At 45.3% G+C, this 144,179-nt stretch overlaps 4 protein-coding genes across 5 annotated transcripts; all 4 read left to right on the top strand.

Annotated features, from left to right (window-relative positions):
* Positions 1 to 4,323: 4,323 nt before the first annotated feature.
* On the top strand, positions 4,324 to 29,523 carry LOC146198748 (uncharacterized). 2 transcript variants are annotated; one of them, XM_084594249.1, is made up of 11 exons: positions 4,325 to 4,732; positions 10,959 to 11,161; positions 15,196 to 15,382; positions 16,577 to 16,708; positions 17,074 to 17,198; positions 19,090 to 19,257; positions 20,141 to 20,288; positions 24,212 to 24,372; positions 24,540 to 24,717; positions 27,401 to 27,623; positions 29,022 to 29,523. In XM_084594249.1, the coding sequence occupies exons 1-11, from the start codon at positions 4,579 to 4,581 to the stop codon at positions 29,158 to 29,160; spliced, it is 1,818 nt and encodes a 605-aa protein (XP_084450375.1). In that variant the 5' UTR covers positions 4,325 to 4,578; the 3' UTR covers positions 29,161 to 29,523. The 2 variants fall into 2 exon arrangements, with proteins under 2 accessions (XP_084450376.1, XP_084450375.1); XM_084594250.1 differs by lacking the exon at positions 19,090 to 19,257 and having other exon boundaries at positions 4,324 to 4,732.
* A 9,284-nt stretch (positions 29,524 to 38,807) lies between these two features.
* Positions 38,808 to 57,504, top strand: LOC146198749 (juvenile hormone acid O-methyltransferase-like). Its single transcript, XM_084592640.1, has 4 exons — positions 38,808 to 39,111; positions 49,659 to 50,251; positions 53,559 to 53,718; positions 57,207 to 57,504. Exons 2-4 carry the CDS (start codon positions 49,739 to 49,741, stop codon positions 57,368 to 57,370), a joined length of 837 nt encoding a protein of 278 aa, XP_084448766.1. The 5' UTR covers positions 38,808 to 39,111; positions 49,659 to 49,738; the 3' UTR covers positions 57,371 to 57,504.
* A 13,108-nt stretch (positions 57,505 to 70,612) lies between these two features.
* On the top strand, positions 70,613 to 98,319 carry LOC146198750 (juvenile hormone acid O-methyltransferase-like). The gene is made up of 4 exons (XM_084594251.1): positions 70,613 to 70,763; positions 85,344 to 85,938; positions 91,724 to 91,883; positions 97,857 to 98,319. The coding sequence occupies exons 2-4, from the start codon at positions 85,408 to 85,410 to the stop codon at positions 98,018 to 98,020; spliced, it is 855 nt and encodes a 284-aa protein (XP_084450377.1). The 5' UTR covers positions 70,613 to 70,763; positions 85,344 to 85,407; the 3' UTR covers positions 98,021 to 98,319.
* A 19,171-nt stretch (positions 98,320 to 117,490) lies between these two features.
* Positions 117,491 to 126,807, top strand: LOC146198751 (juvenile hormone acid O-methyltransferase-like). Its single transcript, XM_084591972.1, has 3 exons — positions 117,491 to 117,989; positions 120,122 to 120,281; positions 126,644 to 126,807. Exons 1-3 carry the CDS (start codon positions 117,597 to 117,599, stop codon positions 126,805 to 126,807), a joined length of 717 nt encoding a protein of 238 aa, XP_084448098.1. The 5' UTR covers positions 117,491 to 117,596.
* Positions 126,808 to 144,179: the final 17,372 nt, after the last annotated feature.

The following is a 144,179-nucleotide window of genomic DNA, read 5'->3' on the forward strand; positions in this document are numbered from 1 at the left end:
GGCGCTTTGCTTTTCGCCTCCATAGAAAAGCGGCCGCCACAGCCGAGATCATATCCTACGTCCTTTTATTCAGCAGTTGAGCGCTGTAACACTTAGCCCCCGGAAGCTATGTTGGGTGTTAAAAGCCTAAGCCTTTAATGGCTCATACTGACGGCATCCGTCCGGTCACTCTATGACTGTCACTCAAAGGCCGTCATCGCCCGAAACAGAACGTAACGCCATCAGAAAAAGAAAAATCCTGTATCCACTGGAGAATCGAACCTTCATCCCCCGGGTTCCCAGCCGAGAGCTTTAATCAACTGCCCCACTCCTTTTTTTTTTTCCTTATTGCCTAATGTATTATCATATTTTACACAAAAATAACATTACTCCACATACACACACAGAGAGAGTGAATATTACGCGACAAATACACCACATGGTTTAAACATGCGATTTGGGCTGCGTTATCAATTACAAAACAGACCATTTGCAGCAACACTTCCCTTCTCGGAAGCTACTCAGGCACTTCGTCTTGTGCCTTGAGAACCTGGGATCATGAAACACATCATAATTCTCCTTGTCTCAGATGATGGTAGCGGTCACAATGGCGCTGCACTTAGCGATAACTACAATAATAGCATTAGCAATGATAATGACGGTGCATTTAGTTGATATTGACAATGAGAGAAAACGTGATGTACATTACGCACCAGCTCAGGCTTTCGCATTTCTGCAGTGTAGATTCCTCAGTGCTGTCGGAATTTTTATCTGGAGTGCTGAGCGGAATTATCTCTAAGGTGGTGGAAACCCTTGTTAGTGTTTTTCAATAATGTGCAAAATGTTTGAATCTTACTTGCCAGTTTGCAGCTGACGGGTCATTGGGGCACGTTAACGTTATGTTACTGATCAATTAGGACGATAGCTCATTGTGTTGAAGATGAGGCTCTCGCTCTTTTTCTTTCTTTAAAAAAGGTCTGCCCTGTGAATGCGCTGTCTGCAATCTGCCAATCTTGAGTACCTGTTTAATAAATTAGATAAGTTTGAGGTGTTTATGATTACGAAAACCTGGTACTCCTCTGATGAAGAAGTAATTTATATGCCCGGGTGTAACTCGTTCTTCATGAATAGATTCTTAAATTGCGGTGACGGTGTTTGTGCTTTATTAAAAAAAGTACATAAATTGTTACTTAGTGCCAAGATTTTGTTGTGTGACTTCTCACTACGAAATGGTTTGCTTAAGTTCTGACCGTGCTATTATTGCTGTTTGTTACCGCCCTCCTGATGGCCGCACTGCAAAATTCTTTTTCTTCATTGACATATTTTTGAATTTTGTGAACAATAACCACTTCAGTGCCATTTTAGGCGGAGATTTCAATGTAAACCTGCTTTCCGATAGCAACAAAGCAAAAGATTTTATTTTGCTGCCCTCCGCAAATGGCTGCGTTAACACAATTGGAACACCCACAAGAGTTACTATTCAAACAGAACCACTCTTTGACCTTTTCATTACTAATTTTGGTCAAGAGAGCATTATATCGGCTGTCTTTAATTACGACCTTAGTGACCATTTCCCGGTACTGCTAGGGATGAAAGCACATAATAAGAAAAAGCAGCACGTGTTTGCTGTTATCGAGCGCTAACTGAGAAACATCTTGCTTCTTTTAGGCAGGCTGTTGCAGATAAGAGCTGCTCCGATCTGCTCTGTATGAGAGACGTGAAAATCGCTTATGATAGCTTTCCTGATAAAATTTAAAACAATTTACACCGACCATATCCCGTACAGGTTGCACGTAGCACTTCGGAATTGCTCCAGGAGATACAATCTCAAGAAAAAAGGTTCCAAGACTTCATTAATATACGTGATACCGAACTATCAGCAAGATACAAAGTCTTCAGAAATAAGTTTAACAAAAAGTTAAGGCGTGCTAGGGATTCGGATTACTGCGGCAAATCCGAATTATTCCACGATGATTCTATAAAGTTATGGAACCAGATTAACAACGTTGTTTTACACACACTGCAAACTAGCTCTCCTCAAGAAGTACTTATTCAGGGACGGAGTCTAAAAGAGCAGGAATTAGCAGAGGCGTTTAATCCATATTTCGTTATACGAGGGTGCCAAAGTTCATCAAACATACCACATGATGCTCTCATCACGCAAAGAAGAAATTGCATGTATCTCCGTCGAACTACTTATTCTGTACTATTCACTGCATTCATGAACATGAAGAACAGCATATGCCACGATGCGGATGATTTGCAGATACGGCCTATGAAGTACGTGTTAAACATTCTAGCTCCAATTTCAGCGCATACATTTATGTTTGGAACACGGAGTGTTCCCACCGCACGCGCAAATTGCTAAAGTGGCAGCTTTGTACAATGAAGGTGATAAGCTTCGTGTTTCAAATCATAGGCCAGTTTCTGAGCTGCCACTTTTTTTTAAAGGACTGGAAAAAATTATCGAGATCCAGATACCACGCTTTTATGACACACAACAAACAATAACACCTTCGCAGTTTGGTTTTATCAAACATAAACATACTGAGACAGTATTGCTCAGCCAAAAAGAGCACATCTTACAGTGTTTCGAAAAAGAGACTAGCCCTTGGTGTTTTTATAGATGTTTTCGTAGGCCTTCCACTACATTAGTCATAATATACTTTTGGCAAAACTCTTCGACTACTGCTTCACTTGACGTGCTCATGCGCTCCTTGCGTCATATCTTGTGCATCACTTTCGGTTTGTTAGCATTCTATACGCAGTAACAAAAGTAACTTCTGGCGTACCTCAGGGAAGTATCTTTGAACCCCTGCTTTTTAACTTATATATAAATGATATCTTTAATCAATGCCTTCATGCGAAGCGTGTTATGTATGCAGATGACATCTCATTGTTCTTCTCATCAAGCGCATGTGAAGATGTGATAAGCGAGGCAAATAGGACACTAAGTACCCTCCATCAATGATCCGTTGATAATCATTTGAAAATTAATGTAACTAAAACTAAGGCTAATATCTTTACACCAAGAAATAATTGTTATACCAGGCGATCTTAAGCTAGGTTTGGAAACAATAGAAGTTGTAGACAATATTGAGATATTAGGGGTACATTTCAACAGCCAGCTTAGGTGGAACAATTATGTTAACGCTGTCATCAGTAAGATTTCTCGTGTCCCAGGTATAACTTACCGGCATCGTCACTTATTCTCATGCAAAGTTAAACTTCCGTATAATTCGCTCTTTATGTCCGAAGTAAACTATGCGCACTTAGTTTGGGGAACAACTACAGGCACCAATAAAAATAAGATTTACGTTTTACAGAAGAAAGATATGCGTTCAGTACTAAACGGCAATTTTTATATGAACACATGAAATTTATTCCGCCCATTCAGTGCCGTAAATGTATCTGAAAAGTATAATGTTAGGCTGGCTGAAAGATATAAGAATATAACACAAAATGACCGTTACTTGCGTGACACGGCACATCTTTCGCTAAATGTACAATTTTACACTAGCAGGCACAGTGAACTGTGCCATATTCCAACATGCCGCACAATATTTGGTACATATAGCTTATCAAGCACGTTGCCCCGTCTTCTGAACAAGCTTCATGCTGCAAAAATTGATATATCGCGAGCATGCCGCAAAGGTATACAGGATGTATGCGCTGCTTTATCTTTTTCGTTCCATAAAGTGTTGACCTGTTTTGAATAACCAAAAACCTGCTTTATTATGCATTGTGTTTTTGTTACTTTTCGTTATCATTTTTTGCGTGCGCTTCATTTACATGCTTTTTTTTCCCTTTCTAATGCTGCGCCAGCCATTTTTTGACAATCTTGTTTGCATTTTGCGATGTTACTTGTGTAAATAATTTGAATGTTGCCTGCTCCCCTGCAATGTAGGGGCCAAGGGGAATGTCAAGCCCAAATTTCTGGCTTTTTTCCTTCGACCCTCACCATGTATACATTGGAAATAAATAAATTGAAAAAGTTAAATTGAAAGAGGTATTATCTTTCGCGCATATCCTGAAGGCCCGGTTAGACGTCATGAAATAGTGCATTCGCTCTAAAATCTGCTGCCATTGTCGCCGCAGTGCGGGCGCGCTGACGGAGCACTTTTCTTTCTCCCACCGTGGCCTTGAAAGCGATGATCGGCGTCTTTTAATCTCGGCGTTTATGACTGGGCATGGATAATATAGATGCTGCATCTTTGCCTGATCAGCAAGCACATTAACAGGGCTTGCAAAGTCTCGCTGCCGGTATAAACAGTGGGCGCAATAAAAAATTTTTTCTTGCTGCCACATGTGCGTTACATTAAGACATTGGCAGGTTGCACACGCTTTGCGCAATTCGATACGTCACTCAGTAGATTATAGCATCAAGTTGCCATGTTGGCGTTGTAGTCGCTTCTCGACACATCGACAAATAGGCCTGTTTTTTGCGATAGGTCTGAAGTCATTTCATCCCCCGATACCCTCACCAGTACTGCTCTTTCGCGCACTCGCACAAGCCAGGGAGGGGGCGGAAACAGCAAGGTCGGCACCCATTCTTCGTCAAGCAAGCAAAGAGATAGGAGCGGCGACTTCTTCGCCGCAATGGACATCACCGGCCATGGAGCGTCCCCGCAGGCTGCCTTGGCTCTGTTCTTCGCCCTGGTCAACCTCGTTGTCCACATGCCATTCACTGATCTCCCAGTCCTAAAGGACTACGATCTTGGGAATCTGCAGCAGGAATACGACTACGTGATAGGTGAGGTCTAAGACGGTGCCGTGGTAACGCCATTCCGTTTTTCGCTGTGGCGACTCTAATGCGTTTGGTTCTTCGGTATTATGATCGGTCAAATCGAGGTCGCGCTTTAGCTTATTATTCGAAAATTAACGCCATATACTGATCCGGCCAAAATGCGTACTTAGAAAGGAGCGCCTTGCTCCTACACGTCAGGTTAGGAATACCCCATTTATAAGCATAAACAGCATGTGTAAGGGAGTGTAGGTTGGCGCGTGCGGTGACGCCAAACAGACGGCAGACGTGTTATGCCTGGGGCTTAGCTGGTAGATTTTTGGTTAGTACACCTTGAAACATACGAGATGGCAAAGAAACATATGGGCGAGGACGCCAGTGACCATTTCCAGTGGTCATGAAAGCCTTTTTCTAGATATGTTTTGTTGCTTAGTTTCCGTGTTTCCACTCCAGGAGGAAGGCATGGAGGGACACTTGGAGAATACCTGTAAGGATTATAACCAAGGATTATAGCAGAGCTGTAATATCTCCGCAGTCCTGCTTATTTTGTGAGCAACCTGACGCCTGAAAAGCCATTATTAGTGGTCGATAAACACGCAGTTACTGCAGTTACTGCTTCAAAGTGCATTTGTATTAGCGAGGTTGTCAGATGTAATTGCACGCATGAGGTCCCGTGTCTTCCATAGCTTAGCCGCTTTGGGGCGTTAATGAAAGAGCACTGAACAAGAGTAGAGGGGGAGGGGAGGAAGCCTCAGTTCGCAGGTACCTGCAAACCGAGGTCCCCCCCCCCCCCCCCCCCTCCCTTTACAATTTTTCAGTGCTCTTTCATACCATGTAGCCGTCTTCTTCCTCTCGTTCTATCGGGATTGGGATTGAGGACGTTAGACCTCATAAACCGCCAGTGATCACGAGTGCTTAAGGAAGAAGGCTGGGCTAGTTTGTGGGTCATGATTAATTAAAGACTAGCGCATGCAACGAAAACACGGACATAGAAACAGACTGTACGAGCACTCGCTCTGCCTGCTTCTATGTTCGTGACCTCGTAACATGTGCTAGTCTTTTTAATTAATCACGGGTGTTAACCGAATGTTATTTCGCGTCCGCCGTGTGTCGTGAAGTTTGCACACATTGAAGGGTAGGCACCTATCGTGAAAGCCTTCGCCACATGGCTAGCTTCTGCTCTTCAAGGTCTTTCTTTGCCGCTACACACTGGCTACCGCGTAGAGCGTGCCAGCCTGTTTATGGGAGCAGAACCAAATAATTACGGAGATCAATTCTCGATGCATGCCGTGAAAGTAAAAAGTACGAATATCTAATCGCGAATTTGTGTATTTTGTTTAGTCTCGTCTTTGATTTTCGTTTTTCATGATCACTATCGCAACTACTTACTGTATCGTGCATTCACTATGTCCACTTGTACACAACTTGGGCCAGAGAGCCTTCGTGGCCTTTGAGTAGCATACCTGTCTCGCATTCCCAAGGTCCTTGGTTCGAATGCCACCAAATTCGTTTCCCTAACTATAACTACGTTCATTTTGTAATACGAAGTGTCTTGAGAAATTTGGTGCCGATGCGATTGCCTTTGGCGTGGGCTTGTGAATCTGTTATGCACCCTGTTATGCACTGCTGATATGTCACGCGGGTTTTGGTACTAGTTTCTTTACACATGGGTCAACGGAAGATTTTGTTGCTGTCGAACCTTATAAGGCTTTCACCTTAAAAGGTCGCTGCGCCTGCAGGTAATGTTAATTTGTAGCTTTGCGGAGTGCAATGCTTCCAGACACGATAACTTCGTAACAAATAAGAGTGGTGCAGTATCGGTGATTACGGGGCATGCGTGACAGCAAAACTCTGTTGTGTATTACAAGCTATGGATTGGCACTGTTTATCTGCAAGAGTATCCCTGCAGAACAAAAAGGAAAGGAAGGTTGCTAGTGGCCTAGCAAGCAAGAATTAAAGGCGAAGTCATTTCTTGAAGGCCGCGGTTAATTGCGGGAGCTCGATCTGTACGCTCGAAGCATTGTTATGAACTTGGAATTATTGCCCTATGTTGTGTGTTTAGCTATTGAAATTATATAAAACGTTCCTGTTCCCGTTCTTAACTGTTCTGAGAGTATGGGGGAGTTGCCCAGCGCAGAAAATTCGTTTTAGGCGATCACGAGACGGCTTGCCACACCACCACCAGCAGAAAAATACGCTGTTTGATCTTGGGAACATAATGCACTTGCATCGGACTTGTTGCGCTCATGTTCTCTAATTCACACATATGTAGAGATTTTATAAAAATATTATTTTCATCGTATCAAAAAAAAAAAAAAAACGCCAATGAAGATTACAGAGTAGATGTTTCTGATTGGCTACCGCCGATTGAAGAGGTTAAGTTCCGCGAAATGAAAGAGTGCAGACGCATCTTATTGCTGTGGGGTAATTTACGACTTTTTTGTCTGCGGCAAAAGCTTTTTTTTTTTTTTTTAAGTAAACACAGCAAAGTAAAAGCGAAAACAAAATTTTGCACAGCACTGTTTAGTGCGCTTTTAGGGTGAAGGACAACATGGCGGTGATACCAAGCGGCCAACCTGCGGACAGCATATTGCACGCCGCTCCTCTGCGAATGCGGAACGTTCGGCTTAAAGGGGCACAGTTACGTGCTTAAGGCCCTTAATTTCAGCCAACCTCTAGGTTCTTTGCACCACGCTGATGTTAGTAAAAAAAAGAATTACAAAAATCGGCGCACGGAAACGAGAATTATTCGGTTTATAAAAATCTAAATTCAAGCTGTAAAACAGCTGTAAACGAGCTGGTGCGAAGGGGAGCCCCTCTCCCATTTCGCTCGCTCAGCGCTCGACTCGGGCGGAACCTATGAGAAACGCAGCTTTCTGCTGACGTATCGGAAGCTATCCACCATGGTTACCTGTCCAACCCAACATGTAGCCGCACTTTTTGGCAGCGTCGCTACCATGTTAACGACGCTGCGAAACACAGCTATGAGGACCGGCTTCTTCGTCTGCTCCCTTGGTCTGCTCAAGGTTAGCCTAGCCCATCAAACGCTGCTGCAAACCGTCTTTGCCATCTAAGTGTAGTGCCCACATATCGTTCACGGTCAATGCTGATAATCAATGTTTTCCAATCCAATTGCTGGGGTGTCGACAAGGTGAACCCGACGGTCAGCAAATCTGCGTCGCCGTTTTGGTGCTCCGCCGGCATTCATCACTGCTGCTGTCACGGATCACTCGAGCGCTACTTGTGCGAAAGTTCGAGAACGAGTGCGAAAGGCAAAGATGGGGGAATGGCGTACACGAGCTAAGGCCAAGCCTACCCTGTACCTGTACAGGGTAGGGAAGCGAATGTGTTTCACGTGCTATTTCGACACAACTAGCGCCATCTGAGGAGCGTCGGCAGAAACGATCGACCACGTGATTTTATCTTGTCCAGCGATTTTGCCGACCTCCGAGATCAGAACGCTGTCAGCTGCCTTGGTATTTGAGGAGCCTGTGGGAGTGACATTTGTGCTTGTGACCGTAGAGCCTGGACAGCGAATTGGCGGACTTTTTTTCTTTCTCTGTTCTTTTTTTTTATTGCTCCGCCGTGCCAGAAGGCAGCGGCAACCCGCTACGAAGGGCAAAGCCATCATCACAGCAAGCAGACGCTCCATCGCGCTTGTTGACAACACCGCATTTACCTGAGTTTACAGTCCCCATCTTTATAAGCACTCCACGAAAACACGCGGAAATAGTAACTTGAAGAACATTCGAATGTAAAATCTAAAGTGCGTACCCAACCAATCAGCGAAGCAGCGCCCCAGCGAGAAGGAAACGTCATATCCGTTAACGAACTTCGTCGTCGTGTGCCGCTCACATCGGTGCCAAAACTCTGATTATTGAAGCGGTTAAAATATAAGCGCTACGATTTCGCCGTTATAATTGGGCTTCGGGGTATCGGTAAAGTGTAAAGAACTATATAGAGGCCGGCTGGAAATAGTGGTCTGGTGAACGTCACGGCGCCCCTTTAAGGACGTAAATTTGCCCGTTTGGGCGTTCGCTCACTTGTGCCCTGTACTCAAACAAGGAAGTTAACTCAATGTTATCGTTTACTTGTAATCAACAAATTTGGATCCGGTGAGATTGACTACCAAGTGGCATAAATTATTTGCCTCCAGCATAATTGTTAGGTTTCATGCTTTTTTTTTCTGCTACTATGTTACACATGATAGATTTGTAACGTCAGCCAGTGAGAAGCAGGAAAACATAAGCTTAAAAAAATTACCGAAATGTGTAAATCTGCGGTGAAAATAAAAGCGATAAACTGCAGCGCTCAGTCGGGACCATGGAACGAGATTTTGGAGGGACGAAGCGCCGACATTTTTTTTTTCGTTTGCCTTCCCCCGCAGAGTGAACAGGGAGATGTTTAGCTACCTTCCTGAATTTACCTGTTATGCATACCTTCAAAGGCGGTAATTTAATTGCAGAGCGCGCTGTTACTCAGCTACGCAGAAAGTAAGTAATGCATCTCAAAGGGACAGAACACTTACGAAAATTCGTCTTTTGTTTAAAGTGGTAATTAAAAGATGGTGTCTTATGGTGTGTAAAACGCACACACCAATACCCAAGTAACAATTATATACATTTTTAATGTGTAATTGAAAATCGCCACAAACAAGCTAATGCCATTTCTTGCGGCAAAATGCTGCCATTATTGCGCAGTGCTCCAAGTGGCCGTATCTGGATGAAACATCACGGATTTTCATAAGCGCACTGTGCTTGGTTTTCTTTAAGGAGTTTTCATCGTGTTTTACTTTGTTTCGAGCTCTCTTCAGTGCGCAGTTCAATAACTACGAAAGCAGCGTCCCTTTTCGTCGCTCATGACCTGTTTTCCCATTTTTAACTAGATAGCTCCACAGTGTATTGAATTTCTTCGATGAAGCGTTGACCATGTCCTACTAAAACTTTTGTCGACGAAAAGAACGTTGTCAAGGGCCCTATCATCGCTCTCTTGAACTTTATTAGAACAGCTAACCATTTTTCTTTCATTTATTGCTCCGTTTATTTTTTACATATTCCATTATGCCCTGAGGCAAAAAACAACGTTATTAAAAAAAAAAAAAAAAAAAGCGAACGTTGTTGCGCCGTACAGCACTGAGTTTGGAAACTGGAATGAACGGTTTTTAGATTAGCCTGATGTATGTCTGTCAAATGAGATTTCAATTTTCGGGCACAATGCTTTTGTCGACGTCCAGTTGTCATCGCGGTCAATGCTCATGGTTTCCAGAATCAGGCTATATACGAACTGGCGCTATGTACTGATCAAATATATTCTCGATAATTTTTTTCTAGTGCATTTCCAACAAAACCGTCATGAAATCTACCACTTTAGACAGAAAGCTGTAAAACCTGTGTTGTAAAAAAAAAAAAATAACTTGAACGCTTAAAACTCCGTAATCTCTCCCGTTAATTCATAGAGTGCAAATATATATATATATATATATATATATATATATATATATATATAAAAATGAAGCTCTAGCACAGCCCGCCATGGTGGCTCACATGCTACGGCTTTCAACTGCTGAACCAACGGCGCAGGATCACATCCCGGCCGCTTTCCGGCGGAAGCAAAAGGCAAAACGCCCGAGTTCTGTACGATGCCAGCGCAACTTAGAAAACACCGTACAATGTAGAAGTCCAAACCTAAGTCCGAGAATGCCATTAGAAAAAAACGTAACCAGTTCAAGATTTGGTTTACAAGAAAGAAGAGTTCCGAGGTTGTCTGTAGAAAACACTGATTGAAAGTAGATATTGTAATATTTTGTTTATTGCTTCATCCTATAGAAACCATAACATGCGTAGAATGTTACGCCTTATTGTTTACCTGTTCGCCAACCCTTTCCGTTGACCGGTGCACTCACCTACTTGTGAATGCCTCAGTTGCCAGCGTCTTGTTGGGCACTTAATTGATGTAAGGAAGGCACGCTCTTTTAGAAAGAAATCAGACGTGTGGCGCTGCCACGTGTTTTCCAGAGGCCATAAGTCTTGTGCCTGGGCTTTAGTTAAATGTCTATAGGGGTGTCCCGCGGTTGTCTTTCTCTTGATACTATGTAGTGCGACTGCATATGACCAGCAATCTATTTACAGCCTTTGTCTATTAAAGGAGGAAGAGAAATAAGCACTTGATTTGAATACTTTTTTAAGTGAGCATCACTATATGCCATTGTAAATGTTCCATATGCCTTTCTATGCAGTTGGCGGTGGTTCAGCAGGGTGTGTGATCGCGAACCGACTGTCTGCCAACCCAAACGTCTCTGTGCTTCTGCTGGAAGCTGGTGGGCTGGAGGAAGCCTCCCGTCAGATCCCGATAGCAGCGCCGTACAACCTGGGAGGCCATGACGACTGGGCCTACGAGAGCGTGCCTCAGGAGAACGCATGCCTGTCGTTCCAGGAACAAGTAATCTCTTTAGAACTTTAGAAACTTGTTTAGAGTATATGTAATGAAATCAATCCGTCATGAATGCTTGCAGCAAACGGCTTTCGGATGCCTGCACGTGTCGCACGGGCCGGCGACAGTCGTTACTGATTTATATGTGCCTCGACTCGTTTAAAGTGGTGATTGAAAGTATATTAAAATTCGTATTGGTGATTACACGATCGCGGATTGTTTTTACTCGAATCTTGCATTGGTCGTTTGTTTAGCAGACTTTCAGGCTTGGAAATACATTCCAAGAGGGTGACTAAAAAAAAAAAAATCTTCCCCCAGAAGGTTACTGCGCCATCGAGCTTTATGCATGCCTAAAACAAGGAGGCTTAACACGCCTCTCCACTTAAGAAAACTGCGGTGAGAAACGTTATCCTCCTTCAGAAGTTTGTAACACAGGGCAGGGCCAATGTATGCACCCCATGAAACACTCGAAAACTCGATCACCTGGAATCTTTCGGAGAATATTGCGTTAAAGGAACAATTACAAGCGAAAATGCGAGCTAAATACTTTTACTGGATCTTATCTCGCTAAGAGCCTAGAATTGTAATCTCGCACTCAGTTCGATGGAAAACACTTGCATGAAAGAAACAGTTCGATAGTTCATAAGATGATGTTGCCTACAAGAGAATCGTATCGGTTAATGTCTCAAAACACCGACTGCCTATTTCGTTTACTTTGCCTGCTCTAAGGTCACTGCGCTTAAGTGTGTCGTGAATAGGTGTTACATTGTTAGGAGGGGGTGAGTGCACTTTTTAAAAATACACAGCGCAACAAACATAAGACAAGCGAGTAGACGGGACCAGCGCTGTTCCCGTGTTCCCGTCTACTCGCTTGTCCTATGTTTGTTGCGGTGTGCATTTTTTAAAAAATGATGCACCAGGTAGCTCAACTCACAGTTCTTTTGTGAGTGCATTTAGCGCTCAGAGCAGAAAGCGCGGGGGTGTGTTGAAGGACGATCCTCAACCTGCGCCGCCTTACGTTTTCGTTTCGTGTCCTCCCCCTTCCGCACATGTTTCAATTTTATCATATCGGACAAAATCTAAGGGGTGCCAAAAAGACGAACAAATTCCCTGATGTGGTTGTGTCTCCGCATGCACGGTGCCACTGCGTCAGGACCTTTTGTGATTATCAGGATGCAGGGACCCTCCAGCAGTTAACGCGAGTTTATTGACATGATTGCATTATAGTTTCTTCGTCGTCTTCACGTTGGCGGCAAACAGTCGGAGCGGCGGCACGCAGGATCCGGAGACGCACGTTCAGGGAGGGGGAGGGAAGAGATCACGTGCCTATTTGTACAGAAACCTATTTGGGGAGGGAGACTTCAACATGTTTTAGTTGCTTGTTAGTTTACTGCTTTGGGTTCGAGGCTGTTCGCCCAAACAGAGGCGGTATGAGACGGCAGTGCGCATGAACACGGTCTCATGGATTGATCGCCTCATTCTCTTTATTAGCGATGGTTTTAAAAGCCAAGAAAAAGCGGGAGTTTGGAAAGAGTCAGACTAGGCCAAAGACGGGGTAGATGGTGGAGTCTTGCTGGCGCACGGCGCACCAAGCTGTTCTGTTGGGACGCGGAGTCCCTGGGTTTTTCAAACCTTCTCGAAGTTGTAAATACGCTGTGTAAATCATTGTATAAAGTATTCAATCTTCTCCTACGAAAGAGTCTCCTTCCTGCTGTTTTCACCACGACCAACCATCACCAAGTACAATTTTTTCCTAATTATAATATATTGAAACTCGGGCGAATTGGTGATTCATCTCAAATATTGCGTCAGCGTAGAAGACCAGGACATGAAAGAGGTGCACAGGAGAACAGCTGGATATCACCAACAACAGGGAGACGCACTTATACAGAAATGCTAACGCCGCGATGAAGTCTCACCGGTCTCCGCTTTGGCGTTAAGCGGGGGTCTTTCGACTGCGGTAGCAAGTCTCCGGATCTCGTTATTCTTTATAAACTTAGAATGGTGCTTCCTCTTCACTCCCGGCTCTCTCATGGGCAGCGCAGCTTTCCTCGCCTCGCGTGACAGCGCCGCTGTGACCCGGTTCTTCGGACACTAACCAGTTGAAGTTCCCCGTGCAGCTGTCCGAATTTCTTGGCCGGCAGCAGTTTCCGACGGCCGGGGTAACAGCGCAGTAACCTACCGCGGATATCCTGGCAAGCCCAACCTCCCGACCTCACCGAAGACTACCCGAACGCACCCGCAGCTGACGCACCGTAAACCTCTACCTCTGTGCCATGCATCCTGTTCAGGCCAAGTGACAGCCACTCGTGCTAAAGGACTCTCATATTTGCAGCTCTGGATATTCCGCCAGTACAGCCCCATAGTTTGGTCTGTCCAGCTGAACGGCTACGGTGTATCGTGCGTATCGCCGCAGATGTGGTGGTTTCTTTTCGTCGAGAGGGAGCTGCCCGTCGATATCATTGACCAGCTCGACCTTGCCTCGCAGGACAAGCATCTGTTCGATAGCCTGAAGTAAGCGTTTTTCCAACTCTCTCTCCGCCCTACTTACACCTCCCCCTCCAGCATTGCGCCATCTCCTTCGGCGACTACCTCCAACAGGCTTATCATTCCTGTTCAACAGCTAGCGATTTTGCCTCGGAATTTCCGGCATCCTCTCATGACAGCTCAGGAGTGACTTCCTTAGAAAAATCGCTATCTCAGTGCCCCACTTCTTCAGCTGGCTCTCCATTCTGTGAGCCACGAACGCTTGTAGCTTCCAGTTCGACAGACACTTCGGGCCCGTCTGTGGCGAGACTTCATTTGCTTCTGGGTGCCAGCCACATCCTCGCGGTAAGCCCAATCACTACTGTCGTGCCCGTACGGTGCTTGGGGTCGAAGCTGCGAGGAGCTAGGCTTTCATTGCGCTGCCCGGGGCTTCGAGGGGGAGACTGTGTACAAAAATGGGAGTGCGTAGCCTGTTTAGAGAGAGAAAGGATAAAATTGCCAAAACACAAAAAGCACGGCTTCTTGCAAAGGTCCACCGTAATCGCTGTTTCCCTTTTGGCGAGCTGCAACCGTAACACCCACACAGGCACACAGCAATTCGCAGAAAATACAGCGGTCTCGCCGAGGCTTCAAAGGGGCCGTGGATGCACTAGAACACAAGAAAGGGGACACTAGAACACTCAGTCCTGGCCGTCATCCTTCCACGCCCATCGGAAACAACTCTTGGAGCTTCCGCTTTTCTTCCCACGCTGCGCGGACCCCAGCCGTCTTGTCTCTGAGCGCACTGCGGGCCGCTGCGTCGTCCATCCTTCCCGTCGTCATGGTACCGAGTGCCTCGTTGAAAACTGGAGATATCCCGATCACAAAGCTGCCTAGTTCTGAAGCACTGCCTGGTCGAATCGGGTGATGCCACTCGCTACACTTCAGACGTGGATCGCCCTCCTTGTGCACCTACAAATGCGCTAGCCACCGAGGCCTGTTTTCCGTGATGAATTGGGAGTTGCATTTCAGCCAGCAGTCGCTGACTGCATCGCTAAGTCGATCATGCACATTCAATCCGGCATATGGGCTTTTTTTTTTTATGCAACGCTTTGATACGTTTACGTCTATCTACCTCCTAGCTGTTCCCGCTCGTCGGCAGCTAGCCCAGAATCTGTCTCCTAAGCCTCCTCTGTTTTCTTTGTCTTTGTCCCCTACAAAGCAGCCAAGCTGACCCTCCTGAACTTGCCTTACCTGAAATTGCATTACATCGGCTTTGCGCATTCAATGAAACAATGTCAAAAGTGGCTCAGCTCTTCATACATGTTCATTAGTGCCTATGTGTGAGTGGGTTTCATGATTAGCTTGTGAGTGCTGCAAAGTAACACAGCAACCAGAAAATGTTAAATGGATTCGTTTTGAAAGTTCAGCAATCAGAATTGAGTATTCACAGGCTAAGTGAGATGTATGGCTGCATGAAAACCAACTAGCCAAGACAGGATTTCGTGAACGTTTTTTCGCCTCTTGTGCTTTGTGAACAAAGTGATTGAGCTGCTATCTTTTGCTTGCAATCTCAGCGATGTTCCGAGCCGCGAGGGAAAGTCCTTGGAGGCAGCAGCGTGCTAAACTTTATGGTGTACACGCGCGGTAACAAGGCTGACTACGACCGTTGGGCCAGAGAATACGGTGCTACGGGGTGGGCATACGATGACGTCCTGCCGTACTTCAAGGACATTGAGGACTATCGTGCTGGAGAGCCTGACGGTGAGTATCCTCGTACGCAAAATAGCATTTTTTTATTAATTCAGACTCTCATCAACAAGTTAACATTGTCAGTTGAAACCTGACTACTTTAGTCAACGCGTGAGCCTGGACCTTTTCATCTCTGACTTTGTCTCGCACCGCCGTCATCATTTTTTTTACTCAATCAGAAAGTTTCGTATTGTTGTCATTGAGTAGTGGCGTAGCATCTTAAGAAAAAAAAAAAAAAACGTTTCAGAGCATCGTTTCGAGCTCGAAATATAAGACCAGTAAAGCATTACATATGTGGCAGTATAAAAACCACGCAAAAATGGCGTTCGGCGCCTCGAAACTACTGGTCGGAGATGGGTCTCACTGAAAATTACGGGATGATGTTCTGAATTTGTGCAACTCTACATAGGCAGACCTGGAGCAAGTGCTTGCGAATGGGACTGGCGCTACTTTTAAGCGCGTCTTTAGGTTGTAGGACCGCACCCTCGTTTATCTTTTCTCGTCCACATGCAGTCATCATATAATTCAGTTTGCCACTTTCATCGAAAATCGTTGTAGTGCGACACGCTGCATAAGCAGGCCACAACGCTGAATTTTCTATCTCATTATCAGCTTCTGCCTGTCCTTGAAAGAAGAGTTTATTTTTTCAATGCCAACACACATTTCTCAATTCGGCAAAGAATGCAGCAATATGTTCATTGTCGTTGATCGGAAAGAAAACATATATTTTTAATTAAGCTAAGCCGTAACGACTGTGAAAGTGACGGCCAGGGCTTCCGGCGCACTACCATATCAATAAAATTAATGTGACTGGGAGCCAGAAAGACCAAGCCAACGCTTCGCCGTCAATGGCCGACGATGCTCTCTTGCAGGGACAGGCCTCAACGTTATCCATGCACATACGCTCTGCAGATAAAAATTTAACAGCGTTGACACGTCTCTGAATCTGCAATGCACATTACATTAACCATGCTTGCTGGTGCTAACTTCCAAACATCCTCGGAGCTCCTTTTAATGGAGGATATATCATGACGGCCAGCGCCCGCAATGACCAGAGAGGCGTGGAATCACGATGTTAAATCAAATTCCACGGATTTTAACTACGGTTTTGAGTGTCCAGCGTTTCTTTTTATGCAGTGTTGATCGTATAGAATTCTGCTGTAACGCACATTACCCGTGTGCTTAGCGTGTTTTGCTTTTCGGCAGACTACCACGGTGTTCGTGGTGAGGTGCCAGTGGACCACGCCAACGGCAGTACACCCCTGGGTGAAATATTCCTAAACGCATGTAAGGAATCCGGCTATCCGCTGGTCGACTACAACGGCGAATCGCAATCAGGTGACTATTGTGGCTCTGTGCGCGTCCATCCTCATAAACGCAGAAGCGCATTGGCTGTTCGAAACAAAAAAGATTAACGCTAAAAAAATACAGGACAGCATAAGACATACGTCCAAGACAGCTGGAAAGCAATCTTTTTTGTCAGACAATACAGCAGATTTATCGTGTCGTGATGCACTTTAGATGTTTCAAGTTTTGATTACTAATACATTTCATGTAATATTTAACGGGGATAATGAAGTGAAAAGAAGTAGAAAACTGAAAGAATCTGCACGCATAGCGATATCGTTTCAATCTAGTCCTGAGCATTCTTACATGATCATGCTTATCTGACTTTTTATGATGGTATCTATGACACCGTGCAGGCTGCTCTCGCGTGCAAACGAACCTGAGGAATGGCGAGCGTGTCAGTGCTAGCAAGGCCTTTATCCAACCCATCCTGCCGACTCGCAAAAATCTCTACGTGGCCCTGTTCAGCCATGTCACTAAGGTATGACTCAAAAACATGTGCTCGGCCGACGCTTGTTGACATTGAACTGTGCTAGACGCTTGCTGTTGGCAACGCTGAGAAACAGTAACATAAATGGCTTGGTGCGATAACATAAAGGAAAATTTATAATCCCGGAGCTCAGTTAGGTGTAATCTGACTGGTCGAACACGCCGCTCGGGTCCAATGACTCCAGGCCGCCGTATAGGCGAACAGGTCGACATCTATACTGTATCTGTTGGATATTAAGTTTTGCCACCACCACAGGAGAGTGAATGAAATTTAGCGCCAACGTACACAGTCGATCCCGCATATATCGAACTCGAAGGGGTTGATAATAGTTTGATATATCGATATATATAAAAAAACATGGCAACAGGTTAGCTTCTTTAACTGAGAAGAGTGAATAAGAAGTACCCACGCTAGCTGCACGTTTCGTTCTGTGAAACGCGTCCGGCAGGCATACTGGCAAGCCCACCGCTCACCGTGAGTGCAGCCATCCTCCCGCGGGATGCACGCGCGTGCATTCGGGCGTCGAGCGTCACTTTGCGCCGGGCGCTGAAAAGGAGGGCGCACATGCACTTGCCGCTTCGGGCGCACAATCCTGCGCTCTCGTTATTTTATAGGAACACACCGGGGCAGTGGCATGGCTCGCGTCTTGCGCCGCGTGATACAAGTGGCTTTAAAGTTGGGGTTGACGTCAAAGCTGGTGCAGACGGGTCTTTAGGAAAAGCCACTGCTGATGATATTCTACTACTGGCAAACTACAAGTATAGCAATAAGTTCAAATACAGAACAATTGATTTCTTCTAGTTCAGCAGCAAAGCAGGCCACTTGAGAGCCGCTGCAAGCCTTCGGTCGGCAGGGTTGTCTTCACCTCACGACAACTAGTGTACTAAACCCCTTTTTACTCATGTGGCAGTGTGTCAAATTTACAACAATGATTAGAGACCGAAGGTCACTTTCATTTGAGCTCGACGTTAATCTATTCCAGTATCCCAGTGGTTTTGGTGTTAATTACCGCTGCCAGCAGGCTATCAAGACTGCGCAGCTTTACGCGCGAAAACTGACCGTGTAGCTTCATTAGAAGAATCGCCCCTGCCAGGGGCACGGCACGTGGTTAGATATATGCAATGTTCAGCTAAACCGGAGTTCGATAAAGACGAACACAACTGCTATATGGAATTTTCAAGGATATTTCTGAGAGTTCGATATAGCCAATAATTCGGTATATATGGGATCGACTGTACTTGCCTTGTATGCTTCGCGGAGCTTGGAGGCTCAGGAAAGTGTTTCATATCTCTGTAATCTACACCTTGTATGCTTTCCAAATAATGCACATGGCCTGCCTGGACCAACACTAGTATAGCTTCCATAAGTCTCGCCAACCGTTAAAGGATATGCTTGACGAATTTCAGAGAGGGTTTTACTTTTAACACGTCAGATCTGAAGGTCATCTGGTACCGAACATATCACCTTCAGCAGCATAGCGGTTGTGCGTCAGTTAGGTCATAATATCATGATTCGCCCCGTATCCCCGTGGAAGGTGCGATGGGCGAAGCCGACAGTCGTGCTCGTCTCCCTCGCCTCCCGGTTGCGCAGCCTAGCGGTGTGCCATACCACGTGACTGCCATGCGCGCTCGATACATGTGCGATGCGTGGTGTCGGCGGCACTCGCTCACCTCTCGGAACCAAGCACTACAAAAGTGTAACCCTGCTTAACCAAGCTGCGGCTGTGCATAATTATATTAAGGCAAAATAGAACCCGCGCTTATTTTTTCACCTCGTAGGTGTTCCAAGTCTTCTGAACGGTGTAGTATAGCAACTATAACACTTAACCCACCATTGCATGAAAGTGCGCCTTTATTGAAATTTGTGCTGGGTCTTGACGCAGGTGAATTTCAAAGAAAGACACGCTGTTGGCGTTACCGTCACGATGTATGGAAAAACCCATAATGTATTTGCCCGGCACGAAGTTATTCTGTCCGCGGGGACCGTGGAGTCGGCCAAAATTCTGATGCTTTCTGGCGTGGGGCCGAGGGAAGACCTCGAACGATTACAGGTATCCGCCATTGAATTTGCTCAAAATGCTTCCTTGACATTTTCGCTGGTGGCTCGAACGCAGAATCTTTTGTTTCCACTGCAGCGGCTTATATAATAGAATAACAAACAAATATAATAGAATAACAAATAATCGCAGCAATAGTGTACTATCACAGTCGACGTGATTCCGAAGTGAAATCTTTACGGTGGAGAAATTCCATGGTTGTCACCTAACAACTGCAGTATCAGAAATATGCAAGCACGATACTAGTCAAGATAAATTGAAGACAACTTAATGGGCCATGCAGGTGTTACTTCCTAATGAAAAGAAGTCTATAAGTGCAACGATGCTAACAAATCAACAGCAGCACATGGCAGTGCAGTCCGCATTGAGGCTTTGGACAAATGTTCTCCTGAAGTAAATAGGGGCTGTTAAGCTTATAGTTGCGACATAAAAAAAAAAACAAGACGCAGGGCCTGTTAAAAAAAAGATGTGCCCATTCTACAAACGTTTCGCATGAGCAGCCTCAATGAAGTCTTGAAGCCACGTCGTTTGCTTTAGAGCTAATTAGTGTTGTAGTGAAGAGCAAAAAGGCAATAAATAGTAAAGGTTCTCTTCTCCCCCGAAGTAGTATAGCAGACCTTCACGTCTCCGTGCCATACGATTTCTAACTAATCTAACGAAAAAAAAAAATTCCTTATGCTTGAAGGCTTTGACCAATTCTGTACGCTGGCACGAAACTTGCACCCATGATTTTGTGAAGCTGCCTGTACACACCCGCCGTGATGAGCTTCTTCCCTGTTGAGTTCTCAATTTAGAACTAGGTTTAGGCTAGGTTAGGTTAGGTTAACACTAGGTTAGGTTCAGAACTAACCTATAAATGATCTCGCCTCCTGCGCAGATTCCTGTAGTAGTCGACCTTCCAGTGGGACGAAACCTACAGGAACACGCGCTTTTGCGCACTGCTGTGCCAGTCAGCACCGCTGAATACCTCGGTATCCCGCCTTTTACGTTGGAAGACATCGCTCAGTACGCAAATAATAGAACAGGTAAGCGATAATGTTTCCTGACTTTAAATTGCGGTGGATGACTGATAGTTGCCTTGGCGAAGCTTGCCCAGGCGGCACGAATGTTGTGGATGATGGGCGCCACCCTTGGCCTTGGCAGATTGTGTTATTACAACTGGTGAAATTGCAGTCTTTCTTTTTTTTTTCTAAATAGCATCGATAAAATGGTTGGGGCACTTATACTCCACGCTTCAATGGTATGAAGAGAAAGAGTTATTTATTTATTGCAAGATGTCAGCCTGAGTGTCAGTCAGGCCTCAGGCTAAAGTGGGTGCTACATTCCAAAACAGACCACAGAACTAGTGTCCTTCAGTCGAGCGATGGATGGTGTGATAACGCATCGCATACAAAGAACATGCACAATAAAAATTTATGAAAATGTGAAACACTGCTTTCTGTTATGGTATGCATTCAGAGAAGAGACGCTTGAACACTTAACCAAACTTGAAGGTACGGATTGTTTGAGGGAAAAATGAGCTTGTTGAACAAATTTTATTACATGAAAAATTGCAGGAAAAATTGTTATGGGTTATACCGGCATGGCCATTGTTACCACTTTTGCATTCATAAGATGCCAAAACCCGTGATATGCATATAAATAATGGATAAGCACCTTTCCGTGACTGTTACTAGATGGGCGCGTTCCACAGCACTAGCGTTGCATCTGGCTCCATGGGAACGATAAGTTTGAGGTTTGTACAGAACGCAGACCAGATGCCCTCAGCTGCATCGTCGCAAACCTCTACCGATCATGTGGCAACTGACTTCACACCACCGGCCACCCACTAACCTTCGCACTATGCTGGACTAGATTCGGCTCTCAGTGCACTCGTCGGACGCCATTTTTCGCCGACATCGCCGATGACGACGCCAGATATTTTGCAGCACGAGCTGCTATGGTATTGCTTAGAAGACGTGACTTTGATTGCTCTGTGCGCTAAAATGCAATGTCAAGGCAGTCTTTAAGCTAGCAGGTCCTAAAGAAGCTTGCATGTTGTGGGGGGATTGTCTCTTCCTAAGAAGTTTTATGCGGTTGTGCTTTTCGACTACATGTCGGCATAAATTTGGTGTAATACAGATTTACAAATTTGATACATACTAGTCACTGTATTCCAGTATCCGGAGATATCTCTTCTGAAATATCTGGGGCACTATGTGAATCAGTTTCTAGTTTGCAAGGTTGAGTCAGCATGTTGCAGATTTTGGGCCGTCCAAATCCAACTCATTAGATAGACGAAAGTTGTGTTCCGGCACGTTACCCTTTCATATAGGAAAATACCAAGGCTGTGTTACTTGTGAGAATAAGGATAGTGCAATACAGGTAGTAAAGGTAACTTTGCAACTGCAAACCCTAATTGAGAGTTAAATGCAGTCGCTGATTTCAGAGAGCAAATAAATAAAATTTGGAGGACGCTTAAGCTTCACCTTCAAGAGTGGAACGCGATAACGTTATTGCACCTCGTCGAGAAAACTTATTAAACGCAAGGGTATTGGGGCACCCTCGCACCGGTACCCGCGCGGCCCGAAGGGGAGAAGCGGGTGAGCGAAGATAGTGATCTGAAGTAAGGAAAGACGCTTGATTTTACAACCTGTGAGGGTGCACGGCGAAACGTCAGAGTAGGGTGCGCTGGCATCGAGGCACCCTACGTCAGGGGCGAGTGGCGCGCCACGTGTCGGGGCAGCGCCGCACATTGCGAGGAGGGGTTCTTCTGTGTTTGCCGCAAGATGGCTCTGCATGTGCGCAGAGCGCAGAAGAAATATAGCGGAAACGTACTTCGCTACTCGTGTAACTGCGACTTCTGTAAGTAACATGCTCATAATTACCGATATACACCGCAGTATAACGTTCTACGGTAAGTTTCTAAGGCAACACCGCATTCACTAGAAGCGCTTTTGTACCGCTTTCAAGCAACGAACTCGTGGCTGAGAAGTGCTCTCAGCCAGCTCAGCCACGACCTCCCGAATGGCTCTCAAGGGTAGAGCCTTTGCTGTCGTTGCGGGAGTTTTAATGTACTGAGATGAAGCCAGCCTGACACTGGCTGATGATGACCTTCCAATATGTACTTTGTTTTGTGTTATTCGTGTTGTGTTCTTGTGAAATGGTATGAACCAAAGCCAGGAAATAAAGAAAGAAAAAAAAAAACTCGTGGCTGAGTGGTAGCGTCTCCGTCTCACACTCCGGACACCGTGGTTCGATTCCCACCCAGCCCATCTTGGAAGTTTCTTTTTATTTACGAAGTGCATGCAGGGATTTATCGCTCACTGCCAACGACGCCGACGACACCGGCTTTTCTGCGACACGAGCTCCTTAAAGCTACCGCGTTAAAACACTTTTGCTTGATTTGCCGCTACAGTTTTCAATTTTTAACGGAAATGCCTCTCCCTGAGATACAACTAATTTGTGAGCGAATCAGTAGTAGCCGGATTACTGCTTGTCAACTGTGCACTCGTAAGCATTCTTGTCAGTTGAGTACTTTTACGAGCTATAAAATGAGCTATAAAAATCGGGCAAAAGAAGTCTCCCTTGTTTTTGCCAAGAAAGATGATAATAGGCTGATGATGAACACGTACTTTATTTCAGAAATATGTCAAGGAAGTTTTGTAATAGAATTCTATTAAGTACTTGCAGCCTGGGTGCAATTATACTTAAGACGCCTCTGTTATTCAATTACATTAATGAAATTACAGGCTCTGAACACAAGAGGTAAGATGTGTTTGAGTTCAAGTTCCCTGTGCTGCACCAAAGCATAAGGCTTGTAGATTTGTGAATCTTTCAAACAGATGGAATTTTTTTTTTTAAATCAGCATAGCCTTCCTATATGAAGGGCCTGATTAAATTGTAAACAGGTTGAGAAACCTGACCTATTCTTCCGTTGAGCTTCATATAGAGCGGTTGTAATGTAATATAGAAACCGCTTCGACTTGCTGTATGACGTATAGCTTGTTTTCGGTTCGCACTTTTAATTGTTTATAGCCGGAAAGACTTTCACAAGGATGCAAATTGTTGGGTATGGGTATAGGCTAAGAAGCTGCTAAAATATTAATGCCGTAAGCAATTGGCACTATAGCAGGAATAAAATTCAGCTACCAAAGTGTTGCTCTTGCCTTGACATCAGTTCATACTTTTTAAAAGACAACAAAAGACAAAGGCAGCTCTATTTAAAGAGATGTTTTAGAAAACCTCCAACATGGTCATGGTGGCGCAGTGGATACGGCGCTCGAGTACTGTGCAAAAGGATACGAGATCGAATCCTGGCCGCGCCGGCAGCTTTTTGGTGGAGGCGAAAAGCAAGGCGCCCGTATGCTGTGCGATGCCAGTGCACATTAAAGAACCCCAGGTGGTCGAAATCTCCGGAGCGCTCCACTACGGCATCTCTCATAGCACGAGTTGCTTTGGGACATGAAATACGCCGTAGTGGAAGGCTCCGGATATTTAGACCACCTAGGGTTCTTCAACGTGCACTGACGTCGAGCACTGCCATCTATAATGAACCATTCCCTTTGGCAGGGTGACGACTGCACAGGGAAGGACAGCTACCTGCGTAGCTGTCCTTGCCTATAAAGCTGACTCTATTACGTCGACATCGACTGAAGCAGAAACATTAGCGGGAGCGCAGTTTAGGATGGTGCATAGAAGCAAGTCTACTGACTTGCAAATGGCAGGGTTTACGGTATTCTTATCTCTTTTTGTTATCAGTAACAAATAATGTAGCACATGCCAGGACATGACAGACATGTGCAAGTTACAGCTTGGCTTATTATTCAAGCTTTCGGTTTGCGTATACCTTGTTCCTGTCTTCGTTTTTCCTTGTGTCGAGGATGAAATCCCAGTACAGCGCGTCTCCTTGACAAGTACTGTTGAGCCGCTCTATAAACGCGGATTTTTTTTATTTCTTTCGTTTCAGGCTCCATCGCCATTCCTGCAGGTGTCGAAGCGCTCCAATTTGTGAGCTCCGACTACGCTCCTCTTCCAGGCATTCCGGACATCGAACTTATTCTTCTTCCATCGGCGCCTGCCAGCGAGATGGCCCGGGCCGAGCTTTCAGGCTCAAAGTTCTTACCAGAAGTATGACTAGATTCACCATGGCGTTGTCGATGAGGGGAACGAGAGAATCGGAGCCTAATATTATGACACAGATAATGCGGATAAACCATGCGTTGAAAGCGACGTGATATAAACAAGCCTTGGGGTGAGGAGTGAGGAGCTGTTACCAAAAGGATCTTCGCTTGCAGGTGTACAACAAGTACTTTGGACCCGACACAGACCAACCGGGCTTCCGAGTGGGTGCTGTCAACAACAGACCGAAGTCCAGGGGCACTGTTAGGCTGCGAACTGCAAACACCAATGATTATCCAATCATAGATCCACGTCTCCTCGAGCATCCGCACGATGTCAAGGCGCTCGCTCAGGGTATGACTAACAAACATGCGGAGGCGTGGTGGGGCATATATCTGCAGAAGTTAAGAGACCCTGTGTTTATGAAAAAAACTTGTATGCAGCGAAAGAAATAAACCCGGCGTGAGAAGAATAAATGTAGAGGGTTCATAATTAGAGATATATGAAGGGGGTGATGTCTAAAAGTTGCACGCAACAGTTGATAATTAAGTTTGGCTCTTTCTTTTGCGCGAATGGGTTAAATTCGGAAAGAAAAACTATCGCCTTGTTTAGGCGCTGGAGCCTGTCGGTTTGCATCATTTAGTTGTGGAACAAAGCTGAATAAGACCGTACGCTTGGGAAGACAGGCCTTTACACATGCAGATAACAAACGACAAAGATCCGGGCACAGAATACATTCTCGAACACTTCATAATGTACCTTATTATCGAAGACCACCTCTCATAGTTCGATATTATGTTCTGAGCAACATTATTTTTTTATTTTTTGGAAAACGCTACTTCCAGACAATGTGAGCACAATATGCTGATGTATGTTAGGTTGATTTTAAGAATGGTAATCTAAGAGCAAGGAAGTGCGCTTGATTGTGAGTATTCGTTAAGACGCCGAGGTGAGCACATGTTGCTTCACGATTCGGCGAGCGGCGCGTGGCCGACGTTCGAGTGCCGCGAATACAGGTCAGCGGTCCGTGAAGATTAAAGAGTGAAACATGAGCCGTTAGAGAAGCTGGGGCTAAGGGTGCGCGAGCAACACGTGACTGCTCAGTCCGCGCAACTATGGTACAAAACAAAGGGGTGAAGGCCGCTGCGACGCCCGCGACTGTCATATGCGGTACTCTCTCGCAGAGAGAGAGAGCGGCTTCGGACAGACATCGGCAAATTTCGTGACTACGGCTTAGCAGTAACCACTGACTGCGCTGATTTCTGTGGCCGCTCCTCTCTCCCTCTCTCTCCGAGAGAGTACCGCATATGACAGTCGTGAAAAGAAAAGAAAAAAAATGTTAAGGTATTACAATACACAAATATTCATTTGAGACGTAGAAGAGAAGAAAAAGCAGCACAGAAAAGCACCGAAAATGCTCAACAGCACACAGAAAAAATAGAAGAAAAGCGAAGAAAAGGAGGGAAGGCTTTCGCCATTCAGCCCTGAAGTGAATGCAATCGTGTAATCTATTTGTTGTTTGCCTGTGTAGACGTAGCTCAAATTAGCGGGAAAGGAATCTGCCAGCATGTTGGGTTGGTTTATTTAGTTTTGTTCTTGTTATCCTGTTCTGCTGCGCATACCTTTGTGGAATTGTGAAAGATATATCTTTGCACTGCCACTGAAGGCGCCGCAGGCCGCTGAGCTAAAGCGGAGATATAAACAGGCCTCTACACTCGCTACAGCAAAATTTTCGCATGCGGAAACTTTGGCAATCAACATACATTTCATTCTCCAATAGGCCAGAACGATTTTTTCGTTTTCTTTTTGGTCGTACTCCATGCGTTCGTTTTAGGCACTGAAGTTACATTCGTAACCGTCGCCGACGGCTGCAGGTTAGGAAAGGTGTGGTACTTATTGCGTCTTAGTCGTGGGTCATTAAGCAGTTTGAGGGCAATCAGCGTGCTCACTATAGTCGATTCTTGTGTCCAGAGGCGGCAATTAAAAAGCGTACATACTGAAGATCGCTTTATTGAATGTATACAGTACCCATGCTGTCAGCACGCTCGGAAAAGAAACAGTGAATAGAACAGCGTAAAAACATGTATCAATCGTTAACAGATAAAGCTTCTCACTACCGAACAAAATGTTCCTTGGAGGTAGCTGACCTCGTCTCGATGCAATGTACGAGGCAATCATGACATGATAGAATATTGGTCGAGGAAATATCGGCTTGTCAAAGTTCCCACACGCAAAAATTCAATGCGTGCCCAGACGTCTAATTGGACTCCTTTACTATTTCTACAAAATATTCGTAGACACTGGTGTTATTTGTGCCTTGATAGGGTGGCCTGCAGTACCTTCAGCTACGATTACTGCGATCGCGGCTAGACCGGCGCGGCGACAAAATAGATGCAGTTTCGACAATAAGGTGTGCGCTCAGATGCATACTATCTCAAAAAAGACGTTATCAGCAGGTATCGACCGTGCTACCGAAAGCCCGCCTTTGGATTTTTATAGCACAGCCGCGCAGACAGCCCATCTTGAATTTGATATAGGCTTAATCCGGCTGGTCGGATTGTTATGGGAATACCCCAAGGTGGAGTATATTCTTTTCAGGACCAGGACGAATTTTTCTTTCGCTATGAGTTTATGATGGTTTGTGGGGTTTAACGTCCCAAAGCGACTCAGGCTGCGAGAGACGCCTTAGTGGAGGACTCCGGAAATTTCGACCACCTGGGGTTCTTTAACGTGCACTGACATCACACAGCATACGGATGCCACTCCGTTTCGCCTGCGAAATTTCTGAGAAAGCTGCATAGTTTTCCTTTGTAGCCGTAAGACTGCGTTTGGGTGGATGTAAACGAGTAATTACTGCCTTAGGCTTAATCCTGTGCTCCTTTGCGGCCCGCCCTCGTTTATTCTCCTTTGATATGCCTTCTGGGCTGGGCAATATCAATCTCGAATTTCTTTAATTTTCAACGGAATTTTGCATGGTCTTTATTTGGGTCATTCCGTACATGAATAGTGGAATCAATACGAATGTGCGTCATCGCAGGCATAAAGACGTTCATCGACAGGATGCTGGATACAGAAGCTATGAAGAGCATCGGCGCCAAACCTTGGAACGTGACATTTCACCGATGCGCTAAAGCAGGACCTCTGTGGAGCCTAAAGTACGTTGAGTGCCTGATCCGGCACCTGTCGGAGCCGTGTTACCATCTGTGTTGCACCGCACCCATGGGCTCCCATGCAGGATCAGTTGTGGACGAGCGCCTCAGGTTTGTAGCATGATAAGCTCTGAACAAATCTAAAATATCAGTGGAGTGCTTTTACAAGGGGATACGGAGAATAACAGTTTTGTTTCTGGAAATATGATACGTAAACGTGGAGTTTATATAGGTATTCGTATATTTTCCTCCAGTAGATGTCTTATATTGCAGTGAAAATAACTTTACAAAGTTTCCAGCCCCTCGATTCAGACTCATGCAATACATACTGCAAACGACTCCATGATAACTATGTTTAAGTAAAAAAGGGAGTGGGTGAGCCGCTGACCCCACGATGAAATTATGGCGACGGGCGGCAGTTTAGTTAAGGGATGCGGAGGTAAGCCTTTAATCTTACTATCTGTTATGAGCCCGGCTTCTTTACTTTTGGAATTTTTTTTTGAAAAACGATAGTCTTTGATTGTAATAAAGTGCAGCAGGGAGTTTACACTGACGCTGAATTTCGAAAGGTGGATATCGCAGGAACGAGACTTCAGGAAATTATCATAAATTGGAGTCTTCAGATGTATTGTAAATATTGAGTACAAATATTGAGTACATAGCTGAACAGTAACCTGCGTCTCAGGGGTGCCTTCATCAGGGTCTGCGTTTTATTTAATGGTTGTAAACACTTCGAGGAAAAGGCTGAAATGTTGTCGAACTCATTAATCTGCTATTAAATTACGACAAGATGCATGCATCAGGGCTCTTGTGATAGACATAAAGTGATCTGCCAGTGACATTTTGATGTAGCCTTTCGTGTAGTTGAACCGCAGCTCTAGGGATCGACTAATGACTAACTTTGCGAGACTTGCACATTGTAGACATTCGGCATACTTCGAACGTAAGACGTCTTTGAGAAGTGAAAATTCATCGCATCGCAAGTTAGAAATCCGAAAAATATTGGAGCCGCAATATACTTGCCAAGATCATGTTGCTTTGCCGCCAAATAGCGTCGTATTGAACTGTACAATTTACTTGAAAATCTTTTTCGCAGTTCTGCGGGAAATATTGATCGCAAGAGAAGCATAGATGATTCTATTTTCGACCTCGGAGGAGCGACGACACATAACATGAACCCGAACGAATGCATATAATACATCATATAGTGGTGACTTCGCGCTGTTCTTTAATGATATGCGGTGTCTCTTTGTGTTTGTGCATGCCCTTTTCCTTGCTTCTCTGGTACTAATGACCGATACCTCGTGTATCTCTTTTGACCGGCCATAATAGAGCAGTCCCCCAGTGAGTGATAAATTGAGCAATTGCTGGGTCATGAATATGGTCTGATGTCGCGAAGTTGAGTGTTCGCTACAGGTAGTACGGTGCCCTAGTGCATTTCAGCTTAGCGCCAGAGCTAATAAATATTTCTATACCAACAAATTTTTTTGCTATCATTCGTCTTTGCAGAGTTCGGGGCAACGTGACAGGACTTCGAGTGGCCGACAGTTCAGTGATGCCTGATATTATCAGCGGCCACACAAACGCTCCAGCCATGATGATTGGTAGCAAGGCGGCAGCCATGATAAGAGAGGACAATGGACATTAGGGCATGTGCACCTGGTGTTGACTCTTGCTATGTCGGATGTCAAACAGGCATTGTGTTAAAATCAACCATGAAAGCTTTTAGGTTTTGATAATCGGCCACTTCCACTTGGCATTTCGTAGCCTCATAACCCAGACGCAATAGGATGGAAGATAATGCACTATGGATCCATCTTTAAGTCTTTCCAAGATGCCCTGAATACTGAGATTATACAATGCTGGTTCTTTTGGCGTGTCACGTGGAGTCGTTTATCAGAATGAAAGGATATCTAGGAAACGTAACCGTTTTAGAGAGAAGCCTGGCAAAACATTCAATACAGGAAAGTTCCGGAGAGTGGTCCTACGTCCCTCACATGTGATTTTACATCACTGACGACATACGAGATTTTTAGTTTCTGGCAGTGCTGACAAATTTTGCAACAGTGTGAGCACTTGAGAGGCGAATCTCGTAAGGTTCTGTGCGAAACTGAGTATATCCGTCAAAGCGTATCGCACTGCCATCCGAAGGGCTTCAAATGTGCCTGAAGGTTGATATATAGATTGTAAATTGAGCCATTGTAAAACCTGGTTCCAGTTTAGCATGCGAAACAGAGAAGGAATTTAAATTTACAAACTGCGGCTTAGCCAAAATAGCGCCGCTCGTGGCAAAAATTCCTGTTTGGTGTTTTCGAAAGGCAACTGAGATGAAATCATTACTGGAAGTAATTTTACTATTCTTAAGTTAATATTATCTCCTATAAGTGCTGATCGCTTTTATCGATTGGAAGAGCTTTTTACACCTTTAAGCATTCCAAGTGAACTCGCAAGTGTTTTTTTTTTTTCTTCTAAATCATTTGATACCTATTCTGTTGATGATGCTTGATAGACTTCCGATATTTGCAGCGCGCATTTCTTCGCTCACTCTTCTGCTCACCAGCATTTTTTATATTCTATTTTTTATTTTGCTTGAAGTCTCTTTTCCGTGTCTTGCCATCTGTCCCTCCTTTTACCTCACCTTGTATACTATATCCCTGTCCCTTGTGGTGCTGACCTTTCATGGATCTCAAAAGCGATCCTGTAAGCTACTTGCACCTGTGTGTTGCATCAGGCACATAGATGATATATTGGTGGAAAAGCATTAGTTTGCTATATTGGTGCTGGAAGTGCCCGTAAAATGTTTCCGCAAAATTTGTCGCCGGACGTTGATCTCGTGGCGTAATCACCAAATCGCATCAGTCAAAGACCAGGTGAAAGTTGTAAGTCATAGCATAAAAAGCTATAGTATACATATTTTCAGAACCCCAGCTACCTCAAGCTATAGTCACGCTGCCACATGCAACCGGGAGAAACGAGAAGGCTGAAATCGCTTTGTTCTAGATGGAAACAGCGTAATGAGAGCATCTTTTTGTTCAGTGTAAGCATGAGGGCGATTTTTTAATCGAGCAGAGTTCTTTCTGAACACGTCCGTCACCCCAAGACAACTATGTCCGGCTTTGCATAAAAGGTAGAACGCCTTGCACGAACAGGTCGCCCTGTACTGGCGACAGGCTAGTGTAACAACCGCTTATCGCTGTGTGCTTACGTCGCTGCCCACCGAATAGCTTTGAGATTTTGCGAGAACTCAATACTCCCCTTCGAAACCCTAAAAGCAAGTATCGTTGCAGAAACTGATGTGGTCTGGTATAAAGCGCTGGGAGGGGCGCAGCCAGCACGATTATAGTTCAGGAGCCGGAGCCTTACGCCTTCTCCTCCGTCACTGCTGCGCCTTCTATGCAGTACCCGATCTCGGTTGGGCCCGTCGTACAGCTGGAATTCAGGTCCGCCATCTGTAAAGCGCACGTGTGGCGACCGTCAAGCAACGTTTTGCGGACCGCGAGGTCATGTCCTGTGCAGCTTCACCTACCCCAATGAATCTTTTTGGGGGTTTCTGAGAAAGTCTCATTGGCTTGTGACCTTTGCGCTTGGTTATGCCCGCACCGACGATAATCTCAGCATAATCACCGTTTGGGCGCGCATACGATATGCAGTTTAATATTTCCGTATGACACTCATACCTAAAATTGAACCTATCAAACGCAGATATAACACTGCGCTTAGTAAATACAAGTAAAGCTTTAGTTAAGTGTTACTGCATATAATTTTGCATCAGGATACTGGGAGAACCTGAAGATGGGTGGTCTTCTATGTATATTTTGCTCTCTGCTTTTTTTTTTGTTTTCGTAGCAGCTGTGCATATATACAATGCGCCATTGAAATAAAGTTGTACTCGACGGTTGTATATCGCCTCGCGGTCCTTTTTTCTTCTGTGGCCTTCTCATATAATGCAGAATGTCTGACGCATTACTTGCAACTTACAGTCTCTGTTAAAGTTATCCCAAATTCTCTCAACTGCAATTGCATAATGATTCAGCTTTTGCATAAGGAAACAAGCACAGTTATCACGCATAATTTGGTTATGTTACAAGGAGATCACAAATCTGTATCATTGCATTATTTGTATAACTTATGGACTCTGTGCTAGAGAATCCATTAACATTTTTATGTTGTCCTGAGCCACCATGACATCAATAGCACTGCTATGCTCGTGCGTGAATTGTGTAACCAATGCGTATTAATGAGCACTTGAATAACATTCAATCCGGATTTGTCATCATAGAAATTGACTTCAATAACCTCGGGTGATTTTTCTGCACCAAGACTGCTCGTTACAAGATGGTTTTGCCCTCCTGCACTGACGTATAGTTTCAGTAATTGAGTTCAAGCCTGTTGCCAATTATTAGCAGCTGAATGTCCTCCCCTCTGTGGAGGCACGGCTAGTGATTAAATGAAAAGGACGATTAAACGAAACACGCCGGAGGCATACTTTTTATGGAAGCTTGACTCCATAGTTTAGCATTACTTCACTACAGGAGTCTTCTCTATGCCCCCCACATATCACTGATAAACTCCAGACACCATGGCCCTTCCTCTCAAACAGGTGAGAGGTTTTGCACTGCCAAATAATGCATGCAGACTCATGCATGTTCAAATATTTTCAGTTCACACAACGGTGCTTTTGTGCCGAATGACGAGCTGTCACAGTCACTTTGACTAAAAGGCTTTCAAGGGCTGGCACGCAGCCTTACGGAAGTTATCTCTGCATGCCTTGCGCAAGTTACCAGGTTTCAAGGAGCCTGAGCACTAAGTTACACGGCACAGAAGTAAATTGCTTCCATATACTTGTCCTCCACATAATGTCGTGTAAGCAGCCTTTAAGCCCTGCGACAAAAGTAAGGCTACGATAAACAGCTGCAAGTATGACAAATGTCGGCAAATAACGCTTCCTAGGAACACCACGAACTCATTACTCAGGTGTCGCAAAGAAAGACAGGCAAAGAAAAAGACTAACGCTGCACACCCAAGCGAGCTGCTGCATGTGCAACTGAAAGCGAAGTTGCCATCACTCGCTTAACCGGAGTTCGTCTTCACTCGGCAGTAATGCTGCATTGTGCATCCGAGGACGCTGCAATAACGCTTCCTTTACTGCTTCAACTGTTCGTCGGGGACAGTCTCTATAGTATTTTCACATGTATGGTAGCTTACGACTGCACCCTAAAGGCTATCAAAAAAAGATGCAGGTCTCAGGTAATAATAATTATGATAGAGAAGGGGCAAACACGAGAAGGAATCGCAAGGGTGGCCGCCGGTCATAGCAATTAACGTGGTGCATTGCATGCTTAAAGACGGAGTTTAAGTTTCCGCCACTTTGTTTCCCTAATTTCCGCATACCCTTTTCTAGCTAATGTTTCGCAAAAACGCTGGGCCATTAAATCATGGTATGTGCATTTTAACTTCCTCACTCGAAACACTCGAACGAGGGCCGCTGACATCAGGCATGTGCGTTATCGCATTTTGCTTCAGAAGTAAAACTGCCGCCGCAGACCGTCATTCAATCCTATTGCCTTTGGGCCAGCAACCTGACACAAAAAGCCGTACAGCGACTGTTAAAGCATTTTCATTGTTGCGACTGAAACAGGAAAATCATGGACTTAACAAATGAGCCTGGCTCAGCCGCCATGATTGCCCTGTGCTGATATAAGACAAGCAAGAAGGAAATAGGTAACGTGCGTCACAACAGCCATTGCCACCGAAGCGGCCAGTACGACAATGGAATAAACTCCGGATACCCCCGCGGGAAGAAACCTCCTCCGCAATCGGCTAAGGACTCTAAAGTCCCGGATGGAAAACGTTCATTACGGAGAAAGCCTGTATTGTTTGATCGTTGTCAGCAAAAGTGTCACGCTTTTGCGGCGGCTCTGATTGGTCGAGAAGGGATGACGTCATCAAGGTCTCGACCAGTCGCAGAGCACCACTATAGTATGCACGATTGCGTGCCTTATATAGCCATATGTCAATGATCAATTAATAATTGAAGAGTAATTAGGAATGTTTATTAATTAGTAATTATTACCTACCTAATCTAATCAGCAATTATATGATAAATTAATGACTGAATAATTAATTAGTTTCTAATTAGTACCAGTTGTATAGCAGAATGCGGCGCTCAGGCTTTCGCTTTTCACTACTAGTTGCTAAAGGTCCTCGTAACTTTTTCTATTCAGTTGTTTTCCGGTCAGGATTCTCATCGCTTCCGGTGCAATCCTGCCGTTTGCGTAATTGTAGGTGGTTGTTTTGTTGTCACTAATTGTGAATTTTGCTTCCGTTCCTGAGAAAGCGAGCGCTATCGCAACTTAGCAGTTTCGGAGTTGCGGCTTCTATGCGTGAATCGCCTGGTGAAGTGATCGGTCATGACTGGTCATGACCTCACGCCCGGTAATGACCGATGATGTCCCCAGATGATGACACAATCTAGCGGTATCCCGTGGAACCGTGGCACTTCCCGCGGACGGACACTAATGAGCCTTTAAAGGCTTTTGCTTTAATATAGGCGCCGCAGTAGACGGCTCTTGAAATTTAGACCAGCTGGGGTTCTTTAACCTGGTCTGACATCGCACAGCACACGGGCGCCTTGCTTTCCGTATATCCCTCGGAAAGGCGGCCGCCGCGGCCGGAATTCGATCCAGCATTTTTGGCCACAGCAGTCGAGCGCCCTGAGCACTGCACAACAGCGGCGGGGCAGTAAATAGAAGCGTTTAGTAAAACGAACTTTTGGTCAAGCTGCTTGCTTAGCTTCGATATAACTTTGAACAAGTAAGAAAACAGTCATGGACACGGACAATCGCTGCAATCACAACTGATTTATTTCACCAATTTATGGGAGATAAAACGGCTCGCCACTCATATGGCTTACTAAAAAACCATAAACTGTCTATGAATGCAGACCCCTTCCTTAAACCTAACACTACGCGCCAAACACGAAATCATCATGCACAATCATTAACCCCTTACAGTGCTAGGATTAACGCCTTTAAATACTCATTTTTTTTTCCACGCACCATTGAGGAGTGGAACAGGTGTCCGCCAGATCTTTTAACCAGAGCTGATTCTTTTGACTCAATGTTTTCTTCACAGCATTTAATTTGAGCCATTTATTTCTACGTTTACTTTTTGTATTTTGCATCTGAGCCTGTATTTATGATTGTATTTTGTGTTACAACTTGTATTTAACATTTTTCAATTTTGCTAATCCGGTTCATTTTTGCATATATTATGTATTCGCCCCTCCCGCTTTGGCCTACTGTAGGCCTGCAGTATGTTCTAAATAAATAAATAAATAAATAAATAAATAAATAAATAAATAAATAAATAAATAAATAAATAAATAAATAAATAAATAAATAAATAAATAAATAAATACAGAAAGAAAGAAGGAAAGAAGATGTGCGAACGGTAAATCGGCACAATTTACATTCTGAGATTTACATTGCCTTGTGGCAGTTCAATTGTGAGCGCAGCGATTGTCCATTTGCGTCAGTGTTTTCACGTGTTGGAGTTTTTTGTTTTGTGCGGCAGTTATGTGGAAGCTATAAAGCATTTTATGTCAGCAGGGTAACTCGCAGAAAAAAAGAATAGGTGGACTTTAAATATCCAGGTAAGCCTATAGGTCTCTATTTCCTTGACGGCCTGAAGATCATCACCGTCAAAAAACAAAACAAAAAAAAAACAAAAACAAAAAGATGTTTCCTTAAGGAACATTGCGCTAACATGTGATATGGTAAACGCTTCAGAAAAGACAATTTAGCTTTACCTCACTAAATTCATTCAGAAATGAGTGGTGTAACTGTGGTTACGCCTAGACTAAGTTACTGAAGGAAGGCGTACGTACTGTTGAACCTTTTGATCGCACGCGTACACGAGGAACAAGATAAGGAAGGTTGCAATTACAGAAAACCTTATGCATTTGATGTGTTGCGTCAGTTGTGAGCCATCAGCTATAAGGTTGGCTGATAAATCTGTTTTTGAGCATAGATAATAGTGGTACTCGTTCACATTGTTCAGAAGCCTCTCTGTGCCACTGTTATACCCTAGTCAGACGGACACGCTAACTGCGGTTATGCTTAACTACGGTTAGCCGGAAGAACCGTGGTTACAGAAAACCGTCATCTCGCCGCTGCCACACGGGGATTAGGCCCACCGTTCGGTGGTTTGACAGCGATCACGTGGTTTCCAAATAGACAACCAAATTGCCATTAATTTCTTACAATAAACGACTTAATAACACTACACGGTAATGTTTTTATCCACAAGGTATATGCACGTTGTGCAGCTACACGTGAATGCGCTATAGGGCCCTTCGTCCATGGCTTGCAGGCCAGCGTTGAGGTCGGCAGCAATCGCCGCATAAATGCGTGCGTTTCTCGTACAGGCCCGCAAAGCGTGGAGCCTCTCCTCCCACAGCCGTATTAAAATCATCGTTGCTTCATGCGACCACAGAAGTCTCGTAGCTGCAGCCAGAGATGCCAGAGATGCAGGAGGCACAACTCACGTACCACTCAGAGACGCCGCCATATTTACTCTGGTTCACGGTTTGAGCGATGAAACCGAGGTCGCCAAGCTCGGTTCGCGCCAACCGTAGTTAGCGGGCTAACCGCGTTCGGTTCCGCCGTGTGAACAACCGTAACCGCGGTTACCGATAACTACGGTTATCGTAACCGCGGTTAAGCATGCCCGTGTGACAAGGGTATTAGTTGCTGCGTTTTCCTTCAGCTTGGGCCGGATTTCCCGGCTTGGTTTTCTCTGCCGTATAGGAAAGCAGGTTGATCTTCCCTCTATTTTAGTTGGGACTGATTACAGGATTTCATTCCGCGAGTGCTAATAGTACTTGAATTTTTTCTACTCAAACGTTAATAACCCTTGCAGTAGGTTCATTCGCGTGTTGAACATTGTGGAGCAACTGCTGCAGTTTCCACAAGACCCGTTGAATTTGTTGTGCATGTATTTAATTTCTGCAGCACTGAATTTCCCCTCTTGATCGCTCTTTCCATCACCGTTTTGTGAGTTTTCAGCTGCACTCGCTTACTTTTGTCTAGTGCTTTTTGTTCGCTTATATTCATTTTGATAATTTTCTTGGTCCATTTTTTTTTTATTTGTAGCGAGAGCTGCATTGCCCAGTCTCGCCATTTCGCCCTGCCTGTCCAAAGAGCCGTGCGTGTTCGAGTGAAAGAGGAGGAGAAGAAGAAGGTGAAAAGCAAGAAGATAATGACGAGGAAGAAGAAGAAGGAGATGATGATGATGACGATGAAAAAGTAGAAAAAGAAGAAAAAAAAGAAGGAAGAGGAGGAGGAGACAGATAACTCGATAGTTCGCAGAAAGAAGAAAATAAGAAGGAGACAGATAGCTCGGTAGTTCGTAGAGGCGAACGACAACAGCGAGTTGCCAGGGCCGAAGGGTCATTCGAACGTTGTGACAGCGGTGTGCCCCGGAATTCGACGTAGAGACGACGTCATACCACTAGGAGTCTTCTACACCCGAATGAGAATGGTCAACGACAACAGGCAAGGAGTGCTCATACGTGAAGTGATTCCCGCATTGGCGTAAAATAAAGCTGAAGCCATGGAGTAAACTACTATGCGTAAAAGCCATGTCTTCACTTTCAAGCCGAATCTAAGCGTAGCCATGCAGATTGCTCTCGCTTAACTCCAGGTTTAATCACAAGATAAACCATCAGCTAATTTGTTTACGTCACGTGCCATTCCTCTAACAGTGTCTGCCGACTCTTGAACTACTCAGCGGGGTGCTGGACAAACGGTACCCATGCTCACCTTTTCCGTCGTCTTTTCCGGCGATCTTTTCTGAATTACGATGTTTCGCTCAGTAACCTGGACCTGCGCGGGACTTGTTTTCTCAGGTCCGGATCTCTGACTTTGTTTGCTGCCGATTCTCCGGTTTTTTGCTATAACCCTTTTTACCGCCTCGCTTTGCTACTAATAAATGACGTCATAAAGTTGATTCGCAACTGCTAAAAGACCGTCTTAAGGTCCTCTTATTTTAGCAGAAAGCGGGCTTCGTGTTACTGTTTTGTCCATAGGAGGGTTCTCGGGCTTGAAAATATCGTACGCCGCTCATGTTGGGCTCAAGCAAACGTTTACGCCTGGCGCTGCCTGTCCACTGTTGCAACACGCGGTTGTAATCGTCTTGTATAATGAACGCGACGTCATGACCTCTCATGATGCACCACAAAAAAAAGGTATCTTGTTTCCGGAGAACGTTAAAGCAGCCGTCATTGATCGCCACATATTCTCACTGCTCCTGGAATATGTACTCTTTTTTTCTGCATTCATCACAAATTCTTCGTTAGATGTGGGTATGTCGACGCCCCGTATCACAAACGTATACGTGTGCCTCCCAGGGGTTTAAAGTACGCCGTTTCTTCTGATCCTACTATCTTGCGCTTTTTGATACTCGTCACAAGCACGGCTACCTCTTCACCTCGAATGCCGTTGATTAACACTGCTATGTCTGATAATAATGACGGCCTCCTCTAGATATCCGGCAGCGTCTGCAAGTCCCCACCTCTTCTAAACGTTGCGCGCCGTGTCATGTGGCTGCGTTCGGTCGACATTTATTGCCATCTAGGGTCCTTTGCTGCCCCCTCTCTAACCTCCATCTCAATCTCGATCCGAACATCTAAGCTTCGCCAGGTCCACGTTCCCTCTCCTGATGAACAGCTGTTAAAAGCATACTCGCAGGGTCAGAACCCCCCAGTGCCTTTCACATTGGCAGAATATATAACATGAACGTACGTCCAAAACGGACGCAATCAACGCTAGGATTAGCTCAGCATTGAGTGGTCAGATCTTAAAACGGTCGCAAAACGTTAAATGTTCAACATTACAGCACTGAAAAGTATACCGACTGTTTCCTGGCCACCTTAGAAATCCAACCGCTAACTCGGTAGGCACGAACGATTATTTCGCACTCGGAAATATTGTTCGGCGCCCAAATAAAAATTGTTGGTTGGAAATATTGTTGGTGACACGTCCACATACACTCGGCGTCCCGACCCTAAGCTCAGCTTTCACGGCAAGTGCGCTTAGAATCACCATTTGTTATCGGCGTCTCGGCGCAAGCACATATTTCGGATTTTATTTTCGTTCCTATTTCGGCGCGCGTGGATGGAGAGGTCAGTTTGGCGGATGAGAAGAACGCAGGGGTTATCGTTGGCTGAGGCATTTATCTTTTTGTGCGCGATGATTCCACGAGACACTCAAAACAATGTATGGTCGGTTGTGTCATGCGCAGAAAAAACGTACCGCGTTAGAGGGCGTCTTATCAGTAGAGGTAGCTGCACTTTAGTCGTGAGAGCCACCAGCCACTTAGCTGACCATTCGGCTCGGTCTCGTTAAGCCCTTTAGTTAACCCTTGTTGTTGACTCAAACATTTGACTCAAATAAACAAGGCGCTTCGGTTGAAGTTTGCCACTAGCCAGATCACATAGACCACACTGAAGAAGAGTTGAATGTGGTGTTCACGGATGAGTTGAATTTAGCAGTGTGTGGAACCAACAGCGTCACGTTTGGAGGCCGGACTGCACACGGTAGGTCATGTAGTTGCCATTTTACGAGTTCATTATTTGATTGAACAAAATGGTCGCAGATTTCCGATCGCACTGCAGATTATTTATTTGTGTTCTGTTAGTATAAATCTGGTAATGGCGAATTTTGGTAATCGTGAATTCTGGTGCTAAGGAGCTTACAGTTCATTGAAATTCTACGTTCGTTGCAAAAGAAGGCTGGCGTTCAGTGTTGGTTTTAGTCGTTTCGTGAGCACATCGTTGGGCTTTAAAGTAGTTGCTTTCTCGAGGAATATATCAATGAGGTTGCCGGAATAGTTACTTTGAATTTGTGTTGCTTTTAATGAATGTCGCTGCATATTCTTCTAAGCCTTATCGCCTGTCCTACAAATATTCGCTGCTTAGAATGTACCGGACGATGACTGGTAAAATCTATGTATTGCTACTGATCCGTTGGCTTTCTGTTCTGTGGTTGGTTTGAACCACAATAGACGCAAGGCGTCGCAGCTAGTGACACCGCTCTATTAATGAGGGGTGCAATAATGCACCGTCGCCTCGGGCCGCTCATTCAGATAGACGAAGCGCTAATGGCATCGGCGTACTCTGATATACTGGAAACATTTTCAATTCCAATAATTCTGGATGGTCCGTTTCCGGACGGGTGCTTCATTTTACAACATGACAAGAGCACCATCCACATAATTGGGTATAATTACATTTAACATATTTGCACATTGCAATGCAGAATTATATAAATTTTATTCAAAATTAATGTATCCTGTGAACGAATGTGAGCATATAAAATAGAGATTTTTCTTCAGTAGTATGTCTCTTTTTAATAATACTTGCAATTTAGGGATATGGCCCCTTTAGCGCGGTACTGATGCTTTTTTGCACTTATGAGCTAATGATTCTTGTCACTTGATTGTATTTTTAGTGTCACTGTATCCTATATAAGGTTCGTTTCTAGGTCATCCTTCTGTGAATATTCACTATTGTTGTTATATTTATTTTATTGCGTTTGAAGCCGCAAAGTAGTGTTTCTTGTTGTCAAACGATTGTTCCGCCAGTCTTGCACACCACGGTATGAGCCTTTAAATTTATTTCAGCCGCATAAATTTTATGTGCTATTCTTTTCTTTAAGTACTGCGAAATCCTTTTAAAACTTAATAATTTTGGAACCTTATTCTTCTCTTTTTTTTTTGTCTTGGAGACTTGCGCGGCAGAAGCTTGAGTAGCTCTGCCCGCAGGAGCTTCCATGACCTCCAAAAGAAGTGGATTTTAACTTTATATAATACGCATGGGGCTTCATGAAGCAGAAACTGGCAAAATGAAACCTCCATGCCGAATCACCGGACCTGCTTTGGGATAATGGGAAGGAAGAATGAACGCGATTCCAAGGCCTCCCCAGATTGTCAAGTAACCTATATGCTTCACTGCCTCATGCATCCGAAATGTCGTGGAGGCTGAGAAAACGTTCGGGTTACTAAGTTTTCCTATCGTAGCTGCGTTGAAAGGCTTTTCTCGAATTATTGAAAGGACCAGACTATTTATATTTTTAATTATTGCGCGTGTAGTGCTCCGTTTATTTTAACTGTTTGCCATTAAAAATAACGCAGTAGATCCAATCTGTGCTACGTTCATGATTTGCGGAAAAATTATTTATCTGTGAAATTCGCAGATTCCTGTAATGTGGATTGTATTTTTATTCGAGAAAACAGCATTTCACACTTCATTGTCCAGCAGACGTACGGCTTTTGAGAATACTGTGATATACGAAACACTGCTGTACTCAAGGTCAGAGCAAAGAAAAAGGAAAAATATCGACTAATCTGTGAAGCAACGTTGGCGCATGATTCTACCACTATCCAAGCTATTATTTCAAGTGTAAGCTTTCGATCGTGTTGATTTCTACCGGCCACCTTAACTTTGGAAAATGATATGTGCCTGGCCCTCTAGCTATCAGCGAGCACGGCAACAATAGCGCGCCGTGTTGTCGCAATTTTTCAGCTCCGGGCAAGAGTCACACGTGATAATCGTTTCCCTCCGCAGCTATACATTAAGTAGATTAACCGATTTTATATCAGAAATGATGCCTTTTGGCCAAATTGACGATTCATGTAAATAAAACAGCGTGTTACAAGACGGGATTAAGAAGAAAAACAGGACACGGTGGGAGGTGGTGAAGGGTGACAGTTCCTGGCCCTACGGAGTCGGGACGGTCATCGCACCCGCGACTGCTTCGGTGGTGTACGACGGCTATTGTTGCGGCACGCGTCTTTCTCTCCCTCTTCTTTTTCCTTTCTTCTCTATTTTCTCTTGTGTCTGCACGATACAGCGGAGGTGGTTCAGCTACAGGCCCGTGCATTTTCTTTTCCCTCTTCCTACAGCCACAACAACTGGACGACACGAGCGTTGCGTCGTTTTGTGGCCTTCCTTTGCCACAACTTGGATTCACTTTTTTGTTTTGCAATCTGAACAGTTTATGAGGTATGTGGGCAGATGCCATGTATGCTGCCAATTTGCCAACCCATGTTATGCATCCACGGTGGGCGGCAAGGAGAATCCGCGCGAATGTAGTGCAGCAGAGCAGTTTGAGGTTCTTTTGGTCCCATTATCGCACATGGTAAATGGAGTGTCACCATGGGGATCTGAAATGGTCGAACACAGGAAGTAGCCGCTGCTCTAGCTGTAGCGAAGGGTTATAGAACTGGGCGGTCGCTAACGATACTCACGGACTCTCAAAGAGCCTGTCGAAATTTCATGAATGGTAGGATTGGTCGTCACGCACTCCGTATACTCCTCGAAGCGAGCGACAGAATTAAAAATCACTACGCTGGATACAGCCGGTCTTCACGTGGCACTAAATTTGACTTTCAAGTGACCTTGACCTAAAGAAGTGTGGATGTCTGCTATTCCGTCATGTCCACCAGAAGTATACTGTACCTTCCTTTCCTCAAAACCTATACTACCGAAGTACACGGGTTCGGTCCCGACCGCCGGCGGCTGCGTTTTGGTGGAGGCGAAACGAAGAGGCATCCATGCGCTGTGCGATGTGAGTGCACATTAAAGATCCCCAGGTGGTCGAAATTACTCCGCAGCCCTTCACTACGACACATATTAAAGATCCCCAGGTGGTCAAGCTGAGCTGATAAAACTTTATTCATAATAAGTGGGAGGAATAGGGGAAGTCAGCTAGTGTGTCGCAGGCCGTGGAGACCTTCGGGGACGCCGGCCCATTCGACGGCCTTGAATGGAATGCCAGGGCCATCGCTGGACCTTAGCTTGTCCCAAGCTTCTTCAGAGGGATCAGGAATGGGTTCTGAGAGAGGATTATGGGTTTTTCACGCCCAGATCATATGCTCGAAGTTGCCTTTCTCCCCGCAAAACCGCAAAAGGAATTCATATCCTTATTTATGAATTTTGATATGCAGTTTAAAATACTACGCATCCCTCAATTATGCCGCCTCTTTCGCTCTTTCCACTTTCACTCTCATCTTTCCCCCTTCTCTTACGGTGCTGCTTAGGTGTCCACAAAACAAGTGTGACAGATACTCGCCTTTTCTGGGAACCAATTATAATAAAAATTAAGAAGATACCGCGGATTGGAAGAGCGGTGTTAAAGAGGTTATTGCTGCAACACACTCAGCTTTCGCTCTACCATGCCATTCATGATAGATTCATGCCATTCTTAAAACCTCGCATTTTTTTCCACCTAAGCCGATGACACCACTATGGCCATTGATACTACTGTTGTAAAAATTAGGTTATTTGCAGATGACTGCGTTCTCTTCAAGTGAATAAATCATCGTCATGATCAAGAATCGTTGCAGATAGGCCTTAATGCAACTTCAGGTGGCTGAGTTCGATGGAAATGGACACTCACAAAACCTTCCTCCTACGAGTCGAAGAAACAGTTGCTGTTTACCTGTATTATGAACCACGAGGAATTATTGCTGGTCGTCAATTAAAAGCGTCTGGTCGTAGCAGTAAATAAGCATCTGAATTGAACCTGCCACACTGAAACAATTTCCGCTACCGCTTCCAAAAACTTTCTCCGCCAACTATTAAAATCTGCCGCATAGTCCATAAAGTTATTAGGTTATAATACAATACACGACCTACACTTGAATATGCGAGTGTATCATGGGATTCATTTCTGAAAAAAAGATAAACATTCTTTAAGAATGCTACAAAGAAAAACAGTCCGCTTCATTTTCAGCAGTTACCAGAGGCATACTTCATCGTCCGATCTAATGACCGTAATGTTCCACCTCTAAAAAAAAAAAAAGAAAAAAAAAGAAAAAAAAAAAAAAAAGAGCTCGCCAGGCTAAAATTCCATTTATTGCTTTCTCATCAACAGTTTGATTTCAGCTCCAGTGAATACCTGCGCGCAAGTTTAGCCCGACATACTAGGCACATTCATAACCGAACTCTTACGTGACTTTCCGTTCCCACGAACTTATTTACTATTTGCCTTCTTTCCCCGCACTATCGCTCAGTGGGATATCTTGTGAGCTCATGTATTTGCCTCGCGTCATGCTGCAAAGTTTGAAGAACGCGTGTTTTGTCTCATCTGAGATGGCTTTTTTTATGCTTATTGCATTTTTTCCCCAGGAATGCATTCTTATGGCCTGCTGTCCAGTATGTATGTATCTTCTATTCGTTTATCACCTTTGATTCTAGGACGACGCTCACTTCAAGCGATCCCTGCTACCTCTTATCTTCTTCATGTCCATCCTTTGCATGTGAGATTCTTTGTGAAAAGTGTTCTGTTTGAGAGTTGATGTGCTGGCAACGATCGTCTTGGTTGCTCTTGTAAATTGTAAACTCTGTTTGGCCTTCGAGTGGCTGCATTCTGTAAATACGTAAGTAACTAAATAAATAAATATGGCATTCGGGATGTCGTAGCTATTGACAGCTGCAGGCAGTTGCTGTTTAAGTTGATTACATTTTATTAAACGACAGCTGAGCTCTGACAGGGTCTATAATCGGCCAAGCTCCAAGCTATATATATATTGTGGGCATTCAACATTTCCCTCGTCCGGACGACGCAGCCAACACCCTCTCTTTCTCTCGGGGAGCCCTCATCTTTCCCCTCCTGGCCTCCTTCCCCCAGCGCTGTGGCGGAGAGGGCGAGGGTGAGAGAACGACCCCTCTTTTCCCTCCCCTCTCATCTCAGCGGACAGGATCGAGAGACGACGAATAACATTGGGCGTTCCCAATGGACAACTTTGTCCGCTGGCTATGTTTACCTCGGTGTGCCGTTCTTCACGGCCACTGCTGTGGTTAGAGCTAGCGGTATGGCCTCGCTTCACAGAGCGGAGCCGGAGCCCCGTGAGAACCCCACAGAATGTGGGGGCCCGTCCAGTCGGGGTGCCTCTGAAAATCGCCGAGCTTCGCAGCAACAAGCATGGCAATCTGTACGCTTCTTTAGCTGTGGCCAAACTGGTCACATAGCCAGAAACTGCCCCTCGAGATCGGGAAACGAGGCAGGCCGCCGGTAGCAGCACCGGTGGAGGCTGAAAACGCTCGGAAGCCTGTACCCGTCACGTCCGCTTTCAAAGTTGGAGAGCCAACTAACACGCCAGCGCCTTTTGTTGATCTCGCCGTAACGGGAGCAACATTTAATGCACTGCTGGACACGGGTGCAAGCATTTCGCTGATTGGAGACACGGTGGTTTCCCAGCTCCGACGGCGGTCCGCTCGGATGCGACAGCGAAGAACGCCCCTCCTGCCCGCTAGCGGAGAGGTGCGCTCCTGCGGTGACATTCGCCTCGTAGTGCGGTTCGATAAGCGTGTACGCAGAATGCGTTTTGTTCACCTGCATGGCCTGACAGTCCCAATTATCCTAGGCCGAAAGTTCTTGGCTAAAATTGGACTGGTGATAAATATCACCAATGAGGGTTATCGGGAGAGCCCATGTGCCCCGCTCAGGCCATTCGCCGAACCGCCGGTTACAACGCAATCGTTGTTAACGCGCACGGCCGATCCACTCGCAGACGGGAGGCATGGCATACGCGGGAGGTATGCCATGCCTCAATTCCGCAAAGGCGCAGATATGCTAGGCTTAGGTGGGTTTGCTTGGATATCGAGTTGAACGGGGCCAGGTGTCTCCTGATCCAGAGAAACTTCAGGCGATCCTGCAGTTTCCTGCGCCTAAAGATGTCAGTGCTGTTCGCCGATATCTCGGTATTGTGGGGTACTACCGACAGTTCATCCAAACTGTGTGCGACTGCAAGCGCCCTTGGCACAATTGCTAAGAAAGTCTTCCTGTTGGGAATGGGGAGATGAGCAGGAAAGGAGCTTTCGCCAGCTCTCGCACGCCATCGCTGAGACAGCAGCTCTGAAGCTGCCTGACCTAAACAAGCCATTCGTCATCTAGACCGATGCCTGTGATATCGGAGTGGGCGCTGTACTCCTCCAGATGGATGGGGATCAGCTGCGAACAGTGTCGCTTGCGAGCCGCGCGCTCTCGCTGGCTAAATGCAATTACTCAGCGACGGAAAAGTAATGTTTGGCCATTATCTAAGCACTGCGGGGATGAACTGCAAATAATGATTGATGATCCAGACAGGAAAAGTAGCAAGGTAAGCTTAAAAATCAATATGCAGAAGACTAAGGTAACGTTCAACAGCCTCGGGAAGGAACAGCAGTTTACATTAGGTAGCGAAGCACTGGAAGTAGTAGGCGAATATGTCTACTTAGGAAAGGTAGTAACCGCAGATCCGGACCATGAAAAATAAATAACAAAAAGAATAAGATTGGAATGGAGCACTATTGGCAAGCACTCGCAGATTATGACTAGCAGCTTACCGGTATCGCTCAAGAGTAAAGTATACAACAGTTGCATCTTATCTGTACTCACCTATGGCGTTGAAACGTGGAGGCTAACCAAGAGGGTTCTTCTTAAGTGGAGGACAACTCAGAGGGCTATGGAAAGAAAAATGGTAGGGTTAACATTAAGCGTGCAGAGTGAGTCAGAGAAATAACTCGTTACTGACATTCTAGTGGAAACTAAGAAGAAGAAATGGGCATGGGCAGGACATGTAGTGCGAAGAGAGGATAACCGATGGTCGCTTAGATTAACAAACTGGATTCCAAGGGAAGGAAAGCTTAGCAGGAGGCGGCAGAAAGTTAGGTGGGCGGATGAGGTTAAGAAGTTTGCAGGGGTCAAGTGGATGCAGCTAGCACAGAACCGGGTTAATTGGAGAAATATGGGAGAGGCCTTCGCCCTGCAGTGGGTATAGTCAGGCTGATGATGATGATGATGATAAGCACTGCGACGTTTTGAAATGTACGTTGAAGGAACAAGGTTCACGGTCGAGACCGACCACATGGCCTTAACATGGCTGAAACGCCTGCGCGAGCCCTGCGGTCGGCTTGCGCGGTGGGCCCTGACACTGCAACGCTTCGAGTTCGAAGTGCGCTACCGAAGAGGGACTGCCATTGTAGTCGCGGACGCGCTGTCACGGGCGCCAGTCACTGATACCCAACCGGCAGGCGAAGACGAGGAGGAGACGGAAGGGCAGCTGTCTCCCCCTCTGCGTAGGGAACGCGCAGCGGGCAGTACCCCGCCTGCTCAGCCCCGAAAGCACGTGCGCTTTGTGGGGAGCAGTAGTTCCCCTCGACGTTGCGTTCAGCAGAGAAGAGCTTCTCAGAGCTCAGTAGGAAGACTCGTACTGTCAGGCGTTAATCAATTGTCTTAGCGAAGAGACGGATGCTCTGACAACTCAGGCCAAATTTTGCTGTGAAGCCACTGGTAGTGTGGTTGGCGCTAACTCTAGTGTAACTGGTATTGCTACGATTGAGTTGGAGAACTTCCTGCTGGACTGTGAAGGAGCTTTGCTAAAATACGTGCCAGACAAAGAAGCCTTCAGTGAGTGCTTTAAAGTTGTGATTCCGCGCAAACTGCGCCGCGCCGCTATGCGGCACTATCACGACGCCGATGTTCACGGGCGCGCCCCAAAGACATGGCGGAAGCTTTGTGGGTTCGCTACCTGGCCCGGAATGAAGGCTGACGTATGTCGATACGTGCGAACATGCCGCATCTGCCAAGAGAGAAAGCCTCGAGGTGGCAAACCACCTGGCTTACTCCAGCCCATCATAAGCACGAGGCCATGGCAAATCCTGGCGTGCGATTTGATGGGGCCGCTGCCGCGCAACAAGGAGGGGTACAAATACGTGCTCGTCGTTACGTGCCATTTCAGCGCTTTCGCTGTACTGTACCCGCTGTGGAAAGCTACTGCCCGGGAGATCTTAGGAAAGCTGTCGGAGGTGTTTTGTCGTTTTGGCTTTCGAGAGCGCCTGATAACCGATAACGCCACGTATTTCCCGTCCAAAGTGTTTTGTGATACGTGCGCGGCAATGGGTGTACGGCAGCAGAAAACTACGTGCTATCATCCCCAGTCCAACGTGAGCGAGCGCCGCAATCGGGACATCAAGCCGCTCCTGGGCGCATATGCGTGGTCGCATAATGATTGGGAAGAGCACTTGGACGCCATATCCTTCGCTCTGCACACGAGTGTAAATCGCTCGACCGGCTTCACGCCGGCTTTTCTCATGTTTGGCAGGCAGCTGAACACGCCAACGGACACGGTCCTGACCCATAGGTCGGACGATGTCGGACGATGTTCGCAAAGTCGAGGCCAATGTCGACGACTACGCACGGGGATTACGAGAGCGTTTGGTCAGTGCCATTAAGGAAGCCGCAGCCGTGAGAAGGCCAGGGCAAGCCAAAAGACTAGCTACGACCAAGCCCACAGGAACCTTGAGTTCCAGTCGGGAGACACAGTTCTGAGGCGAAATCATGTTCTCAGCGATGCATCCGCGGGATTCGCGGCCGGCCTTGCGCCCCGATGGGTCGGGCCCTTTGTGATCGCAGAGGAACAGTCGCGGCTGATTTACCGACTGAAAGACCCGCATTCGGGCCGAATAAGCGGGCCCAATCATGTGCGAGAGCTGAAGCAGTATTTCCAGAGAGATGCTGCGGAAGCCGACACGCGTCTCGTTCCGAAGAGCGCCGAGGCAGGAAATGCTGAGAGCATGTCTCTACTGGCATCGCTATAACATCCGCATCCAGCGAAATCGTTGAGGCCGCATGCGTGAGAGCGCACATGCAGGCCCCAAACGCGGTCCTTGCTTGCACAGTTCGCATTCGATCTGTTGAGGTAGGAACGCCAGACGCGCGAGTTCGCGCGCAAGGGCATGCAAGGGAAGGCAGTCCTTTCCGCGATGTTACAGTGCGGAAGGTAGGCGAAGTCGCCTAATGTCATCCGCAAGGGCACTAGAGGTCTCGTGTTTATCCGGCGCGCGTCGATACACAAGCCGGCAGTGTTCCTGTACGCGAAGCCTGTGCTGAGCACGTTCAGAGGGACCTAGCCCGCCGACTGGCCTCATTTATGACTTCGGGCGCATGGGCCACGCTCTGCATTCAGGCGGCGAGAGCGGCGAAGGTGATGCTTAGTCTACCAGCCCAATGGCTGCGCCAGCTTACAAAGTTATTGGAGCAGCTCGCATTCGAGCTCGACCGAATAACGAACGGGAGGGCGACGAGAAACTAGTGCACTCTGACCTCTCCCAACGCCGTCTGGGCTTTCCCGGACTCAAGTACGCCTGTTCAACCCTGGCTGGAGAAGATGAATGAGCCCTGCCTCCTGCCCTGCTTGACACCAGGGCATAGACACTGCTTGGAGCAGTGGCGCATCACGAGTCCAGCTTTCGAACTTCGCGCCTTCACCCCGGCGGCAGCGACTGAGATCCCAGATGCAGAGCCTGCCTCTCCGGGGCACAACCTAGTGTCCAGCGGCAGGGAACTGCCGACGCTGCCGAGAGGCCAGACCAACGGCACCAAAGGGTAGAAGCGACGCGCGCTTGCACCGCCGGGTGGACGCCTCGATTGAGGTAGGAGGGGTGTGGGAAGGCACATATCACCGCTCCTTCCCCTCCTGGCTACGACACGGCGGCAAGGGTCAGGCGCGGCCTCTCCTCTCCACATCACCTGGCAGCCTCCTTTCCCTCTCTTCCTCGACTGCTGTGGCAAGGGAAGCGCGTGCTGCGTGAGCGTTGGCTGGGTGTGATTTCGGGGAGAGTGAGTGCGTGTGTGGTGGAGTGCAACGAGCTCTACAGTGCGGGCCAGACGGGTCAGCTGAACGGAAGTGTCCAGGAAAAGAGACGGACTTGCATCAGGTGAACAGCGTTGCTTGATCGCGCGCGCGCGCGGCCGAGGAAGCTATTAAACCGGTTAACCCATTGGTCCTCGGTGTTCGTGTTCTTGGGGCCACCACTGTGGTCTGAGCTAGCGGAGCGTTGTATGCTCCGAGAACAGAGCCGCAGCCCCGTAGAGAATCCCACAATATATAGATAGATAGATCTTGATCTTGTTAGATATGATCTATAAATTTTGAGCTCTGCTTTCGCGGGATTGTTCAAAACAGAGCCATAACTTTAAAAGCTTAACCATTTTACCTGTTAGCAATAAAAAGAAGGGATTTGCAGGAAACGAGTTCCTCATGCAATTTCGTTCATACTCGCATCGTCGTATGCATTTTAACACCTCTTATCTGTTTCAGGAACGCAGGCTGATAATTTTAGTTGGTCCTGTGCACTCCAGTTGCAGACTGTCTCCCGACCACCCTTGTTGCATCGTACAATGGGCCCACCTTGCTTAAGCGCTGAGCGTTACGCGAATAACAATAGCCTACAAAGAAAGTACGCCAACGCCGTACTTGAGTTCTGCCAGCCCGCGTTTTTCGCTGATGCCAAGAATACGATGCAGTTCCTCGACGTGGGATGCGGCACCGGCGACTTCACGCGAGATTGCCTTCTTCCGCGTTGTCTTCCATGTCGGAGGATTATCGCCGTTGACTGTTCCGTGGAGATGATACAATATGCGAGGCAGCAATTCCCTCACGAGAAGATGGAATACCATGTCCTCAATATCGGCGAAGATGTCAGTAATTTTATCCGTACCTTCGGACAGTTCGACCGCGTTTACTCCTTTTACTGCCTTCAGTGGCTAAAGGATCAAGGGACAGCACTGAAAAACATATCAAATCTTCTTACTACGGGTGGAGAATGTCTCCTGGTGTTTCCAGCATCACAACCGCCTGCCATGGTTTGGTCGCTCCTGGCCAAAATGAACCGCTGGGCAAAGTATTCGGAGGTAATGATCTGTTTTTTCAAAGTGTTGCAATAATTCGGTGGTTGTTCCATGTTCATCATGGAACGCTAGACAATATCTTGGCTGCATGCACACCTTGTCACTTGTTGGAACTTGAACCCTAGTTTCTGTGACCTCCCCAAATGAAGGCTACTTTGTCATTACAGCTTTGAGGAAATAGACAACAGGTCCTGGGGCGAATTTATTTCCACAGATGACGGCTACGAAAGTCCTTGTTTCTTTAAGGGATAAAAATAACTAAAAGAGTTCTGAGAGAGAAATTCAATAGTCAGCAGTCAGTAAAAAGAAAACAGACCTCTCGTCAGCCCACCAAACAAAGCTCAAGCAGTTCTTTTCTTTTCAGTTTTTTTTTTCAAAGATGCCATTTAGAATTCGCAGCCATATATGCCGATATGTAACAAATATTTGTGAGGAGGCGAAGTGTCCCAGGCATGCCACAACCAACTGAGTTCTGTTGGGAGTCGCGTGGCCTTAGATGTATCGCATTAATTTTTTCCTTCAAAGTTATTTAATTTGTAAATACTAATACGATAACTTCTTTTATGATGGCTTTGAGAGAAAAGTCAACGAAACGTCTACGTATATATTTCGCTCACCTTGAAGAAGACTCAACGCAATAGCAATTTCTGACGCCACTGTAAACACGAAGCCACCTCGGGAACAGCGCTCCTGAGATCAGCGGATGTTGTTGACGAAATGTCGTTCTCTGTTGTATTGCTCTCTAGTACGAATGCGACCAGCGAGTAAAAACGATGCGACAAATTATTTTGTTACTTTTCTGGAAAAGTTGGAAATTGCTCCCTGGACATTCGTAACTTTTATTTATTTTCGTTGTTAGATACATGAAAGGGAACACAAGAGCGCGTGGCCTCCGCGCTTTGCAAAGCGCTGTCCCCAACGCAAGACGAGAATGGATGGCACCAAGGGTATGCTCGGGAAGAGCAGCCGAACAAGCTTACTTTGGATGCGTCTTTACCATTGATTCTTATCACCTGTCGGTGACAGCGCATTTGAAAGAAGGGAGGCCACGAGCTCCCGCGTTCCCTTTCATATTGCGTCTAGCTGTACATGGTTATCAGCCTTGCAGAAGGAGGCCCCGAAGTATAAACTATCCGTGGGAGCTCCTATGACAAAGTGAATAAAATTCGCGGGTAACTTACTGGGCAGTTATTAATAAAAAATTATACAGGTGTGAAGAGAACAACTAATAATAATAATAATAATAATAATAATAATAATAATAATAATAATAATAATAATAATAATAATAATAATAATAATAATAATAATAATAATAATAATAATAATAATAATAATAATAATAATAATAATAATAATAATACAATGCAAACGACAAACAGTATAAAAAATTCGAAATAATCAAAAACTGGAAACAAAAGTGAACTAATTGGAGAAATCTGAGAATGCAATTTGCTGAAAAAAAAAATGAAATAATGTAAGCACGGAAACAAACTTATGATCCAGAGAAGCATCTTTAGTCGGAGGAACAAAGCAAGGTAGAAAATAAGTGAGTCTTTAATGAATGATGAAATGAATGAAGAGTAGGCTGTTATTTGATTTCGGAAGGCAGTGAACTTCACACTGGTGGTATTATTTTTAGAGAGCTTGGATGACTCAAAACCACTAAGAACATGATAATTACGCGTTTTAAAGATAATTGATGCCAACCTAAAATTAGGCTGTAGCGACAATGGCTGTAGCTGTAGCGACATATTATCCTCCGTTGCTATCGGACGCTAAAGCCTATAATTCACCAACTCTAAGTACCCTAAAACACTAAGTACGCTGCGCACGAGAGTGGTATACTTGTGGCATGGTACATAACTGTTCATACAGTGACTTAGAAGTCATTTTGAGTGGCGGTTTTTAAAGAATTTTATAAATAATGCTAAGAAGTGATTATGAAGAGTGCCGATATAGCAAATTGTTGATGGAGGAGTATTTAGTGCATCCTTGTTTATTACTCGGAGGTTATGAGGCCAGGATTGTGATCTGTGTGATATGTCGAAGGTGGAGCCCGTTGCTATACTCACGTAGTAGGGATCTGCTATCGCGCTCCGCACGGGACACAACACGCCGACGCCCAGGGAAGAATATCGCGGTGTAGCTGATACTTAGCGCGATAGTGTATTGCTCGCAACGCATTGAGGTTTTTAACCCTGGCTCCGGTGCATGATAGTGCGCGGCCGGGGCAAATCTGAAAGCTCAATAGTCAGCGCGCCGTTCCCAGAACAGAAAAAGTGGCAAAACTAACACCCTTGCTGAGTTACTGAGAGACAGAAAGAACGAACGAATGTCTTTCCGAACAAAAAACAAAGCCGCGGCGATGAAAAGGAGAAGGAAGTATTGCTCATACGAGATTAGGTTTTCTTTTTTGTTGTTATCCTTTTGCATATGCGCGATTGGCTTTAGTGTCCTAATTTGAATGAACTGAATATTGTGCCACATTTCACCTTTACCTTCTACCTTTTATTATTCCTCTCAGAATATGACGAAAAAAAAATGTAAAAGAAAGAGAGAGGGAGCCCGGGCCAGCAAAGCTTTGCCAGGCTTAATCCAATTAACGCACCGCAATGCCGTGCGTTAATGGCTTTCGCTGTACAATTAAGGTATGGTGCGATTCCAGCGTCTATCACCTGAACTCGCAGCTGGCCTCGACAGTGAGTGAAAGTGAACCAGCGCAAATGAAGCCCCTACTTGAGTGCTACCAGCGTACTTTTGCTGAAAATAATAATTATTTTAATTGCAAATTCAACCACTGCATCTAAATAATTGGTCCTATATCTATAAAGTTTCGCATCATAAGTATTGAGACTAAAAAATCAGTTAACAATCAACAGCAGATGTAGGCATGACGTAAATTGCAATAAAAATGCACGGCAGTCAAGGGCGTGTCATTTCTGCTTCGGCAAGCGCCTCGCCTGAAGGCGCGTTTGAGATGTCCTTCTAGAAGCGACATAGTACTGTGCCTTTTGATTTCTGCGCCACGTAACCAGTGCGAGGGAAAGAGAAAACTTGCCAGCAAATGCGCTGTTTCCGTGTCAGCGAACGATGTGAGCACCAGGTGGTGACCGGCTCAACAATGTTCGGATTCGCCCTCGTGTTCTGCTTTCCGTCCGCTTTCGTGTTGTCCTCCGGTTTTGTGGCGTGTTCTCACCGGCGGTATGCCATCCGCTGGCGATTAAAATTTCTACTTCTTAAAAGCGCCTGAAGCTTTCATACGCCGTTTCGCGATGAACCGTGTTTGTAATTTGTGCTTTCTGTGCAGGAATTGCTAGCGTACGCTTCGAAGAGCCACTATATGAATGATAAGCAAGAGCAGATCCACTACATGTCATCGCTGCTGGAAGACGCTGGTCTTTCCTCCACAATTTTCGTACTTCCCAGGGTGACATTATTTGACGGCTGCTCTGAAGAAGACATAGTCGGTAAGTTCAGCACAGGGAGAAAGAAGACGAGAGAAATAAAGGTATAAGGCGGGGACCGCAGTAGTCTATGCTACTTCTATGTCTATGCAAAAAAAGAAAAGTTGAGGGTAAAGCTTCAGTAGCACACGCGAGGGTCTACAACCATAGTACAATGTAAACAGGGAGCGCATATATACACTCATAATTGTACGCGCGCTGGACTAGAAAAAAGAAAATATGTGAGCAAATACGTACGCACCGGAATACATCTACCAGATCCAACTATAGACAACGTGCGAAAACTGATGAAAGGCAGTAGGGTACTACATTCACTCTTGAAACCTGTCCTTACAACTATAATTCTGAGCGCACGGCATATTAAACGATATTGTTCTAATTCCTCTCAGTGCATCAGATGAACAAACGTTTTTAAACGGGATGGCACAGTGGTTACGGCGCTCGACTATACTGTTTCCAAAGACGCGGGATCGAATCCCGGCCTCGGCGGCCGCTTTTCGATGGAGGAGAAAAGCAAGGCGCCCGTGTGCTGTGCGACGTCAGTGCACGTGAAAGAACCTTAGGTGGTAGAAATTTCCGGAGTCATCGACTACGGCGTCCCTTATAGCCTGAGTCGCTTTGGGACGTTAAACCCCCAAGACCAAACCAAAGTCTTGCTTTTTTTTACAACTGAAATATAGCTAGTGTTTTCGCCTTCTTTAAATGTTGGATTCAAATCTTCAGATGGGAACAGAACATTTGTCGAGCTGTACAAGAACGAACTGGCCGAGGTGCTTAAAATGAGGTGGCCTTATCGCAGCGCTATTCATTCGCCGCAAAAGCATGACAAATATAAAGTCTCACATGACAGCATGCTCCGTGCGCCTGAATTCGTCGCAAATTATAGCACTCTCGTCAACTGATCAGCAAGACGCTGGCAGGTATATGCGGCTTCTACGTTGCTGCCGACATAGCTTATCATTGGTGCTAGTTCCGAGATGAGCTCTGAAGACTGCCACCAAAGCGCCTGAAGAGCATGTCATCAGCAACTGCGGTCTCTTCCTTCAATCTGTAGCGGATCGAAGTAATGGCGTGAGCAGAGAACAAAGTGCGAATCAGGTACTGCCTTACCATGTCGCGAATGGGAGAGATTTAATCGCGGCGCATTCGGGTGCACGGAGCCATGACACATAGGAAGGAAATGTCTGGGAAATTCTCCCCTCTGTAAGACAGATTCAACTAACATGTTCGGTGTTACCGTTGCAATGGGTGGTGGTGGAAACGTTTATTAAAAATAGAGAGTTACATGGAGGTTGCTCTGGGGTCAGGCCCTGCCCCTCACAAACACTAGGTGGAATCCCTAGTACGGGACCCCAGTGGCTTCCGCTGCCGCCATTGCTCGTTTGACCAACGCCTTTTGGGCTTTCAAGTCGGAGCAGGCGAGTAGAGTCGCCTCCCAGTCTTCCCGGGTGTGGTTTGGGTTAGGTGCAAAGGCAGGGTCGGAAAGGCACGAAAAAGCGTTTGTTTATTCGCAAAGAAAATATGGCAATGTAACGTAAATGCAATAACAAAGCGAGACTGATTTTTTAGACAGACGATCACAAAAATGGCTGAATCTGGAGGTTTTGTACATCTCACGCTGCGTATTTAAAAATTTGAGCCACTGCACTCACAAAATTGCACAACGAAGTAGTAGCAATGATTGGGCCTCCTCCAGAATTCCATAAAGTTGTGTCCTATCAACCCATGATATACGCCCTAACGAGCCCTACCCTTCAGTTTCTCATATAAAACAACAACACAGCGATATGACAGATAACCAAAACAAATTATAATGACCGGCCGCAAGTACTAATGATTTTAAAAGCACGCGAACATTCAAGTACACGGAAATAATTAGCTGCACGACAACTAGAGGCGCTGTTAAAAATTCTAGGGGGCACTTTGGACCGCTAAAGTGCGATGAGGCGAAACCGTCTATTTGGCAGTGATTTGAAGCCCTCCACTAATGCAGCTTTTTCTCTGCGCCTTTTCATTCCTGCGAACCAATGTAAAAGACCGCTGATTCCTGCTTTACTGCGTCTTCTGTATGCTGCTTGGTGCCGCGTTTGAGGAAGCGCCAAATGAAGGACGCTGTACGGATGCCTGGCGGGGTCAGCTTCGTGTATGCGTGAATGACGTCATGACCGGATGTCACCATGCGATGACGGTATAGTTATAGTCATCTGACATTATCATCATCCCTGTCACTGTAACTACCACTAACTATCATTATCGGTCACTATCTACCACTAACTAGCGGCGGTGGTCTTCATGGCAACCGCGCTGGTATATCGCTAGGCAAGGAGAACTAAGATACGTTTTTCATTTGTTTCAATGTACGATATGCTACACCACTTATGACGTCATAATTAATTTCAAAGTACGACTTCTACACCACTGATGACGTCATCATTTATTTTAAGGTACGGCAAACTACACCACTGATGACGTCATCAATAATTTTAAGGCAGGACATACTACACTACTAATGATGTCATTTATTTCAAGGTACGGAATACTACACTGACTAAATGATTCAGTAACAACATGAAGGAAGAAACTTGGGTTGTTGGGGGTGGTGGGGCCCTCAAGCTTAGCATTCAAGAGCATGACGTGATAAGTTTAACGCTTCCATTCTGTGGATAACCTTGCAATCCTCCTTGGCGCACATGCACTTTGCCACTCGCTTAATGTCTAATCCCCTAATTCATGCCTATATTGTGTGACAAATATTCATTAGCATATAGTCTCACCTAACCTAGTCGGGCAGATGTCTCTACGCGGCTTAGGTAAGAGATGCCTAGATTCCCCTCACCCTCTGTGCTAAATTTGGGAGTCTGAATCGATAGCTCTCGCCGGCTTGGCGATTTCGTATAGTTTCATGACGTCACATAACCCTACGACCAACCAGTGCACAGCCATGCCACTTGCTATCCACCTGCCGAACCCCGCCCAAGATTTCTCGCTCGCAACACTAACACCGACTATGTCAACGTTGGATTCTCTGGAGAATGAGACAGTGAACGCTATTGCGACAAAGACTGCATGCAAAGAGACACCCCTGTATTGCAACAGAGCACCCCCTTTAACTTCAATCTGCTCCTCATCTTCTCGGTATTTCAAGCCCTGATGGACAAAGCTGATGACTATTCTTTGTCGCATGCATCTTTGTATGAAAACGTTTACTGCCTCCAGTCCATCTGTGTTAAACAAAAGAAGTCCAGCCAGAATTAACTATGGCCCAGTATTGGTACCACGTTGGCAATGTCCGATCCGATATAGGAACAATGCCTTATTCATATGCCCCAATATTGGGCCGATGGCTCGTACTGCCTGGGCTAGTTTTAATGTTCTTATACGGTTTGCTTCCCGATGACAGCGTCGGTGGTCGAAAAATATTACTTGGCATATAAGGGACAGAACTTCGCTTCCCACCACTTTTTTATTTGCGTTCTTTAATGATTTCGCAGGAATGCACATGGGCGTTCTTCCAATCAACCACCTGGTGCCCGACACAGAGAGAGCCCAACTTCTTGCTGACGTCACTGCGCTTGTGCGACAAGTTCACGGGCCCCAAACAGACCAGTCACGTTTCAGAATGTACGTCATTATGGCCACTAAGAAGAAGAACTAGCTCTCTTTGGATCCAATACGAAAAAGGAAGCGAATGGCAGGTTTTTGTAAATCAACGCCGATAAGAGTAGTGGAAGCGTGAATAAAAAGACAGCCATAAGAAGAGACAGTGTACATGGTGATAATAAAACACTTCGTGAACAACTGAGTTTTTATTTTGCTTTGCAGATGAAATGAAGCGTTTTCTAAAGCAGCATACTAGCAAGATGACGTTTGGAATTATGTGTGGCTTGCAATATATGTGGTTGTTTATAATTGGCTATGACTGCCAGAAAAGGCGTGGTACGGTGTCTTTGGGCATGGGCAGGACATGCAGTGCGAAGAGAGAATAACCAATGGTCGCTTAGGGTAACAAACTGGATTCCAAGGGAAAGAAAGCGTAGCAGGAGGCGGCAGAAAGTTAGATGGGCGGATGAGGTTAAGAAGTTCGCAGGGGCCAAGTGGATGCAGCTAGCACAGAACAGGTTAATTGGAGAAATATGAGAGAGGCCTTCGCCCTGCGGTGGGTATAATCAGGCTGATGATGATGATGACGGTGTCATCGGGGCTTAAAGTACCGATGCTGTATGAGAGATATGAGAGAGAAGAAAGAAAAAGAAGAGGAAGAGAAAGACGCGCACCGCAACAACAGCCGTCGTCCATCACCGAAGCAGTGGTGGGGGCAATGACGGCCTACAACAGATAAACTTCGGCGGCTGGCTAGCCCCCGCTGCAAGCGGCGTTGACCTACCGTCCCAGCCCCGTAGGGCCAGGAACTGCCAGCCAGCTTTCACCACCTCCCATCTCACCTCACCTCAGGATCGGACATCGCACATGAAGGTCGCCCGGAGGGACACCCTGTGGTTGTTGTGGCTCAAGTTCCAACTTGACCTCAAAGCTGTGTGAAGGTCATCGGATGCACACGGCGACCTTAACTTTACCTCGCGTAGTGAAGCTATCGCTTCAAAAACGCGCTTCGTTCCTCCAACAGTATTTGTAAAGATTTAAGTACTCAAACTATGCAAGAAAGGCGTGCGGGCAGGTTGTCAATATTTAGATGTAAAATACTAGTCGGTGCTCGCCATGAAGTATGGCACCACTTAAATTGAAACTGCTCGCACTTTTTACTGGCTTTGAATTACTTCATCCCCCTCATAATTTTATACGTTTGAGGTAGAACTACGTAGGAGGCGCTGAAAATTTCCATCGGCGCATCTTGCGATAAGTCGGTGTATGACTCTCTGTAGTGTTTGGTTGTTCTCGGCGGCTGTATAACCAACTCGCACTGTGTACCTTCAGAACTTTACGTGCTTTGAATGTTAATTAAAGCTTTTTCTTTCTCTCTTGCATACTTAGACTAGACCAGTAGACGTCACTGGGAGGTTTCGAACAGTTCCCCCAGTTTACCATGACACTCTGGATTATCGCATCAAGCAGCGGTGTTGATGTTGCAGTAGCTCAAGAACACGAAGAGACCATGCCAAGCGGGTTTGTCGCTCGATCAGCTTCTTCTTATTCCAAATACCATTCGCTTGACGGCTACTTGAAAAAGTGTCAAAACCGTGGTGGAACGATGGAGTGCTAAAGAGAGACGCCAATTCAGTGGCAGCCAAGTAAACAGGCAGACATGAGCGACATCGGCTTGGCTGCTATGGACATCGCTGGCCGGGCAGTATCCCCGCAGAACGGCTCGGAAATTATTTTTGCCCTGGTCAACTTAGACGTGCACATGGCCTTCACTGAACTTGTTCAAGAGCACGATGAGCTCGGCGGCTCCAGTACTACTACGTTATCGTTGAGAGGAAATACACTTCCGTCTTATCATTATTACTTCCTTTGCCCAGATGGCCGGAATGCGCACAACGTGAGGATTTCGCATGCTCCTATTGAGGTTGAGTTGGCTCCTTCTACGAAGGACAGGTATATTCCTCTTTGGCATTGAAGCAATAAAATCTGGATGATCATTGCATGGAAGCTCTGGCAAATGCTCTACGCGGAAAAATTTAGTGAAATTTAAAGCACTGTAATATATTTTCGGCGAGGCGGCGCTGCCCGCGGATATGTCAAATAAAATCTTCCGCGCGAACGTCTTACTGAGTAATGAACGTGGTCATCCTGTATTCAACTCTAGGCGAGGTACAGCTTGTCACTCTCCCTCTGCATTGGGCGGATAAAAAGCTTGAACACATGACTGCTTCTAATATAAAGGCACCGGCATAGCACCATTTCAGATGGCGCTTGCGCAGATGTAACGCACGTTATGCCTCACGCTGGTAAATCTAGATAAGAACCCTTCATGGTGCAATATGTGGGCGCAGGTGCAGATTACGGGCAAAATGGCTCAATTATGGTGAGGAGCCTGCGGTACGCATGAACGACGTGGTGGTAATTGAGCGTGGGTCTGGCTTTCAAATTATTGGGCCTGCGTTAAAAAAAAAAAAAAAAAAAAAAACACGGGAAAGTCGGCATGGTTAGACCAAACGCGAATTAAGTGTGCTAGACTTTGGGTTTGGGTCCAATATTATCACTAGGATGAAGTCGTGATTTACAGCAGTATGTGAAAAAGCACCCGATATAGACATGAGAAGCACCGCTTGAACCAAGCCGCACGAACCTGCCTGCGTGCCCCAGCAGTAGCTTGTCTCACGTGTGATCAAGGTGTGATCCAATGGGTTCGACTCGCAGTTAAAACGTGCTGCCCAAGTTGGCGAATTCTACCCATTGGCCACGCCGTGTGGTCTCGATACTGTTGTACGTCCTCCTTCGGCTTTATTCGTACTGGTCTCCTAATACAAAACCACCCTCGACTTGTTTGATGAGATTTCCAAACTGATGCACCTTATCTGCGTCAGGAATAGCGCCTCGATTCACGTGATATGGTGATTGTCACCAAAGATTGTACTGAGCTCTGGAGAATTGATTGCTCCGCCGAATCGCCCTTCCCGCCCCAAGGGTTGAAACACGGCCTTCAGAGCCGAATGCCGAAGTCTATTGGCTTCGTTACCGACGCTGTCGGCAAGAAAGTGACTAGGTCTCCTAATCAATCACGGTTGGCTTGCCTACCCCTCGCACTCACTGAAAGCGTGCCATGCTCTAGTGGACATTCTAAGAAGACACTTGCCCTTGGGTCACTTTTTCAAACCAGATAGTCGATTTAGATCCTTGTTATTGTATCCTTGTTATTGGTATCGACACTGGTGCCTCAGATCTGATCCGAAAAAATCCTTACGAATGTCCCCGTCTTTATCAAAAGTTGCAAATAAACATGTCAATGAGATGTTACAAACGGATGTTATTCAGGAGCCGTCAAGTCGTTGGGCTGCACTCGTGATTCTTGTCCAGACGGCGGACGCCCACGGTGTTTTTGCGTTGATGATCGCCGTCTAAATGAGGTCACTAGAAAAGACGCATACCCCCTTAACCCTACATACGACTCCATTGACTAGCTTCTTTCGGCCGTCATTGACAGCTTGCCAAGGAAGGGGTTATTGGCAAATTGCTATGCCTCCCTCGGACAAAGCAAGAATTATTCGGGCGCGAAAGAGAAATTGGGAGAATGTATTATATCCGACAGCCTTTGTGAATTCACTATGATGCCGTTTGACCTTTGCTATGCACCTACCACTCTCGAGAGATCTATGGAAACTACACATCGCGGTTTAAAATAGGAGACATTTATGTTGTACTTGGACCATGTTATAATTTTTGGGACATCCATCGAGTAAACAGACCGTATACCTCTTGTGCTTCACTGTATGCGAAGAACGCGACTTGTACTGAAACGGAATTGCCGATATTGAGCATGCCAAGCGCCACTCCATTCACTCCGTGGATAAAGACGGCGTCGGACGTGATCCCGCATGAAGTGCAGCGGTCCCGTATTTCCAGTCATTCCAGTCCGTCAAAGAACTACGGAGCTTCTTGGACTTGTGTTCGAACTTTCGCCGTTTCATTCACTGCTTTGCTGACATCGCACGCTTCCCGACAAGTCTCCTTGACAAAAATATTGCTTCCGAGTGGACGCATGAGCTCAACTTCGCCTTCCGCCATCTGAAATTTCTTCTCTCGTAAGAGCTTGTACTCCACCACTTCGGTTTTTCAGGTAAACAGTTTTCAAACTTGCGCAGTTCTCGTAAAGTACTGCGAAGGCAAGGATATATTGCGCACTCCAGCCGTTTCCTCAGTTAGCTGGAAAGGAATTGCACCATCACAGAATTGAAGCGCCTGACTGCCGTCTTTACTGCGAAATGTTTTCGTCCCTAACCAACCGTTCACTGTCATCGCAAACTACCCTGCCTTCTGAGGGTCAGTAAAAACCATGGATACCCCTGCGGCGGCCTGTCGTGCGGCGGCCTGCGACCCATCGTAGTCCATAGTGCATAGGTCGTTGGCACGCTGACGTAAGCTGTCATTCGCGCCTGCGCCTTCCTACGACGGATTTTGACATGAGTGATTTTGACAACTATGTCGCATTGGTGTCAGGTGCCTTTTCCATCACCACCACGTTTAAGGAACGGCAACAAAACGATCCAACCTTAAAGACACTCCTCGCAGCAGCTCAAGTTCCATCAGGCGTAGACCAATTTTGAATTCGTGATGACGTGCCCTGAAAGATAAAACCTTTTCTTTTACCGGTATTACCGGCCACCACTGTTTCCTCGCTATTCCGAAAAGCCTACATCACCCCCTTTACAGGACATACATGATGACCCGAGTTCCGGACATTTGGACCTGCGCGAGCGCTTCGCCGCGCCCAGAAACACTTCTATCGGCCGAAAATGCAGGAAGAGACTGATAGGTCTGTCACTAGCTGCGCGTATTGTCAGCGCTATGAACACACTGTATGGAGAAGATGACCATGGCGCCAGCGCGCCGCCATGAGACGCGAGAACTAGCCGTTCGAGCCAGGACTTGAAAGCGCATACCTTGACCTATTCCTGGCACGGGAGCTCGCCCTAAAATAAAGCTCGTTATAATCTTTGTGGATTGTGCGAGAACTGATCCTGGAGATACGCAGTAGAACCCCCGGCACCACGATGCCATTTAACGCCATCCAACCAACCGCTTCTTTCTACCCACAGCCTGGCCTGGAACGCTTCGTAAACGGTATCCTGCCATTTTCACTGACACGGACGACCATGATGTGGAGCAGTGGCTGTCCTCTTACGACCGGATGAACGCTCACAACCGATTGGATGACAGCATGAAGCTTAAAATAGTCATTTTCTACCTGACGGATATTGCGAACATTTGGTTCAAATACCACGAATCGGACGTCGCCACCTGCTCCGGTTTCAAGACCGCCTTAGTTGACATCTTCGATCGGGCGTCTGGCCATGCGCAAACTTCGCGCTGAGCAGCGCTTTCGTTTTCATTGCCAGCAGGCTGGTGAAAGCTTCACCAGCTACATCGAAGACGTTCTCGACCTATGCAAGCGCCTCAGTTCATCAGTGACAGGGACTGAGCGCATCAAACATGTGCTTAAGGGCATTGAGGAAGACGCTTTTGACATGCTTGCAGCCAAAAGCCCCACTTCTGTCAGCGAGATCATCAGCCTGTGCCAGAGTTATGACGAACTCCTCGTACAGAGAATATCTGTTCTACTTCACTGACCGAAACACGTTGACGAAGGAAACAGTACTTTTCTGTTTTTCAGCCAAAACCTTCATTGGAAGGCGAGCAATTTGATATTTTTTTTTGCCATCTGTACTATTTTCTATCGTAAATTGGTCTTTACTTGAATAGGAAGTAAAGGCTGAATAAAAAGCGAAATCGTATAACAACCCCGAATGCGCTGTCCGACGATCGGCTGCGTAAAAATTTCGATTCGAAAGAAGATAAGTAGTGGCACCACATTGAGGTCTGTTGTTGGTTGACTTCCTACTATAGTGGTATCTGATATTCATTTTTCCGCTAGCTGCTTTTTGGGGGCTAAACAACAGCTCCTGCACTGACAACTTCATGGGTGCAATCGAGAGTTGTCAGCGCCGAGAGATATTCCTGATATGGTATCAGCCTTCGCCTTAGAAAGGAGTTCATTGAAGAAATTGGCGCTTTACGCAATTTTATTGTTGTTACAGGCAGAAAAACATGTGAAATGAAAGACGAGTAAAAAATGAGATATCTGTATCATTATTTCAACTGCGACAGAAAAAAGAAATAAAAAAAAAAAACAGAAAACGCCGTATAACACAAATATTTTGGGAATTTACAAAAATTTTCTATCAGTTGTAAACAGAAAAAAACTAACATTACAAAAGCCATTAAAAACAAGAAACATAGCATAGCATAAAATTTTTATATTTTTCAACAAAAATGTTTTACAGTGATAATAACACTGCTAGCTTCAGCCAATTCTCCATCCCTCTCCCCCCCCCCCCCCCCCCTCCCTATATTATCGCCTGGTAGCCACCCTCCTTTTTTTACACCGGTACGTATGAAATTCCTCAACAGCGGAAAAACTCGGTCTTGCAAAAGAAGCCCGCCGGCTTGCACGCCTTCGCATTCTGGCTTCTCAGTATTGCTCGAAAGCCGGTTGCGATGCCCACTGCCGTCATGTCTATTGACATCCTGTTGATTTGGTATTTCCGTGGCATCCTCTCAGGAAGCAGACTTCTTCCTAAATGCTGCTCTGTCACTGCATTGGTCTATATGTAATTTCCCAACTCGGGGAACTAAATTTTCACATCGTGCACTTCACGACAAGCGTCTTTCTGCAAATAATGAAGTCTCTGACGTTGTTCGTTTAAAAATGCGGTTTAACTCGTGTTACGGGTTTCAGCTGCATAGTGTGGACCGTGAAAACCAGAAAAAGACAGAGTGGAAGATGAAGATCATGACGAAGAGGCGGCTCGTGCGAGTGCTCGTAGTAGGACTCAACTGGCTTCCGACACTCTTTCTTCGGGTAATAAACCCTTGCTGGCGACAATCTGTACATCCTAGAAAACAACGCATGGGCGTGAGATGGGAAATAGACGACAGAAAACTGCATCTGCGTTCTTTTCGTTTAGTAAAAAACTGCAAACCATTATGGAAAGTGGTTACAGCCACCGCAAGTCAGTGTCAGCTGCGCTATGCAGCTGTAACACGTGCCGAACAACTTTATTTTTTCTTATAACTTAATATCCTGTTATTCTGTACAGAACTGTCAGGAAGTTCGTGTGGCATATGTCAGCAGCTTTGCAAATACATTCCCTTTCCCATAATTCTGGAGCTCATCGAGGCCAACGTATTTGTTATCGTTTGATCCGGTGAATTTGGAATCGGTGTAATACATGCACATATGCAGCACCGGATCTAATAACTAAGCAATGAAAACGCACTGGGGCCCGTTACCCCCTTAAACGGTTCAAAAACTACAAATAAAAGTTCGATAAAGTGGCAGATAACCAGTTTATTCTGAACAATAGTAACTGTCAGCAATTTTGGCAGGAAACGCAGCTTCAGACTTTCCCGTACTTCTCCCCTTCATTTTAACATTGCGCGTCTGCAGCGGTATACATACTAGCGACGAACGCATATCGCGTGAATTTCACGTCCTGCGGCAGTTCTTACCACCGAAGTTGCAATAGTCGCCAGACTACGCCGGAGGTCTCTTGAAGTTCCTGAAGTAAGTTCTAAAAAACCGGCGAGTGCTTACACTTCTCGCCTGGGTATTTCTTGTATTAATATAAGTACCACTGTTATTGTCCCATTGTTCTCTACCTAGCTGTTCTAGCAACCACGTGTTTTTACTGCTTCTACATAACAAAAGGCCTGCTGTTATCCTCTTCTGAGCGAAGAGGAAGCCGGAGAAAAATACTCCATTTGAAACATGAGGTCATATTGTGCCCACGAATGCATACTGCGGCGGCACCTATATTCAGCGCCTGCATGACGCCCTAAGATAGACAGAGCGCATGAACTGCTACTCTTTCACGCTTTTCTAGACAGTTTAGTTGCACGTTACCTTTACATTTCATTATTTACTTATACACGCTTCGGCTAACGTTTGTTTAAGCTTGTTAATTGTTGTATTAGGCCCACTCATCGTGCAAGAAAGCATATACCGAGTCCGCGTGCTCTCTAAGCGTAGCCCGACAAGTTTCCACTATAGAGACGACGACACATACCAGCCAGTGTTTCGTCGCTGTTATTTAAAGAACTGCAACAGCCTCACAAAGTGTGCGCGAGCGATAAGCGCATCGAAACTTAAGATTTTTCGACGACAGGTGCTGATCTGGCTGGTGCCTGACGCCTCCAGAGAGGGATGGTAGAAGCGGCGACTTCCAGCTGCTCTTCCGAACGAACCAATTGAAGCCTTTTGCATTGACGTGGTGGCCGCCATAGCCTTAAACAGAGCCCAACGGCTACAATAAATCTGAAGCAAGTTCCCTTTCTATAAATAGTTGCAGCTTACAAAAAAAAATGTATAGATTCTACTGATGTAACGCTAGTGAGAACTGAAAATTTTAAATTATGTAAACAGAAATGCAAAAATACCAGAATGAAAAGGCGCGTCAACCCTTAGTGAAGCCTAAGCGCCATCACAAGTTTTCGGAGGGTTTCCACTGAGCTTCGCTCTGGCTCGAAAAGAGCATGGATATAAAAGCGTATCATTCGGCCTGTAAGTTAGTGAGTTAGTTTGGCTGTCTGCGATTTTGTCGGCTGGTCGGTCTAGCGGCTAGTATGTCGTGGCTGATAGTTCGTCGCCTAGTCGGTTGGTCCTGACTAACGGACTGAAGTGTTTCCGTCAGTCCTTCCGTCCGTTTGGCATTAGGGCGGTCGATTATATTATTTTTTTAATTTATGAAATACTGCGGACATTTAAGCGCCAGATTTCATGAATCATAAAATCGGCAAGCACAAATAGGTCTGCAAGTGAAATCTGCTATACAAAAATTATGCAAGAATACGAATCAATACATAATGGAGTGAGACATAACTAAATGCACGACATCAAACAGCTGAAGCCCACAGATCAAGGATGGTGAAAGAACAGGGAGTTGTGGGGCAGAGCGTTCCATTTACAAACTGTTTGTGGGCAAAATTAGTATTTATATGTGTTGGTGCGCGCGAAAATTGGCGCTAGGCAGAAGCTGTGCTTATGGCATGAGGGTCCTCTGCCCAGTTGGGAGAAATATTTTGACTGCAAGAATTTGAGGCGCGCTTTGTTTGTTTCTTCTGCCTACCAATGGCTCCAGTTGTGCAAGCTTCGACAAAGTGGATGGTGAGTTTATGTGCTTATAGCAATTGAAGATAAAGCGAACCGCAAAGCGTTGGATTTATTAAATATTACGTGCGTCCTGTGTTGTGTAAAGGTCCTATGCAGCGCTAGCAGTTCAGACAATCGCATTACCAACTATCCCGCACACAAGTTTTACTATGTAGGAATCTTATGCAATGCAGGCATATTCAAAGCTTGACCTTACTATGGATTTATATGTATTTAGCCCAATGCGTTAGCAGAGCTTGCCATACGAAACTTAAGAAAGCAAAGCTTCTTAGAGAAAAGCAGCATGTATTGTCTATGTCATTGGTACATTTCATCTGGGAACCTTTCGTAATACGTGGGTACTTATATCCTTTTACCTCTTCAACTGTGTTGTGTTTGACGTGGTAAACAAACCTTAATTGGATATTTCTTTTACTCACGCAGAGAGCAGCAATTTTTATTGAAGTTAATACCCATTTCCAACTTTTCGCATCAATTTGCTAGCAGTTGCATGTTAGTATTCAAAACAAACTGATCGCCAATTGATTTGATTGGGTTAAAAACAACGCAATCATCAGCAAATATTTTAACAAGCACATACGGTTCAAGAGCTATTACGAAGTCATTTATGCCTAGTACTATACCTTATAATCAATCCTTGATGCACACCTGATTAGGCCTCTAAGAAGCGACAATCGCCTCTCTCCATCGATGTCGACAAATATATAAAATATTTGTCGACATTTGTTGAAAAATATTTGTAGTCCAGCTAATTACTTTGAAAACGATGTCTTTTTTTTCATTTTTAATAATTCCTTATTATTTTTATAAGCGTTTTATTTGTTTTATTATTAGGTTATTAGTTTTTATTGGTATTAGACTTTTCATTAACTTTTAATTAGCTCATTATGGGGAACTCTATCAAAAGCTTTAAAGTAGTCTAAAAATTGCATCCAACTGACCACCGCCATAAATTACTTTGGCAGACTCATCTATACTGACCACCAATTATGATGTAGTTGAAACTCCTCGTCCGGAAATATGCTAATCATTTGTTGAAATTCATAATTTGTTCAAGTACGTCGTAAGTACATGTTGCAATAGTTTGAAGCAACTAGAAATTAATAAAATTGGCTGGTAATTGCCAACTTCCATTCGGCTGCCACTTTTAAAAATTTGGGAAAAGTGGAATATTTTATGTTAGCCTAGCACAATACCCACAGTACCCTATTGAAAAGACTTATTAAGCATTATCATGAAGAACTTGGCTAGTAGTCGAGCTTACGTTTTAAGAAGAGCAGTGGTGTTATCGGGACCGAGTGAATTTTTATCATCTAAACGCAATAGCTGTTTTCGGATTCGTTCTGTGATATTTGAGAGTTTTTGGAGACTGTCCAACGCCTCTTTAGAGCCCTCATTAGGTTTAGTAAATATTTGGAAATAGGTATTGAGAACATCCGCAATATATATTTTTTCTGTAACGTGAAAGTCATTCAGGACTATTTTGTCAAATTTTCCATCTTCTTCGCTCGATAGGAACTGCCAAAAAGTAGCAGTATTTTCACTAACAAAACGAGAGAACGTTTGGTTAAAGTAGGACTCTCTAGGTTTACGTAACTTTGGGGAAATGCTACCTATTAAGCTGGTAATGGTGGAAGTGGTCAGGCGATTCTATTTTTTACGCCGACGTTTAAGTTTACGTTTAACGTGCACTATTTGTCCAGCGCCGGTTCCTCTTCCTTACTTCATTTTTTTATCTGGAACGAAACTGTGGATACACTTGTGGCAAAAACACTTAAATTTCATCCAAAGTGGAATCAGCAATTAGGTTATGTCATATTACCGAGGATAATAGGAATTAGGTGATGTCATAGTGATACTGAAATAAGGAAGATGAGGAGGAGAAAAGGCAGGGAGGTTAACCCGTAGAAAAGACCGGTTTGCTACCCTGCATTGGGGGGAATGGTGAGTGGATACAAAAGTGATGAGTAAGAGAGAGATGGGTGAAGTCAGTATAGTCCCATCACTATGTGTCAATATTAAAGTAAAATCTGCTGTTTTCAAAAAATCGATAACCAAGGCTTTTAGTTTTTGGTCGTCGCCGACCCGCTGTGACTCAATTTGTATAGAAGTAGCTCACAATCACCCACCAAAAGAGGAACAAGATTTTCAGGTATATTCGTGAAGTTTCTCAAAAATCTCTCCATCACTGAAAATAAAGAATTATGATCTTTTTGTGCCGCTTTATCCCGTGGAATCAGTATTGATTTCCTTGCCTCGATCCCCTTTACTGATGGGATATTCTTGGAGAAGTAGTGTATGAGTACGTTCGTGCCTGTCTTTCGAGTCAATCAGTTGTGACCTGATAATTGACAACATGACAACTGACTAGCGGAAGCTGCAAATGAATCTTTGTGGTTGGTAGTTCCGTGTACCAAATTATTCAGATTTGTTGTCACGCGGTAATTGACAACAGGAGGAAAATGAGGAGGAAAGGCAGGGAGGTTAACCAGTAAAAGCAACCGGTTTGCTACCCTGCACTGGGGGAAGGGGATGAGTGGATATAAAAATTGTGATAGAGGGACAGTTCAAGTTAATACAGTCACATAACAGACACGCCACATCACATCACGTTACAGTCATGTCATAGCAAACTCATAGTCTTTCGATTAGGCCTGTGCTTCTCATAAAGCGGAGCAGTGCCTGGGAGGCCTTCACTGCAAACGATCGCCGTGGCCAGGGATCTAAAATCTTAGTTTCACTGAATGGGCGTCCATCTGATGCTCCAACGTACGGCACAGACACTGCCTTTCCTCACTGTATATCGGGCACTCACAAAGAATGTGGCCTATAGACTCGTCGCATCCACAGTTTGTACATGCAGGGCTGTTTGTCATGCCTATCATAAAAGAATACGAGTTTGTGAATGCTACACCAACCCACAGGCGGCACAGCAAAGTTTCTTCGCGTCGGAGTAGGCCAGGTGGAAGGCGGGGCTTCAGGTCAGGGTCCAGGGATTTTAAGCGGCAGTTCGCAAACTGGCCAGAATTCCACAAGGAGAGTGTGTGTTCCCGCGCAAGTGCGCGAAGCCTGCCCGCTGCGTCTGCCCTGAAAAAGGGAATCAACACACAATCGCCGTCTTGGTGGGCTGTTCGTGCTACTTCGTCCGTCCGAAGATTGCCCGCTATGCCACCTTTGTAAATTTTGAATGGGATGAAAAGCTTCAGTGTATTGTAACACCAATTTAGAAATTGACAGCTAAATTCAAGGCGACAGCGAGGTCGAAGAGAAGAATATAGTTTAAATCTGCCAGTTGAAGTGTGTTGTTATGACAGCAGTCTATAACACCGAAGGCAAATTACAGAACGAAACCTGGTGTTTGGATATATCTTAAATATATTTTAATATACAGCATAGCTCATCCTTGATAGTTGATTCATTCATTTTCGCATCCGCTACTGTGGCAAACAACACTGCAGACTATATAACTGACGTCGGTACACGTTCGTAGACCGGACGTACCTCTACGAACTTTTGAATCAAAGAACAGATAATGCAACGAGTCTGTTTTGAAAGGGCCCAGATCTCAGCGCATAGCAGTAACAACTGGCACGCCACAGCTGTAAGGCATGTTTAAACTCGGCGAATTTTTATACTTTGCTTCCGGAGAGCGCATGCCTGATAAAAATGGGACTGTCGAATTAAGCCATGCACGAAGCGCGGCAGAGAAAGGCGTACTGGATTTCGTTTGTTCTGGTTTTTGTGTTCGCTGAAGCGTTCGCTGAATTTTTAATACTTTCGGTCCACTCACTGTCACAGGCCGAACAGAAACAGAACGCTGAGTCGAAAATTTCATTTTGTCTACCACTACGGTACCACTTAATTTCCCTCTCTCTGACTGCACGTCGGGTGCTATACAACACAAATTTTGCTAAAGCAATGAGTGATAGTGAAACGAGAAATAAAATATATACTGGAGTGCTGGATTTCCAACAACCCATTGGGCTGTCCATTTCGTTTCCCCGTGACGCACATTCCCAGCAAAGCGACTCCGCGGGAGGAAGCAAACGGTATAGCGCACACGTACACGCGACCAGCTCCATCCGCCGCCATACCCACTCTTCCGCCAACGTGTCCAGTCGTGCAGAGTTCAGCACTAGAGTGTTTAGGCACACATCCACCGGTTTGCCAGTTAATTATGAACACAGAACGCCGAATGCAAGTAAGTGGCAACATGGACACGTTTTCTCCATTGTCAACGTAAGGTCTCCCACACTTTCTGTTAATGGAGAGAGCGGCCAAGGGCAAAGAACCACAAAAATGAAAACTGTAGTGCACAGCTGGTAAAAATATTGATAGAAAGCTCATGTTTCGCCTTTAAAAGCATGACGCGATAACCTAAATAGCCTTTGTCCTTTGTCTCGTACCCGCGTTTGCACAAAACGAACTACTTGCAACTGGTACAATACAGTGTATTGTTAAGCCTTAATGGCTCGCGTTCATGGCTTTGTCGCAAACTGTTGTTGTCGTGCTTGCCATTTTGCTCGTCTAATCATTATTCCTTAATTGGTGTCTACATCGGGATCGAATCCCGGCCGCGGCGGCCGCTTTTCGATGGAGGCGAAAAGGTAGTCGCCCGTGTGATTCGCGATGCGATGTCAGCGCACGTTACAGAATCCCAAGTGGTCGAAATTTTCGGAGCCCAAAACTAAGGTGTCTCTCATGGCCTGAGTCGCTTTGGGACATTAAACCCCATAAACTGCTCAAACAAGCGCTTTCCTTATGAGGAATACTGCTAAGCTGTTAGTCATATCATACGAGAATTTGCCAAATGCGCTCCATCCCAATTTGATTCTCCAAATTGTGTATATCCGTTGCGGGGACCGGACCTGTGGCTACTACGTGTTCGAAGTAGACATATTCCCCTACCATTTCTAGTGCCTCGTAGACAGGGCAACCAGGTTTTTGTAATTGAATACAAAAAAGGATTTCTGTATTTTTATATGGCTGTATTACGCCCCCCCCCCCCCCTTCCCCCCCCCCCCCCCCCCCCCCCCCCCCTGTCACTGCAAAGGTGCACTGCCAATGTGCTTTCGGGTAGGCCTCGCGGTTTCCGACCTTTTTTCCGACCGTATATAGTCCTGGTACAAGCACGAGGTGGGATGAATAATAATTATAATCTTGATGCACACGGGGTCAAACCGCAAGATGTCCTGTTAGAGCATGGCCTATTTGTTTGTAGTGAGCCTTACTATCACGTGCACTAACAGAAGTCTTTTGTCTTTGAGCCATGTGAGGGGCACCGATTTCGACCCCTATCTATGACGTGAAATTCAAGGGCCGCCATGATGCTCCTTTTGGTACTTAGTCCCTATAGACGAGGATCTGAACAATGGTTATGAGTTCGTAGGAGCCAAATGGTAACAGAACTTTTTCTTTTTTTATGGGGATTGCACGAAGTTCGTTACCACTTGACGCCGGTCTTCGATTTCCGTGGTGGTCTAGGGGGTGATGTTATACGTGTAAACGCGCCACAGATTTAATACCTACATTTAGCTGTGCAGGTTCCGCGCTGGCGACGTGTCCCACCGGGATGCTGGCTTTCCCATCGCTATTTCTCTGCGTGATTCTAGAATGGTAGCCTTTGTTTCTTGAAAGTTAAATCCTAACCGAGTTTCTGCTTTGGCGGTCCCGTATATGGGGACGAGGTCTGGATCTGTTGAGCAGAAGTTTTTTTGTGCGGTGGCACACATCAGATCTGCATTATAGCAGTGGGAGCAGTGGAGAGCCGAGCAAGGTTTTCGCTTTATATTTGGAATTAGTGGGGTCTCGCACTAACACCACAGAGGTAAAGTTTTCTGATGGGTAAATTAATCTCGAAATTTTAAGCAGTAATCTTTAATTCTGGACATCCACCATGCATGCAAGACGCACTTATATACAACTACTAGGCATAAATATTTTTTATTTGAAACTGCAGAATGTCGTCAGGCATTGTGACAGGAAGGGCTGTGAGTATACATACATTAAAGCGTGAAATATAGGCGTAACGCTAAACGATAGAGAGTGCTACATGTGCACAAACAAGCTTGCGACAACCGAAAACACGGGTATGTTACATAAATCGATTACGTGATTACGGAAGGTAACAACTAGTACAAGAGGCATATGACAAGAATAATTACAGTTGCAACATCAGTGACGGGTTCAGCATTAAAGTTGTAATTAACAGTGAAGCCATAACCAAAGTTATAAAAGTACAAAAGAACGAGAACATTGACTACAATGAATTCATAACTTGAATCAAGGACAAACAGGTGAGTAAAGTGTACGAAAATAAGGAATACAATTATTACTGCGACGCGTATAGTTAAAATGTAAACAGGGTACAAAACGGTAGTAATGATAAGCTGTTAGTAATAAGCGTGTTTAGATTGTTCTATTCGCGGGTCGCCCTTGGAAAAATTAGTATTTGAAAATATCAGTATGGTGAAAATTCTAATAATGCACGAGTAATAAGTAAGAAGGCCTTTCAGGTATGATCTGGATCGAATTCCATCAGATTATTCTGTGGAAGCGAGGAATCGATTTCAAGAATTGGATCTAAAAGACAGAGAGCCTGAAGAGATGTGGACTGATGTTCGTGATATAATACAAGAAGTTGCTACTAAGGTAGTTCCAAAGCAAAAGAAATGCAAGAAAGCAAACTGGTTATCTGAAGAGGCTTTGCAAATAGCTGAGGAAAGGAGGATGGCAAAAGTTATGGGGGAAAGAGAAAGATACAAGGTTCTCAATGCGGATTTTCAGAAAATAGCAAGGAGAGATAAGAATGCCTTCCTGAACATACAGTGCCAAGCAGTCGAGGACAACATCCAATTAAGGAACACAAGAGCTCTGTACAAGACAATCAAAGATATCAAAGGAAGCTTCTGCGCTAAGCTGGGCGTGATAAAGGACAAACGAGGCAAGGACCTCACTGAAGCCTCAGAGATAAAGAAGAGGTGGCAGGAATACACCGAAGAACTGTACAAGAAGGACCCGGATGTGCAAACCCAACATAAGACGGTTGTGATTACTGATCTCGAGCCGGCATCCTGAAGAGTGAAGTTGAATGGGCCTTAGCCAGCCTTGTTAGAACAAAGCTAGCGAAACTGATGGCATTCCAGCTGAGTTGCTTCAAAACCTCAACCATGACGCTGTTAACATTCTGCATACATTATGTCCGAAGATTTGGACAACCCTGCAGTGGCCACAGGATTGGAGGAGGTCAGTTTACATCCCCATTCCAAAGAAAGGCAGTGCCAAAGATTGTTCCAACTACCGCATGATCGCGCTTATTTCGCATGCTAGCAAGGTGATGTTGAAAATGCTCCAAGGTAGGCTGCAGCAGTATGTGGATCGGGAGCTTCCGGACGTGCAAGCTGGGTTTCGCAAGGGCAGAGGAACTAGAGACCAGATTGCCAACCTTCACTGGATCACGGAAAAAGCAAGAGAGTTCCAGAAACCCATCTACTTCTGCTTTATTGATTATGCGAAAGCGTTTGACTGCGTAGATCACAGCAGATTGTGGCAAACTCTCCAAGAGATGGGAGCTCCAATTCACCTCATCTGTCTCCTCAGGAACCTGTATGAAGGGCAAGAGGCCACAGTCAGAACTGGGCATGGTCTTACTGATTGGTTGCCGGTTGAGAAAGGAGCAAGACAAGGCTGCACACTGTTGCCCTGCCTATTTAACCTATATGCAGAGTGCATCATGAGGAAGGCCGGTCTGGACGAGTCTTCAGCTGGAGTGAAGATTGCTGGAAAACGTATCAACAACCTTAAATATGCGGATGATACCACTTTAATGGCAGAAAGTGAAGTGGAACTCAAGAGACTTCTGATGCGCGTACAAGAAGAGAGTGAGAAGTTTGGGCTTAAACTGAACATTAAAAAGACAAAGATCATGGCGTCTTGCCCTATCAAGTCCTGGAGCATCAAGGGACAAGAAGTGGAAGCTGTGACAGATTTTCTCGTCTTGGGCTCCGAGATTACCCCGGAAGGAGACTGCAGCCCTGAAATTAGGAGACGCCTGCTTCTGGGAAAGAGAGCCATGGTTAGCCTTGTCCGCCTAGTAAAGAGCAGACATTAGTCTGCCAACCAAGATCTGTATAACTCGTGCTATGATCTTTCCAGTTGTGATGCATGGTTGCGAGAGTTGGACTGTGAAGAAGGCTGACCGCCGAAGAATTGACGCGTTTGAATTGTGGTGCTGGCGGAGACTCTTGAGAGTTCCTTGGACTGCCAGAAGATCAAATAAGTCGATATTGTCGACCATAAACCCTGACTGCTCATTGGAGGGTCAAATTCTAAAGTTAGAGCTCAGCTACTTTGGTCGCGTGATGAGAAGAGAGGAGTCGCTGGAGAAAGATTTGATGTTGGGAAAGGTTGAGGGTCGCCAGAGAAGGGGCAGGCAGCGAACGCGATGGTTAGATGACATCCTCGAGGCGCTGCAGTTGAAGTTATGTGATGTTAGGAAGATAGTGAGAGACCGGAAAGCATGGCGTGACATGGTCAATAGGGTCACGAAGAGTCGGACACAACTGAACGACTGAACTGAACTGAATATTATATCACGCTAATCTGTTCGAGGACGTCGATATGTACTTTGTAATATGCAGTTTGTTGATTGTGCAATACCTGGTAAATGATTTTAAGCCCTGCAAGTCAGGCTGTATTTTCCATGGTTAGATGTTTTGCGCGTTTGAGTAATTCTATTGGCTAGCCTGTAATGGTCCGGAGTGTTTATTATATATATATTTTAAGTGCCTTCCTTTTTATGAGCTGCTGTTTTTTGTTTGTTTTATAAGGCGTTCTGGCCCACGCTTGTGACAAGGATGGATACCGTTTCCTCCAGCTGACAGCCAGAACTTCTATAGCCTTTGCTGTGTTCATGGCCTCCAACACGAAAACTTCTCTACACAAGAAATCCTCTCTACCTCTTTCTAGAAGCCTATTTCAGTCGTCTGGATCTTCAAGAACATGCATTTCTGACCAGATACTAACTACAGCTTGTAGTCAAAGCAGTATATCTTTTGCTAAAAACTTGCCTTATCAATTTCAGCCCAAGATTTATGCTCAGTTTGAACCACACGTGTGTGTTGTGTTGATATCAACTGTAGTGCACATCATTCCGACAACCTAGGCTTCTGAAAATTTTGCAGTGAAGCTACCGCTCAGTTACTTCTGGTTTAGACGTTCAGTTCAGCCGTTCAGTCGTGTCCGACTCTTCGTGACCCTATGGACCATATCACGACACGTTTTCCGGTTTCTCACTATCTTCCTAGCATCACATAACTTCGTCTGCAGCGCCTCGAGAATGCCATCTAACCATCGCGTTCGCTGCCTGCCCCTTCTCCGACGACCCTCAACCTTTCCCAACATCAAATCTTTCTCCAGCGACTCCTGTCTTCTCATCAGATGACCAAAGTAGCTGAGCTTTAACTTTAGAATTTGACCATCCAATGAGCAGTCAGGGTTTATGGTCGAGAATATCGACTGATTTGATCTTCTGGCAGTCCAAGGAACTCTCAAGATTCTCCGCCAGCACCACAATTCAAACGCGTCAAGTCTTCGGCGGTCAGCCTTCTTCACAGTCCAACTCTCGCATCCATACATCACAACTGGAAAGACCATAGCATGAGTTATACGGATCTTGGTTAGCAGTCTAATGTCTCTGCTCTTTACTAGGCGGTCAAGGCTAGCCATGGCTCCGTTTCCCAGAAGCAGGCGTCTCCTAATTTCATGGCTGCATTCTCCTTCCGGGGTAATCTTGGAGCCCAAGAAGATAAAATCTGTCACAGCTTCCACTTTTTGTCCTTTGATGCTCCAGGACTTGATAGGGCAAGACGCCATGATCTTTGTATTTTTGATGTTTAGACGTTACTGGCGCTTAAATTCCACCCTGACACTTTTTTTACCCAGCCCCGGCTTTCATGCTAAAAAATATTCTCTCTTAACAATTTTGATGCTTTTCGGTTAGGTCATCCAGGTAGAAGTAGTACGCTAATGGTTTTATCGTCATTTAAATTGTACCAAAAGGCTCTTTTCTCCGTTGAATTCGCTTTTACGGACTCTGAAATCCTTGATTTGGGGTGTGTGTTGCCTGGTTGTGCCCTCTCACACAGGCCAACGCTTGTTGTCAGCCTACTTTCAGCTTTCAGTCATCTTCATTTATAAAATAAAATTTCTAATTCACCGGTAGACATCTAACCCTTCGGTAGCTTCATGGAATCTCGTCTCGCTTCTTTCTCTGCAAAGAAACCGGGGACTAATATTTTGTCGTCATTGCTGCTGCTGATTGTGGATTCTCTCTTCCTGTGTAATAAGACTTCTCTCCCCGCAGGAGTCATAATGACTTAAATATTTTCGTTAAAGAGTGGCTACGTTATCTAAATATACATTGCTTTTGTGCCTTGCCACGCCGAGTAGGAATCAATAAACTTTTGCGGCCTGCTAGAAAGAGGCAGCGCTTCTAGGTAATCAACAGTGGCTATATTCCTTTATTTATTGTCTGTTTTACAACGCTATTTGTATCAGCCTAATACTCGTCATTTTGCATTGTCGGTATAGCCCAGCGCTGCTAACCTCCAGAGTCATTTATCCGAGATTTCGAACCGAAAATTGATTAAAATTCCCGAGATAACAAATATGGTGTACAATAGTGAAAAGCAGGAACATTCGTAGTTGAGTCGTAGGTTGCTTTATTTCTCAGACATCTTGTAAAAGGGAAACGAAAGCTCATTACAGTTTAGAGCAATTTGTTCTGTCTCAGATACAAGTTTCTGCCTTCGTTTTTAAGCGAATCTAGGAAATATTTCACCTGTAAACCAAATATTAAAACTATCAAGCGATTCTAAAATACAGTGGAAGTTTAAATGGCGTTACGGGGCGAAATGCAGCTTCTCGGGAAATCATGTGTAATAAGTGAGTGTCATTTATTTTAATGACGCGCAAGTGATCGTAAGCATGCATCGGCACGTGAAATATTTCTCTCCCGGTAAATAATAGTTGTTTAGATTTTATGTTTAACAGCAGAACAATGGCTGGGTACCACGTGCCAGATGAGTGCAAGCAGCTGGAATATATGGAAACTGCCATTTAATATAAATTGGTTTTCCTTTGGTTGTGTTTCATGACTGGCGAGGCTGACTTAAGGGCTTGAATGAAATAAAACGAAGAAGCAGCAGCAATACTACAACTTTTGCAGGTTTCAATGTGGCCTCAGCTTGTTCATCATAATGACCATTTGGCTCTTAAAGCCGAACAACGCAAGAATAAACTCAACTATAAATTTGCAATAACATCTCTGTAAATAAGCCGGGGTAAAGAGTCGGGAGAGAGGCTTGGTGCGCTGCCTTATGAGGCAAAAGAGAGGGACAGGCCGCTCATTGTAAGTGCGAAATTTCGCGTGGTTGAATCAGAACCTCCCCAATATTTTTACTGCAGATTTCAAGAAACGCAAGACTTAAGGCGACCAAAGCTCTCTTCTTTCGTCAGTTTAGGAGCCTCACATAAATCTAGCGTCTTATAAAAACACATTGCTTTGTTTTGCCTTTTTTGCTTAGTTTTTCAAAAACAGGCGCCCTGTTCCTTCCTAATTGAAAACACTAAACATAAAAATAAGAATTTAAACCAATGATTTATTGAACTATATATCGTAAAAACAGACTCTAAATACAACGTGAATATTTACAGCACAGCGAAGTGAATGGTGACGCGCCTTAGGCTCTGCCTTCAAGGCTGTGAAGTGACAGCGTTTGGCTTCAATGTATAGCTCCCATTCCAGCTACTCTTTCGCGTACATGCACTTTAATGCTAGCTCCGCGGCGCAACTTCTATGCTTCCTATGACGCTTATTTTGTCACGCCGCTGGGTGGATTCGCCTGACACTACGCTCGCAGACTCGGCCGCACTCTCCCAGATGGCGTATCTGATGTGGTATTTACCTAAATTAAATGAAAAAGCGGCAAAGATGAAATTTCATGAAGACGATGTTCACTGCTCGGCGCGAGAGTCAGCGATGCTACAGTGCTCTCTTGCTTGGACCAGGGAAGCTGATCTGAAAACGCAGCCGCAGCGACGGTTATTAAAAAATACTTTTTTTTTTGTATATTCGTTACAACCGTGGTCACGTGGTACGCACTCTTGCTATACGACGGACTCGCGCCGTTGCTTTGGCGCCTGCGATTGTTTATACATTGTGTAATAATGCGACCTTGACGATAGCAGTAGAGCTAACGCTCTAAAAACCGACGAAAAGCCTGCGCACTGCTGCGCTATACAGGATGCTCGACTCTAGCGAAAACTGGAATCTCCCTGAGCTCTGGCGACGCATTCAAATAATGAAGCAGTTCTATCAAGAACTGAAATACAAATTTTGCAACGTCTTCTGGCTTCATCTGTTTATTTAGAGTTGCTTTGAAGTTATCGTCATTTGATGGGTGACTTTTCACGGACTTCGCAAACAGTTGAAGAAGTATGACTCATGTGGTCATACATTTGGTGCATTCTTTGACTTCTTTATCTTTCCGCCGAACGCATTACTTGTTAGGGTAAGTCTTAAACGAAGTATTTCTAGTGTATTTTTACTGCGGGCTTTATGGCACTTTAAGAGTATTTTAGAGTGTGCGAGATGGGCTATGAATGCGCTTTAGGACTTGCACTTAACAACATTTTGCCTTGTCCGCGACGGAGCGCTACGACTGCGTGATCAGCGTGGACAAGGAATAGATGGAATTCCGATCAATCTGATTAATGAACTTTGTCCAAGAAGTAAGGAAATGTCGTTAAAAGCTTTGAAAAGAGTCATAACGAATAAGCAAATTCCGGACAGCTGGCGGCAGAGTAAAATGAATTTGATTTATAAAGGGAAAGAAGAAAGGATGCACATAAAATCCTACAGGCCGATTACCATAACATCTGTTATGTATGGGTTGACCATGCAGGCGGTGAAATTAAAGGTGCAAGCATGGGTAGAAAGTAACAAGATACTCGGAGAACTTCAGAACGGCTTCAGAAATGGTAGGAGCTTAGATGATAGCCTGCCTATCCATTGCATCGAAATATCTAGAGTGGAAAATAGACCTTTGTGTTTGGCCTTTCTGGACATAAACGGGGCGTACGACAACGTAAACAGGGAACTCCTGTGTAACATATTAAAAGACGGTATCGGTTATGAGATAATAGAGCTCCTACAGGAAATATACCGGGATAACGAAGTAGAAATTACATGGGAATGAATAAGAAGTACGGAAGCTGTCAAGGTATGCAAAGGATTAAGACAAGGTTGTCCTCTATCATCGCTGTTGTTAATGAGTTTTATAATAAACCTGGAACGGAGAATACAAGAAAGTAACCTAGGTTTTAACCTGTCATAGAGATTAGGTAGAAAGGCGGTAGAGCAGCGCCTCGCCGGTTTGATTTATGCAGATGATATTTTGCTGCTAGCTGAGAGTCAGGAAGAATTGCAAACTCTAGTTAAGTATTGCGGATACGAAGGGGATGCTCTAGGCTTCAGTTTTAGCGCAGTTAAGTCGGGTCTGGTGATTTTCAACGGCTCAACTGATCAGGGTCTTAAAATACAAGGCCGTGAAATACCCTGAGTAGCAGAATATAAATATCTCGGGGTATGGGTAAACGAAGGATTGGCATGCATTGGAAAGCATGAACAATCAATTAAGGCCAAAAGGCGAAGAACTGCCGGAATAATGAAGCATAGGGCATTACGGGGATACAACAGGTATGATGTTTTTGAGGGGTATTTGGAAAAGAATTATGGTGCCCGGGCTAACGTTCGAAAATGCGGTTTTCTGCCTAAAATCAGAGGTACAATCGACATTAGAAATAAATCAGAGATCCGTTGGACGATTACCACTAGGTGCCGACGGCAAAACCACAAATGAGGCGGTGTATGGAGATATGGGCTGGGCATTTTTCGAAGTACGGAAAGCTCAGAGTAAAATATTATATGAGGAACGCCTGAGGAAATTGGACAGTAACAGATTAGCAGCTAAAGTATTTAAACACCTATACCTAAAAAGCGTCGACTCACAATGGAGGAAAAAAACTAGGAAACTAACCAGTAAGTATGCTGGTCACAATTGGACGAAGAAATAAAGACCCTTAAGCAACAGGTCTACATTCTAGTAGAAATTAAGAAGAAATGGACATGGGCAGGACATGTAGTGAAAAGAGAGGATAACCGATGGTCGCTGAGGGTAACAAACTGGATTCCAAGGGAAGGAAAGCGTAGCGGGGGCGGCAGAAAGTTAGGTGGGCGGATGAGATTAAGAAGTTCGCAGGGGCCAAGTGTATGCAGCTAGCAAAGAACCGGGTTAAGTGGAGAAATATGGGAGAGGCCTTCGCCCTGCAGTAGGTATAATCAGGCTGATGATGATGATGATGAAGCAACAGGTGAAAAACACAGAAGGTAAAAATGGGAATAATTCGATGAAAAAGAAACGGAGCGTGGAATTATAGCGAAAGTGGAAAAGACAGATCAGGAAGGAAGCTTTTTTTTGATAACACAAGAGGCAGTGCCCTACTTTTTGAAGCTAGATCAGGGTGCCTTAGAACACGTACCTACAAAAAGAAATTTAACAGTGGTTTGGTTTGTGGGGTTTAACGTCCCAAAGCGACTCAGGCTATGAGAGACGCCGTAGTGGAGGGCTCCGGAAATTTCGACCACCTGTGGTTCTTTAACGTGCACTGACATCGCACAGCACGGGGGCGCCTTGAAAGCGGCCGCCGAGGCCGGGATTCGGTCCCGCATTCTTGGGAACAGTAGTCGAGCGCCGTAACCACTGCGCCACCCCGGCGGGGTAAATTTAACAATGAAGATGACGCATGTGCTGTATATGGTAACTTCACTGAAACAATTGGTCATATTATACTCAAATGTAATGATATCCATCTGGAAGTCGATGCAGGCGCAGTCACGCTTCCTGAAGCCCAGGGGTTTAGAGATACAAGTGGCCGGGTGAATAAACCGGCGGTGGAAGCTAGCAAAAAAAAAGACTGGAAGATTGGTGGCTTAAAAGCAGGAACGAGACATAATGTTAGTAATGTAGAAACAAAAAAATCAATAAATAGAATGATGGTATAGTTAACCAATCTAAAACAATAATTAAGATATAGGGAGAAACTGCTACCACCCAGTTTCAAAAGGGACGCTCCGATATTCCATCCATCCATCCAGCCAGGTCCGCATTTATTTCAAGCAATAACCCCCCGCGAAAGGAGCCATCCTACCGTAGCAGTAGCTACACTACGCGCCTGATTTGAATGAGGCGATGACTCTGAAAAATAACTGGAGGAACCGCAGCCATAACCTATAATATAAGTTCCTACTCTCGGTCAATGGGAGGCCTTGGTGGTCAGATGAGACCTGGGAGTTCAAACTGGTCATTGAATGGGCTACTCCGCTCAATGTCAGCCGTGGACTGATAGCCACCTACCACGGAAGGTTTGCATTTTGCTTTTTATGACAAAATAAATGTTAATTGCCACCAGAATTAACTGCGCGGAGCCACGTGCGAACAACTCTGCCCAACCTTGTATGGCGATGCCTGAGAAGCGGTATATACTTGCCTCATTCCGTACGTCCAGAGCAGGCTAGGCGACTTGGAGTACGTGTCTGGGCCTCTTTCAGTTGTTTTCCTAGCTCACAGTGGTGCTTTCCTGCATTGACTGTGTCAGTCTTTAAGCTCGAAGGAACCTTTATTTCAGTTTATGTGCTATCAGCCCATTCCACAAGGTTTGTAATGCTGCTAAAAAGGAAACTTTGCTTAAACATGCTCGGGCGTTAGCCTGTTATCTGAGTGAGCCGCTGCTTCTACATAGCTTCATCAATAAGCGTGTCGGAGACGTCCATTACACTGTATATCACAGCGAGTTGGTGAAGTCTAATGCACCTGCGCGTGTAAACACTTTCCTATAATCTATAGTTTCTGTGATACCCGGGAAAGCATTGGACTTGCTCTTCGACTATGAGCATACGAGGTGCGCCATTCAGTTTTCGCAGACGTTAGTCACCGTCTAGCTCTTCGTACAGGCACTGCAAAAGCATTTTCGACAGATGGAATGTCGCCAGAACTCTATACGAAGCTCGAAGCGGCGGTCCACGCAGCAGCTGCCCAAGCCATGACAGTCCCGGTATGAGCTCTGGAGCTTTCAAAATTCACTAGTTTCGCCCGAGTTCGCCTGCCAGTAAAAACTATAACTCATGCCCAGGGTGTAGCGTGTAAATGTTTTGCGGGAACATGCTACCGCCGGGAAATGCCCAATATGCAGGCTTGCCGGCTTCAGCAAAGCCATGCTTGCCAAAGCCAATAATTTTACCCAATATAGTTGAAAGGCAGTAAGGACATATCGCAGATTCATTTGAGCACCATTGTGGAGGACACATGAAGCGTCCTCTTAAGCTGGCTTATCCCCGACTGCTAAGGAATAACAGCGCTGTAACCTACGTTGTACTCGTGTACCGAACAACCCAAAAGCAGTCGGCATGTCACTCCAAATGCTTACAAGGCATAAGGCGCACAAAACAATAGTGACGAAACGGTGCTTACACGCGCAATTCTCGAGCAGGAAGATGTTACAGCAGTTAGTGGGCAGTGTCGTTCTATCGAAGGTAACAGATTTGAGCGCGAGGGAACATTGCAGTCACCACTTACCTAATGTTTCCCCGCTGGAAGACTTTCTTTCGTTATTGCCTGCTTTCTCATAAATGCAGTACATCCAGCAAATAACACAGGGACATGCCAAACATCCGTTTATATACACAACACAACTTCTTCATGCTGCCAATTTGTCAAACAGGCTACTCCAATCGGGCGGCTCCAGCTGTACTCTGAGGGCGTCCCGCACGTTGACTGCAAGACCAATCGATGACGCTACCGTTTTAATACCTAATAAGCTGAAGAGATTATTTGGTGTCACCTGTGAGACGAGAAAATTGGCTTTACTGTAAACAATTTTGACAACATATGTAGCGAATGCGAAGACATTCATAAACATTTCTGTCAAGTGACCCCATCTTCTCTGCGCAGTTTAAGCCCGAGTGCGTGATTTAGTCGGGATGGGTTTTCTCGATCGAGCGTATATCGCGTAAAAATTCTCCTGTTGTTTTGACCTGCTGGTTCTAGAGTACATCCGCCCAGCGAAGAAGGCTGAGATATGCTCTTGGTTTATCGCATCGGCACAAAACAAAAATGAAGAGAACAAAGACAGCATGTAGCAGAGCGAAGCAGCAAGCAGGAATGGCACAGCAGCGCCTTCGACGGTGTCTCACCTGTAATATTTCTCGTTTGTTTTGCACGTTTAACTTGGCCGTCTGCGCACTGGGGCTGACTGGCACTAGTCACGGCTGAAAGTGCCAACTTTTTTGCATTCGCCCACGCTTCGCTTTTTGTCAAAGCTTGCACCTTGCGCTGAAAACTGTAAACAAATTAAGTACTTAAATAAATTATTCGCAAAATTATATGTTAGATATTTTAAAGTACTGGAAAGAAGAGAAACGCCTAGCGTAAGAATGCCCACCATATGCACTTTCTGCTTTCTAGCGTGGATAGCCAGATAATGGGCGAGAGAAGCAACATGCATCAACCCGCCCTAACTGGGCATTGCAAGCAGCTTCCAGCAAGGGTGTAGACAGATAGTGAATAAGTCATTATATTCCCATTTTTGATGTTATACCGATAACAATAAGAGGCACTAGTGCGTTTTGTTTTTTACTCCGTCTGCTATGCTTAAAACGAGCGAACGATACGTGCAGAGGGCGCTAATGTGGCTTTATCTTGGCATTTTAATGACGTCTGCTTTTGCACTTTCCGTGACATTTACGCTCACTGGCTGCCATCGCACAAAGAGCCCAGAACTCGGAACATCGCGCATAGCTCGACTGTCTTCCCAATAAAACAAAAATTTGCCTCCCGGTGAAAATAAATTTTGACTAAATTGCGGGATAAAAATTGTATTTTCTTAGATAAAACCTAATTCTCTAAATACAGAAAAAACATAATTAGGTTTAGCAGCACCCAATGCATGTGTAGGTTTTCTGCCCATGTCCATCACCTAGTAGGAGAAATAATGCTAAAAATATGCACGTTCGCGTAGTAAGCTTTCGTTTTGAGCACGAAATTTCTCCAGCATATGCCATCTTGGGCAGCCGAATATGTACCAGAGGCTATAACACAGAACTTGACGCACAGACGCCAGCCGTCAATCGGTACAACAATTGCCATTGCGGCTATTGTGGGTCTTTATGTTCGATCACGAGCGGTTAAATGAGTGTCACTGGCAGCTCTTGCGTGGCATCATCACTGTATTGATTATTTCACGAAGCAACTATAAACCATATCAATCATCGTAACCGTGCGGTAAGCGACCACAATTTTATTCTGACAAAAAATAAAAATTACAATAACGATAACAATGAGCGCAGGATGGGCAGCGCAGGGCGGGTAGGCAGGCATATAGGTGGTTCAGCCACGCGTTACAGGCTGCAGATTTTACTCAAAGCGTGGCGTCGTTGTGATATTCTATTTGGAAATTCTGTGCACATAGATTTCGTAGCTGTGTGTTATTTCCGTAGCCTGTGACAGTTCTCTTCATTTTCGTTTATAAAACAAAGACAGGTCGAGCTTATCAACTGCAATCTACTTACCTATCAATTATAAAAATATAAGATCTAGAAGCAGGGGCAGAAGCCTTTGTCCTTGCATGAATCATGCCCGTCTCTTAAAAGCTGTGTTTCTTTCAGGAGGGCAAAAGGATCATCTGTGAAGGTTCTGCACACTGAAGCTCCGGATTCTGGGCAATTTCCCATGCTCCCTCGAACCAATATGACCCTGCCTTGTATAAATGCTGGCCAGTATGCTGAGAATAATATCATTCAAAGAAAGTATAACAACTCAGTTCTTGACTTCTGCCAGCCAGCGTTCTTCGTCGAACCAAAAGAGACTATGCAGTTCCTGGACATTGGATGCGGAACAGGTGATTTCGTGCATGACTGCCTTCTTCCCCGATGCCTTCCATGCCGTAGGCTTGTCGCCGTTGACTGCTCCCAGGAGATGATACAGTTTGCGAAGCATCACTTCGTTCACGAGAAGATCGATTATCATGTGCTCGACATTGGCGACGATGTCAGTGATTTTATCCGTGACTTTGATCAGTTCGATCGCGTTTACTCATTCTTCTGCCTTCACTGGCTGAAGGATCAAGGTGAAGCTTTGAAGAACATCGCCAGACTTCTCAAAACAGGTGGAGAATGCCTTCTGGTGTTTCCAGCATCGCAGCAGCCTGCCATGGTTCGCAGTCTTCTGGCAAAGATGAACCGATGGGCAAAGTATTCGGAGGTAATGAATGGTTTTCAGTGCATTGGATCATTTAGCTTTCCGGTCTACGCTACCGCCAAGGACCCGCTGAGTGTTTTGCGAGTCAAGAAATTTGTTTTGTTTGATCTACCCATCAGTGGATGGGTAGATCATCAGGAAATATTTTGACTTCAGCAAGTCTAGTATGTCCTCTATCACTACTCACATGAAGGATTACTGATGCTTGTGACAATATGCAGTATATTACCGACACCAGAATGGCGGATGTTCAAGTCTAGTAACCATGCTAAGTTACACCCAGATCTACCTTCTTCCTGCCCTTTCTCTTATTTCTCTGCCTGCATCTACACTCCAGACGCCTTTGGCTCTGTCGACGCGAGGCGCCACCGGCACGCGCCCAGCTTCTTACTCCCTCGACAAGATTCGCACATTCTTTTATATTGCCCTAAACCTATCAGATCGTTCGTGTGCCGTGCCGCACGAAATAAACGCTGTCATCCACGCGCCATTGCTAGTCCGTACCATGACTCAGCGGGCGCATTACGGTGGTGGTGGTGGAAACGTTTTTGGTTAATGGTGATTCAGGGGGCCAAGCTTTTGGGTGGCCCAGCTGAATTCGGAGGGTCACCACTTAATTGGCCCTACGCGAGTTAGGTTCGATAAATTTTGGTCAAATTCTGAAAAGGTCAAAATTTGGAGGTCCAGAGGCCAGATTTCGAGGTTGGCGCATCCCAATTTAGAGGTCACTACCGAGTTGGCCATCCTCTATTTAAAATGAACTTCAAAGATGGTAGTAATATATTATTCACCCATGCGATTGATTATTAATATTTTGTGCGGCCACGCGTTTATGACAGGCGCTGTCCACCCGCTACGCTGGCACACTGCTGACACACTCTACCGACGCGCTCATTTCACGTCACTAATGAGCCCAGAATGGCTTTAGCCTCCTGTGACAGACCCCCGAAGATGTAAATACAAGACTGTTCACGTCTGCCGCCTCACTTGTGTCATGGTGGTGTTTGTTGTTATATTCGTACCCCGGCAGCGTGACCCATCTTTTAGCTGGGAGAAAATGTGTAGGCCAAGATGTGTTCCGGCGGAAGCCATACCGCAAGAGTACGGCGCAAAGTCCATGCGTTGTCTGTTACAGGTAGGAGTATAGGTCTGCCACGTCTTCCTGAAAGTATTCTGTTCTGAGCACAAAGCTAGCTACAGTTTCGGTAACTCCAAAACATATTACAATATCCTACAGTGTACCACGTCCAAGAAATCTGAGCAATTGTCATGCTGATGAAACAAATCAAAATTGTTAGCGCGTAGTTTATTGACATTACAACAATATGCACAGCTATGATAAGAATAACAGCTAAGAGACGAAGGCGGAGAAATGTTAATGAACAGGTTTTGTTGCAGAGAGTTTGCACCACCGCGACGAAAACGATATAGCAAAACAGTCATATATTGTCCGTGCGTCCAAGCATTGTGCTCTCTGTGGCGCCATGAAAGAACAGCACGCGACAACAGAGCAGGCGTCAAAACAGCGCGCAAAAAACACCGCATCCACAAACAGCACAGGGAAAAAACACCATGGCGAGAAAACGGCACAAGTAAAAATCATCACGCGTCAAAACAGCACATGGTATAAAACAGCACAAAACAAAAGCAGCGCACGGAGACAACAACATAGGGACAAAAAACAAAACAAAAAAAAAAGACAGGCAAGAAACAACAACTTCAAGACGACAAAACAGAGCAGCGCAATGCTGTGCATCGCTGGGGAAGCGGTAAATTTTATAGTCATAACTGCGAACGGCAAATGCCAAACCGTATACGGCAGCAGCGTTCAGAACAAGAAGTTATTTTTTTTTGTTGCGCTATAACGGAAAGACACATCACTAGCTTTCAAATGCTTATTTGCAACCTTCAATATTTCGTACTACACTGTCAAATGAAAAAGGCAAAAACGGGTATTACCTTTGAATTCGACTGCCTACAATCTCGCCTTTGAAATACGATATATATGACTTTCACTGTGATTAAACACTCGACCACTCATCAAGCCCACTTAATGTACATGACGCCTACTTTAATTTGAAACCCACCTGCAATGGGTGCACACAGGTGTGTCATTGGAACCTGAGAGAGTAGAATGACAAACTATATTTGTAAACAAGAATTGTGAACAGGATATTTACAACGACTTGCAATGTACAAACTTTCTGGTCACGCAACAAAACATGTCCGTGGATACTTCATCATCGGAAGCAAGTTAAAGACAGGATGGAATAGACGAAAGTTCTAGCCCCGCCCCCAAATTTTACGCGGCTACTCTAGAATGGGCCCTGGCCCCCTAGCTCCAGACAACTCGATAACGAAAAGCAATGAGGTGGCGCTTAATAGTAAATCATTCCCCCACCCTCTCTGCACATAAAATTAAAAGGTATGAACTAGAGCTCTCCGGTGCATTAGTTTGGAGATTTTCAATTCGTCCAAAATGATGTGAGGACTTTTTCACATCCCTTTGGTATTTTTCATCCGATTGCATAACATCGCATAGCACACGCTCAATATCGACGGTGTGAACACCTTTGAAGTTGTACCCACACCCCTCTCTTGTACCCCTCTCTTGCCCAGCCTGCAACCATGCACAAGGGCGGACGGGGGAGTATGAGTCATATCAAAACAGATTGGATGCCAGCCGCCAAAGTGAAACAATTTGAAACCTACACTGCGATCGCTGGCCAAAGCGATCGTTCAGTTACCATGTCCCAGCTGTTCACTAGACACGCTAGAGGAACGCTGCACATTTTCGCGTCACAAAAATATCTGGTTTTCTGTTCGGCTGAAAGAAATTTCCACAATAAATGATTGGACAAAAAAAAAAAAAGAAAAGAAAACGACGCGCTGTATCTTACGGCGCTCACCACCTGAAAGAATGAAAAACTTTCTAGGGGGCTCACGTATGTGTCCACTAAGGCCGACGCAAACTAATCAGCTTCGCTGGCCACTGCATTAGAGTAGTATGCCGTAGCCTCGGATTAGCCCATATCTCTATTCTATTAGCACGTTGAATCATTACCCAGCTCATATTGTTAAGCAGTAGAAGGAGCAAAGTTCGCCTATAGCGGCCTCACTAGCCAAGCTTTCTAGCCTGTTTAAACATTAAATCATAAATCATAACCATAATCATTTAGTTAATCAACAACAACAACAACAAAAAAACAATATTCTTCATCTCAAACCTCCGCAGCGGTATGCGTTCTCCTTCGTGATTATAACTATGACAATTCTCCGCTCCCACAGTACTGCACCGTACTGCGCTGCCCAGTTTTGTCGTCTTGCTGTTTGTTCCGTGCCCTGTTTCGACGCCTGCTATATTTACCAGTGCTGTTTTCTCGCCATGCTATTTTTTCATTGCGCTGTTTTGTGTTTGTGTTTGTGTGTGTGTGTGTGTGTGTGTGTGTGTGTGTGTGTGTGTGTGTGTGTGTGTGTGTGTGTGTGTGTATTGTGTGTGTGCGTGCGTGCGTGCGTGCGTGCGAGCGTGCGCGCGAGCGCGCTGTCTTGAAGTATGCTGTATGGTCGTGTGCTGTTCTTTCGTGTGCCCTCTCTCTGCAGCACATTGTTCAGAAAGACAACCTGTTTTATGCCGGCTGCATCGCTCGCTTCGCTTGGGGAGGGCTTTTAGCTTAGTTCTTTCTTTTTTTGCTTTCTTTATATTTCAATTTATTTTAGTTGTCACTGCGTGGTGCAACTCCAATAGAGTTGTTGTCATTGGCCATTGATGCTGCTTGAGGACAAGCTTGACACTACTGGCCGCTGTTTTAGTTAGTGCGCTTTCCATCAGACGGCGCTACTCAGAACAGTGCTCTCTCCCGCATATGTAATTCAGCTTAGGTTCTAGGGCTAACCGACGGGAGAGGGCACAAAAGGAGGATCGAAGAGAGCTTTGGAATGTCGGATCGACAGTTTCTGGGAGATATAGCAAATATAGGAGACGCTTTTGTACATCTATGGGCCCTCAATGAAAGCCATATAGCTGATGCATCCCGCGTGTGGCTTCCACAGAGTGCGAAAGCTTGTGCTATGAGCGCAAACAGGGGGTGTAAAAGTGCACTTAGAAATTCGTGCCCGTCACATTGGCTGTGCATTACAACACTGTGATCGACAGGGCGAATTTCTTGCAGCTTGTCTATAGCGATTGGCCCGATTAATCCAGCATGTAAACAAACATGCTGCTTTTGCTTGTCTAGGTCGTTAATCATGCTTTGCAATTCATCTCGTGAGTTACATCGTCAGCGAATCTAAGACTACGGAGATATTCTCCATCAATTCTTGTCCAAGCATACCATTTTAAGCTGTTGGTTCAAATCTATTGAATGTTCGCATTGTGTCCTTTATTGTGAAATGGCGCTTTCAATCACATCAATGATAATTAAAATGATTAGTTCATATGTCCCGAAATTTATTGATTTGCTGAATGGTATCGATACGGCATGAACTTACTTACTTAACAATTGCCTCTCTAATCTAACACATATTCATTACCGGGCAGTAGTAAGCTACTATATAGTATGGGCAAAGGAGCACGTAACACAGATACTGTGCTCCACTTTAACGAAGCCTTACGGACGTGCCTATATACCAGAGTACACCCGCTCGTGATGAATGTTCATCCTTACCATACTTCTAAGCGAATCTGGCTTGAAGTGTTCGACATTGTGATGATTTTAATACCATTTACTGAAAGCTTTCTAAATAGCTCACGTACTACATACATAGAACATTGTTTCAGTGAGAGCTTCTATAGTCTAAATATTAAAAAACAAAAACAAAATGTGCGTCACTGAGAGGTACCGTTTCTGACTCAAAATACAAGGTACCCGGGCACGACTCTTATGTCCGTTGCAGAAAATTCTCTTCAGAGCGTTATTGATTTACTTTTCAATTCCATCGCTCCATGGGTGACTTCCAACCTAATCGGCCAATTTATGACATGCGTGAAGCTGGCACCAGCGCACATGGGTTCGTCTCCGGACGGAAGGCTTAACGTTTTCGAGTTAATATAAGCTAATTGTGTGTATGAGAATCTTAGAAATTCAGGAAAAAAGAAAAAAAAAATGCCCGATGCAACGACTTACCCTTGTGGACAGCAGGGTTCATGTGTGAACTCTCCAGATGATATTACCGTAATTATTTTGTGAATTACTGGGTCTGAACTCATCAAGAGAAAGGAAAACATAGAGTACGTGCTGTCCTTAAAAGAAAAAAAAAGGGGGGGGGGGAGGGGATCGTTGACTTTAATGCTTAGCCTCTGGCACATTCAGTTCACAAGAAAAAGAAAAAATCCTCCGGTGGATCACGATAGTCGGTATTGCTAAATTTTTTCGCAGCAGTGGAAGTGTTTGCAATGGATCATACGCCATTGCACACGCAACACGAGACACTTATTGGGCTTCGCTTTGGCTGCGGTCAGAGCTTTAGGCAGCAGGCTCTCCTCGTATCTTCTTCGCTTTACTTCTTACACTGCCCTCCCTGTTCACTATTTTCCTACTACACTTAGTGGCGCAAGCAGAGGCACATAACTTTTTTATTATTTCTGACTGGCCTCACCATACTATATGTCATACTTCGCTTGGCTCCCAGTTGGCCCTGCTTGTAACACCATCACTGCCGGCTCAATTCAGTAATCGGAGCCCATGGAGTGGCGTTCTGAAAATGCTTAAAACTGTGAACTCTGTCAAAACGCTACAATTCAGTGATCCTAACCTATCGAATAAAAGCTGCGCCATAACTTTGTTTGCAGCCGTTACAAGAGTTCATTCCGAAAAGCTATTACATGGAGGGGAAACGAGAGCAAATCCACTACATGACATCGCTCCTGGACGAAGCCGGACTTTCACCAACTGTTTTCGCGCTCTCCAAAATAACAGCATTCGATGGATGGACTGAGGAGGATATAATTAGTAAGTAAGATAACACGCTGCTCATAAAAAGAAAATGATACGCTACGAATTAAACAGGTGGAAAAGGTTGAAAATAATATTTCACTGATAAGGACAAAAGCGGTGCCACGCCGGATCCTTGCACTGAACTCTAGAAAGGTATGCAAACTACCTGATCAAGTTCAAGCTGGAAACTACACACACACACACATACACGCACGCACACATTACATTTTCCTTATCGGGAATCTCTCATGTTGACCATTCTTTATGTAATAATGAAACACCGCATTGAAGGAACTGATTCATGGCATTTCCCATTTTTTTTCATGGCATTTCGGATATTATAACATCCTTGCACTCAACAGTACAAAGGTATGCAAACTATCTGATCAAGTTCAAGATAGAAACTATATTTTCGTGTTGTAATTTTGAATTTGTATGTGTTCTTTATTTGTGTGTTGCTTGTACGAATTTATTTTCCATTTTTCGGCGCTTTATGTATCGCCTAAAGCAGATGAGCAGAGCTGCCTTGATTGTTATCATTAAAATTTGGTAAATATAATGAATATTATGCCCAGCTGCTAAAGTCTCAAAGAGAGACTGGCAGTATTGTAATAAAATGAAAAGACAACTTCACTGTACGAATATTATTAAACAACGAATGAAAACTGAATCAAGGGTAACTCTTGACTCAGTTGAAACGTAGTCTTAGAGATGATTAATGTCCAGCCTGGCTTAAAACGCAGATTATTATAAATACCTATGTCCTGATTTCTAATCCTCAGCGCTAGTTCTATCACAATGTAACAGGCACGCTTCTCATAGGATGTGCAGAAGTGTTTGTATGGAGACACTGAGGTAAATTTGAAGTTGTCATGTACAGATCGCCACTCCCTGCCTTATTATGAGTAGGCTCTTTTCGGACCTAAGTTTTATTAATAATTAAGGGAAGTTTTCTTAAGGATGATCCCCACTAGCTGCTTTTGTGCCACCCAGTTGCGATAATCTCAAGAATGATTTCAATAGTAGAACTTCAAGCCTGGGCTATGTTGTCATCATGTCTACAAGGTTATCATGAAGCCATTCTTGGTCTTGATATTGCCATCTTTATCTGATTTAGAATAAAGAATAGTCTCGTTTTTAATTAGAGAACTAAATAAATTCCTTGATAGCGATTAAATATGAAGTAAAAAAAAACCAAGGCATTGCTTTTTTAAGAACAAATTTGATGAAGCGGTACACAATATTCCTGCCAAAAATATTTTTAGCCGAAGCGGTGGCCTTGTGGTAGAGCATCCGCCTCGCATTCGGGAGGTACCGGGTTTCGATCCCTGGTGCCGCCGGTTACACCCACCGGTTTTTCAATGGGTACAAGCTTTCCCCCGGCCTGGTGCTCGGATTTAGGGACCTCAGATGCTTTTAGGTGTAAAATTCAATTTCGCTCATCTATTTCGCGACGAGCAGATTCCTTTAACAGAACGAAAAGCAGAAACGAAGGCTCCCGCTTTTCAGTACGCAACACCGTTTCGCCAGGTTTTTAAAACAGGGCAAATTTGTTCAAGATTAGTTTAAATCTGCTTTTTGTTAAAATTGAAAGTGTCCATGTCCAAAACTGTATGCACCGATAGAAAACTAGCGGACGTATTAAGCTTGTCTTACAGCGAAATGTTTTGTTACTTGTTTATTAAACACCTCTTTATGCACGTCTTTATGGAATAGGCTTTTATAAAGATAAATCCAATATTAACGGTCTATAGGAGAGCTACCAGTACACAGATGCTCATTAAAATTTCATTTAGTTTGACTGTACTGATCAACGTCCTATTCCAAAGCTGTTGCGCGTTCAAGATAGCCGTTGTATTGTTTCCAATGACTCTTAGAAGTGCTTGAACAAAATCATGCAGTGGTGCATAGACAGAAAATACTGTGCAGAGAGACGGACGTGCATGCGATTGAGATAAGTTAGCAGAAAAAAAAATTATATAGTTGTCATAGGGTTGAAGGTTCGAGGACGATTCAGGCTATGAGTGTAAAAATACTCTTGGTGCAACCTAGCATTTTAATCAATGAAAATAATCCGCAAATATTCTTCCGCTCAAGTTCGTACTGGTATAATTTTTACGACGGCTGCTGATAAAAAAAACGAATTAGTCAAACTTTGCAATATCTTTGAATGTTGCAATGTGTTCTAATTTGAAAATATTCAGCGATACAGCGATAAATATCTTCCCCCTTTCATACGCAGATCCCAATAGTAATATTAATAGTTTCTATGGGAATTCCACATCTCGCACGCGAGCGAATATAAGGAAAAGCAGTCCTTTCCGCGATGTTACAGTGCGGAAGGTAGGCGAAGTCGCCGAATGTCAACCGTAAGGGCGCGAGGGGTCTCGTGTGAAGTTATCCGGCGCGTGTCGATACACAAGCCGGCGACGCTGCTTTACGCGAAGCCTGTGCTGAGCACTTCAGGCGTACTGAGCCCGCCGACTGACCTTATTTACGACACCGGCATTCCGGGCGCATGTACGGGCAAAGGGAATGTGGAATCCCCACATTACTAATTGGAAAACGCATCTGTACAATCACTTCGGGCACAATTTTCTAGGCTCTGTGCAGGTTCTCTTGGAGATCTGTCAGCCTAGCAAATTCAGTGACAATGGGCTTTTCATGGTACACAGGAACAGCAGTAGCGTACCTTAAAAGAGTCGATAAGCGTTAATATAGCAATGCTTTCAATTTCGATCATGAAAATCCTAACCGTAATACGAGGACTATTTTGTGAGTTTACTTGCCACCGTCTCATGTACGCGTGTATAAATAAATGTGTTCAGTTTACGTCCAATTCTAGTCTTCTCAAATGTAGGAGTCTACCAAGATTTCACAGAGCCTCCACATTCTGTCTATGCAGTTCAAAATGCTCGTTTCTATTTATTTACTACTCCAATTTGATGTTGCTGCGTTTCGGCACCCCACGAAGAAAATCCAAGCCTGATCGAGCCCCGCGAAAGGCTAGCGCGGCCATATGACAAAAAAAAAAAAAAAGAAAAAAAAAAGCTGTAGTAAAAGGTTTTCAGCTTATATGGTCTGTATGTCAGAGCATTCACAGCGCCATTCATGACCAAACCGCTTTCACATGCTACCATAGTGGTTCCTGTTATTAATAAGCTTAAATTTCGAGAGCTCTGCATACTACAAAACTGAAAGCCCCTGAAGTCTTCAGATCCGGTGGCCTGAAGAATTCCAAAAAGGCTGCCGTGATACAGTTTGTCGTCAGAATTCATCAGATAATCGTTTGGACGAAGCCAAAGTTTTTTGATCATGCGGGTCGCCGGATCGCGGATGGACAGCGACACTATCGTTAAACCTCACAATTAGCATACTTTTACTGGCACGATCTAGATTTTTACTGGAATGATCTAGTTGAGAGCGAATAGGAGTAGAAGCCTGCAAGTATGGTGTCCAATAAATCTCTGTGTGTGTCATGCCATGTGAAATCTAGCTTCGTCTCTGATCTTGCAAGGTCTGCTGGTTTGGCCTTCTGTCTAGCTTATCTGCCTAGCAAAAGGCGAGCGATGCCTGCTTTTACCTGTGTGTAGAACATACATATCAGCGTTTTTGGTATGCGGAGTTGATGCAGGCCTCTGAAATGAAAAAAAAAAAAAAGATGTACACGCAGTGCCAGCGTATTTGAATCGGGTCACGACAAGCCTTATCTAACGTTCATAGTGTTCGCACTTTGTGGTTATCGTGTCTGGAAAGAAAAACTCTGGAATGCTCTTAACGTGCCTTTTAACAGCCTGTCCGACAATGGAACTTGTGTTCACAGACTGCCAGCAGACTCACCACCTTATTAGAGTCTCCATTTTGTTACGGAGGATTTGTCAGATCACCACGGGACATAGAAAACATTTATAACCGCAACAAGTCAACTCCGATGAGGCGCAGCTAACAAATGCCTTCAAAACGCTTTAATTTTCTGGCTTTTGTTACAGTTAAGTAGCATTTTCGTTGCCATCGTCACTGTGAGCAGCACATTATCCCAGACATCCTAAGTGCTTCTAGACTTCTTCTTGGTGACTTTTCTTTCTTTCCAATTGGAGACTTGTTTCTTTTTTCTAAGCGATTTTTCGCTTCACAACCAGCTTCTTGAATGGCGTAGTCGGCAATGGGTCGCATGCATAGCATCCAGAGAAACGTCCGTTTCTACTTGCCAAAGCGAGGCAATGATGGGTGTGTTTTGCTCGGCCTACTATTATCGCGTGTTGTTTTTCTTTTCCTCTATTCAACCTTCAGCCCCAAGCTCGGTTACAAATGAACGTTGAATTGCATCTCTGTCTAAAGGCCCCGCCGCTAATTTCAGCATTGCTAGGTTTCAAACTATTCATGGCTTTCAACCGTAAAAGGGTGCCCAATAATCAATGAGATAAACAATTAGCTACCTCATGAGATAAAATATTTGCCGAAAAATAAACCAGAATATCGTGTTCTGCAATAAACACCGCAAAGCATCCCCCCCCCCCCCCCCCCAGCTGAAGTTTTAAAAAATAACGAAAAATCGCAGCCCTCAGTAGTAACAAGTGGCCCCTCACTCTGGTAGTTTATCAGGCTCATTTGTCTACGCCCGTGGCTTTAGCACAGTGCAAAATACAGACCTATGTAGGCCACAGAAGTGAATTCTTGAAGGCAAAAGTATCAGACCAGTTAAAAATTGCAAGGGTTATTTCTGTTAAACCAATTATAGTGCGATAAAACATTTTCTCTTTCGTCATACTTACTTCAGCTAGGTGTAATAGCTGCTTTTGACGATTCTTATCTCGTACAAACATTATCTGGCTATGGGCCTGGTGCGCTACAGTTTCAGCTGTACGTGTCGCGCCGTGGGAGAACCTCCTTGTTAATTGGTGGCGGTTAAATGTCGTGGCCTCTGCGATCTGCTCCGGTGCAACTAGGTGCTTGATCGTGAAAATCACAGGTTCATCCCTTCTTGTGAAGACCGTACTTAAACCTGGTTATAAGGAGCGAAAGCATTCGCCGCGGTGGCACATCTGTTAAGGTGGGTTCGCAGTCTGCCGGTTCAAAATCCGCTGCGATCGTATTTCTTTGGTTTTGAAACTACTACAATACGCCATGGTTAAGGCATTGGTCGGTAATTGGCTTCATCACTCTCTTTGTTGGCTGAAGAACTTAAAAGCCTGTCGGGAGACTCGCGCATTGGGGCAGCAGTACAGGACTGAGTTGGAACTATTTGTGCAAGCAGCATAGTTGAAACCTCCCGAAGACGCCGAACATACCAGAAAAAATACCAGAAAGAAATAACATACCAGGAGCCTTGGGAACCCTTTAATTCGAGAGTACTTTGGGATGATAAAAGACACTGTTGTGCACATGTTAGTATAATGCTCTGAGATTCAGATGGTTGACAAAATGTTTTTCGCTGCTTTTTTCTGCGCTCTCAGCAAGTCAATGGGCAGCGTTCCTATGAAGACACTGTCTAATACTGTAGGATATTTTTTATGAATCAATTTATTTAAATTGTCTAAAATTCTAACAGAAAGCGAAAGTTTGCTTGTGAACTTTGTCTTGAGCTTACAGCGTAGTTAGACTCTCCATAGAAAACGTATTCAATGTATTTTTATTCACTGTGAGGCAACCATAAAAAAATTTTGGTAATTTCATGCACATGTTGGCAGAACTGGTTTAGGCTTCTAATGCGTACTAAAATTTTCCTCTGAAGCTTTTACACTCGGAAAAAAAAAATTAAGTCAGACTGGCATAGAAAACCAATGAGGCGCGTTTCTGAAAATAATAGAAAAAAACTAGCCAAGAGTAGATTCGCAGATATATTGATTATTATTGTAATGCTAAACAAAGTGTGTATAAAATAGGTTCAAGAACTGATTACAAGAAACTGTCCAGGTATCACTAGTTGTCGACTTATATGTCCAACTTGTCTGAGGCCTTCCGTTTATTTGGAATCTTATTAATTTTCAGGAATGAATATGAGCCTTCTTCCGATCAATCACCTAGTGCCCGACGACGAGAGAACCCAGCTTCTCGCCGACGTGACAGCGCTTGTTCGACAAGTTCACGGCCCCGAAACTGACCAGTCCCAATTCAGAATGTACAACATTGTGGCTACGAAGCGGAAGAAATAGAAATTTCCAGGATTCACACAATTATGGCCTCAAATGCTTTATTTCTGTGGATCTAAGCTGATAGAAGTTGCTGAAGCCTAAGTGACATATGACGGCCGCGAGCAATTTGTTCTTTTATTATGCAAATGATACAACACAGATGCGAATTATTTCCAGTAATTATTCTGCTATATTCATTGCTCTTTATTACATTTCTTTCCGCCATAACATTTACTACTCACAAATGACTGATAAAAAATGCGACAAAAATAGAAGTGGTACCTCTCCTTTAAAGCAATCTATGTTAATAAACGGGTGCAAAAACATCCAAGCGTCATTATTTTCATCTTTAGCGTTCATGACAATTCAATCGTGTTGTATGAGGGTTACAAACGAACCAAGAAGTAATACAATACAGGAAAAACCGCACCACACATAAAGAACATCATACACAAACAACAACAACAACAACAAAAGGTAGACAAGACTTAAAAAGCTAACCAAACGCTCGATTCCAGTCCATTGTCGTGTCAGTTTGGCGGCGCAAGAAATTTCTGAGGTACGGCTACCTGGGAAAAGTAATTGAATGAAAAACAGTTATCTTATTGATAAAACAGATAATTATCTTTACCCTTAAGAAAGGGGACGTCAGAGTATTCTCAGATTACAGAAAGTCAGCCTGCTTGCTGATCAAGTAGGTTCTCGGAAAGTTTACTCTACAATGGACCATATTCATACTGTCAACCAGGTGCACGGTATATAATGAGCCCCTATACATAGCTTTCATCTATTATACGAGAAAGCATTTGACTCAATAAAAACCTCAGCCGTCATACAAACATTTCGAAATGAGGGTGGACGAGTCATATATAAAAGTACTGGAAGAAATCTATAGTGACTTCACAGTAGCCCGAGTCATCGATAAAGAAACCAATAAAATTATCTCAATCAAAGTTATTAGAGGAGGAGGCACAATCTATCTAATGCTATTGACCGCTTGTTTCAGGGAAGCACTCAGAGATGTAAAATGGAACAGTTTGGAATAGGGGTTCATAAATGATATTTCAGAAATCTGCGATTCGCTGGTGACATTTTCTTGCTAAGTAACTCACGGGACGAATCGCAAATAATGATTGATGACCAAAACAGGAAAAGCAGAAAGGTAAGCCTAAAAATTAAAATGAGAAGACTAAGGTAATGTTCAACAGCCTAGGAAAGGAAAAGCTGTTTACAATAGGTAGCTAGGCAGTGGTAGCTGTAGGCGAATATGTCTACTTAGAACAGGTAGAAACCGCGGGTCCGGACAACGGAAGAAAATTAACTATAGATTAAGTGTGCGATTGAGCGCATTTGACAAGTACTCGCAGATCATGAGTAGCTGCCGGTAATGCTGAACAGGAAAGTATATAACAGTTTCCTCTTTCCTATACTTACGTACGGGTCTGAATCCTAGATGGTAATGAAAAGTTCGGCGCCGATGTCTGAGCTATTTGGTAGAAATACATGGCTGACAAGAGCGCGGAAAATATGGACAGCAGAGAGTATAGGAACAGAACAGCGGGTCACTTCAATTTGCAAGAAGGCGACAATTATCAGAGGACCAGCTGTCTAAAACCGGTCTGTAATTTTTGATGTGTTATTTTTTTTAACCTTTGAGTGCTCAGTCTTTTTTATTTGTGTCTTCAATGCGTGACGTCCTGGGGTTCCTGGCCAACGGCGGAAGCGCGTCAAGCGACCTCTTAGGCGCTCTGCGCCGTACGCACGTCTACACAGAACATCACCACCAACTGAACTCCATGCTGCAATGACGCCAGCCTTACTAAGAGAAAGTCAAGCGGCCCCTGTAGTCGCGGCTACAGATCTGGGCCCTGCGGTCGCCGCGGTCGCCGACGAGAGGGGACGTGCTTCTCATCGGCCCCTGCTATTATGCCAATTAACGCAGTGTTAATTTACAGTTACCGCGATATATTTGGTACCAAAGTGTGCGCGAAGGTGCGGGGCATCGACCGGTACCAGTTTTGACCAAGCGGTACGTGATTATCCCGATTTACGAGGACTTTTCTCTGGTGCGGTGCGGACTTTTCTCTAAGCCTAACGTCGGCCTACCACGAGTACGGCCACCGGTGGTGACGGGCCCGGCCGCTAGGCCTAACCCGGCGACGAGTACGACCAAGATGGCGTCCGAAATGGAAGCGTCCGAAATGGAAGTGGCCACGTCGATGGGAGACAACATGACGTCAGCACCGAGCATCGGCAGTCTCGGCGGGCGTACGTGCATTGAAGTTCAAGGAGAGGACATTACACCGGAAGAAGTCGAAGGCTGGTCGGTCTCCGGCAAGCGCGTCAAGCAGATCATGGCCGGCAAGGAAAACGGTGAGTCCGCCGCCATTACTCGCCAGTCTAGACCCAAGACTAGGGCCAGCTTTGCTAAGAGAGTTGCAGCCTCGGTAACGAAAGCGGCGAGGATGCCGATGGACATGCCGAAGGAAGACACTAAGATAGTCATGAGACCACGGGGAGGTCTCAACGTAGCGAGAACTGAGGTTTCAATAATTATGTCGGCCGTCATGACGGCGGCTCGAGTAACGAAGGAAGAAGCCAAAGCAGACACCATCTGCACGAACGCGCAGCAAAACATCATCGTGGTCAGCACCCCGGACGAGAGGCGTGCCACGCTGTACTCTAAGGTCAAAACCCTTAACGTAGGAGACAGGCCATACGAAGTCAGCGCCTACCGAACGGCGCCGGACGGCACGGTCAAGGGAGTCATCCGAGGCATAGCCGTAGACGACACCCCGGAGGAGATAGCCGAAAACATCGTGAACCCGTGCAACCCCCTAGCGGTGGAGGCGCACAGAATCGGCAATACAACCACGGTGATAGTACTCTTCGCAGGAGAGAAAGTACCGAACTACGTCAAGTATGGCTCGATATTAGTCAGGTGCGGGCTTTACCGCAAGCACTTTGACGTGTGCAGGCAATGCGGCAAGATCGGCCATAGAAGAGACGTATGCCCGAATCCCAACACCAGAGTATGCTTCGGCTGCGGAATCGCGAACCCCAGCGAGGATCACAAACGCGAATGCAAGCCCAAGTGCAGGCTCTGTGGGGGACAGCATCCAACGGGCGAGAGGGAATGCAAGAACAAGTACAAGATGCCGTATGTGCTCAAAAAACGGCAATGGGAACGCAAGATGGAAGCCAAGCAGCAACAACTGGATCCGAAAAGCTTTCCGCCGCTGCGAGAGCCGTCTGCCGAGAGACCCCGCGGAGATTCGAGGCAGCGCGACAGCAGCCGCAAGAGGGACAACAGCAAGGGAGGCAGGAGCGCCAGCTGCCACAGACCGTCGCAATCGGGGGAAAGAGTCGCCTGGGCCGAAACAGTCAAGGCAAACATGGCAGAGAAGAGACAACCACCGGCCCAAAACGCCACGAAGAACTTCCAAGAAGAGAACGGGGTGGTAATAAAAGCCCTAAGAGACGAGAACGAGAAGCTAAAGCAGAGAATCGCCGAACAGGACGCAACCATCAAGGAAATCAACGCGAAGCTAACGACATTAATTGCGATGCAGCAAAAGCAGCAGCTGCTGCCGAAGCCCGCACAAGAGAGGAAACAAGAAGAGATAACCGAGGACGAACCAGAGGTCGAGGTGGACCCGAGAGCCACGAAAGCGGCGGGACCGGCTCCCAAGAGGAGAGCCATAGAGGGCGCCAGGGAACGAAAGACAATGGAGAGAATCGAAAAACAGGACGACAGACTCGACCGTCTCGAGGCGATCAGCAAGGTAACCAACGAAAGCCTTACTGCGCTCACGCAAACGGTTCAGCAGATGACAACGAACATACAGAGCACGATCCAGAACATGATGGCGCAAACGCAAGCACAGCTGCAGACGCAGATACAGGCACAAATACAAGGTATGGAAGCACAGATCACCGCCAAACTGCAGCAATCATGGACGGGACAGCACGTGCAGCAACATCCACACCACCAGTGAGAGACCTCTTGGTCTGGCACTGGAACTGCAACGGCTTTACCGGCAAGAGAGCGGTGCTGCAGCAACACTTGCAGCAACTAACGAGGAAACCAGACGTCATAATGATTCAAGAAACACACAGCGAAGAGACGCCGAGACTGCCGGGCTACCGGTCGCACGACAGCCCGCCGAGCAAAAGGGACACGTCCAAGGGCAAGGGCAGAGGGGTCTGCACCTTCGTTAGGAAAGGGATCACCTTCGTGGAACACGAAATGATCGGAAGAAGCGCCATCGAACACTGCACGGTGGAAGTAATCACGGGCAAGAAGAGGAAGGAGAGCACTTTCCTGGTGAACGTCTACAGCAATCCGTCCCACGGACAACAGAAATTCAAGGCACTGCTCCACAAGGCAACTTCAGTCGCGGGGAGCAATACGCTCGTAGTGTGCGGAGACTTTAACGCTCCGAGCCAAGACTGGGGCTACCACAGAACGACAGTCAAGGGGAGAGAGCTGATGCAAGACGCCACCGACGTCGGACTGAACCTAATCACGGATCCGGCCTTTCCCACCAGGATTGGCACTTCTGTTACGAGAGACACAACTCCGGACCTTACCTTCGTCAAAACTGACGGAGGATCAAGAGAAGCGAAATGGAGAAACACGGGCCAAGAGCTGGGCAGCGATCACTACATCGTGGAGGTCGTCGTACCGCTCGAAGGCCAAGGCAACACCGGCATAAGGAAGCATCGCATTACGGACTGGGACGCCTTTCGAAAGGCGCTATCCGCGGTGCAAGAGGACATTACGGACATCGAGCAATGGGCGGCCAACGTCGTTGAGACGACGGAAGGAGCCACCAAAGAGCTAGAGACGGACGAACGGATAGACAAGATGGACAGTCGGCTGGCCCACCTGATAGAAGCCAAGCAGTCCATAAAGGCGAGGTGGCAGAAGCGACGAACCAACCGAAGTCTAAGGAAGAAGATCGCCGAGCTCAACAGGCAGATCGAGGTCCACTGCAGGGTGCTATGCACCCAACAGTGGAACGAGGCCTGCAACGAAGCCGACGGACAGATGCACAAGGGCAAGACGTGGAACATGCTGCGGAACCTCCTCGACGAAACCAAGACCAAGGGCCACCAACACAACAACCTGGCCAGGATCCTACACAAGGCAATCTGCGAACACGGGGAAGACGAGGTCAAGCGGCGCTTGGACGCCAAGTACCTGCCGACCACCCCCACGGAAAGACACCCGGATTACCAAGGCAAACAGAACGAGACGCTAGATCGCGACATCCAGACCTGGGAAGTCAGAGTTGCCCTGCAGAATCTCAATGGAAGGTCTGCCGCGGGTCCCGATCGAGTGACCAACAGAGCGCTCAAGAACCTCAACGAAGCGGCCATCGAAACGCTCACGAACTTCTACAACAAGTGCTGGCAAGAAGGAAGGCTACCCAAGCAATGGAAAGCAGCCAAGACGATCCTCATCCCCAAGCCTGGCAGGCCACCCAACATAGAGAACCTCAGGCCGATCTCGCTCACTTCGTGCGTGGGAAAGGTCCTCGAGCACGTTCTCATGAACAGGTGGCAGCGTTACCTGGAAGAATCGGAGTTTTACCCAAATTCCATCATCGGGTTTCGGAACAAACTCGGGACGCAAGACGCCATGATCTTACTGAAGAACGAGATCATCGACGATACGACGGGCACCAAGGACAACAGAGCCGTACTCGGGCTGGACTTGCAGAGCGCCTTTGATAAAGTGAGGCACTCGGCTATCCTGGCCCAAGTATCCAGGCTAAACATGGGCAGGAGGACATACCAGTACATAAAAGACTTCCTGACGGAACGGACCACCGAAATCTGTGCGGGAGACCTGCAGCTCGAAGAGAAGAAGCTGGGCAGCGTCGGAACTCCGCAGGGGTCGGTAATCTCCCCGCTACTCTTCAACCTCGTGATGATCGGGGTGGCCACCCGGCTAGAAAGAGTAGCGGGAGTCCGGCACACCATCTACGCCGACGACGTTACGCTATGGGTACCGGGAGGAAGCGACGGACACATCGAGACAACGCTGCAAGAAGCGGTCAACGCCATCGAGGAGCAGCTGGACGGGTCTGGACTCGTTTGCTCTCCGGCCAAGTCAGAACTGCTGGTGATTCCCCCGAAAGGATCGGGCAGGAAAAGAAAGAATATGGAAGTCAAGTACGAGCGTCCCAAGATCACGGTCAAGACGGCAGGAGGACAAGTAATACCGGAGGTCGAGAAGATTCGAGTACTCGGGCTGCTCATCCAGCGAAACCGAGCCAACGGTGAAACGGTCAACAAGCTCGCGGGCAAAGCGGCTGCGGCAATGAGACTCATCAAGAGGGTGTCCAACAGAAAAGCGGGGATGAAGGAGGAGAGCCTGACTAGGCTCGTTCAATCCTTCGCAGTTAGCCACATAACGTACGTGGCCGCCTTCCACAACTGGAGGCCGAGTGAACGTAACAAGATAGACGCCACCATACGCAAGGCATATAAGGCGGCACTCGGTCTCCTCGGGAGCACGAGCACCGAAAAATTCATGGCGCTGGGAGTCCACAACACGCTGGACGAAATAGCCGAAGCACAGAGAACGGCGCAACTCGAGCGTCTCTCTGAAACGAGAACCGGAAGACAGATACTGCGGGACCTTGGCCTCGAACCGAGGGAAGGCAAGCAGCAGAAAGACGTACCTATACCAGATAGCATCAACAGAAAGCTCAGGGTCTTCCCGATCCCGAAGAACGTGAACCCCGAGCACAACAGGGAGCGGAGGTTGGCGAGGGCCAGGGCTCTCGTAGACCTCCACGCCAGAGAAGAAGGCGCCGCCTACGTGGACGCGGCGGAGTATCGAGGGAACACCGACGCATACGCGGCGGTGGTTGTCGGGGCATCGACGGGTGCAACGAAGACCGCGGTGAGCGTCCGGACTCGAGAAGCGCACCGGGCGGAGGAGGTGGCCATCGCCTTGGCCGTTTCCGACCCCGGATGCACTACAGTGTTGTGTGACTCTAGAACGGCAGTGAAGAACTACGCCAAGGGTAGGGTATGTAGTGAGGCCGCGCGCATACTGCGCAAGGCCGAAGACATCGAACGCAAAAGTCCTGTGGTGATCAAGTGGTTTCCGGCCCACATGGGCAGTGACGTGTCGGAACGCGGAAACGTGAACCACAACGAGACGGCCAACTCGGCCGCGCGAGGACTAACCAACCGCGCGGCTGCAAGCACGGCCGACTCGGAGTCTTGGTCGCGGCGCAGTGCCAAGGACAAGATGACCACCTTCAACGAAATAGTGAAATGGTACAGACTGAACAGACAGACTATGCCGCCACCTCACCCGGGGCTTACCCGGAAGGAGGCAGTGTTATACAGACAGTTACAGACAGGGTCCCTGCTTACCCCGGTGCTAGCTAAGCACATGTGTCCGAGTGTGCACGCGAGCGACATGTGTAGACTATGCGCGAAGGAGAGAGCCACCGCGGCTCACATCCTTTGGGACTGTAGAGTAAATCCGCGCGAAGCCAGCGAGAAGACGACGATCCCGCCGCAGCTAGAGGCTGCAACGAGGAGCTGTGATCAAGAGACACAACTCAAGGCCGTCCAGCAGGTCTCGGCAGCTCTAGAGAGGCAGCGACCGAGCAAAACCGAGGAGAGGGGGGGCAGCACCCCCAAGAAGGGGGCGGCGGCCCTCTCGAACCCGCGGAAGTAGCGAGGGACGTAACAAGACCTCAAGGAGCACAACGCACGAGACTGACGTAGTGGCCGCGTCGCGGTAAAAGCTTGTCCTCCCTGCGTGGAGGGAGCCTAACCGATTCTGCAGGCATTTTAAATAAAAGTTGTTCTCTCTCTCTCTCTCTCAAGAACAAGCCAGTGAACAGTCTTTGGGCGACTATGTAGGGGACTTGGACCAGGCGTCCTTCACGCTCGTTTTCTACAAGAAATAGAGAGCTGCTGGTGTTCCGATAATCTTCAGACCCACTGAGGTAGCGGGAAATCTGCAGGAAGCCAGCACTAACATCGTGGCTTTGGCGGCTGTAGCGTCGCTCAAAAGAAAGTCCTGAGTCATCGTCTCAACAAGGATGGTAGCCTGGGAAAGGAACAGTAGTGTACAATAGGTAGCGAGGCACTGGACCAGACAACGAAGTGCAATTTTCTAGCAGATTAAATTTCGTATAGAGGACATTTTGCCCTCCTTCTTGACCTTTTTAAACATGGCATATACCCCATGGGCAAATGAGCCAAGGTGTGGTGGTATATACATGAATATATCTGCAGGGGATTACGAGAAAATACAGGCGGCAATCAGGAGTTTTGAAAAAAGCATGTGTTGATGAAAAACGACAGAAGAGCATTTAAAGTGAGATAACCAGCATAATATTTTGATTTAAAAAGAAGGTGTCGAAAAAAATTAAAAATGTAGTTCAACCTACTGATTGCAATTATATGATTATGGAGGATTCCGCATATTGTCTCCAGTGGAAATCATTTGGCCCTCGCCACAAACGATAGTAACACTAGTAGAGACAGGGGGCACCTAGCCTGGAGACAGGGATCTCCAGGTAAGTCTTTGCCCAGAAGTCTTCTGGCAGAAGAGGAAACAATCTGTAAATTCAACTGCCCCGCATGCGTCACATAGGTTTATTGGTGTCCACTCACATCTGCACAGATATAAGTTCAAACTGGGAATTCTGCACAGCAGCAGTGTCATTGAAACCTCATACATCCTGATTTTACGTGTCCAGACGTTCAAAATATATACCAAGTGTTGATAATTGGGAGTATCTGGTAAGGGATCATGTGGCCTGGCTAACCTGGAAATCGCCAAAAGCTAGGTTGAAGTTAGGGACGGGATATGTTACTAACGCTGTAAGAGCCGATCTTGCTAAGAAATCAGCCGCCTCATTTAAATGTATACTGCATGGCCGGGGACAGAGACGAAACGGATCTCTTTTAAATTGAATGGAATAAAAATCGAAGAAAGCGGCTCAAGTAATAATTTTCTAAACTTTCGAACGAGACAACTGGCAGACAATCAGTGAGGATGATTAGTGCGACACAGGACATGAAATTTTGTGCAGAGCCAATCCAACACCCAAACATTCCGCAAAGAATGTAGGAATATAATCCGGGATACGGACAGAATAGATACAATCCAAATCCTGCGAAAAGATGCCAATTGCCGCATATCCCAGCTGACGGAAGCATATATTGAAAGGACAGCATTACGATTGCTCTATGTTCTCGAAAATAAGACCATTTAAAAGGTTTGCGGCTATGTGCTTCGCATGAGAATGAGACAAGTGATCATAATAAAATTTCACTGTGCCTGCAACTCATCAATCATCTGCAATGAACTGAGTTCAAACCCAATTGTAGTGAAAAAGTTGTGCATTAGCTAACGTGTGGTATTTGATACCGTGGCCAATGATTACAAAAGAGTAAGGCTGGTTGGGAAACAAGAATGGGAGCACCAAAATCCATGACTGGGTCAAACGACCTGATGAAAGTACGCACTATGAGTAGTTCAGGTCAGGGATTGGGGATTCCAGATAAAGCAGTGCATTTGAAACTGATTTGGATAGACCAAAGTAGAGGTGTAGAACGCGCCTTTGCAGTAATATTAGGTGGTAAATCTTGTATTTCGCACTACAAGAGAACAATACACAACCAAATTCAAGTATAGGTTTCACATAGGCTTTGCATAGTAGCAATAACGAGTCGCGAAAATCCCAAACATTTTATCGGAAATTCGTGTCAGCCTACATAGAGCACGTTCTCCTTTAAACACATTGCTCATTGTATGAAGGCTCCAATATAATGCTGGTTGGTAAGTAACACCAGGCTATTTAACCGAATTCACCTGTGTAATCTAGTTGGAGTAATGGACTAATTATACGTGCAAAGGTGGAAATACCAGCACGCTGCAATTGTTGACATTGAGAGATAAATTAATACCGTCCAACCATACTCCACGTGGATACAAATACGCCTGTAGAATCTGCATTAAAAGAAATGAGTAATGAATATCACTAACCGAGGCGAAAAAGTACATCTGCGTACATAAAAGTTGTTATATCAGGTAGAATGGGGATGTCATTGACCAACATATTAAAAAGCAGCGGTGAAAGCATCGATCCCTGCGGCACGGCGCACCTCTGAATTGATAACAACCATTAGAACGGAGGGTTCCTTGTGTGCAGCAAAATATCTATCTTTTGAGAAATTCTTTTATCCATGCAAAAAAGCAAGTTCAATGATGCAGTTGAGCTAGTAAAGATGGTATGTTTTATGGCGTCATAGGCTTTTGCGACATCAAGTGTCACCAAGGCTGAACCCCCCCTCCTGCGCAGCGCGAGAGATGGATTCTGCTCTCTAGAGCCACATGTGCGTTTTATATAGAGCAACCGCGACGAATGCCAGTCTATACTGAGCTCAAACTGCTAACATCACGAACATGTTTTGTAAGGAGACTATGCACTATTCTTTCAATTAATTTGACTAAATATGAAGTTAATGCGATTGGCCAAATATTATGTAAGGCGTAACGATTTCCTGAATTTTTGGAAATAAAATTATTTTTTGCCACCTTCCAAATGCTTGGAATCGAAGAGTTTTCTAACGACGTATAGACGATATAAAGGCCCACTGCCGTCAGGTGCCGAATTCTCGTCGGCTTCAGTGCCGGGAAAACCCACAAGTGGTGAATATCTGCCTCATGATCTTGTGACCAGGACATCCTAGGCGTTGATATGTTGCCTATAGGTTGTACTTGTCCTGCGAAAACGGGCTCCATCCCGGCCACGGTACTATCGTCTTGATGGAGGTGAAATGACAAGCGCCCGTGTGCTGTGTAGTGTCAATACACAAAGCAGAACTGCAGGTGGCCGAAATGCCGAAATTATTGACAGCCCTTCACTACTGCGTCCCCCATAGCTTGATATACACTGCGTCATTGAAACCCATAAACCATATGAAAAGAAAAAAAATATTGCGTAGAGCGGAGAGGTGAAAAAGAAAACAAAGAAGATTGCTTGCGCTCTTATGTGTCAAAACTACCTCCAACCGAATTTGCGTGATGTTTTTTCTTTTATTATTGTATTGCTTGGCGCATAGGCAACTGAGCCCATCATGCGCCAAACCAACCTTTTTTTTTTTTTCCACTGCCCTTGACCATATAAGGACGGTTATAAATTTCCCCCTTCATTTCGGCTTTCATTTCCTGTGCTATATAGTTTGCTATATTTACTATAGTCACAATATATTTTGTTACATATTGCTATATATTTTGGCTTCAGCTTTGTGGACATTTAGGGACGATGTCTCGACAAAATCTCTGACATTGAGAAAAAAGTATGTCGCATTTCTAAAAGCAAGCCGTTCCTTTCATAACAGCAGTCCGCAACTTTGTTCTCTAATGTGGCGAGCTTCACTTTTTTTGTCGAGGTATTTTTCAAGACGCGCAGTAACTTCATCACAAATCATTCAGGCTCTGTCGTTAAGGGCTATCTCACACATTAGGATTTTACATCTACCTTAGTCAATCAATAAACAATATTTTCAACGTCATATAAAAAGCTACCATGAAGTTGTGGGCAGCTCCACAATCGCCGGTAAACACGCGAGGAACGCACTGCTCATCTTGAGACACCCCCATCTCACCTATTCTTAATTTTGGCTATTCACATTGATCTTCCCTTAATGACACACAGCCCTCTGTCTCACTGTCACACTTTTTACAATGCGCAGCTAACTGTCCGTCTATAGCAATATTGCCGACCTTCTTAGAGAGTTCTTGGAGCCGTACGTTAGGACTTCTTCCTGTTTGGCCGATGTAGCGTCTACCGCACGAGAACGGGATTTTGTACACAACATCCTTCTGGCAAGGTGCCAATGGATCCTTATGTTGGGTGTTGCACGCTGGTTTTTGCGTACGTGTGGGCAGCTTAACCTACAAAGGCTCATAAGCTTTGGTGCGGAAAACAAAACTTTTACTCCGGATCGTTGCCCGACTTTCTTCAGATTGTGCGAGAAACCATGCACGTACGGAATGACAGCTATCTTCTTTTTATCACGTGTTTCTCTTCTATTTTCTGTTGTCTGCTCTTTACTCAGGCTCGCCTCTGATTGCCGTTTGCGATTCAGGGCCTCCGTAATAGAAACTATCACGTGCCTGGGGTAACCTGCCGCCTCCAATCGAGCCACCTGTGAGCTAAGACTCTCATCAACGGTGTGTTGGCATAATTTACTGATAACATTTGACAATAAGGACAGCATAATATTCCTCTTAACCAGCTTAGAATGCGACAAACTATACAGTAGAGGAGGCTTGTTTGCCCTTGGCTCATACACGCAACACGCGAGATCTTTAAGATACAGTCGCAAATCCAGAAACCTAATGCTATTCTGCTCGGGCATTTCAGTGATGAACGTGAGTGGCTTAAAACATGCATAAAAAGAGGTTAAAATCCGCGAGGCAATAGGGTCTTCGTGAGTCAGTTTTATCAGTGAATCAGTGAATCAGTTTTAGACGCGCTTGACAATTCAATATTCGAATTCTTGTTTTCGCATTAACTGCGGCCGAACACATGAAAGCTGGGACCTCCATAGACGGTCTCTGAAAGCTAATATTCACATGGACATGCATGGACTGAATGTAAGAACTGAAAGATAATGATTTAATCAGTCTCGCAAGCTCTTACCACGTAGTGTAAGGCACTATCAGCTGATGGCAGGATGGTCATGAATACTGGCAAGATGGTCACGAACACGCCAAATGCTTTTATATATGTTTAGATTTTTTGTTGTAGTTTCATGTCTCTCGTTCTATATTGATGAGGTGCATGACCACACACGTACAAATAAAGCTGTTGGAACTTCCTGCAGTTTGTAGTATCTGACCTATATCCGTTGTCTCTTGATCCACACGAAACATAAGGTGCACCAGATTTTGACACTAATAGCAGCTGCACAAATACCCGTCAGTATTGGCATACGATAAAAATACTTAAAGAAGCTTCAATAAAGAGACAAAAATTTTGCCTGAACGAGCAATCAGTCCAGTATCAATGCAAAGTTTTTCGTTTATTTCAGCGGAAACGCGGCATCGGACCTTTGTCTTGCTCTTTTGTTCTCATTTACAGAGCTCATTTGTATCAGTACTCGTGACGAATGCACATCCTGTGCTCTCCGTATCCGGTTGCATTTGTAATCACCAGAAATTGCAGTTGTCTCCCAACCACCGTGGAGGTCTCCTAACATATCCATAAGTATTGAAAATAATGCGAGTGTTACATTTGTTCGCCTAGTACGTTCCTAGAGAGATAAATATAACTCTATCATTATACTGTCCCTACACTATCAGTGACATGTACGTACTGGTTCTACTTAACGAAATGGTTCCCGCTGTCCTGCTCACAAGAGACAAAAAGCCAGAGAAAGATTCGTTCGAGACAGACTGTCCTCTTTAACAGAATCGGTTTGCGATGTCCACTTGCGTCTACTTGCCAGCTAGAAAACGGTTATCAATATTACTTTTCCTCCTGTCTGTTCCACCAGCCGACTGTCGGTCTTTTTGCTACGTTAAGTACCTCGCTAGCGTTATTCTCTGTCCAATTATTTCTTGCCAATAGAAAAAGTAAAAGAGCACTTTGCGAGACGACCAGACAAGCGATGCGGCAATTCCTCTAAAGTAGTTGCATCTGCCCCTGATTATTACTTTGGTGCTTACTTCGATAAAAAGTTTTCCAAGGCCGAGACTTGTCACACGCAGTGGACATCATCTGCATGGCACAGGTTAGCACGCCATACAGAGTTGACCTATGCTTAGAGAAGAATCCGCCATCAGAAACATGAGCTTAATTGTATAAAACTACAGGAGAGACTCGACACGAAAAATCTTGCTATTGTAAGCGCTCGTAGCCTGAGCTGCTTTGGAATGTTAAACCCCATAAACCAAGCCAGCCAAACTTCCTCTAAGCAAGTGGTCAGTGAAGGACTAATGGAGATCATGCCTCCTTCTGCATTATCTTTCTTTATGGCGAACCATCACAGATATATCTCATTACTTTGACTTATGGCTCTGTAAACCCTGATTTCGCAATACCTGCATGACTGCTGAGGTGTCGACTCAGTCAAATGTTGATTTCGTCAGCGATGAATTTTATGTATTGGGGCTGGCTGTATCACTAGCAGTTCTCTATCACTTTGTTGATAGTATGGTTATGATCTATGGTACGGTACTATTTGCGAAACCCTGCTTCATCCTTTGGTTGATTGAAGACTAAGGTTGCACTGAATCTATTGGCGATTGCCCTGGTACATATGATATTACAAGTTGATTGGTCTGTAATTTTTTTAACTACTTTGCGTCCTTTTTCTTCTTAAGATAACGTTAGCGTTTTTCGAAGATTCCGGTATCATCGATGTCATAAGGCATCGCTTACAAGGTAGCCATGTTGTCCAGAAATTTTATTCGAAAATTTTAACGACCCGTTGATCTGTCCATCCAGATGCAAAATGCGGGCCCAGAAATTACCTCCTTGTTAATTTTCAGCTCAATAAAAGGATGTACAAGACAACATCTCAAACTTATTTTGTTTTCCTGCGCCTAAATACGGGGTCCAAACGCAAATGGCTGCCAAAAGACTTATATTGAGAATTTACCGAATCTCTTAGTCTGCACATTTCACTTCCACTGATCGGTTTCGGCCGAATTCGGCCGACGAATTATAGGCCTTAGGAGAGAAAGGGATCTTTTACGCGGGATATTAATACAAGTACCGAATAAAGTGTTTGCCTCTTCTTCCCCAGACAGATAAAGGCCTATATGAGGCATGTTAATGCTAACATGCAGAGGCAGCTTTTCTGTCCATCAAAATCACTTTCTTTCCCCCCGCCCCTGCCGCTGATATCGTCTATACATGACCTCACTTTCTTAGTACCCAGAAATGGGGCGCAACAAACACAATCACGCGAGGAGAAACACAACACAGGCGCACACTACCAACTATAATATGGATCTGAACCCAGACTTCCTCTTCACCACTCATCCTCTTCTGTGATTGTGTTTGTTGCGCCCTATTTCTGGGTACTATGCAGCATCAACTTGCCCCTGAAGCTGCTATTTTGAGATCATTTTGTTAGCTTGAGGTCAATTTGGGGTTTAGGTCGACCTCCTGTGATGGAAAGCTGATGAGGTTGCCAACCTTTGCTTGCAATCGTCTTTTTATATTTCTTTTCTTTTTAATAATAGCGCTTGCTTTCCGTAAGCGTAGAAGTGAGCGCATAGGGCGCATTCTTGAATGTTTTGAACAAGTTAATACCCCTGTCGGATAGGGAGTTTAGTGTCACTTTCAACGAGTGACACTCGCCTTTAGTGTCATTCGCATCGTGCCACACAATGAACGTTAATTACACTCGCTGCTGAACGCACTCAGCGCGAAGTGAGTTTGGCGAACTCACTACACTTTGTCTGGCAGGCTAGTGTGAAGTTTCGACAGCATGGCATCCACATAATATTTATAGTCTTTTTGAGAATTACAATGTTTTAAATTTTTATTCTAATTTCATGGGCATTCATTTCAATAGGCACCACGTTTAAACTTACACCAGCTAAAAACAATGCATAAACTGGAACAGCGTTTCCCTCTCTCTCTCTCAGTGTTTGCTCTAAGGCGAAGGCGTTCGTATGCTGCTGCGCTTCGATGGCTTGCGCATGGCACATTTAAGGCTGAACCTCAAGCGGCACAAATGAATTTGAAATTATTTGTAACTCAGTGTCTAGAAAGTCGTCAGACAAGGCGGCAACAGAGTGCTGAAGCGCCGGCCGGAGGCAGAATCACTTTGCCTCCCGCAAGCCGTCCCTTTACGGCGCATGACTGCTTTTGACGGCGTCAAAACGTGTGCTAGAATTCGTGGTTCTTGTAAATAATAAGCCCTGGAGTAAAGAAATTTTCATTAATGAATCCTTTTTTGGGACCACTGACCCGTATCGAGTCGCTAGTAGGAGAACAGCTGCGATACAAGCAAATTTCTGCTCACAAGTTCATAGCCACCGTCGCCAGTGTGGCGCGGCTCACCCGGTTAGCCTGTACAAGTGCGCTAGCTCCGCTGGCTAAGTCATCGTCGAAATGAATCGCACCTTTCTTTTATTATGAGAAAGTAAGGCTGACAATAACGGACTGTCACGAGAAGGCATATATACTATTAAGCTTGCCCATTCGAAAGCCCCGCCCTCTAATGCTTCAATGCGAAACAAATTAGGCCCAACTAAGACCACGGAGTAGCGCACCGCCAAGCGATAGTGGCCCCGAGCACTTTGCCGGCCACGGGCTCTCACGGACGGCACTATTGCGGAAAGCTAGCGGCATCCGGTGATGTCAATGTTGCGAAATTCTCTTCTACTTTCGTGATGCGGCTGGGACCGCACGTTTCTTGAGGTTATGTTCAACGGCACGCTAACCAAACATTGTGAAGACGTGACGATGAAGCCGTACGTGCACGGGTGCCGCGCCCCCCGTGCAGGCTACATAGAAGCGCCGTCGGACAGGCACTGAGACACAAGCCGCTCTTATGATGCGATGGTAGCGAATCGTATTTCCTAGCGCATCTCGCTGAGACGGTGCGCTATCGTTTACATGTGCCGCGTCAAGTCGATGACGCCGCTCATCGTCGCGGTTCTGAGAGAGAGCGAAACCGATCGCACTCCCCCAATTGCGCTCCCACTGCAGCACGGCGCCTCCCGCTGAAGCAGACAGCGCGTCTTGTTGGTCTTGCGACACCAGCGTTATATTGTAGAATATAACGCAGGTTGTAGAATATAACGCAGAATATCACGCAATATTGTAGAATATATTGTAGTGCGTGGAATATACTTGCGTCATGCATCCCACAGCAGCATTTCGTTGATCAGCTATTATTTTAGCGACATGGGTTACTGTTCAGGTCATAGATATACATCATGACCTACATGCAACATCTAGAGTGGTGCAGTCGGGTACAGACAGCTTGCAGCGAAGCGTTCCTGCGTCCTACCGGACTTGCTGTAGAGTGGACTGGCAACAAATGAATTTTAAGACAAGGGAGGAATACAGTACAGGCTTTACCAAGCGTGTCCAGTGCGCTCAAACAATTTTCGGTGGTGCGAAGAATGCAAAGTGTTAAAACAAAACATGCTTTAAAACATATTTTCCTTTAGGCCAGCCGTTCACCGCTTCAGTGCCCTGGACAAGTGTACCGCTGTAAAGTATCCACCCGTTCACCTACAGAAGCATGCTGCACCGCACGGTAGCGTTCCAGTTGATGTACGGCAGTCGTAAAGCTTGCCGGCCGCGATTGGCCACAGATCGCAAGTATTATCAGAGTATGCGTAGCGTAAAGGACAAGGCGGGCAACGTCATCACGAATACGGACAAGATAGTCGAAGTAACCGAGGACTTCTATACTTATCTCTACAGTAGCCATAGTAGTCAGGACCGTAATGAGATTGGCGGCAGGGAAAACAGTCAGACGTTCCACCAGTGACGAAGGACGAGGTTAAGAAAGCAATAGAAACTATGAAAAGGGGGAAAGCAGCTGGAGAGGATCAAATAACTATAGATTTGTTGAAGGATTTGGGGGGGAGGGGGGGTTATCGTTCTAGAAAAACTGGCTACCCTGTATACGCAGTGCCTGGTGCCATCGACGGTACCAGAAACATTAAAGAATGCAAACATTATCCTCATTCATAAGAAAGGGGACACTAAGGACCTTAAAAATTACAGGGCAATCAGCTTACTGTCTGGCTTATATAAGGTATTTACTAAGGTAATCGCTAATAGAATCAGGACAACCTTAGACTGCAAATCAAGCAAATGATCAAGCAGGGTTTAGGAAATGGTGCTCTACTATCGATCATATTCATACCATCAACCAGGTGAGGGAAAATGTTCGGAATATAACCAGCTTTTATACATAGCATTCATTGATTGCGAAATGCGCTGCCGTCTTCAATCGAGTAGCTGGCAATGTTTGTCTCGCTTATGTTACGAGAAATGCTGTTGTTTCCTTGGGGGAGAAGAGGTCACGTCCAGCGCACGCCCCGTCCGCCGATATCTTGCGTGCCATCTCAGCGCGAGTTAGATCTCACCGGAAGTGATCACTGGCGCGCCTTCTCGTCATTCACTATGCGATGCGCCGCTCTGTTTACATGCACCGGGCAAGTCGACTGCAACCTCTCGATCTACCCCCGTCTGGCAGATTAATACGATACGCTTTCCTGGCGCATTATCCCGATTTACATGAGTGTGATATGCCAGAAAATTAATACATAGGCTCTTGTCGCATTGATATAAACTCTACTACCGCCTATTATTATATGTTGCTCTTAAAACATGATTTTGTGTGAACAATAGACGCTGCTCTGAATAAGACCAGCCCATGCTCGCTTTGCATTCGAGCCCCGGTGACCTCACTCCGTCCTAGAAGCTGTTAATTTTTCCGCTAACGAAGCAAATCAAAGTCACAAAGCTAGGTTCGCGATAATCGCGGTTGGCAGCGTAACTATATAACATAAACGCGATCACTTTTGCATGTGAGCAGCAGTCAACACGTTATCGAAAAGCATAATCAAGCATGCCCGTGTTACATCGCGATGCTTTTTTAATGCTAAAAAACTAAATAAGGAACAGTAGTTTGGGGAGAAAATGTTTCCGAGAAAATTGGTATTTATGAGAAAATGAATTAATTTCCACAGAGGGCAGCAGCATCTGTATTGGCACTGCAATCATTTCAAAAGTAAGCTTGTTTTCGCATTGTGACAGCGAGGACCGAAAGTGCGTTTCTTACAATGAAAGTGCACTTTGTAAAAGTGTCAATAAACTTGCTCGTGTGACAGGGGTTGTTTTTCTGAAATAAAATACCGTAGGTATATGTTTTTAGATTTTATCTGCAGTACAGAACCTAATGCTTGTCTAAAGAGGACATGACCACATAAGGGAGCTGGCAGTAAACTTTATCCATTTATGTGTTCCGCAACAGTTTGACCCGAACATCTGTCATTATGGGGCCGAAGTTGACACTGATTTCAATCCTGAAACTTTTGTAGCAGGTCCATATCACGTACATAAACACTTACGGAAACAGAGCGGATGGCAGCGACCACCATTGCCCTGATAAAAGAGGCCGGCGCATTGGATTCGATAGTGTTGCGCTTTCTTCAATACCGGTAAATGGTTTGATATTTTATGTATTTATGTTCGCTTGATTAACTTATTTTACCTAAACGTGAATTCTTTCATTCCGAATATCGAGAATCGCATGAAATAGAAACTAATAGTACGCTTTTTGAGCAGAAACAGTATCAAACGATTTTGTGTCCGCTTGTAGTGTTGAAATCCTTTACTAACGTTTTCCTCTTCCCGCAGGAGAGACTTATAATTTGTGGGCGTTCTGCTTTCACCTTCTAGATTTCGACTCATTGCCTCTGGTGCCTCTGAAGATGCCCTCTCCTTACTTGAGCGCTGGACAGTACGCGAAGAACAACAGCCTGCAAAGAAAGCACAGCAACGCCGTGCTTAATTTCTGCCAGTCCGCCTTCTTCAGTGAGCCCAAAGAGACGATGCAGTTTCTGGACGTTGGATGCGGCACCGGTGACTTCACGCGCGACAGCCTGCTTCCCCGGTGCTCCCCATGTCGAAGGATAGTCGCTGTTGACGTTTCTTCAGAAATGATACAGTTTGCGAAACGGCATTCTGCCCACGAGAAGCTCGAATATCATGTACTGGATATTGGCGGTGATGCCAATAACTTTAGAAATCAGTTTGGTCAGTTTCACCGAATTTATTCATTTTACTGTCTTCAATGGGTCCAGGATCAAGTTACTGCGTTCAGAAATATAGCCAGCCTACTCACTGTAGGCGGACAATGCCTTCTGGTGTTTCCGGCAACGCAGCAGCCTGCGACTATTTGGAATCTCTTGGCTAGCATGGACCGGTGGGCAAAGTATTCGGAGGTAATGAAGTGATCATTATTTTTAACATTGAAACTTTCATGTCCTTCGTGCGGTCATTAAAACACGTTCTCAGGTTGAATAGATATTTCACATGTGTCATAGAATGAAGGCAGCTTATAGATTGGTCCCGTTACATGTGGGCTAAAATGACCATTATGCTATAAACACCTTATCTGACAATGGCGAACTAAACTCGCCAAACACCCTACGACTTGATTTGTCGTGCAAGCAAACATACGCCAACTTCTATAAAAATACTTCAAAAACATTGCCTGTGGTTTAGCTCTGATTAAACCGGGTTTAACTGCGTTAGCAATACTTGGGTCTCTCGTTTCCCATGTGATGGTTATGTCAGAATCAGCCTGCTATGACCGTGGCAATCACGTTACCCGTATAGGCCACTAAGGCACGTTCATTTAAAGCGGAGCTTTATATGTGGGCTGGCTAGAGCTGCCAACTTGGGTCTCTCGTTTCACATGGGACGGTTATGAGAATCAGCCTGCCAGGACTTTGGCATTCGCGTTACTCCTAGAGCCCCAATAAGGCACGTTCATACGGCTTGGTTAAAGCCGTATTTGGCTCGGCTGCGGCTCAAGGTCAAACGTGGCCCTTCCCGTGACTACGCCTGGCGCAGTATTGCTAAGGCAATAAACCATTCGTTTTCGTTTATAAGTAGACAGGCAGACATACCTACGTCGCGTAGTTTATTGTTTTTTTTTTCTTGCATAAATATGCAATTACAGCGAAGCGCGTGAATTATAGTAAGTGGAAAAGGGCATTTTACCCCACAATGTGGTATTTTCTACCTTGGTCCGCTTAACATCCGTTTATACTATTCGTCATATTCATACCACTGCACGACTAAAGTAAAGTTGACTCTTCCGAAACATTTAGCACACTCCTCTCGTAGGCGGTGGTTTGCTCTTTTCTTGAATGCAGTCTTTGATCAGGAGATGAATTGATATCCACATTTAGAGCCATTGTAGCCGGTATGACGTGCGGTGACCATTTCATGCAAGGAGTCTACGAAAAACATTAAGGAAATGTTTAACACGAGTAAACCTAAGCATATACATAGCGAAAGGACGCGACTCCTTCATGGATGTCTGCGAACCTCAAGGAGATCACACCTAAGTCAGACGACACGAAGATGTCGAGGGCATTTTGAAGGGGGAGGCTAGTTAACCGTTCAGCGAGATCGTTCAGAACTGGAACTCCAGGCGGTAAAGGCAGGTACTTATAGCCATTGTTAACGCTATTATTGGGGATTTAACCTTATGCAAGCTGTTCTTACACTACTGGAGGACGCGAAGCTGTCGAGGGAAATTTGAAGGAGGACGACCAGGAGGCGGGCCAGATGGGCAGCGCTAGCAGGAAAGGGTAGGCACGAGACTGGAAGGCTGTGTGGAATAGTGTCAGGCTCAGGTAATATTGTAGAGGTACGGATGAAGTTTGACAGGTGTGTAAAGAAGAAACAGGTGTGTGATGTAGAAGAAGCGAGCGCCAACGGTTCCGCGCGCCACACTTGCGAAGAAGCGGGTGTCCGCATGCCGCTAGACACCACGTTCAAGGCCATATGAAACGCAGGCCGACGAAGCTACGGAAGCGCGTAGTAAAACACTTGAATAAATTTAGCGATGCTCAGTGCTGCAGTCGGTAATCGGCAACGCGAGCTTCGTGATAAATAAAAAGGACAGAAAAGAGCGACACGAAAACCTCGCTGTTCCCACAATCGTTCTAAGTGCAGTGAAGGTGATCCTGCATATTCTAATAAAAAAAAGGCGTCTTAAGAACGCTGAAAGAGTGATAATACAAACGTGCTACAGTTTCTAAAGACCTTTCCAATGAAGGCTCTATGACTGCTGTGGCGTCGCAGGGCTATTGTGTGCACTAAGCACTATCGCGGTTTAAGCGCCCGCGGAACCAGTTTGGAACATCCACAAGAGGAAACGTTTAAACATTCTACCTGTCCAATGGAAAAGTCTATTAATTTCACCTCAGCGGCTCACTTTTACTACAGTGCTAATACGTCATGTGACAAAATTTCTTTTCCTGATAATTGTGCTGGGCAAGTAACTTGCCCTCGCTGTGGGAGTGCTTTGGCATCGAAACATGTTGTACTCTATTTCCAGACGCTACTAGCGTTCATCTCGAAGACACATTACATGACAGAAAAGGAAGAGCAGATCCGTTACACGTCATCGCTGCTTCGTGAAGCCGGCCTCACACCCACTATTTTTGCATTTACAAGGTTGGCGGCATTCGATCACTTGACCGAAGAAGAAATAATCGGTAAGTGTGCGGGCTGTGGGAAAATGATCATTCACAAGTGATCGCTAAGATTAATGCAGAGGAGAATGCGTTAGCGCTGCGACTCCGATTGTGAAATAAATTTGCGCTGACAAAATCAATTCATTCACATCCATTTAAATTAAACTTTCTGTTAGATTTATGTTTGTGCTGTCTATCTCCTGTAAACTTGCAATTTTATTTTGAGCCTGAGCTCTTAACTTTTCACCTCCTTACACTAAGTGTTTAAATCAATGCCAGGTTTTCTCCGTTATGACCCCGCTGATGGCGACGTATTAAAGCGGCACCAAATATTTACCATCCCTCACCTCCAATCTTCCTTCCTCACCCTCTTGCTCTTCACTATGAAGCCTTCTTTAATTCAGCCTTAAATTCTGATTTTCACGCTTTCCCTCACAGTGCGTCTGATGTGTCAAACGAGGAGTGAAATAGCCACTGCGCATTTCATTTCCCTTACATTTTTGTTCCATCTTGCACCTAGGCATCAAACCGACAATGACTGCTCATTCAGTCCTTATTGACCTTACTAATTCTACACATTTAAAATAAAAGCGATATAAAAATGAAGGTAGTGGCACGATGACAGACGACGGGGGAGATATCGTGCTGGGAAAACTAGCCACCTTGTATACGCAACGTCTGGTGTCATAGACTGTACCGGAAACATGGATGAACGCAAACATTATCTTAATTCTTAAGAAAGGGGAGCTAAGGACTTGAAAGATTACAGACCAATCAGCTTACTGTCTGTTACGTATAAGCTCTTTACTAAGGCAATCGCTAATAGAATCAGGACAGCCTTAAACTTCTATCAAGCAAAAAATCAGGGAAGTTTCCGGAAAGGGTACTGTACCATCGATCATATCCCTACCATCAACCAGGTTATAGAAAAATGCTCGGAATATAACCAGCCCGTATACATAGCGTTCATTGGTTACGAAAAAGTATTTGACTCGGTAGAAACCTTGGCAATCATGCAGGCATTGTGGCATCAGGGTGTAGACGAGCCGCATGTGAAAGTACTGGAAATATATATATATATATATATATATATATATATATATATATATATATATATATATATATATATATATATATATATATATATATATATATATATATATATATATATATATATATATATATATATATATATATATATATATATATATATATATCGTTCTACGTGACGCTGGCGGTAACAAAGGACGTTCCACGTCCGCCGCCTTGGCTGAGGGTGGTGCTGGTGAACACTCTCAAGGTTCGTATACAGACAACATAAATACCCAAGAAAGTAGCAGGGGGGACAGCGGCCGATGTAGCTCAGTTGGAAGAGCACCGGACGCGTTGTTCGGAGGTCGTGGGTTCGGTTCCCACCATCGGCACGTTGTTTTTTCTTCTACTTTGTTTTTAATTATCTTTCCCCTAAACAGATTACATTACTAATCTCTGTAATTATCCAAATAAACATTTAAAAAAAAATGAGACGTAAAGTACCATCCCCAACGCTTTCCTTGGCCTCGCCGACTGTTGGCTTCTTTCCTTCGTGTATTATAACGAGCACCCTCATTTCCCCTTAATTGATCTGCATATATATATATATATATATATATATATATATATATATATATATATAGTGGCTGAACAGCAACGATGGTTATGCATAAAGAAAGTGACAAAATTTTCATAAAGAAAGGTGTTAGTAAAGGAGACATGATCTCCCCAGTACTGTTCACAGCTTGCTTAGAGGAAGTAAGGGACTTGGAATAGGAGCAGTTAGGGATAAGTGTCGATGGAGAATACCTCAGTAATCTGCGATTCGCTGATGACACTGCCTTGCTAAGTGATTCAGAGGGTGAACTGCAAAGAATAATTGATGACCTAGACAGGAATATCAGAAAAGTAGGCTTGAAAATCAATATGCAGAAGAATAAGATAATGTTGAACAGCTTTGGGAAGAAACAGCCGTTCACAATAGGTTTCGATGCACTGGAAGGCGTTAGCGAATATGTCTACTTAGAACAGGTCGTAACCGTAGATCCAGACCACTAAAAGCAAATAACTAGGAAAATAGGATTGGAATGGAACGCATTTGGCAAGTATTCACAGATTATGACTAGCAGTTTACCGGTATCGCTGAAGAGGAAAGTATACAACAGTTGTATCTTACCTGTACTCACCTATGGGGCTCAAACGTGGAGGGTGAAGAAAAGGGTTCTACCTAACTTGAGGACAACACAGTGGGCTATGGAACGAAACATTGTAGGTGTAACGTTAACAGAAGGGAAACGCGCAGAATCAGTCAGGGAAATTACTCGAGGTAATGAGATTCTGGTGGAAACCAAGAAGAAGAAATCGTCATGGGCAGGGCATGTAGTGCGTAAAGAGGCAACCGATGGTCGCTGAGGGTAACAAACTGGATTCCAAGGGAATGAAAGCGTAGCAGGGGGCGGCAGAAAGTTAGGTGGACGGATGAGGTTAAGAAGTTTGCAGGGGTCAAGTAGATGCAGCTAGCACAGAACCGGGCTAATTGGAAGACTATGGGAGAGCCTTCACCCTGCAGTGGGTATAGTCCGGCGGATGATGATGATGAGTGGCACTGAAATGCGAAGAACCTAATTAAGAGAAAATGTATCGCTCTTGATTCTGAACGCACCGAAACAACATTTAATATCGCATGCATGCGGCAAAACCCTGGCAGTTCAAAATACATAAAACATTGAAAATCTCAACAGGGTGCTACAGAAAGCGGTGAAGTTGCCATATCAACGCTGCTCAAAATGAGACTTTCACGGTGGCTGAGCTGGATAGCGTGCTCGACTGCTGACCGAAAATGCGGGTTCGGTCGCAGCCACAGTGGCCGCGTTTAGATGGTGCGAAACTCATGGCGCCCGCATAATTAGCGATATCAGGGCACGTTAGGGAGTTCGAGTAGGTTTAAATTATCCCAAACCCCACGTCAACCCTCACAATACTAGTTGCCTTGATATTTAAGCCCCGTAAGCCAAAATTTGAAAATTATATTTTCAGAATAAAAAGCAATGACGGCTGGTACCCGAAAGCCGCTTACACGGGAATGTTAGGCAGCCATGCAATAAATAGTTCCTATTGAATCATTGCAGCTTCCATGTACTAGAAACATAGGAGCGGTTCAAATTCAGTTAGTAAAGACGGAATGAGGAGAACAACACGAGTGCCGACTTTCAACGGAAGATTTATAATACACACTCGTGTTGTGCTTGTTAAATCTTTTGTTTGGTTCGTTGTTTTAATATGAATAACGAAAACCAACTTTCCCGGCTTTTTTTCAGTTCAAGCTTCACCAAGTAACATTTCCGTAGCCCGCGTGTTTCATGAAGTATCTTAAGCTAAATATCCACTTTTATATCTACTCACCCCTTCCCCCAGTGCAGGGTAGCAAACCGGTTGCTGTTACGGGTTAACCTCCCTGCTTTTCCTCCTCATCTTCCTCCTCCTCCTCCTTAAGCTAAATGTTGAAATCAATGCGCGTTATTATGGATGCAAAGCGGTGATAATAGACATGACATTTCCTCCCTCGTGCAGTTGTTTTATGTCGCGTACATTCCATTTACATAAACTAAATCGAAAGGATAACAGCAAGCCGCTTTACATAGCGTTCTACTCCGATGACAGCGAAAGGTGGATTCAGTGGAAAGGTTTCGTTAGAGGCATAGCGAGGGTAAGCGATATAGAGCGGGGCTAGGAATTAAAAAACATGAAAGTTTGGCTCGAGAAGTTCCAGAGTAGAGGCCATGAAGCGGTCTCTAGCGGCCAAGTCCAAGGCAGAGAAGTAGAAAAATATCTGATGACCATTATACGACGAGAAGAAAGCTATTTACGAAACGGGGGATTTCTAGAAAGCATGCTTGTTTTTTCTTTTTATTACAAAAAAAAAAAAAATATTTGCTTGGTGTTTAATCAAGTTCACCTGTCATGCCGCCTGTTCTCTTTTGATGTGCTCCTTTGAAGTAAACTGAAAGTCCAACGCTGTCTGTTCATCTGGTGGGCAGCACAATATTCCTGAAAGGTGAACGCTAGCATGGACATGCCTTGATAATAATCGAGATAAACTTGGGAGGGCTGCGCTCGAGATTATTATTCACCGAAACACGTAAGTCAGTGAGAGAAGCAAATGAAGTTTTTCGCTTTTAGACAAAAAAATAAAAAAGTGAAAATATGATTTTATGGTGATATTTAGTAAACAGTGTTGCACAGCTGCCTATAAGATGGGGTGGCGGTCTGGAAGGGTTACTTCATTGATGAATACCATTGCATTAACCTCTTGGCGGGCTGATGAAACTTTGCAAGTTCTCAGCATAGGCGCAAAGATGATTGGCTCATCACACGTGCGACATATCGGGCCCAATCCTTTCTGCCTATTATAGCCCGTAGAAAAGCTCGACAATGCAAGCTTGATTGAGCACGGCCAAAGTCAGGACATGTGTGCATTGGTGACAGTGTTAAAAGTATCAAGCCGGTGTATTAAACTCAGGCACAAATAGGACAGCGCTGCTGACAACAGAAGTGCCGTCGAGTTTTTTGCAGGAAGTATTAACTTGCGGCGAAATTGGCAGAGACGACTTTGGTGTGTGTGCTGTCCGCGCGCGCGCGTGCGTGTGTGTGTGTGCGTGTGTGTGTGTGTGTGCGCGCGCGCGTGCGTGCGCGCGCGCGCGCGCGTGTGTGTGTGTGTGTGTGTGTGTGTGTGTGTGTGTGTGTGTGTGTGTGTGTGTGTGTGTGTGTGTGTGTGTGTGTGTGTGTGTGTGCGTGTGCGTGCGTGCGTGCGTGTGTGTGTGTGTGTGTGTGTGTGTGTTGGTTCGTAACTCGGTAAATCAGGATATGAAATTCACAGGACGTATCGAGTGCAGTTGACCCCCAACGGCAGCTGTTGAGAATTGTTGCCACTTAATGACAGGTACTGGTAGTCACAGCTATATTACATTGTTAACAAGCATGAGACGCTTTTCACTGAGATCACTGCTCGAGTCTGCTAATTTATCATGAATTATTATCACTTGAAATAAACTGCTGTCCTTAGTGTCGGGAAACCCAACATCAACAAACGTTGGAAAATTAGCAATAATGCAAAATAGATAATTTGGATGATTACAAAGTCTAAGCCACACTGTTCCGCAGATATTTTGCTCAAAAAATTGAGACCAATTAACATGGAGATCTTCTATAACTATCGTCTATGTAAAATGCTAAGAAATGAAAAGAAAAACAATTAGTTGTGTTTTAGCTCTGGTTAACCCTAGTTGAATTGCGAAAGCAACGGCGGAAGCTTCTTTTGCCTGCTACATTATTCCCCTATCATGCCCTATCAGTGCAAGGTGCTCCATTATTGGGGACACTTAAGCTCACCCTTTAAGGGTATGACGCGGGAGCGTAAGCTACCAGCCCACAATAAAGTCACGCTTAAACCAAGCCGTATGGACCTATCTGCGTGTCGTAGAGGCGACGAGAATGCAAACGGTTCTGGCAGGCTGATTCTGCTATCACCCTCCCATATAATAGGAGCAACTCGAGTTGGCAGCTCCTGCCCGTGGAATAGGGATAACGTGAATATAAATGTAATGGCAGGCCGACCTTTTTATCAGGAGACCGTATAGCTACGCCTCTTCACGGCGTAGCTGCGGCCACCCGAGGTCTCGCTTAGGCTGTCGTAGTATTGCTTTCGCAATAAAAAATGTTAAATTTATCGCTCATCTGGATACCTTGCGAACAGATGGCCTATATTATACAACTAGGCATTCTGAGCCCTGGGTGGTGCAGTGAAGCCGATTTAACTATGGCGACGAAATGCTGCGACAGACAATACCAAGTACGTTAAATTATTCATACCACGAAGGTGTTGACTTGATGAATGTTTCTAAATCAGTGTTCAGAGATTTATTCCTTTAGTAAACATGTCTGTAATTGTTGATAGTCGTGATATATGTGAACTACACTTCACTACCATATTTTTGTTAGGATATTTGTATTGAAAGTACGTGTAATTCATTCCACTCAGGTATCTGTTGCCTTTGATTGCCGTATTATGCGTGTTGAACATGAGTGTACTTGCGTGTGGGTTTCATGAAAGCCGTGGGTCAATTCTCATTGCTTTAGTACTGTATAACTTACTGAATGATGTCTGCATGAATTATCAGTATGGATACGTCTTTTGGTCGTTCTGCTGCTGTCTGTGTGAGTACCCGTAATGAGAGCTTGTCAAGCTGCTGTTTAGCGGCTTTTTCTTTCATCTCCCCGTGTTTTGTGAAAACATGAAATAAATTTTATCTATGTATCTCATAACATTTTTGTGTGCTTAACTTAATTTTCAGCAGCGCACATGAGCCTTCTTCCAATCATTCAGCTGGTTTCGGACAATGAGAGAGCTCAGCTTCTGGATGACGTTACGACGCTGGTCCGCAGGATTCACGGCCCCGAAACTGACCCGTCCACCTTCGGAATTTTTATTATTATGGCCACTAAGCACAAGGACTAGCTTTGCTTCTTTACTCAGCGCCAGGACGCAAAACAGCCCACTTCTTTTTGTGCATCGCTACAACAGATAAATCACTAACAAATTATGCACAGAAAAGGATGTTTTTGTGAAGGTATGAAAATAAAGTATTCACTAAAGGATACGTGCCTTTCATATGTTAGTCTTCGCAGTGCAATAGTATCTTCGTAAACCATAGGGGAACGAGGTTAGAAGTGACGGAAATAATGCATGATCATGCGAGCGCACAATGGTATCACTTTCTACACTTTTGTGTAATTATAATAGGAACAAAATAACCACTTGAAGAAAAAATTAAGGAAAGGTAAAGGGTAATTTTAAGTAACTTTAAACTGTCAGGTTAGCACCGCAGGATAACAGATATGCAAATTTTACCAAAACTAGCCTTCATATCAGTACTAAAGTTGCTTAAAATCGAAGTACCTGGTTCATCACCACTTCAAAGTTTGTACAGCTGCCATGAGTGACGTATTCACGACTTTATTTTTTGCGAGAACACTTTCGCCGTCCCTTATATGTACGATCGGTGCTTCAACCCGTGATACTATACCAGGCCCAGTTTCAGATTCACGAGGCGACAGTGGGCAAAGTTGGAAACATAATATATGAACGCAGGGCACACAATAACTTGCTTACCAAAACTTACCCCCGTCCCTATTCTTCTAGAATATCCACAGCTCAATACACTGACAGAGTTCCTTGAACAACGAGAGGCAACAAGAAATGTGAAACGAAAATATGTTATACCCATGGCATCTTTGACCAATGCGGTGACAAAGCAAACACCGACAATGGCTGACCCGCCTCTATGGGAGTTCACCACTATTACGACGAACAAAACGGTTAAGCTACGTCGTAAAGATAAGTCGGCGTTTCGCCCTCTGTTTGATGTGCTCCCAGGAGCCTGTATTGCGTATGCAGACGCGTTGATTATAGAAAATGGCGGCAGAATAGCAGCTACCAGCCCGACTCGCGAAGAGCTAAACGTACATAATGAATACGAAATAGAACACCAGGACCCGCTTGTAATGGAACTTTATGCAATCCGCGATGCAATGAAGGCCATAAATAAAATAGAGCCCATAACAGAAGCCCACATCTATACAGACTGCTCAGCCGCCATAAAACAACTGCACAGAGTGACAAACCACTACGTATAACCCAGAAGATCCATGCACTTAATAAGGAAACAAAGATACGCTTCCAGATACACTGGACACAAGATAATGTTGAGAACGCTGAGAAAAGAAAAGTTTACAACCTCACACAACAAGTTCTAAACACTAATGCTCCCCCAACCAAGCTGCCTTTTGATGCCGTTCAGTTGTTCCCATCCTAGCATCCTCTTTGGGGAAAAGTACACGTGCCTTCATCCCGCCGTGTACTTACCCCCTTCCTAATAATTTAAATAGACTGGAAGAGGTATCCCTTAGAAGGATAAGGGCTGGGGTGGCCCTTACACCGTCGGTCAAGTGTCGATGGGACTCCAAAGACAGAAGACCGACCACCTGACCGAAATGAAAAGGCGAAAGCCTTTAATGGCTCATGCTGTCGTGGACAAAATGTGTGCCGCTTTTGAGGCATTCTGATTGGCTGTGGCGGGATGATGTCATAGAGGTCTCGACCAACTAGACAGCACCACCACAGTATGCGCGAATGCGTGCCCTTTATGGCCACATGTCAATGATCAATTACTGATTATAAATAATTACCAATAATGACTAGTTAGGTAATATTATATAGTGATTATTTGAGTAATTAATTAATAATTACCTACCAAATTACTAATTAATTAATGAATAATTGGTTAACTAATTAGTGTAAGTTGCGTAGCAGCATGCGGCACTCAAGCTTTCGCCTTTCACTACTTTAGTCGCTAAAGCTCCTCGTAATTTTCTACACCGGCTGCAGAGGTGGATGTTCGCCACCTTCTGTGGACTTGTGCAGGGACGAGGGCGTCAAGGAGATGTATTCTCCAGGAAGTGGGGCTATCGGCGACGAGGGAGGAGCATTTTTCCAAGTGGAAAACAGACAACACTTAAATCAAAAGTCTTCTCCAGTTCCTGGCAGAAAACGATTTACATGAATTTCTATACTAGGCCCTATGGCAATTTAGCGAAATAAAAAAAAAGCCACGATTGTGCATCATAACTAAAACAACGCAAAATAAACGACAAAGAGAATGACCACAGGCACACAGACGAGCGTTGATTTTTTTCCTGCGTGGCTAGTGTGCTCAACAAGATAACAACCGCAAATTCTGAACGGTATTCATGGGCTGTTGTACTAGTGGGCAGCGGAAAACGTCTTCCTTCTCTTTGGAGCCGTCGAATCGACGGCACCGCGCAGGCTGTGGGGATGAAAAAATTTTAATCTGCTCTTCTTTTTTTTTTTCGTTTAGTAGGTTCACTTATGCCGACGCGTGCATAAACATAAAACAAAAGCAGAAGTGATTCAACGCCCCCCGGCAAAACGTGTACCCACTATGCACTTCATCAATGGACGAATCGCACTGCGAGCGCGCGGTCTTCCACGTTTTTGTTTCATTGTGGGAAGACGGACATGCTTTATGATATGCTGGAACATTGGTGGGAAACATTAGTGCCGGATTGCAAATCCTCGTCCAAATGCGAGCACTTTGTGACTAGCCCATATATTAATATTTTCATTTGCACCTTTGTTACCTCGCATATTCTCAATGGCATACAGTCATAAGCTGCCAGCGAAAACGCTGTTAGCCGTTTGGCGATCAATAAAGGTCTTTTTTTTTTTCTAGATGTGGTTCTGAACACAATAAGTCGCAGAGCAATTGTTCGCTCCGAATAACAGCGTGGGGCTAATTGATGCATGATACCCGGAACAGTGGCGTAAGGAGGACAACACGAAAGGCGAAAACACAACACAGGCGCACACTACCAACTGTAATACAATCAAATGATCCCAAACTTCTTCTTTCACACACAAGCACAACTTCTTCCTTTATACCCAAGCGCATGAAACTCGCGCTCCTCTTCTATCCTCTGCAATACGTTCGCCCACCAAAAAATGTTTTTCCTTTCCAAATATAAAAATAAAATTAGCAACCCTCAAATCCAAACCAGCGTCCAACCAACAAACACAAGTCCGAGACCCCCACTCGCAGCGTCCAAAAAAGGAAACCATGCAAGACAGTCGCAACTTCCACCACTTAGACACAAACCAAAAACACCACACGTCTCTCAACAAATCATAAGAAGCCATCAAGAAATTAAATTTATTTTCTGCGTAAGGTAAGAGAGGCACTACTGACACATGCGCTGCCTTTCTTTTTCATCCAATACGTCTCAAAAATTTCACGAGCAACCTGATCTCGACTCCTGCCTAGGATTCTAAACGTACTAAGCAGCGGCTCGCACTTGCAGTTTTGACAACGAGGAGGCAAATTCGACGCCTTTCCATTCTATAAAGACTTTTCATGTTTTCTTGGTCTATTATGAATACCCTGCCCAGACTGCCCTAACCTATATATATCATTTCACACGTGAGTGGAATCTCATATAGCACTCCCACCCCACAGGCTGGAAAACACTTGTTAAACCTCTTGTCACACTCTACTTTCTTATTATTCCCTATTTTTGCACACACCCCACCCAATTTTTTTCTCTTTTTTTTTAGCAGAGAACTCTACCGATACATCGTAGCTACTTGCCATATCTTCTTCAGGATATGCGCCACTCTGTGTATGAGACTACATGGGGTCGCCTATAGGCACCCTGCAATGAAGTTTACTGTGGCGATCGCCGTGATGTAACACATAGCCTAGTGAGAAGAGCAAACACTTTTAAGGCGCTTTCGTAAGGCGTATTCATGCCACCTGCATGAGCTAACAGGAATTAGATTGCACGCTCTGTCGAAGCTTTGCATGGCGCGTCAGATAACTGGGCTACATCGAGCGCACCTATCAAGGGCGTTATCGGTGATGAATATGCTCGGTCGTTTGTCACGAACCAAGCGGCTAACAGCAACACTTTTAGGCGCGCTGCGGAACAATAGCAGCGCCACCTAGCCAGTGCAGGTTCCCTATTCTCCAGCTTTGCTACAGCTCTTCTTTTGTCCTTCATTTTTGAAGAAGGGTCTCTGCCACCCCACCAATTACAGCACCCGGGAATCCAGCCATCTGCAGCCTTTGTATCTGATTAGTAAAGCATAGCCTCAGCCATGTGACACAAGACTTGAACAGTGCTGACACCAGGCAAAGGGAAGCAATAGCCCTTTTAACAGTTTTGAATGGGCTGCCCCGTACGAAAGAAGCTCTTTTTTAGCACTGGTGAATACATTGCTCGCTCTTCGCGTACATTTGCAACTTGTTGAATCTGCCAAGAAAACTTCACAGCAGCACACAATGCACCGAAGGCCACATACACACACTTCATTGCCACCTATATATGTATATCGATGCGTGACCTCAATCAGCAGTTTGTTCGGCAGTCCGCATGCGCTCCTAATAACTTCATAAAATTTATTTCGCACCCACGGGGCTTATTCCTCTCGTACAACGAACGCTGCAATGGAATGTAGACGCAGATAATGCCGCAGAGGAAGCGGAGAACGTGAGCTTTCCGGTCGGAGATAAAGTTTATCGAGGCGACTGGGTGACCTGCACATGCACTACGCCGCTATGACGGTCGACGCAACCGACCACAAAAATGGAGGGATAGACTAGGTTTCTGGCCGCCTTGTCGATCTTTAAATGTGGTTGTTGTGATCAGTCGTAAAACATAATCGTAAAGGCGTCGTAGACATGCCCTCTCTGTTCACTTTCCGCGTGCGCTTTCAACCTGGAAAGGCATTGCGAGATTCAGTTTCGCTTTATCAGCAGTGCAACCATCTTTACGCGCTATACGTACACTGATGATGTCTAAAGCCAAAAATGGCATTATGACTGATGATATTATTGCTAAGCATCACTTGGCAAAATGAAGATGAACAAGCGTCACTAAGCATAAATAGATGAAAGAGGACTATGACTGACTCAGCAAAACTGAGATGACAAAGAATGACACATAAACATGATCAAACATGGTTCACCAAAATGAAACATGACTGTGAATGACTAGGCAAATTAGATGAAAATGCTTCCCGTATAAGGCGCCGCGTGTATATGATGATGAGAGCAGCGACAATGGAAAGTCAAATAAAGCCGCATAATCGGCTTTGATTTTTTGTTTATGAGTAAACAGCGTAATCGAAAAGCCGTATGTTTTGCATTTCTCCCGCATGAATACAATTGATTCTCCCTAAATATATTGTGTAACCCGATGCAATATGTGCCTGCTAAATACTTCTATCTTACGTGCATCCTAGCTGAGTGGATACGTACTAATTACATGGTCTCTTATTTACCCTCCACAGTTCACTCTTTATTGCGAAAGCAATACTGCTCGCAGTTTGAGCCGTCAGCGTGGCCCGGCGGCGACCACCATTGACCTTTGACCTTTAGACGACCCCAAGCTGGCAGGAGCTGCCAACTTGGGCCTCTCGTTTCACATGGGTCGGTTATGTAAGAATCAGCCTGCCAGGACCCTGGTATTCACATTATTCCTAGAGCCCAATAAGGCACGTTCATACGGCTTGGTTAAAGGTGGGCTGGCAAGAGCTGCCAACTTGGGTCTCTCGTTTCACATAGGACGCTTATGTTAGAATCAGCCTGCCAGGACCTTAGCATTTTGTTGCCCCTCTAGGCCACTAAGGCACATACATACAGCTTGGTTAAAGCGGGGCTTTATGAGTGGGCTGAAGAAGAAGCAGAAGAAGAAGAAGAAGAAGAAGAAGAAGAAGAAGAAGAAGAAGAAGAAGAAGAAGAAGAAGAAGGAAAAGAAGAGGAAGAAGAATGCTCGGTCACTCACAGCTATTGCTTTCGCTTAATATTCGGTTCAGCAGCGTTGAATTCTTCTAATTTTTTTTATTTTGTTGGCCTTACCACACACAGGTAACAGCACTCGTATAATATAGATTTATAACAAACTCTAACAGCAACGTCCGAATACACCAGAAAGGCACAGTGGCAACGTGGAAAATACCGCTCGTCCATTTGCGCCGAGCTGCCTTGGGCTAGTCGATTTCATTAAAATAATCCATAAACTGATCCTCAGAATGCTTTGCTGCCAATTATTCCATATTGGGAGACAAAGAAGGTCGAGCAAACGATAGGAGATGCATAAGATTCGTTGAGCATATTAGATGAGAAGATCTGCAATTGCAGGTGGTAACACAATAATTGTCATCTAGTGTCAAGCTGTGTATTACGGTTTCTAAAGGAAGTGGTTCTAGTTTGAATCGAAGCTGATAATTTGCTGATCGGCGTGTGTGAAGCTTCGATCGGTTTTACGTCTCCATGGGTGAAGTACGTGGGTGTTCGAGTCCTCTCATGAGGTTTGTTTTGTATGCAGGGTTGCAATGTAATCTCGAACTGATCGTGTAGATTATGAGTCAAATATTTTCAAAAGCTTTTGAATAAGTTCGCCTTGGTGTGAGCATGGCGTCCTTCCTGGTTTGCGCAAAGTGGGAGTGAAAAGAATCTCAAGTTTCAACAATAAAAGTAAATAAGACTTACAGACCCGTATCCCTTACGGCGTTGAATCTACGAAATAAACGCATGCAGGCTCCACCGACAGCCGAGGGAGCGATAAAATTCTGGGTAAGATTCAGGTCTTGAGGCAGCAAGGCTAATGCGAAATTGCGCCGCTCGAGCCACGTTATCCCCAAGCCGTTAAATTTTCCCTTAGCAGAAACGAAACCATCGTGCTTTACCTGCTCGCTCGTTCAAACTGGGTCGTCGTAGAAGCAACATTCGGGACCTGCTTCGTACTGTTTTCTCTACATATAAAAACATGTAAAGAACAAAATATAGGAAATTTTATTACGGGAGTTTCGTTTCAAGGCGCGTTTGCAGTGATTTAGTACGGATTTTGTTTTTCAATAAAAAAGACGACCAGCCACGCCCAGTGGAGCAATAAAAGCCACGTGCAGCGCTCACCTCGAGCTAGAAGGACGTTGTAATAAATCTTTCCTTGTCGCCGCTGTGAAAAACAACAAAAAGTTTTCTTGTTTATACCATTGCACAAGGACACGATCAACACTAACAATGCGGGCTTAAATTAATTGCTGCGTGGTCGCTTTTCAAGGCAGGAATGTGCAATCTGCGGTAAACCTAAAACAGGATGTCACTTCTAATATGGAAGAAAGAGAAGTCACAGGAGTTTCTTCAGCAGCGCATGAGAGAGGTAAGGCTTTGACTAGAATATTCCAACCAAAAATGGTACGCGCAACTACCATTCCCCGATTTTCGTACGGCGTGGATTGATAGCAAACGCGGTAGAAGACCGGAAATCCTCCATCCAGCGCGTATACACCAAATCTAAATCAAGCAATCATTCTGTTTTCTTCTTGCACTCGGCTACAACGAGCCCAGTTGGCGAAAGTGCCTTCACCCTCCTAGCACAATTGTTCTTTGAACTAGGCCCTCCAGCATCATCGACGCAATAAAGTATGTGCGCATTGTTTTTTCGTCGGAACTCAGCTGTGACCAACCTATGACAAATAAGCAACCATTAAAGCCGGTGAAATGTATCTATCTGCTACGGATACACAGACTATACAAGTCAGGAGCTACAGAGGACAATATATGCCTATCGGAGGTTGAAACCTATGCGGAGCACACTAATAAGTCCAGCTGCGTTGCCATTCATGCTGTAAAGAAATAGCTAGCTTAAAATTGCTTATCATGAAACTCAAAGGCAACTTACGCATCAGATTTTTTCCGCTCACTGCTAATTAAACAAAGCAGACTTCTGGCACACAGAATAACTAACATGTTTATGATGAGGGTATGTCTGCGTGCGTTCCCGCACAGTCTTGCGTGCACGTCATATGATATTGGTAAATTTTAGTCGCAAGTCAGCGTCGTCGTTGTGGTGCTTCTTACCGTACTTGTGTTTATGTGTCCAAAAAAAGAAATATCGCCCCACACATATGCTCACTTTCTACATATCTGAAATAGATCGAAAGATATAATTCCGGCCTCCTTAAGCCAATAAACGACGCATGGTACACCTCAAAGCCTTTAAGTCCACTTCAGCATGCAATGTATGCAAAGAAAGAACCGCCTAACCGCCTCCTTCCAGTTCTTCGCATTTTTGTTTGTATTTAAAGCTTCGGCAAACAGAAACGTGTGTAGCAAACAGCCGCTGAGGATGCATTATTCCAGGAAAGAATGTAATGAATGATAGCGAGATATCAGCAGAAGCCTTCTTTTGTTCACGTCTCTTAGCAATTGTGTCGAACGCTGGACGCCAAGAGACATATATGCGTGGAGATCTATGCTAGCAGCTAGCAGCTGACGTCTTTATGGCACTAAGGTTGTCACTTCAGTCGGTTGATATGACCAGCGGCAGAGCAGCCTCCAACGCAATATCGTTCAGTGGGCGACCTGTCACAGTGTCAGCTATGCAAAGAAAAGAATACGAAAATATTTGTATACTAGCTCGTGCTATAAACCCCGAAGCGAGCAGTGAGCGGTGCTCTTCTGCCGCCGGGACCGAGTCAGCTTTTGACACATATGACAACCACTGACGCGTAGATGCAATATCGATGAAATGCCCCTAATCGTGTCGACATTTCATCGGCGATGACAAGCTTAATACGTCAGAGTAGTAATTCGATATGTATCCGTATCGAGATGCGCCGTGCGTTACTGCAGTGTTCAAATTGATCACGCTACACCTGTCTATGATATCAGTCATTGCAGGAATACTGATAAGAGGAAAAAAATAGCACCCTAATTGCATGAAACGAGAAGAGAGAATGAACGCTATAGAACGAATCTATTTTATTGGTTGGTTTGTGGTTTGTGGGGTTTAACGTCCCAAAGTGACTTAGGCTATGAGAGACGTTGTAGGGGAGGACTCCAGAAATTTCGACCACCTGGGGTCCTTTAACGTGCACTGACATCGCACAGCACACGGGCGCCTTGCTTTTCGCCTCCACCGAAAAGCGGCCACCGAGGCCGGGATTCAATCCCGCATCCTTTGGAACAGTAGTCGAGCGCCGTAACCACCGTGCCACCCCGGCGGGGCGAATCTATTTTATTTTTCTGAAGGTGTTTATATTAGGCAGTATGTAAAGCTATGATATGCAAACATATTGACTGCATTCAACATCATATATGGTGTTCAGGCCAGCAAACATTACACTAGGTAAAGGAATAATCAAAGAATGGGGATGTGAAATATAAGACATAAAACGCGGCCAGAAATTGTTTTTTACGCACTTCACTGGGCCAGCTCTCGCAGCTTTTGGACAGTGAACCAGTGAACTGCAAGGAATCAAAATCCATCTCATTTGCGCCCAATAACGAACATAAAAGGAGCTAGGTGGACTGCTCTTGCCAAATCTCATTTCCCTCATGAGAAAATTTACTGCGCTATGTAACAAAAGGTACAAAATAATTGGTAACGATGAAACCGACCTTCACCAATATGCGAAAAGATGGCTAAGAACTATCAATTTAGTTCACGTCGGCTTGTGATTTTCAATTCCTAACCTGCAGTAACCCTAGGCATTCTTTTTAATAGTTTCCAAATGACAGGAATTCTTATATATAATGGTTGAACCAGTGAGGACTTTATTTACAGCAGTGGCGAGCCAGCCGAAGCCGAGGCGGCAGCGACAACGATGAAGTACCCTAGAAATATCTGCTTGGGGCCGCCAGAAATTGTTTTAAGCTAGTATTAGTATTCGTGGGATAGTATTGGGTGCATAATAATGTACTTTTCAAGTAATTGTGTAGAAAATAAAAAGTCAGAATTCTGCTTTTGCACAAGGGCCACACTGCCAAAAAATCCCAACCAAATGTGTGACTCAAATAAGGCCCGAAGTGAAGGTGCTTTTTGGTGGATGCATAGTTTCTGTCTGCCCACATGGCTGTCTGCCACACCGCTCCTTTCTAAAGCGGAGCACACTCTTGCCTGTAAATGGCTTCTCTTTAAGGAACCATATCACGTACGTGCTACATGCATGCAATCTGTTTCTTCCGCCAAGTGCCCCTAGGCATCCACTTTTCGTGCGGCACTGCTGCTTTTTGGGAAGAAGAAAGGCCGAGAAAGCGTGTCTGTCAGGCCGTTTTTCAGCACTGTGCAAATCGGTCACGTCGCGTTGCTCGAGTACGCCTGACCGCGAGTGATCGTGCTCTCCCGCCCTGGAAGGGCCAACTTTTTTTTTTTCCTCTCCTTCGTCTCATTTTTGCTGCCTACTATTTGTTCCGCAGTGGTCGTTTTTGTCGCCAGGCATATTCGCTGGAGCAAAAAGAAGCTGGCAGATTGGGATACTCTTAGAAAAGTCAGGGACACAACCGCTCCGAGGGAGATCGTGAATCTAAATCAATGGGTTGAACGACTCAAAAGTGATGTAAACACACACACTAAAGAGATCCCGACCGCCGGAAATGATATTACAGATTCGAGGTTGGCCCACATGTGGGAAGCCCACGAGAGCCTTACGAAAAGATGGAAAAAGCAGAGGCGCAAGAGAAGGCTAAAGAAGAGACTATCTACACTTGAACGACAGATAGAAGAATACGCGAACGAACTTCAGAGTCAACACTGGGGGCAGATTTGTGATGAATTGAATGGGAAACTTGGGTGTAAAAACACGTGGTGTTTTTACAGTGGCAACTTCTTCGCCACTTGCTAGATCCAGGACAAACTAAGACCGCCGCTCAAGGACAGGTGAAAAGATTGGTTCATAAATACCAGGGCGCGGCTGAAGATCTCATAGAGGAATTGAAGAGCAGATACTTTAATACGTGCAAAGGGGGTTCATCTGCACCATATCGAGGACCAGAGAACACAGAGCTAGATAGAGACATATCAATAGCGGAGGTATGGAGAGCAATGAGTCAGCTAAGAACCACATCAGCAGCGGGAGCAGATGGGGTCAGCAATAAAATGCTGAGAAACCTAGATTTAGTATCAGTCACAGCACTCACAGTATTTCTTAATGGGGTATGGAAACGAGGTAGAATGCCTTCAGAATGGAAACATGCTGAAGTGGTCTTCATTCCGAAGCCTGGGAAGAAACTTGAAGTAGGCAACCTCAGGCCGATATCGCTAACATCGTGCCTAGGGAAGCTGATGGAGCATGTAATACTAAACCGACTTCAGGAGTATGCAGAGGAAAGGGAGGTATTTTCCGAAGCAATGATAGGTTTCAGGAGCAAGCTGTCCACGCAGGATGTAATGATTCAACTCAAAACAGACATAATTACCGCGCGCAATAAAGGGGGCACAACAACTGTACTTGGCCTTGATCTACAGAAAGCCTTTGATAATGTCAAACACGAAGCCATATTAAATAATCTGGTGGAAATTGCCCCTGGAAAGAGGATTCACGATTACGTTAGGGTTTTTCTAACCGAAAGAACAGCAGAAATAAGCCTTGGAGACATCAGGTCTGAAACAATTAGGCCAGGAGACAAGGGCACCCCACAGGGCTCAGTTCTTTCCCCTTTCTTCTTCAACCTGCGTTAAAGAACCTCCCACCATTACTGAAAACTGTGAAAGGGGTGAAACAAACGCTATATGCTGATGATGTCACGTTACGGACATGCGCAGGCAACGACGAGAAATAGAAGAAAATCTTCAACAGGCAATCGACATTGTTGAAGAATATGCGGAATGGGCAGGGCTGAAATGCTCACCAAGCAAATCGGAACTTCTGGTAATCCGAGTAACAAAAAAACGCAATATCAACGCTGAAGACATTTTGGTGAAATTAAATGGCACAGCGATAACCAGAGTAAAAAAAAATCAGGGTCAATTGGGACTGATAATACAAGATAATACAATTGATATTACAAGACCCCTACCTCAAACTAGGGGTGGCAGAAAAGAACAAAATTGAAACGATCATAAGGCAGGCATATAAAGCAGCACTGCGGCTACCCCACTGCACCCCTACGGAAAGACTTCTTAAACTGGGGGTCTACAATAACACCATGGAACTATGCGAGTCACATATAATACCACAGCGAAAGAGGCTCGCCACCACAGGATGGAAAATCCTGGGTAAATTAGGACTACAAGATAGAATCCCGGAAAGAAATGCACAAGTAAAACTGCCGACTGAAGTAAGGAACGCACTTACTATTAAACCGCTACCAAAAAACATGCACCCTGCTTTTCATGAAGGCAGGAGAAAAGCAAGAGCAAAGGTCCTTGAGGTCAAGTTAGAAGGCTCTAAATACACTGTTTATGTAGACGCGGCAGAATACAAAGGAGGCAACTCTTTTGCTATCGTGTGCGTGAACGGCTCGGGTAAAACATTAATGGCAGGTTCAATAAAAACAAACTACTCAGGGACAGCGGAGGAGGCGGCTGTCGCCATGGCGATGGTCAGCACCAAAGCGGTTACCATAATTAGCGACTGCAAATCTGCTATAAACAATTTTGCGAGGGGCATGATCTCCAAAGAGACAGAGCGAACTTTAAGATATAAAGACTGGAACCAAAAAGAGGTGGAATTAATATGGGCGTGTTGTTTGTCATGTGTATATTTACTTTAATAATGGATGCTAAAGAACATCAGGTGGTAGAAATTTCCGGAGTCATCCACTACGGCGTCTCTTATAGCCTGATTCGCTTTGAGACGTTGAACCCCATAAAACAAACCGAAAAAACATTTCGATGCGTTTATTTTTATTTTATTACACTTCTATTTCTCTGTTCTAATTTTATTTCGTCCTAAAGTTTTGTAATTGATTTCGGTTTCGTTTCTATCTTTATTTTGTTTTGCTTTAATCAATTATCATCATTATTTACTAATGATTCATTACGATATTAATTACAACTTTTTATATCCTGGCTGAAAAATCACTTCCGCTCATGAGTGCTGAGGTCACCGGGTGATGAAGTCACATCCGATGACACATTGTGATGACAAATTTTGCTGACAGGGTTTACGGAAACAATATATCCTGCTAATACTTTCGTATTAATAATTGGTTTACACGAAACTACAGGCGCAGTTTGTCATACTGTCTCCGTGAACATCTGAACCACGTCGCAAGGGAATATTAATTGGTTCGCAGGGAAGCAAAGGCGCTGTATCTGTCACACTTGTTCCTTGGACGTCTGAACCATGCCATAAAGGAAGGGAGCAAGGAGGTAGTGAAAGCGGAAAGAGAGAAAGGGCTGCCGCAGCCCTCCACTGCGGCAGCCCTTTCTCTCTTTTCGGAGGAGGAGGTGGTGAAGGGTGGCTGTTCCTGGCCCTACGGGGCTGGGACGGTAGGCCAACGCCGCTTGCGGTGGGGACTAGCCAGCCACCGAATATTTATCTGTTGTGGGCCGGCATTGCACCCGCCACCGCCCTCGAGCGAATGACTGCTCGACCTCGGGGTGCATAACACATGGGCAAAATTGGCGGAGTCATTGCGAGTCTCCCAATTAGAGAGACTAAGCACGACCGAGACGGGCAGGGTGATCCTTACAAAAGTAGGCCTCAACCCAGACAGAGGAGTTCAAAAAAATACAGTTAGTAGGGAAAGCAGAAACGCCTTGGTAGTCCGCCCCTTCCCTAGAAACATGCATCCAGAATTTATTGTCGAAAGAAGGGCCAAACGAGCTGAAGCTCTAGAGCGACGGTTCAAGAACATGGGAGTGAAAGAAGCAGTCTATGTTGATTCGGCAAGAGGCAGAACAGGCGCGGCGGTAGCCTCGGTAGTCGATGGCCGAGGGGCGCCGGTATCCGCGGCAGCCATCAGAGGCAGCAACATAGAGACTGCGGAGGAAGTTGCGATAACGCTAGCTTGCGTAGGAACAGAAGCCAAGTTCATAATTAGCGACAGCAAAACTGCCATTCAAAATTTTGGAAAGGGGAGCATATCGCCGGAGGCGGCCAAAATCCCCACCCAAAGAACGCTGAATAGAAAACTTCAGTTAATTTGGACACCCGCTCACGCTGCCGGCCCTGGTAACGAGGCGGCTCACGAGCTAGCCCGAGCGCTTTACTTATGGGTAGCCGTCGAGCCCCCCGAACACTGGGCATACGACGAGCGTCTGAAAATTACGGTGAAATCATTGACCATTACAAATTGGGACGTAGACTGGTACCCCTGCCAGATGTTAGTCTAAATAATAGAGAAGCTGTCGCGTGGAGGCGGCTAAAAACAATACGTTCATGAACCCGGTCTGGGCGTTTCACGCGCTACCAGACCTTAGGGACAATGATCTGTGCAAACACTGAGGGGCGCGAGGGACCCTCGACCACATAATTTGGCAATGCCCAGAATCTCCAGGGATAGGACAAAATATTACAAGTAGAGAAGCCTGAGATGCTCTGCTGCGAAGCGCGGACCTTGCGATCCGCAACGAGCCAAGGGCTACCTGCCAGCCTCCAATCCGCGGGTGCACGACTCCCCGTCTTCCCCAGCACGCGTGCCGGGAGCGGGGAAGAGGACGCCCATTTCCGATAGAAATAAAAGTTGTGCAACCAACCAACCAACCAACCAACCGCTTAGGTGGTGGTCGACGGCTGTTGAGGCGCGCGTCTTTCTCTCCGTCTCCGTCTTCTTTTTCTTTCTTATCTACTTTCTCTCTTCTGTCCGCACGAGGCAGCGGAGGTGGCTTAGCTACAGAGCGAGTAGCAGGCCCGTGCATTTTCTTTTCCTTCTTCCTACAGCCACAACAACTGACTTCGTTCAGCACTCGGACGTCTCTTCGTTTTGCCTACATCAAAACGCAGCCACCGGAGGTCGGGATCGAACACGGGTGCTCCGGCACTGCAGCAGGGCATCTTAACCACTACACTACCGCGGCGGGGAATAAGGGAAAGGAGTCGGAGCGAAAACGGGGGTATGGTGGACACTTACCCTTTAGCGGACATATTTTAATTTGGTTTATGGGATTTAACGTCCCAAAGCGACGTAGGCTGTGAGATACGCCGTAGTGGAGGGCTGTTAAAGTTTCGACCACCTGGGGTTCTTTACCGAGCACTGAGATCGCACAGCACACAGGCACCTTGCTTTTCGCCTCCACGAAACACGGCCGTAGCAGTCGGGTTCGAACCTGCGTACTCCAATCGAGTATCTGAGCTCGTAACCATCGAATTATCATGATGGGTCTTTATTCGGTCTGGTTTTTGGAGAAAACAAGGAGCGATATCTGTCAGTTCTCAGCGGGCACCTACATTTACAATAAACGGCATACAATTGGAGGTACATATGCCATTAGTACATATGCCATTAGGGGCTGAAACGTGGAGGCTAACCAAGAGAGTTCTACTTAAGTTGAGGACAACCCAGAGGGCTATGGAACGAAAAATGGTAGGGGTAACATTAAGAGATAGAAAGCGTGCAGAGTGGGTCAGAGAAATAACTCAAGTTAACGACATTCTAGTGGAAATTAAGAAGAAGAAATGGACATGGGCAGGACATGTAGTGCGAAGAGAGGATAACCGATGGTCGCTGAGGGTAACAAACTGGATTCCAAGGGAAGGAAAGCGTAGCAGGGGGCGGCAGAAAGTTAGGTGGGCAGATGAGATTAAGAAGTTCGCAGGGGTCAAGTGGATGCAGCTAGCACAGAACCGGGTTAAGTGGAGAGATATAGGAGAGGCCTTCGCCCTGCAGTGGGTATAATCAGGCTGATGATGATGATGATGATGATGCCATTAGTTCGAATCCTTATCGAAAACGCCTTCAATTTGGTTAGCTGATGAATGCCAAATGAAAAGCGAAATGGTAAGAGGCCACCAGGAATGCTGCGGAAGACTTGTTGCATCCCAATTTTGACGCAAACCACGTGCGTAGTTTTTGTAGCGAAAGCGTCAATGTAGGTATAGCCGGTCTTGGCGTGGGCTTCAATTTGACCTTCATTTTACTTTCAATGCTCAAATGTGCAAGTCATCCTTCTATTGTTTTCCCCTCTCTGGGGAATCATGCTTTTTATTATGTATATGTGCCATAGAGTGTTTTGTATACTGCTTTGGTCAGTGATTAATGTGCGTTTTTATATGTATGTGCGTACCCAATAAATTCTCTTTACATCCTGCGTTTACTTTCCTATAAACCAAAAAGTGTAACCTTGTGGACCACCTTAGTGCCGCATCGCAAGGTAATGACCTTGAAGCTATGACCTTTGGGTGGTCACTGACCTTTCAAACTTGGAGCTGAGGGGAGAGTGGAAGGGGTGGAGCCCGCGATTAACCGCGTTGGTGATGTCATGCAATGCCATCTGGCGATGGAAACACCCATAACTTCTATCGATGGGCAAAAGAACGACAATCAACCGCGCCTACACTCAGAGCCGGCCATGGACGCCAGTGGCGATAACGCTGCGCTTAGCGCATTGTAGCGATGCTGGTTACATCGGACTACGAAGGAGTTCTACCAAGCGGAACAATGCTTCCACGCTTTCGCTGTCTACCATGCTTAACTATGCTAAACGTTTGCGAATATTTTTGGTATGATTTTTTTTTTTATTCTGCGGAACGGCTTTTCGACCGAACGAGCCGTATACGCTGTCGCGCAAAAGTGGCCTGCGTTACCTTACATTCCTTCTCCACCGGAGTTTCCTTAAGCACGGTAATCAGTCGCTTCGATAAATTAATAAATGTCTCCGCTGCAAAAGCAAAAATAAGAAGAAGAAAAGGAACAAACCGACTAAATTAAAACGGATGAAAATAGGGTCACAAACAGTGATCAGTCTTCATCTCTCGGTGGCAAAACGTACAAAAACATTCAGGAAGAAGTCCTTATGGAAACAAAGCGACGGCACTGCGAGCCTAAAAGGAGTCTATTTTTGCGGCCCTTTTCTGGCAACCTTTGTTGGGGATTTGTACAATAATTGGATTCCATGATCCTTTTTAGCAATCGCGTGCGCACACCCAGAGCCTTGTAAAAGAGTGGCAGCGGCCAGCTTGGGGGGAAATACCGGCTATGCCATAAATCATTCAGCTTTGGACGAGGCCGCGCATTCGGCCAGCACATGTCGGTTCTGAGCAAAATATTGTAGCCTCAGTGAGATTACTGAAATTTTTCTTTTCTCTTTATACAATAAGTATCGATTGTGACGTTGCTTTCGCTTATGCTCTCTCATTGTGTATTCGTAAGATAGCATCAATGAGCTACGTTAAGGAAAATACGAATGGAATCAAGAGGGAAAGGAAAAAAAGCACAGGAAAGACATAGCTCAATGCAAAGATTCTCGTATAAAGGCGACAAGTCACCGGGGCAGATACCGGGTATTGTAATGGGGATCGTTAAGGCAATCATGCCATTGTAACAGGCCCTAGCGCTCTCCCAATCACAATGTTAGGCTGAGTTC

This window comes from Amblyomma maculatum, chromosome 2 (assembly GCF_055883805.1).
Source record: "Amblyomma maculatum isolate TAMU_Amacu chromosome 2, ASM5588380v1, whole genome shotgun sequence".
Classification (NCBI taxonomy): domain Eukaryota; kingdom Metazoa; phylum Arthropoda; class Arachnida; order Ixodida; family Ixodidae; genus Amblyomma; species Amblyomma maculatum.

Excerpts from the sequence above, each read along its gene's own strand:
- LOC146198748 (XM_084594249.1), top strand. The coding sequence starts at position 4,579 with ATGGACATCACCGGCCATGGAGCGTCCCCGCAGGCTGCCTTGGCTCTG. Across the intron at positions 11,162-15,195 it reads GCCTGTCGTTCCAGGAACAA|CGATGTTCCGAGCCGCGAGG; the intron begins GTAATCTCTTTA and ends TTGCAATCTCAG. Across the intron at positions 24,718-27,400 it reads TGTCAAGGCGCTCGCTCAGG|GCATAAAGACGTTCATCGAC; the intron begins GTATGACTAACA and ends GCGTCATCGCAG.
- LOC146198749 (XM_084592640.1), top strand. The coding sequence starts at position 49,739 with ATGGGCCCACCTTGCTTAAGCGCTGAGCGTTACGCGAATAACAATAGC. Across the intron at positions 50,252-53,558 it reads GCTGGGCAAAGTATTCGGAG|GAATTGCTAGCGTACGCTTC; the intron begins GTAATGATCTGT and ends CTTTCTGTGCAG. Across the intron at positions 53,719-57,206 it reads CTCTGAAGAAGACATAGTCG|GAATGCACATGGGCGTTCTT; the intron begins GTAAGTTCAGCA and ends ATGATTTCGCAG.
- LOC146198750 (XM_084594251.1), top strand. The coding sequence starts at position 85,408 with ATGCTCCCTCGAACCAATATGACCCTGCCTTGTATAAATGCTGGCCAG. Across the intron at positions 85,939-91,723 it reads GATGGGCAAAGTATTCGGAG|CCGTTACAAGAGTTCATTCC; the intron begins GTAATGAATGGT and ends CTTTGTTTGCAG. Across the intron at positions 91,884-97,856 it reads GACTGAGGAGGATATAATTA|GAATGAATATGAGCCTTCTT; the intron begins GTAAGTAAGATA and ends ATTAATTTTCAG.
- LOC146198751 (XM_084591972.1), top strand. The coding sequence starts at position 117,597 with ATGCAGTTTCTGGACGTTGGATGCGGCACCGGTGACTTCACGCGCGAC. Across the intron at positions 117,990-120,121 it reads GGTGGGCAAAGTATTCGGAG|ACGCTACTAGCGTTCATCTC; the intron begins GTAATGAAGTGA and ends CTCTATTTCCAG. Across the intron at positions 120,282-126,643 it reads GACCGAAGAAGAAATAATCG|CAGCGCACATGAGCCTTCTT; the intron begins GTAAGTGTGCGG and ends CTTAATTTTCAG.